Raw genomic sequence first — 144,179 nt, 5'->3', positions numbered from 1 at the left:
CTCCACTGGCTGTGCATTTTCTTCTTTCTTCTCAGTTTGAGGAGCAGATCTTTGCTCAGCCATGCCATTTTCTTGCCTGCCTGGCAAGATTTTCTACACATTGTGATGGTGAGCTCCTGTGCTCTAAGAAAAGTGACCTTAACGTGCTGCCAGCCCGGGTCAGCCCCCTTGTCCTTAAGGATAGTTTCCCAAGGGATCTCATTCACCAACCCCTTAAACAGGTCAAAGTTTTCCAATCTTCAGGATCCTGACCATTCTCCTTGCCATGCCCACGCTCCACGTGATCACAAATTTCACTAGGGCACGGTCACTACAGCCCAGGCTGCATCCAGACTTAACCCCCCTGTAGCTGCCCATGTGCGACCACAGTGTGGAGGTCTCCCGGCTAGCACACTCCCTGTGGCCGGAGGGCACTACAGGAGTGGCTGCCCCCAGGTCTCTTCTGAGACCTCCTTGGGTGGCAGTGCACACAGAGAGATCAGCAGCTCTCTGTGGCTGGCTGTGGCATGGGTATCACAGCACCGAAGCAGTATGAAGGGCCAAGATAAAGAGAGAGGGGCTACTTGTATGAGTTCTAAGGCAGTTTATTGCCAAAGAGGATTCAGGGACAAGTAAGCACAGGACCAAGGGTTGCAGCACATTTTAAAGAGGGGAGGGTATGAGGAGTGGAAACAACTCACATCCAATGGGGAGACATTAGGGGCAGGGAACACAACTGGGGTAATCCAATAAGGGCAACACAGGGGAGGGAGCACGCTTAACAGCTCAATGAGAAACTGTACAAGGGGTAACAGACAGGGAACATTCTAGAACACACAGGGTGTGTTCCACTTGACAGGCAGGGGCAGGGGGCAGTGAATTGGGGATTGACAGGGACTTATAAGGAAGCAAGGGAGGCACAAAGGAGGGACTGGGGAGACTGACATGGGGATTGACAGGCACTTGGTGGGAAAATATTGAAGTAAACAACTTAGGGCTAAACCATTAGGGGAACAGAACGGGGTACATGGAACAAACCATTACAAACTGATTAACAAAAAACAATTATAAAACAACAAACCACCACACCCCTCAAATGAGCTCATCCACATCAGTGAGCACCAGGCCCAGCCATGCTTCTCCTCGTTTGGTCTGGCCAATACCTAGACCAGGAAGTTGTCCTCTGCACACTCCAGGAGTGTGCTGGATTGCTTACAGCTGGCTGTATTGCTCTCCCAGCAGTCTGGGTGGTTGGACCCTCCCATCAGGATGAGAAGTGGTGAGGATGACGTGCCCTGCAGCCAAACCAAGAAGGCCTCATCAACAGCATCTCTCCGGATCAGCAGCCTATGTGGACCTTGACCATCAGGTGTCCTTTCCTGGTCTCCCCGCCCAGCTTCTTCTCCTGCTCAGGCCAGTGTTACCCACCACTGTTACTGCTCCCCTCACCAAAGGAAGATTCCTGTGTCACTGAAATATGCCGTAGTTGCCTGTGGCAACACCCTTGACACATCACCCTGCTTGAGAGAGCTGCCTCCAGGTCTCTCAGCTCTTCAATGAACCACAGAATCTCCTGAGTTGGAAGGAACTTATGAGGATCTTTGTGTCTATCACACAGCCCCATCCCAATGATTCTGCTTGAGAATGTTGTTCAAATGCTTCTTGAACTGTCAGGCTTGGTGCTGTGACCACTTCCCTTGGGAACCTGTTCCAGTGCTCAACCACCCTTCAGGTGAAGAAACATTTCCTGACACCCAACTTGAACCTTCCCTGACACAGCTTCCTGCTATTCCCTTGGGTTCTGTCACTGAGCAGAGATCAGCGCCTGCCCCTCTGCTTCTCCTCATGAGGAAGCTGCAGGAAGCTATGAGGTCTCCTCTTCTCCAGGCTGAACAAGCCAAGTGAACTCAGCAGATCCTTGTATGACTTCTTTAGGCCCTTGCTTGGGTGTCCGTGACTCCAGGAACCCCCTGTCCTGCTCATTCTCACGCTCAGCCCCCAGAACTTATTGTAGCTGCCGCTGCTGCCCCTGCTGCTGTTTATGCCTCACTGACTGTCCCTAAGCCTTCCTCATAGCTTTTGAGATATATTTTACACTTCTGAAGCTTTATCAGATGTAGCACAAGCAACACTTAGTCCCTCTTACGAATAATTTAAGGACACTAGCTTAAATGCCCATTGTTCATCCTTCTGAGAAGTTTTTCCTTCAAAATTCCAGAATGGAGCCGGGCTTCATAGGCTTGACCAGAATATCTTCCTTTGGGCAAAACAAAAATGTTAAACAAGACAAATCTTCCCCAGTAATTCCTCCCCTCTACTGCAGGGCAAGGCCTTGAATGGTCAGTCCTTGTGATGACTGGCAGAAGTTCTGCAGGTTTCCCCACCACAGAGGGCTTTGAAGCTGTGGGAGCCACCAAGTTGAGCGGTAGAAATTGCAAAGCAAAAGCCAACCAAAGACTTCACATACATGTTTAACCACATGAATAGTAGAATGCTAATAATTCCTTCATGTTAATGATTTCTATTGCATTGATGAGTAGAGGTCCTTATTAGCATGTCATTGTGAACAATACCTGAACTGAAGAATTCACTACTTTAGAAAAAAAAAGTGAATTGCAAGGAAGTGGAAAAGTGAGGGAACAGTGAGAGTACTTATTTCTGCCAGAGCATCTGCCCAGTCATTGCAAGGTGTTTTGTAGGTGCTGTGCTGTAAGTAAATGGATTACAAGAATAATTTAAAAGAAATTACTGTTCTTTCTCCTTCCTCCTGCCCTCTTATCTCTTACAGACACAGACAGTTTTAGCAGAGAGATTCATTGCCTTTTCATACTAATGTTTTCAAACATTTTTTTTATGTGTGTAAATGAAATGCCTGAATTTCCTTCTGCATTTAGAAAGACTTCCTTTTTTTCAAATATTGGGTGCACAGTAAAAGGGCATTCAGATTATACCAATGTACTTTTGTGAGGATTTTTTTTTCCCCACAGGCATTATACTTCAATCAGCAAACCATTTACCTGCTGCTGGCACACACACAACTTCTGAAATCCTTTGCTCTCGTATTTTTCTTAATTATCCTTCTTCTTTGCCCTACAGTTCCTCAGCGTGCAGCAGAAAGAAGGTGGCACTTCAAACCAATCTCAACTAAACTTCTCTAATTTACTGAAAGTTGCTCAAACAGCTTCTCCCTATAAGGAGAATTTCTAGAATATTTTATAGAAAGAAGTATTGCAAAAGAGAGTTCTGGTGGTGACTAGTAGGTGTTATTCTCTCAGTGTTGAAACCCCTTTAGTGAGAGAGGTGAACCACATCCAGATGGGCTTCCAACTGCATATATGTGTGCTTGAGCCATGTTTCTCAAAATGCTCTTCCCGGCTTTGCTCTTCCTATAGTCAGCTTGGCTTCCAAGTTTTTCTTAAGTTTCATGTCTTAAGGACATCTGTCTCCCACATGCAAGAAAATTTTCAACCTGCGATCCAAATTCTGGTTCCAGGGAAGAAAACTGATGCAGATCAGTGAGTAGTTCTGACTCATTTGCAATAGAAAAAGTAGTGCCCGCTTTTCCTTCTCCTTCCACAACACTCGGTCTATTTAGCAAACAAAATGACGTACAAAACTCTTGCAACATTGCAGGGAAAGCCAAAACAGCACTTGTGCAGGCTGGCTGTCTCCCATCAACTTCAGAGGAGGGAGGATTTTAACCACTGTGACTCCTCAGTCTGTGTGTGATTCAAGTTATTTATCATCTAGATCATTCACAAAACTCCCACTGCTACTTCCCTTTCAGCAGTGGAAAATTCTTCCAAAAACTGAATTCTAAAAATGGGACAGAGTTTTGGTGTTTCTCTCCCTGCATATGGCTTGTGGAATAGCACATCAATACTCATGTTTCTCAGATGGTATAAGCTTAACACAACAGTGAGGAGACTTCAGCATTCTACCTTTACAAATCAGCTGCTGCTGAATAATTTCCACACAGAGATTTCAAACAGAATACTTATGCCTAGAATCAATGTACATTTTCTTCTACTCATAAATACGTGTTTTCTAATTTTGACATGATTACATGCATACGCTTGCAGAAATCTGTTGATTTACACAGAACTGCACCACACTCCAACCAAAAAAAAAAAAAAAAAATCCTGTGAAAACAAAAGGCTTCTTAACAATCTTCAAATTGAACCTAGCACTAATTAAATCAAATAATACTTTCTTATGTTCTGCCACTGTGCTCTGCTCAGAAATATTTTTTCTTTAGTCTGCCGAGTAATGAAACTGAATTCGGCTTTTATCTCCAGCTTCTTCCACTCCTCCAAGTCCATCTAAGCCTTCTTTGTTTCACAGTACCTTTGCAGGCACTGGTGGGTTGCAAAGCTGTTAATCACCATGAGGACAACACCTTGGATCTCCCCCAGGTGAATGAAAACAGGATGCTCACTGGTTGAGTTAAATTTCTGTTTTCCACAGCAGCAAAAATTGGAAATCTGTTGCTTCACACACACAAGAAAGAATATTTCAGTGAGGTTTGTATGTCTGTTGTGCTTATCATTGTCTTGTCTGGCTGAGCCCCCACTAATCTCCACAGGGCCTGGAGCCAATGTGAAGAAGAGCAGACACTGCACATTATAGCACAGTCATGCTCTGACCTGTCCAGCCCTTGCAAAGCACATGTTAAAGCAGCTGGTCTGTGGGTAGGACAGGACATATCTATTTCTATAAAGAATTGCTTTTCTCTATTGCCCTTGAAACTTGTAAACAGAAAACTGAGTATCTGAAAAAAAACCCACAACAACTCAGACATATATTAAGGCAAAGTGATGGTCTGCTGAGTTCAGTCTATGTGTCAAAAAAAGGAGCTGCCAGTGGAGGAGGACAAGCATTCTGGCCCTTCAGGGCCGCCCCACGCTGCAAAAGGCATTGATGTCACATGTCATAATGACTTTCTGGTGACACCACAGGGCTTTCAGGAGCTACACACAGAACACACAGGCTCTGGCCTCAGGGAATGAAATATTCCCAGATGCACTAGGCTGCCTTGCTATTAAGCATTATCCCCTTTCTGTATTTTTTAATATAAAATCACACGTTTCACCATTCATACCCAGTACTATGTTTTGTTAGAAATAAACCATGTTGAGGCATTTCTTACTCAGCTGGCTTTGCAGGTCTGATTCAGCTCCTCCTTCTCAGCACTAAGGAGGCCATACCTGGAGTATTGTGTCCATTACACGACTCACCCCCATGAGAGAGGGGTGGACATACAGGAGAGCACCAGAGAAAATTCTCAAGGATAATGGAGGAACTAGAGCATCTCTCCTGTTAGGAAGTGTTGAAAATGCTGCCTACAGACTCTTCAACATGAAGAAGACTCTGAATGGGATATTTTTTCAAGGTGTATCCGTACCTGATGGGAGGGTGCAAAGAAGACTGAGCAGGTTCTTTTAAGGGATGCCCAGTGATAACGGGCACAAAGCAAAACAGTGCAAAGCAAAAACCTTCCCTCTGAACATAGGAAACTTTTTTTTTTGCTGTCATAGTAACTGAGCAGTGACAGATCTAGCCCAGGGTGCTCATGGGATCTCCTTCCTTAGAGAAACTCGGAAGCTGTGTTGCTGTGGTCCCTGGCCACCATCTTTCAGTGGCTCTGCTTAAGCAGGGGAGATTGCACCAGTTGACGTCTGGCAGTCTTTTTTCACCTCAGTCATACTGAGGTGATTCTGTGACTCAAAGCACACTTGTGCAAGCTAAGAAAGCGTGTGGGGTTGCCTGATGTGGGAAGATTTCAATGCTTCTTTATGCTCATGAAGAGTCAGGTTTGCCTGGTAAAAGTCAATCATCCATGAATCTGTGACTTTTTACCTCCAGGAGCTTTATCAGTGACTGCACAGAAAACTAACAAGCAGATTGAAAGCATGAGGGCTGTATAGGGTTAAACATCTCCTTAAAGGTATTGATATGTTTTCATAGCATGCATTGCACATCACCACAGTTTTCTCAGGTGCTTCTCAAGTCACAGTTTGCAACTCATTCAACTTGCTGTGTGTCAGTGCTGTGAAAGAAAGTGGGCATCTTGATCCTGATGTGAGTTCCTTGATGGCAGCATCCTAATCCTTCTGTTCTGTGGCAGTCCTAGTCATGGAGTGACACAAAGAGAGTATAGAGTCAAGGACTACTGTAATTCAGTACAAAAACTGAATACAGTTTGTATTCAATCAAAGTTTGGATCACCTCTATCTTTTGACAAAGCTTTTCTTCATATCAGTCTTACTGGAAAGTAAAAATTTTCCAGATTCCCAGTAAGACTATTGAAACCTTATCTCCACACACTTCCAAACTGAACCCCGTGTGATCAAAGATACAGGCCAAAAACAGGTGCTATTGAGGCCTTCATGGTCCCTCAAACAAGTGGAATTCTCAGCACAGATTAATATCTGCAATTAAAGCTGCTTACTCATCATTCCTGAGCACATCTTACACAGGATGGTTTTCATTGTTCTGTGTACTGGGCTCTCCAAAATGATCAAGGAGAGATGTGACAGGTATCCTGGGGACAGCATTAGGACTATTATAGAGCACAAATGCTAAAGTCCTAGTAAACAAAATAAACTCAGCACCAAGTGTTTTATACCAATTGAAACCAATTGCTCTTATCAGGTATATTACCTCAATGGGAAAAGATTCATGAAAAGGATTGCCAATTTATATAATGACTATTCTAGGTAGTGCCTGTACCAATACCTATTAGTTGTATGCAAACTCAATTGTGGATACAACTTCCTACAGCAGCAATTATAAGGGAAGGCAATGTACCTTCCCCACTGAAATTCATAAAGTAATCTGGGATAATGCAAGTAAATTTCAAAGAGAATTTCCATTTTAGTGGCATCCAGTTAATTTCATCTATGACCTTGCCAGCTAGTAAAGATTTTTTTCTAATACACAATTCTTCAGCGTATATCACATATTCAGTCATTGCACTGGGGTTAAATAATTGTGGAATTATTCCCTATCTGATATAGCACAGAATATGGGTCCAGCAAAATGGGAACAAATAACAAACCATTCATGTTGATGCATGCATTGCAAGGGAACAACAAGGACTTGCTGGTGGAAGTAACACCATTAAGGCCCATCAAGGCATTTATCGTGACACTAACAAAATGTTTGTCACTTTGAAATCCATCCTGATGAAACCCTTGGAACTGTGCTTATAAGCATTGGAAAAAGATGTTTTTGTATGAGAATTATTCCTGATTCCATATTGAGAGACAACATCTTGACAGAAATAAGCAAACATCCGCATTCATAATTTTATCTAAATTAGATGATTCTGTCACAACCCATGAATTGCTACACATCCTGTCAAGATTTTTTGCCCACCCCCACTGGAATGAACATTGCACTGGCAAAAAAACTACTGCAGCACAACAACATGTGTTGGCTGCTGGAACACATCTGAAGCAACAGACAATGGACGTTCATTCTGGTTTAGAAGAGGTACCCTATACTTTGGAAAGAATGAAGAAAGATGGATAACATCACTAGTGGGACATTTTGTTCAGCTGGTCACCACTGTCTTAGGTTGGAAATGCAAGATGTGGCCAGGGGTGTGTATTCTATTGCCATCTGTTAAATGTGGGGCAGTCATCTTCTGTTATTTGGGACAACTGTTAAAACCAGGTGGGGCAGTTTTCTTTATTTCTTCCACAACCAATCCTCCCTCCAGGGAAATATCTTCTGTTAATGGGCCATTGAGTGTCATTGCATGACTGATAAAATCACATCATCCCATTGGGAGATGCTCCACCCAGGGGGAGGAGCCAAGCATTCCTATCTGGATATAATTTGACATTTTGAACACCACATGCAGCCTTTTCCCACTGGAATACCAGAGGACCAGCTTTCTTTTTCACTAGATTCTCAAAAGATGACCAGGCCCATCGACACCACCATTGGACCTCCAGAGGAAGACTACACCCATCTACCGGATCACTGGTCTAACAGAGCCACACCTGTCACTCCAGGAGGGCTGCAGCCACCATTGAATCAGACTCTTACCAACACCCTGACCCACAGGGTGCCAGGCTGTATTCTGACTCTGTCAGTGTTGTTTTGTATTACTGGTTTTTTTTGGTTTTTTTTGTTTTTTTTTCCCCTAATAAAGAACTGTTATTCCAACTCCCATTATCTTTGCTTGAGAGGCCCTTAATTTCAAAATTATAGCAATTTGGAGGGAAGGGAGTTTCCATTTTCCATTTCAAGAGAGGCTCCTGCCTTCCTTAACAGACACCTGTCTTTTCAAACCAAGACAATTACCAACAGCAGGAATTCTATATCTAATGTTGCACATTACCAATAATTTTGTTGTTTTATGTCATGTTAAGCTTATTGTTAAATATTGTTATATATGTTAGAGTTTGCCTACTAGCACTGTTGCATGCATCTCCTCACATAATATTGTTCTATCATGTTCAACAAGGTCTTAAAAAAAATCAAATCTGGTAACCTGATCAAAATTTTCCTTCAGTTTATAAGCATAATATATCTGTTTACCTACAGAGGCAAAAGGGTGACCACACCATCATTCACTGAAGTGAGAGAGAGATGGACTTTATGCATGGATTGTGCTGGTGCTGGGGGGGGAACAGAGTGACAGACAAATCCCTTCCAGCCTTCCTTGCCTTCCCAAGTGTCCCCAAAAAATTGGTATAAAGCTCTGAAACTTGAGAGGCAGGCAAATGACACAGCAGATGAAGATCCATGCAGGGGCTAGTCAGTGAACCTGTGCATTACATGTGTTTCAAGTTCAATTTTTGCCAAAGTCAAGTTTTTAGTAGCAAAACCTGTTTTTTTTCCTTCCTTTGAAACTCCATAAACATTAGAGTGAGGAGCAGTTGTAAAAGCCTGCAGTTTTAAAAGCCTTCCAAAAAGGTCTGTGGAGTTTTAATGCCCAAATCCAGATTGTGTCTAATTATTTTCCTCTATCACACAACCTGTTCAAATTCTATGCTTCCGGTGATCACCTCCAGTAGAATGAAAATTCAGTATTATTTTCTCCAGGAAGGCTGTTACAGATTGCATTACATAGTTTCCTTTTTTCCTTTTGTTAAATTAAAGCAATATTTTAAGTATCTTGAATATAAATTTCTCTTTCCTCACTTTCTATGAGGTCTGAAGAAAAAACAAGAGATGGTCTTATTTCCTTAGCACAGAATCAGGTGTGATTTATACCACTGTGTGTTCCTGCAGCTGTCTCCAAGCAACAAAACAAGCTGCAATGCCAACTCTTGTAGGCACAATATATGGAGGGGGCTGAGGGAAAACTTTGGAGCCCTAATACCTATCTCTGTCATCAAACAGGAGGTAAGACTGAACAGACATGTAGTTTTACTAGAAAAAGAAATAAATCAAATATTCTAAACATATCAATTCAGCCTGACAAATGCTCAGTATGCAAAGAGTAGTCTATGTTAAATTAGTCTGTGTTTAGGAGACAGCTGTAGATGTGTTTTAACACCTTACCAATGTTTTGCCTTGGCTTATGAAAGTGGTACTACTGTGTTTGCTGTCTCTGAGCTCAGAGGAGGCTTCTCAGAGTCTCTGCAGAGCAAGAGCTCTCATGAAAAACAGAGTAATTGCATGGGAAAAAAAATCAGTAATAATTCACTGTTAAAGTAGTTGCCAAAATTTGCCAAACTTAATTTGCCATTTCAAAGCTGTTTTCTCTTTGAAGTCAAGAGGCTTGCATCTACAATGTATAATGTTGGCAAACACTGTGTCTCTAAATAGCAACTTTAAAGCTAGTGAGGCTTGCCAAATGTAATCATGACAGATAACACTATTTCCTTGACAAAAAAAAAAAATAACGGTTTTCGTTAAGGTGAAATTTGCTTTGGAATCTGAGGTTTCATGAGCAAAGCTGCAGTTTGTGCATCAGTCTCCACAAGCCAATACCTTTCAGCTTCTTGTCAGGTACAGAGCTAAGACCTGGGGGTGAAAGGAAGCAACCCTCCCTTGATAAACATTTCATCCCAACTGCTATTTTACTCATATTGGAAATCCATAAAACCTTTGAAATGCTGGGATTTCCCCAGTGCTGGAGTCAGTGCACCTATGTTTCACATCCCTAAGCACATTCTGTTCATGCCAGCCTGAATGCAGAGGAAGAGTGGGCACCACCCCTCCCTGGAGTTTCCCTGTCATGTCAGTGTGAACTTGCTGTGTTCTTTCAAGCTTTGAGAAATGGAAAATACCCACAGGCCACCCAGGGTCTTTTTGGATGCAACACCAGCATCCATGGCTTGCAATACCAGCAAGCAGAGGGGAAATGCCACTGTCCTCCAGAGCCCAGGCTAGCTCCAAGATAGTCCAGTGGCAATGGCAAGAGTGGGGAACCAACCAGGTTAGGGTATTGCCTGAGCCGGAACCTCTGAGCCAAATGCCCAGCACTGGGGACCCCTGGAGGTGCAATGAGAATCGGATAAAGGAGGCAGGAGAGGCACTCTTGAGGTGTGAAGTCCAGTGGGTTTTATTGGGTGAGGTGAGGGAAGGGCACATGAGGAGAGCTGAATGAAACACAGGCAAGCAGAGCCCAGAGCACAGCTGTGCAAGGTTTTTTAAAACTTCACAAAACAGGGGGTAGACACAATAAGACAACCAAAGAGCAGCTCTTAAGGTGTGTTTTCAGGGTTGCCACAAATCAGGGTAAGAGGAGGAGAGAGGGTTCGATCTGGGATTGGTCCTGGAGGTGAGGGACAGTGAACTTCCTAGAACAATGGGTAGGGTTTAGGCTGACAGACAGGGCAAAGGGGCCAGGTTGCCTTGACCAGCCAGGAAGGGTCTGGAAGGAAGGGAGGAGATTATTTGAGGGACAGCTGGGTAGGAGGGTACAACTTAGGGAGAACATGGGGAATAACAGAACATACCTCTTTAACAATCTGCCTAATAGAACTTAGTAAAATAAACATGAACTGCAACTGGGAAAGGCTTTGTAAAGGCCACTAGACCAGCCCTAATTTTTAGGTACCAGCTTCAAAATGGCATGAAGATCTCTTAAGAACTGGGTTGCTGGGGCCAGGTTTGTATCACTTCCGGCAGTGCTCATCAGGGTTCATCCCAGCCTGGTAACCAATTAACCGCAGTTTCTGCCCTTCCCAGGCAGAAATCAATTTACCGTCATGCTTCAAAGTTTCAAGTTTTCAATTCCTGGGCTTCTACCTAAGCAGTTGTGCTCTGAAGCCAACCTGCCTAATTTCAGCACATTGGGCAATAACCACTTTGCCTTGTATTTGTGAAAATTGCTTGGTATTTTCAATATGTTTGTGCTAAATGGTTTCCTTCTCCTTTTTCCTTTCTCTCTCTCTCTTTCTTTCTTTTTTTTCTTTTTTTTTTTTTTCTCTTGTCTTTGGGCCTTATCCTTTAGGAAAAGGAACAGCAGTCTTACAGCAGAACATTTAGAGCATTTCCTGCTTTTTAGACCTTCCCTCTTTTCTTCATATATTTGTCCTGATTTTAAATGTCATGTTTCTGTAGACCTTCTCTAGAAGAGCTGTCACTGAAATATTTTTATGATACTCTACCACAATTCTCATCATCTGGCAGCTGTTCCTTAATTTAAAAAGAGCATAAGGCTGTAATGCATAATGTTGATTTTTTTTTTTAATAACATTTTGACCTGAAGTGATAGACTGTATAAGCCTGGATTTATGCTGAACATTGGATGAAAAAAACCTTAAAAATTTACCAGTTGTCTGCACATACACACTCCCACTATTGACACATTGACACTATTTCTGTAGATCAGGTCTCACTGCAAGTTTCAATATTTAAAAAGAAAATATACTACATATTTCAGACATCATGCACTACCAAAATCAGGCTTGTTCTCCCATTCCCTTTTTTTACCCAATGTAATCAAACACAAAATTTTACATCAAAAAGGAATCCCTAGGAGCTTCAAGAAATGCTACCTGTCCCTATCTCTAAAAAATAATAAACATGAGTCTAATTTCTTTTATAAGCTACAAAAAATTTTAATCATATGAATAGCATCGCCAAATCTTGGGACTACCTCCATGTCTGATGCTGTCAAAAAGTTTAAATAATTTTTCCTTTAATTTGAGATGGAAATTCTGATTCCATTCTATAGCATGCACCTGTCTCCTACTCTCTGTGGTGAGGCAGACTGCTTCCCATTTTAAAATGGCACAAGGTGAAAGAATTGAGAAGCTGATTCTCTCTCAAACCCAAGGAAAAGCTACCTGGGTCTCCCAAATGGTCCCAAAAGATCTTTAGGTCCTTCAAGGTAAGTGAAAAATGTGAATGTCCCTCTTGAATGTATAAATACATGGACATGAATAAGGTATTTTGGTATAAAACCTCTTTGAAAGGAGAACCAGACCTGTGGAAAATACAAACCCCTTTCAAATGTTTTAATTCTTATCTACTTATTATTCATATATGTAGTTTTACAAAATTTTATATACTTTTACTATGAAGTGTGAAAGCATCAAAATGTAAATAAAACTCTGTTTTATGCTTTCCCTGGATTGCAGTTTCTTACACTTAAAAGAATGAAAAAAGTGCCTCCAGACACCTCATTTTTTATTTCAATGGTTGGGGGGTTTTTTTGCCTTGATAATCCCTCCTGCAGGAGTATTTAAAGGATGACTTAGAAGTGTCAATTTTTTTATTATTTATCAGCAGGCTATCCTTTTCATTAGCTATTATGTCTCGTGTGTGCTTGTTTTCTTCTAGGAAGCTCATTTTAAATGGCATATCTTTGTTCATTATTTTAATTAAAATAAGCACCCTGCAATTGTTAGAGCTAAGTTTTTATCTTAATCTTTTACCTTTTAATTTGTTCATAAATACCAATTTCTTCAGTGTCCTAGTGAGGCTTTTCAGTCTATGTTTTGTGCCAGAAGTCTGACTATGGCATATTAAAAGACTGATTTCTACACTGTCTTATACTAGTCCTTGTAGAACTAATTAAATTTAGAGATGAAACAGGTTGTCAACAATTCTGTATGTTGCAGTTCTATTAGAAGAGTTGGAGGTAGTCTTTTCCATCAGAATGCTGCAGTATCACTTCAGTTCTAGGAGCAACTTGGTGCAAAAGAGTCATGACTGAATCTGAGAAGCCTGGGAGGAAGATGAGTTTAAAGCAACCCAGACGCAGCCACGAGGTCTCTATGGAAATTGTGGCCCACAAGTCTGGACAGCACCATCAGGGGACCCAAGCACCAGCCAGCAACTCCAGATTGGTGGATGCCCACTCTAAAATACACATTCTCCACATCCATCCCTCTCCTCTCCTCAAAACTCCTGAAGCAGACTTAAGGTCCACCAGGCACCTCCCCTGCCCATAAATCCACAAAGCTATAGTTTGTCATGAGGGAGAGGTCAAGAGAAGAGCACTGTCGTATGTCCTCTCTCTTTGCTGGACCAAAAAGGTCAGATGGGATGATGGCAGACAAGTACCCCCACTCACCGAGTGACTCAGTACACCTCAGGAAAGAAACAGTACCCAGGCTGTGCTTCTGAACCCTTCAAGGCAGCTCAGCATTGGACTCTTTATGTCCCAAAATCTACACTTTCTGCTTTTCCTTCTTTTCCCATTGCATTGTTGTAGACATGAAAAAGCATCTGTGAAATGTCTGTGATTGACATTTCTGAGATGATTTTCCAGCTCTTGTAGCAGCAGTTAAGTATCTATTTGGCAGTTTAGAGCAGGGGAGGGGAGCTTTGGGATTGGTTAGGTTTGGTTTTTTTTTTCTTTGACTTCCATTGAACTGTGCTGCAGATTTGCAAATTTCTCTCAATGACATACACATTCTTTCCTGAAGATTTTTCTCCAGTATATGTGACTTGAAAAAGTGCCTAATGAAATGGTCTTCTCTGCCTGAACCATAAACACGCGTTAGCCCTAGAGGTACCAATTCCCAGCTGATACGCAAAACCCATCTTCAAGCTCTTGCTTCTTTATTCACAGTCTAAAAGAGTAATTTCTCATTCCCTGATGAAGCTTTAACCAGTAAAGGATCAAAATGGCTCCATTTAAAATTTCCCTAAACAGCAATAAAACATTATTAATCCCTGCTCCCTCTCTTGTCCCAGCTCAACTAACAGCCATCATAAACACAGCAAACTGGGCTGTTTGTCTATGCTTCAGCTCATGTAGGAATAATCTTCTGTTTGATTCTTCAGTCAGATCTTCAGACTTTCCATCAGCTGCCTCTTTTATTCCCAGCCCACACAAGACAGTAAAATCTTTTAAAAGCAAATATGGTACCTTCCCAGTTACATTTTAATTTAAAAAATAAATCAATAGAGTTTGCAACTGATAACCAGATTGTGATTGCTTTTAAGATACTGCTATCTTTCCCATGAGATTATCAGACAGCACAACAAAATACATCTATTTATTATAAGGAAAACTCACCTATTCAATCAGCCTGCTTTAAAAGGGGTCATAAACAAGATTTAGGATTTTAAACAACCTGGGTAACTTTCCATCCTCTTAAAAATTTCCAGTAAATTCCAGTTAAGTCCTTCTTCCGTCAGAAAGGTTTTTAAGAATGTTTCAAGATTTTTATTTATGTACTTACTTATGGATATGCATACCCCTACTCATATAATTAAGAAACTTCTTCTAGTGGTTTTTTTATGGAAACTAAAAAGAGGTTGTTCTCTTCACAGCTTATCTCAAGACATCCATCTCTGCATTATCCCTCTCTACAATTGTCACCCCCTTCCTAAACGCAAGCACTGAACCCTGCCTTAAAACACCTGTTCTGCAATTGACACAAAAGCAGAAGCAAAGAGCTTCTCTAAAATTATTACCTCAAACAGTCTCCTAGCACACTTTGGCTTGCAGCATAGGGCTGTTGTGCTTTCACAATACAGGGGAAATGTTTTCACCCTGGGTTGGAAAGGATAGTGGATGAAAAGGAAGATAGACAATGCATGCAAATATATTTTGCATAGGTTTCTGTAACACTTTAAAATACTATTCATTGGATGCTTCTACTTAAGTCTGAACAGATTCACTTGGGAATTTTTGTCATTAAAGAAGAGTTGGGTCTGAAGTGCAATATTCTCATGCTTTAATGCTACATTTCAATGAAAAGATTCAGGTGTAGACTTCCTGTCTGTGATTATCTCCAGCTGAGGACATGAAGAGGCTGAGTGAAGGCATTTGCCATCCTCCCAACATGTGGCCCATGATTCCCCTCATTTCTTGAACTCTCTGGTAGGGACTAACAGAGTCCTGATGCAACACTGAGCTTCCCTACAGCATGGCCCAGCCCTCAGTGCCACCAACAAAGCTAAGTGCCAAACTCCTCCTTTCCCCTGGTAACCTTGCTGGAAAGCCATAGTGCTTTAAATGGATAAAAATAGGAAAAATATAGCGGTACTGTGAAAAATGCATATTTTATGATTGGCTTTTCACAAATATTAAATTGAATACTATAATACAATATTATGTTATATTGATTAGAAGTGCTGTATTAACATTTTAATAGTATGGTAAATGTAGTTTTGTAGTTAAAATAGAAGCTATACATGTGGGATTTTTTATTTAAAGAATGAGATAGTCGCTTTGAGAGAACAATCACAGAACACCTAAATCTTCCAGAGAAGAGGAATTTATGGTTTTCTTATCAGAAGAAACTAATTTCTTCAGGCCTTGCTCAGACTCGAAGATGCCATGGAGATTAGAAGAAGGAGTTGACATAGTCCAGACAGAGTTTCTTATTTTAAATAGAATGTATGCATAGCCATTAAGTATGTATAAATATGCCACAGTGTATGGTTTTTAACGGTTATTCCTTTGTTCATAAAACATGCTTGTTGTGTCTTAAGTGCCCGAAAGCATCCGGACATCCGTAATTCTTTGCTTTTTATTGTCTTGTAATTGTCCTAACTCTAAATTTTTATTACTCTAATTATATTACTATTTTTATAACCATTTTATTATTATTAAACTTGTAAAATTTTAAAAACCAAGTGATTGGCGTTTTTCACAGGTAGGAACTCTGATAGGTTTTCTTTCTTTTCCTTTTCTCCCCTACATTGTGTTCTGTTTTCTTGACTGATGATATTACTCTAGGCATCTAATCAGAATCAGGCTAATCCCATTGCAATGGGAGCAGTACTGTAATGTTAGAAAAGGCCAGAAAGCCACCCTTCTGGAAGCAGCAGTTTTCCCTGGAGTTAGAGACAGCTTTGGTGCTAAAGACCCTAGAGTTAAGCCACTTACATCCAACTCCCCAGATGGAACAAGAGCAGTCAGAGTACACACTCTGTTAGAAGCATTGCAAGCTGTATATGTTAGAGCGTTCCAGGTGCTGCTCTCTGGCCCAAGTCAGCCCTGCAGTGTTAAAACTCAAAGGCAGGCGAGGGGAGCGCTGCTGGCTCATCCCTTGCATCACTGCTTGGGGGCTGCAGGGACTCTGGCCATGCTCAGGCTTACAGCTACTTTTACGTTCATACTTTCTCAGAACCGGCTTAATCAGAGATGCAGGTTAAAGTTTATTCAATTTTAGAACTGCTTGTTCCAAGCAATTTGGTATCATTGTGGGCTCCGACCTGCAGTGTTTTCCAGCACAGCCGGTGACCCAATACTGCTCAGGAGCTGTGCACACAGTCCCACTGCTGCTCGGCTAGGAGTGCTGCTCATGCTGTGCCGCAGCTGGGAGGAGCAGATCCCTGACGTGGGACGTCCTGGGGAAAATAGACAAGCACTCAAGTTCCATTCGCACCTTTATTCCCACAACTTCCTATGTTTGTTTCTCCTGCCGCGCTCTGGCTGCTTAGGAGTGTTAAGTGCGTTTCACTGCTACTTAGGAAGGCAAAGACACACCCCACCGTGCCAGTGTTATTGTATACAACATTCCATAATGCTCAAATTATACCAGACCGAGTCAAAAGCCTGATCTATATGTTATGTTCAGGATGAATTAATGTAAAATACCATGCCAACACCACAAAAGAACTATTCATTTGTGTTGTTATGCATTTTTTTTTGTTGTTGTTGTTGTTTTGCTAATGAAAAGTTGTGTTCACAACTTGTGTTGTGAAGCTATAATTATTTGTGGATTTTCATCTGCTATAGGTCTTTCACTTCTCTAGTTCCCTCACTAGATTTTATAGTTCATGATAACTCAAGGATCTATACAATGTCTTCACAAGATTAAATAAGGCCACTTAACTATGCTAAGCTAGTTCAATAGCTGCCTACACAAACATAAACACCATGTGCCCTTTCTCTAAGAAACTTTTTTTTTTTTACATGAAAGCAACATTTAAATGGAAATGAGAAATCAGATAAATTACATGTAGAAGAATTTACAGCTAGTTTTATTTGATAAATTACCTTGAATTTGCTGGGTACAAAAGAAAAAAAAAATAGCTTATCAAATCATATTCCACAATAAAAACTGATTTGTTATTAAATACTATGAACTGAACAGATTATTCCTGGTGACTATATCTTCCAAAAGTTTAGAACCAATAAATTTCTCTGAGTTCCCCTCCTTCAGCTTGGTGGTGACAGGGTAGGAGATCCACTGCTTCTTGAGATGTGGATGGTGTATGTGCCTGTCTAGGGGATGGTACAGTATGGCTCTTCCAGCCAGTCTTCCTCTCAAGACTCCCTGTTAAAACTTCGTGGTCTTTCTACTTCTCCCCTCAACTCTGCCACCAGCCTCAGCAGATCGTCCATCTGGTCGCACCTCACACGGCTGGTGTCTCTGCACTTTTTGCTCTTTTGAGCAGTGCTGTGCTGAGACCTGGAGCCCCGCACACGTTCGCGGGCGTTCGCTCTGGTTCACCGCATCATTTATGATGCACGGAGGGGATGTGACTTTTGGAAAATGGACGAATTTGGACTCATGGAGTTTTGACAAGTGGAAACCAAGCCTGAGCTCCTTGGGCGGTGTTTGACCACCATCTGAGCTCAGTACCGGGGCCCTGCGCAGCCTCCGGCCGCGGCAGCCCACGCTGTTCCGCGCCCCGGGGTGTTTGTGCGAGTGCGGGTGGCGCGGTCCCTGAGCGGTCCCTGTGCCGTCAGAGCTCCTCTGGGACACGGCTCCACTGCGTCCCGCTGGGGCGCCTGTCTCTGCTCCAGTATCAAGGGCTTGCCAGGTGGGAAAGCTCCGCCTGCTCGGTGCCCTGAGGCACAGGGATGTGACTCACTCCAGCTTTGAGGTCCAGGAGGGACCCCAGGCTGGGCAGAGGCTGCCTTGTGATCTGTTCCTAAGCAAGCGCCTGAGGAAATCTTCACACCAGCATTTGGGGATAAGCTTCAAGCTCTTAGAGAGTTCCTGTATCTTTCCCCCCTCCTCTCCTCTTCCTTCTCTTTGTCCCTCTCTTCTCGTCTTTCCTCCACTTTCCCTAAAAGCTTTTGGGAACTTTGAAGCTGGCAGAACAGCAGCATAGCTCGAGAAGATGATGTTAAGTTTAGAGTAGTTACAGCATCAGGTGTACATGCTCCCTTCCCCTGTGTGAAAGGGGACAGCCTATCACTCACAATATGTGGCACAGACTTGCACATTTGGCATGTAACTTCACGATGTAGTTTCAGGCTCTTCCTGTTTTATACTCATTTGTGCTCTATTCTGTCCCTTTCACTTCTCTGCTGCTCAAGACTGCACCTCACAAATAGTTCTGCAACATCACCATTTGCTTACAAAATAATCATGGTTCCAGCCTTTCCTCATAAACTCAGATGCAGCTCAGAGTTCAATGAAGGTGTTATCAGATTAATTAAAATCAAAATTGCCATGCATGGATCTTAAAAGCAATTATTGAAGTCCCTTCATCTGAAGGCAGTAATTTGTCTAAAGGTTATTGAGCAGTCATTGTCCAAATATAGGAACTCACAACATTTTTCATGCCTTTTATTGCAGTGGTTTATCCCCTGTTAAGGGGGATAAAATATTAAGAACAAAATATCATTATAGCATCTTATTATTTGATTTTTAACTCTGATTTGATTTTTATCTCTGTGTATGCTTATGCATAAACAACAAAAATGTTCTCTGCCATTTCATGTGGGGAGCCCCACTGGCACCTTATGTTTCTCAAGATGTAGGAAAAAATTGTGACCTTCTTGTCCTCAACCATACAACCAAGGGAGCTGCAGCTAAGACCTTTATTGGTCTTAAAGAATCCTTCACGCTACAAAGCTAGGCAGATGGCAGTGTTGGTTCAGATCAAATAACCCTTTCAAAAACCAACATATTTAAATGTCAGAATAAAGCCACTTCAAGTTCTTGGTGAAATTAAAAAAATTCCACAAGACTGGATGAAAACCACACTATTCTCTGACATGCCCCAGTACTCTTGTCATGTACAGTCCAGACCAGAGACTCCTAGAAAAGATGAGAAGTAGAAACAGTTTTCAATGTGGCTGGAGAAATCATATGATTACCAGGCTGTTGGTAAGCCATCTGCCAAGAAGCTTGTCTGTGAGGAAGTAAAACTCAGTTAACAACTCAGGACATTACCTAATGGGCATCCTTTCCTCTTGGTGGCTCAAGAATAGCATAGTGTTTGCAGTCTCTTTGGAGGAGAAAAGCACAAATGCTGACTCTTACTTGAGCTCCAGGAACTAGACAGTATTATGAAGACATCCAGAAAAACACTACTAGTGATGGTCCACTCTGGGACCAACACGATATCAAACTAAACTAGAAGGATGGGAGAAAAAACTTGGCTCCATGCTTTCTGTCCCCAAGAGTGAAACAGCAACATGATAGAAATAATGGAGACACATCATTAGTCATATTAACAGAGTCAAATGGGTTTTCCCATTCCCAAATCCTCCTAAATAGAAGGATTTTTTTAAAGACTGGATAACCAGTATTTCCTGTGTTGCAGCAGTAATTATTGGGAATGGAGGGAAGTGGAGCACTAAGGAAGGCAGTGGTTTAAAAATAGGAATATGTAAATGAGACAAATATAACACAGACATTAACTCAGCAGATCACAAACAAATTGACCTACAATGATGAAAAAGTGCAAAGAAATAGCTTTCCAATTGATAGAAATTGCAGCAAGAAGCAAAAAGAATTGGAAATTTCTTATTTTAGAGGAGACACTTAACTGACATTGCGGACAACTATATATTCCCACTTGGAAGTCTTCAAGGTCAAACAGTTTTAACTGTTCTAGCTCTTTCTGAATCTTGTAAGGCAAGATTCAGGGGTTAGTTACACTGACAGTGATAAAAAGGAGACAGTTCTTCAACCATATGAGGATGGTTTTAGGCAGCTTCATTTGAAAGAGAGGACCAGACAAAAGAGAAAGAACAAGAATGGGTATTGTCATTCTTTGAGAAAAGTTTTAGGTGGTCAAAAAGCTACAATTAAGGCAGGGAAATTTTTTTGGTCAAACAATCTGTTAAATAAATACAGACCAGATAGAAGTCATATATACAAAAAAAGAGACAAGGAGGAATAGGTACAATTAATATGTTGTCTAGCTCAGAGTATAGGAAGGTGTAATAAGAGAAGTTAATATGTTACATAAAGATTTATGGCAGGCTTGGCAAAGAACAAAACAACTTCCATTTAAATGTTTTAAGAAAAAAAAATGAAATCAAGATGGGCACCTGTTTAATGAATGCCTCTTTCTATTTCATTAGAAGCAACCTTTATAAAATAATTCACTACTTTGTATCTGGGAAAAGGCAAGATGAGGTACTTGAAGCATTTTCCTGACGAAGATGAAAAGGCCAGCAGAAGACACACACTAGTCTTATAGCAGATAAACACTTGAGACAACAGGATCAGGTAACTTTTTCCCAAGTCATGAAGTGAATTTTCTGTGGAATGTTCTAGACAGTTGATTTTATATAGAAAATAAGTTCTAGCAGAGGCCAGGAAAATGTCTGATGCCTAGATCTGCAACATTGTCCACACTTCAGTCGGAGCAAACAGAACGACAGGTGGTGGCTTAATTTGATAGCAATCTCTGGCAAAATAGTGGAAAATCAAATAATCAATTGTAGGAGATTCAGCCGACAGAAAATGAGCCATCTTGCATCTACCATGGCAACACATCTGCCACTGCTGTTCTTTAATCTGCCCAAATGCTCAGTGAAGGTTTTTTGCTTTGCAGACAAGAAGATACAGCTAATCTCAAAGGCTAAGGTCTTTGTGGTATTACCCCCAGCTTTCTGTATTCTTTATGTTCCTTTCTCCCTTTCTTCCATTTTCCAGAGTCAATGCTCTTTAGTTGTAGCTGGAGAAAGAGCTTATCCATTGAACTTGGAAAACAAGTTTTACCCGATTTAATTAGTGAGTGGCAGAAGGTAAAGATAACTCGAAGTATTGAATGGTGGTGGTAAATTGGGCTTGGCTCTTTGTAAAGTCACAACTGAAAAAATAGTGTTCTAAAATATCTTCAAAGTGCTGGCTATGTGTTGGAATATTTCTTCTAAGATAATAGGAAAAATGTTGCCTGAAGTCTAAAAAATCATCATCAGTTGCAATTGCTAGAGCTCCAGTGCACAGCAGCTTGCTTGTAACCTAAGCAAAGAGCTAAAACATGAAACAGACTCAATTACAGAGTAAGTTTGCATGATAGCAGCAGAAGACTGTTAACAAGATACAGTGCATTTGAGAAATCAGCAGAAAGCAGAAATACACAACAGAATCCTCACTGAGGTAACCCCCAAGCTGTGAAAATTCAATCATAGAAAAAATACTGTTTTGACCTAACTACAAATTCAAATACATACTGCACCAATTTTAAAGTATGAGCTCTGTGGCACCCAGGGATCCAGTTGAGTTTTGAAGACTAATCATTCTGATCAGATAAAAGAAAGCAGAACATGTTGTTAGTCAGAGGGGTGTGTGTATATATGCACACGTGTGTGTGTATATATGTATATATGTGTATATGCAAAAAGAAAGACTGTTTGAAGTACCTGATAGAACATCTTGAGCTTCTTGGCTTTTGAGAGAGAACTGTTTCTTCAGGAAGTTTTGAGATACCATGAGTGTGTCACAGCATGAGTCAGACACTGAGTGGAAAATGGGCTAGCAAGGTTTTTCAAACTATAAATTGGTTTAAAAAACAGAGTAAATAAATAGAAAAGAATATTACATGGATCGGACTGGAACAGAGTGCATGGTTTTAAGCAAATAGTCATGGCACAGATGTGTCCCTGGTCTCTTTTCTAAAGGGCTTTTGTAACCCAGCCTGGAAGAGATGATGGTACCCAGTGCAGCCATCTGCTCAAAACAGCAGCAGCAAGGAGGTCAGATCATGTGGCTTGGGGCTTTCTCCAGACCAATCCAGAAAGTTTCAAGAACACAGACACCAATGCCTCTCTTAGCAACCTGCTCTACATTGGATTGTCACTACAGGGAAAAAGGTTTCCCTTTGGATATAATGTGGACTCCTCCTGTTTCAGCTTAGACACACACTCTCACATCCTGCTGCCTTGCACTGTTGCAGAAAGCATAGCTCCATCTTCTCAGTGACCTGCCCAGAGGCAGAAGGGGGCTCTCAGGTGCCTTCCCTTCTCCAGCAAGAAGCAGTCCTATCTGTCAGGCTCCCCTTGCCAGGCTCACTCTACCTACTCAACCTCTTCTTCTGGTTTTGTTATTCCATAAAAAGCCAAAAAGGTGCTCCCATTAATTTCAGAGATGTATAATTTAAAATAGACTACTCTTGATCTGATAATATTAGGAGAGAAATATTGTGTTCATTTCTTAAAAGAACCTGTAAGCTCCATTGGTCAGGCAATATCAGTAAGGAAGTAATCATTTCTATTTCAGCATGCTGACAATTGTTGGTCTTGGTATCTTGTAAAAGAGTCTTTTAATAATGAAAAAGGTTGGGCTACTACTAGTTATAAATAGAGGCAATTTTGGCTGGACAGGACATCAATTCATCAAACTTTTTCAAAGTAATGAGTAAGATTTATTTTCTAATTTGGGAAGTTGATCAGTTAATCTGGGCCAAGTACTGCTGAGGAGAAGAAAACCCCAGTAAAACAAAACAAACAACAAAAAACAACCACCACCACCACCACCAGTAGCCTATGTGTGAATATTCATTTAAGATTGTACAATAATTTCACCTGATCACAGTGGGATCTCATTGTATTCATAAATACAATATTTTTGAGTATTCTGTTCATTTACTCTATTAATTTACTCTATTATTCATTTATTTAGTCTGTGGCCTGACAAGAAAAGCACTGATGTTAAGGTGCTTGGAGCTGCAAAACCCTTGGCCTGGCAACGTAGACTTAAATGCCATGCAACATATGCATTATATTAAAACAACTCAAGAAAATTGCTTTTCAGGACTACGTACTCATCAAAGCAATTACTTCAAAAATACATTTAATAGTCAATAGGAATGAATAGTAGATACTAAATCAAATAGATCTCCATTTCTGGACAACAGAAAATGAAAATACATTGTTCCAAATAGGTGTCATCTTCTCCAAGCCCCACATGCAAATCTCTTACTCTGAAATATCAGTTTCCTCCTTCACCTCTCCTTTTTTATGCTCAAGCCAAAACACTGGGCCCAATGTAAGTTGCTTCTTAAAAATTTGCTTCAGATTAAAGTGATTGATAATTGTCACCATCTTTTATTTTTGACGTGTTGGAAACAACAGAAACAGTACAATAGAGATATTACGTTCTCAGAATACATCCTCTTAAATGGGAATCAGTTTCACCCAGAATGAATAAACCCATGATAGATGCAGTGCACGTTGTACTCAGAGAAAGCAGTTCTCTTCCACTTTGAAAGGGGCCTTATTAACTAATTACACAGTAATAATCAGAACATGCTGATCCCAGCAAGTAATGACCAGAAGGGTATGATTTTGTCTCTGCACACCTTGACCCAGCAAGCCCTGAGTCATTCATCCTCAGGAGACTGCATTATTCTTATTGGCAAATTAAACTGCATATGAGAGCAGAGCCTGCAGGTGTGTGGACAGCTTAATTTTATTGGCTACTGTGGAAATAGCTGTGTGTAGAGCAAAGGGAATGAATGCCATGTATGTCAAATGTTGTGTATGTCAAATGTTATGTTATGTATGTCAGATTAATTAAGAATAATCCCCAGACATTCTAGTTGCTTGATAATCACAACAGATTTTCCAGTAGTAACACGACTGATTTCATTTCATACCACTGTACTTATTACAGTCTTATTTTAATAACAGTGGTCTATATGAAACCTGAAATCTTTGGTGCTTACTGATTTCAAAATAGTAATTGCAAAACTTTGAAGAGGGAAAGAGCAAAAAAGGAATTAGCTGAATTTTTCCTGCTTCCAGCAGGACTTGCTTTCACAAAGAGGAGTATCTCCCATTAATTAACATCAATTAGAACCATGATCCCAAAGTTCCTGGAGAGCTCTGGAATGGCAAGTCCTCAGAGTCACCAGCCTCTTTCTTGAGGGAAACAACCATTAGGAAAGGGCACAGACTCTTTCCTGCTGAATATGTTTTTCCTTCAACATGATTTTCCACAACACAAAATATAATAGAACTGCTTTGTGAAATCTCAGCTAGACTAAGTAATTTCTTGCAACATGGTTTTCCAAGACAAAATAAAAGGAGCTGAACATATTCCCAGACTTGAAATACGTTGCTAGTGCTATTACACCTAAAACTAGAGCTAATGACTTGTTTTGTGACAAGTAGCTTTAGCATATGGTTTCTTCAGCTCTGCATTTTTCAGCAGCAGTTATTACTGGAGGTTTAACCAAGGCATGGACTGCTACTGGCAGCAATGGCTTGGTCACATTTGTCAGCACAGTGGGACACTATTGTGGTAACCTTTCAGACAAACACAAGTGGAACATATGCTCTGGACTAGTGCCATTTTTAGAAACAATCGTCTTATCATTTACGAAAGAAACAGTATCAAAGCATTGAATGTGCCTTCTTGAGAAAGACAGGCTGAATGAGAAAAATGGGAAAACTGCTACTCCCTAATCTAGTACAGAAATATGAGAATGAACAATTCTATGGTGTCGTTCAGCCAAGGTGCTCCAAGGGGTTTAATTAAACATATCTTGAATTTTTTACTTGTCCAACATTTGTAATTTTAGAAAACAATCTTTTATATTCACACATTATGTTTGATTTTATCTGAGTAGACTGTAGATTCAAAAGCTAGTAGTATTTTTCCCATCATTATGCTATCCCAGTCCCTAACAATCATTCATTGACATAATTTAATTTCCTGTGAATAAAAGACAAAAGCAATATTTCAAGCCGTAATTTTACAAACGAGATAGCAAGGTCCAGAAAGAATTAAAAAATGGACAAGAAAAGCCTGGGAACAGCACTTGATCACAAGATCTGCTTCCTGCTTGCCTGGCCTGTTTCCTTGCCTACTGCAGGGTATGAACATATGTAGAAGGAGTTTTGGTGTCTTGGGTTTTTTTGTTTTGTTTTGTTTTGTTTTGTTTGTTTGTTTGTTTTATTTTTAATTGGTTGTTGTTGTTGTTTGATGGGTTTTTTTGTATGTGTTATAACCACAGAATGGTTTGGGTTGGAAGCAGCCTTAGAGATGATGTAGTTCCAACCCCTCTGCCATGGTATTGGTTTTAATTCCAATCTCTGATCTTAAAGAAGAATGTGCTCGCTATACACTTCACAGTAAGGCTCATGTTCAGCCCACTTCTCCCTCTTCTACAGGGATACTCAACTGAAGATTCCCTGTGCATCTCACGAATCTGTCCCAGGAGCATTTTCTTGCCTGGAGCATGGAATTTTCTTGATGATGGAGAATTCCCTCAAGCAGAAAGCTCATGATGACTCTGGCAGTGACTTTGTCAATGAAAATTAGGATTTTTTAATTCTGATTTGAAATTGAATTGCTCACCTTGGATGTCATTGTTTTTGAGACATAGTAGCTGCATGCTATGCAATCATAGGCTTCTCACAGCATTCATATTAAGACAGAAGAAAAAGGAGTTGTGAGAATCTATACTAGACGTGACAGAAATAAGGATCAATAGAGATGTTTCTTTGCTGGAAAAACAAAATAAAAAGAAAGTTTCTGGACTACCTGAAAACTTCCTGACCAAAACATGAACACAATGCTATACTTACTTTGCTAACCTATTTTGAGCTGCTTAAAATACTGGTGAGATAAAAAGATGAATTTGGATCCCTAAGTGTTTCCTAACACTGGTACAAAACTACTAATGCTTATGTAGGTCTTGTCTAGGTAAAAGCTCCATCAATTGGTCTCTGCCCATAGGTTTTGAATTTCCAAGATCTTTGGTTTCTGCCAAAAGGAAAGCATGGAAAACTATTTATCATCTCTACAGAAGCATGGCATAAATGTCTTGCTTCACATCCCTCAGGATGCACAGTGGGAGGGAGGGAACAAAGTGGGGAAAATAGAGCCTGGGTGAGTCACTAATATACAGACCTACTTAAGCAAAAGTGTCTGTCTAACCAGGATCCAGAAAGTTTTCTCTCTGTGCACAGAGATTTTCAAGTCCTCATTTACGGCCTGTTACATACCTTGATATTACAGGGTGGCAGATGGCGGGTCAGGGACAGCGTTCCATAGAGGTGTAGGTACTCTTTATCTCCCATGCTATGGATAGAGATTCAGCAGACCAAGAACAGCCTTCTGCATTTCTGTTAGGAGAGGGCAGATCTAAGCTTCAGTAAGGCCATTTCTTGAGTTTGTTCCGTCTAGGCAAAAATCACTATAATTTTGCCTTAGAAACAAGAAGAGAACCCTGACAGTATAACTGTCAGGCAGGACTAATCACTCTGTGTGTGCCACACAGAGCTGTTAGAGTAGTTAGGATTTGCCTGATACAGTTGTGCCTGAGAGAGATTATTTATATACCTGTTGCAATGGCAACACAGAAAGATATAAAGTGTTATCAGCTGTGCTTGTTTTGAGTCAGAATGACTTTTCTTCAGGGATGCTGATCTCCGATGTTTTTTGCCCCCTGCTTTTAATATACTTATGACAAAACAATAAAGAATTGTGGGGTCACTGAAGTGTAGTGGCTTAACCTGGGGAGATGCCAGGCCCCCACCAAAGCTGCTCACTCACTCCCCTCTGCAGTTGGACAGGGGAGAGAAAATTTAATGGAGGGTGCATGGGAGATAAGGACTGGGAAGAGATCACTCACCAAATGCAATCAGAGGCAAAACAGGCTCAATTTAGAGATATGAAGTGAATTTTCTATTAACAAAATCAGAGCAGAATAATGAGAAGTAAAATAAACCCTTATAAACAGTTTTCCCACCCTATTCCCTCCTTCCCAGCTCTACCTCCTACCCCAGTAGTGCAAGGAGACAGGGAATGGGGGTTGTGGTCAGTTCATCACCCGGGGCTTCTCTCCCTGCTGAGGGAGAGGAGTCATTCCCCTGCTGCACTGTAGGGTTCTCCATGAACTTCTCCAACATAAGTCCATCCCATGGGCAACAGCTCCCTGTAAATTACTGCAGTGTGAGTCCATCCCACAGGCAACAGCACCCCTCAAACTGCTGCACTGGTCACTTTTCCATGGTTGCAGTCCTTCAAGGACAGGCTGCTCCAAAATGGGAGCTGGGCTTGTCTCTCCATGGGTCTCTCACAAGTTCATAGCCTCCTCCAGGTATCCACCTGCTTGGTGTGGGTCTCCTCTAAGGCCTGCAGGTGGATCTCTGCATCCCCAGTGCCCTGGACATCTCATCATCCAGACCAATGCAGCTGGATCAGCACTGGAACCAGGATCAACACCCCATTGCCCGGATTAACGCTGGAACCAGGATCAACACCCCATTGGCTGGACCAATACTGCAGCCAGGATCAACATCCCATCATCTGGATCAGTGCTGGAACCAGGACTGGCACAGGCTTCCCCGTGGATGGAGGAGTGTGGAAGAGGGTGACAGCTAGTCTTTAAGCCAGAAAGAGTTAGTTGAAGAAGAGAGTCTGATAAGAGTTGCCTTTGACCCTGAAAGGAGTTCTACCAAGGTTGTTGACATGGAAACCAAGAGGAAGGAAAGATAAATGGGGGCGCTTGCAGTTGGATGTTGATGGAAAACAGCAGTGGAGACTGCCCTGCACAAGTGAATATTATGTTGATTTATTGCAGCCAATGAATAGGTATAAACTTTGTGAGAAGGTATAAAAAGACAGCATACTGTTAAAATAAACAGGAAGAAGCCTTCTGAAATGCATGTTTCTCTGTGTGTTGTGACTGTCTCAACAATGACAGAAGAGCTGGAAGAGTTCATCCAGGATCTGCTCCAAGTGCTGAGATCAGGTGGGTCTGAGGACCTGCTGGGCTGCAGCCTTGAGAGCCTGGAGCAGATCAAAATGCGGCAGCTAGAGATACAGGAAAAGGCCCAGGGCATCATCAAGGGCCTGGATGAGATCAAAGCCAAGGTGGATGGAGTCATCAGGAACTGCAGCAAAGGTGGGAATGGGATGAAGAGCTTGAGGATGTGACACCCTTCCACCAATGTTTCACTACAGCCCCAACATTTCACTACGGCCCCAAAATCACAGTGCCCCTGGACATGGATGAGGCTCAGCACTTGCAGGAGTGCTGCAGCAATTCCTCTGGAGTACTTGTGGCCACAGAATAGGGATCCCAGGATCTCTGGAGACCACCACAGACCCCTCATCAGCATCAAACCCCTCCAGTGCCCACAGAATGGTGACCCTGGTGACCCCCTGTAGCCCCTGCCCACTACCAAAACCAGGCTATGCAAAGCCAATACATTCCACCCCTCACCTCTCTGAGTCATTAAAATCCACATTCATCACATAAGCTTCACTTAAAACAACAAAAACAATCAAACTAAACAAAAGGAAAAAATCTTTACAGCAAAACCAAAACAACATCTTAACACAGAAAAAAAATTAACCACAAAATCCACAAATTTACAGAAAATCCATCCCTTGACCCTTCATCACAACAAAAATCCCCCACTATCATTTTACTCTATAACTCTATTCAGTACTTGTTCTGTCTGTTACTTCTCCCAGTTAGTATCCTTATCTTAAAATCCTCATGCTTGCCTGCATTCTCCATGAAAAAAATTGTCATGGGTTGTTGGTTTTGCATGGCCTGCTTTTGGTAGAGGGAGAACCACAGGGGTGGCTACTGTGAGAAGTTGCCAGAAGCTTCCACTATGTCCGGCAGGGCCAGTCCCTGGTGGCTCTGAAGATGGATGTGCCACTGGCCAAGGCTGGGCCAATTAGAGATGGTGGTTACACCTCTGTGATAACATATTTAAGAAGAAATCAAAACAAAGTTTGTGGCACAGTTTTAATTCTAGAAGCCAGAGAAGAGGAGGAGGTGAGAACATGTGAGGAGAACAACATGGAGACACCAAAGTCAGCGGAGAAGTAGGGGGAAGAGGTGCTTCAGGCGCCAGAGCCGAGATTCTTCTGCAGGCTATAGTGATGACCTTGGTGAAGCAGCTGAGCCCCTACAGCCCTTGGAGGCTCTTGGGATTGCAAAGACTCATCTGAAGTCCATGGAGGAGGTGCCCACGCTGGAGTAGATGGATGCCTGGAGGAGGCTGCAAGTGGAAGAAAAGCTGGAGTGACAAACTGACCAAAATCCCCACCACTGTCCCTGAGGTGTCAGTGAGATGGAGGGAGGGTCTGGGGAGAAAAAGGTGGGGTTTAGGGGCTTATTTTGCTTCTCATTCTTCTGCTCTGATTTTGTTAGTAATAAATTCATTTAATATCTCTTAAGTCACACCTGTTTTGCCCTTGGAGTGTTTTCTCCCAGTCCTTATCTCAACTCATGAACCCTTCATTAAACTTTCTTTGCTCTGCCCAGCTGTAACAGCCGAGGGTGAGTGAGCAGCTTTCAGGAGTGCCTGGCATTTGGCCAATGTCAAACCACGGCACCTGCACAGATGTCAGGCCTCTACGAAAGCCACTCTCTCACTCCCTGCAGCAGCTGGATAGGGGAAAGAAAATTTAACGAAGGGTGTATGGGTTGAGATAAGGACCAAGAGAGAGATCATTCATGAAATACCATCACAAAACAGGCTGAGTTTAGAGATACGAATTTATTATTAACAAAATCAGAGCAGGATAATGAGAAGTAAAATAAACCCTTAAAAACGGCTTCCCCCACCTCTTCCTCCTTCCCAGCTCTACCTCCTACCCCAGCAGTGCAAGGAGACAGGGAATGGGGCTTGTGCTCAGTTCATCACCTGGGCTTCTCTTCCTGCTGAGTGAGAAGAGTTGTTGTCCTGCTGCACTGCAAGGTCCCTCCATGAACTTCTCCAACATAAGTCCATCCCATGAGGAACAGCACCCCTCAGACTGCTGCAGCAGTGGGTCACTATTCCATGGGGTACAGTCCTTCAAGGACAGGCTGCTCATCCTTGGAGCAGGGCCCCTCTCTCCATGCATTTCTCATAGGCTTCTCTCAGACTCCCACCTGCTCTGGCATGGGCTCCTCCAGGGGCTGCAGGTGGATCTCTGCATTCCTGTGGACCTCCCTGTGCTGCAGGGGCAGAGCTGCCTCACCAAGGGCTGCACCAGGGGCTGCAGGGGAATCTCGGCTCTGGTGCCTGTAACAGCTCCTGCCCCTCCTCCTTCACTGACCCGGTGTCTGCAGGGCTTTTCTCCTCACATCTTCTCACCTTGCTCTGCTCTTGCTGAAATTAAAACTGTGCAACATTTTGTTTTGATTTCTTCTTAAATACATTCTCACAGAGGCGTTATCACTATACCACTATTTCTAATTGGCCCAGCCTTGGTCAGTGGCATGTCCATCTTTGGACCTACCAGATTGGCTCTGCTGGACATGGTAGAAGCTTCTGGCAACTTTGCACAGAAGGCACCTCTCTGCTTCCCCCTTCCTCCCCACCCCCCACCCCCACCCACCATCAAAACAAGGCTGTGCAATACCAATATATGAAGAAATGCAGCTGGGTTTGATCTGACATGGTCAGGTTCTGTGGTATTTCCTCAGTGTATCAACATGTTAATCTCTCTGGTAGTGAATTTTCTTCTGTGTTATTTGAAAATTCTCAGATTATGTTTTTCCTGCAAAATACTGTCTCAAGACTTTCAAGTAAAAGGTCAGCTATCTGATTTGTCCTTTACTAGGTGATAGAGCTGCTTCTGAGGTTTAAACTTCAGCCAATAATAAGGGGCAAACTTCTGATCACAGCTAGATTGTCTTAGCATAATATATTAATTATATAATTTAAAAACTGCAACGTATTTTTGGGCTAGATCAAATAATGCAGGGTTTCATAGAACTATAAAGCGCAGAAGGTGCATAAGGGCTCCCTCTGCCACCTGCTGAAATACAACCATCGGTGAAGAAAAGCCATCTTTTATTGCAGTGTGTTGAGACTGGGTCATCGTATCCAGGGAGGGTGCAGCTGCCAGCGCCGGGCAGGAATAAACAGTACAGGTCTTCGTTTCAGAAAGCTCAAGAATTCATTTATTACCCCCAGGGAGGAGGGGCGGGATGGAGAGGAAAGACCGGGCAAAGGCAGGCTCATGGGTTTTTATAGGGTATTGCAGGGGTGGAGTTAGGGTTTGGGTTAAGGGAGGAGTTATTAGCAACACAAGATGAGTAAGATCAAATTCCTGTCTCTTAGGAACAGGGGCATTCCACAATCTCTGTCAGAGACAAGATGTCCTGGCTTGTAAGATAAGCATATATTCTATTTGCCATCTGTGGGAGGTGGGGCAGGTATCTTCTGTTAAGTTGGGCAGTTTTCTTATCTCTTCCAAGAACAATGTCTCCCTCCGGGGAGATATCTTCTGTTAATGTACCATTGAATGGCTCACTACATGACTGAGAAAGTTACATCATCCCATTGTGAGATGCTCCACCCAGAGGGAGGAGCCAAGCATCCCTACCTGCATAAAATCAACATTTCTTGGGACATCAACTCAGCCTCTTCTCTGGATTCCCAGAGGAAGACCAGGCCCATCTACTCTATCACCAGACCTTCAGAGAAAACTACACCCTTCTATGGGATCACCGCTTCAGCAGCATTTCATCTGCCACTCCAGGAGCAGGAGGAGCAGCCACCATTTAACTGGACTATCACTAACACCCTGACTCCACAGAGTGTCAGGTTTCTAACTCTATCAGTAGTTTTGTTTGTACTAATTACATTTTTAAAAAATTATTATTATTTAGTTTTTTTCCTAGTAAAGAACTGTTATTCCCATTCCCATATCTTTGCCTGAGAGCCTTTTTATTTTGAAATTGTGGTAATTCGGAGGGAGGGGATTTACATTTTCCATTTCACGGGAGGCCCTTGCCTTACTTCACAGTCTCCTGTCTTTTCAAACCAAGACACAAGAGTAAAACAAACATGGTTGGGAGACATCTCCACCTTAGAGAGATGAGGACACCAAGTCTGGCAAGTGAGGATGCTGACAGCTGGAACAAAGCACCAAGAGACACTGATATTCAACCATCATTTGGCCTCTCTAAATCAAGACCAGGTATTTTTCTGGAAGATAAATCATACATAGATCAATGAGTCAGGGTGAAGCTTTACAGCATCTGGCATATGTGTCAGACTAAGTAACTGAAGGTGTCTTCCAGCATTTATATTGATTAATCGGCTAACCAGAGGAGTGAATGACAGATCATGCATTCAGTGAGAACCAGAGGTAGGAACCAAGGCAAGCAGGGTGGAGGAACTCCTCACCTTCTACTGTGCAAATCCCTGCCCCTTAAATAAATAAAGCCGTAACATATTGTATAGGAAGGTACACAGGATCCTGATTTCGCCCCTGTGTGGTAGGGCTTTTTTTCCTTAGGAAACTCTCTGTTTCTCTCCATGCTTTTTGTTTGTTTATTTATTTTATTATGAGACAAAGGATAGGAGCAGTACGCAACTTTCTTTTATAGCTCGTGGTTTTATAGCCTACATCTGAAAATGAAATGTAGCATGAAATTTACTTTTTGTAGTAATGTGAAATTGGATCAAGTAAAAGCAATTTCTGTACTCTTAGCAGACAGAGCCCCTTAAAAAAGGCTGAAAAGGCCTCCATTCAGTTTTAAAAAAATAACCATCAGATTTGGACCTTGTCTCACAGTGATTTTATTACCATCTGATATATGACTAATATTGAATTATAGATTGATACCATATCAAGCCACAAAATTATATTTTCCTTTTGCTGTAATGTATTGTTCAAATTCTTTCTCTCTCTGACTCAATAAAAGGCATCAGACTCTACACAGCTGCAGCTAAAAGAACTTCCACCATAAAACATTGGCTCTGTTTGCAGCAACTAGGACAATGGTTTTTATTTTAATAACAGTGTTCAGTGATTCATTTTAATAAAAAAATCCTCAAGAAGTATAGGCCTGCAATGCTTGGATTTTTATTTTAATTAATTATTCTCCCATTTGATTATGATAGGACAGTTCAGAAATCTCTGGAAAAAGTGTCATATTATGACAATTACTGTTATTCACCTTCAGGCTAGCAGAGCAGATCAGCTGCCTGGGAAGTTGCAGCAAAGTAAGGAGGAAATATCATAGCCTCTTACTGTTGCATCCCGGGTTTGGGCTCATATGAGGGGTTCTGATCTGTGTTAGTTAGCCGATTCTGTGTACCCCCATGCACCCCCCGTATTTCTCCCCCCCCTGCGGTGGTTCGCTTCAAATCTCCTATTATTGGAGATTCAGCCTGCTACTCTGGTAACCACTCCCCATCCCCTCCGGAGACTTCTGTGCCCGTCACCCCCTTCCCACCAGCCCCATTTTCCCCGGAGCCCCATGTCTGCCCCTGCCGTGTTCCCATTGGTCACCGTGGTCCACGTCACCGCCACGGTGCCTGTCCTCATTGGGCAGGAGGCCTCCTGCCCTCCCTGTCCCACCCCCTATATTATCCCATGCCTCCCCAGTCTCGGGGCCATTTTCGTCGGAGTTGGGAGAGGTCCGCAGCTTCTCAACCGCAGCTCCCACGGCCATTAAAGCCTTCCAGCCATCCTCAGGGGCGAATTTGGACAATTCCTTTGCCTCTTTATTTCCTCCCTATCGCTGGCGGCAAAGCGCGGCCAGCCCGCCCCGATGCGTGGCAGCAGAAGCGCCCGGGAATCGTGATGAGGCCCAGCCCCACTGAGAAGCAGAGGTGCCCAAGCCAGGCACTCCGGAGCTGATCGGGGCTGGGAAAAATAATGCTTTGTTGCAAGTGGCACCCAACTGTGGGGCCAGGGCCAGCGGAGCCTCAGTGTAGCCAGAGAATCACCGTGAAGCACCCGGAAACCGCGTGGAGAGCTGCCGGCAGTGTGGGGCCACGCCACCGATCAGCAAGCGCTGTCGCCGAGCTGAGCGAGCTGCGATCCGCACCTGGACAGTGCTTTGTGCCAGACTGAAAACGGGAGCAGAGCCTCCCCAAAGTAAAGTCAGTGAACTCTCCACCACCCACAGGGTGCAATGTGGTGCTTTCCCTGCTTGGGAGGGGAAGTGCAAATTTTCACGGCCACGGAGAGCCAAAGAAGAGACACTTCCTGGGACCAAGGACCTTGGTGGCAGCTTTTCTTTGCAGAGATTCTGGTTTGGTGAGTATTTAGCAGTGGGGGGGGTACCCAGTTAATACTCCACATGGGTCACCTTTGCCGCGTTCCCAGGGGTACGGAACACGCAGTGCACAGCATAAGTGGTGGCCACCAGGGTCTCCTGCGTTTTTTGGGGTTTTTTTGCTTTTTCTGCACCAGGGGTGAGGTGGTGTGGGTAGAAGTAGCATGGGGACCGTGCTAACTACCCAACAGAAGGAATTCTATACCCAAGTTAAGGATATCCTATCAATGAAGGGCCCCCTCCCCAAAGGTTCTGTTAAAAGGTTTGTACGGTGGCTGTACTTTTCCTTCCCACGCATAACCGTGGAGGATGCCCACAAAAAGGAGTTCTGGGAGCGGGTAGGAGCAGAGTTAGCAGAGGGGATTGCACGCAGGGATTCCTCCGTGAAAGGTTGCTTTACCACCCTCCATTTGCTGATCTCGGAGGTTGTAAAAGCTGAGTCCATGCGGGACACGAGCTGGGAAGGGAAAAAGCCATTGGACAAAACTGTTGTTTCCCCTGAACCCGTTTCCCCACCTTCCTCTCCTACCCCTTCTTCCCCTAATCCGGGTGGGCAGGGGGGAGTACTCCACCGCTCTAAGGTGCAGGGCAGCTCCACAAACATGGACCATGCTCCTGGCTCCCCCAAACCATTCCAGCGCCCCCGCCTTAGCAAAATTAGCTACTTCACTGAAGAACTGACCCCAAACCCTTTCTCCAATCCCTTTTTCCCCAGTTAAGAATCCCAGTTTTGGCGCTACCCCATGCAGTTCTGTTTCTTTGAATCCTTTCCTTTGTTTCCCTGAGGGAGCCACGGCCACGTGGTCGGTGTCTTTGTCCTCCCAAGATGGAGGACGGCCATGTGGAGGGGCTTCTTCTTCCCACAGTCCCTTTCTCTCCTTTGTTCCCTGTGTCACTGCCTTTGATCCAACCCCCACCTGCCTCCCTGTAGGCGTGGGCACCACCCCCTTGGGAGATCAGGTTACTCCTCCACCCATTGTTCCCCCTCATGTGGGCGTTCCCTCCAGTCCTTTACATGTTCTCCTAGTTGCATGATCAACTCCACCCTCTCCCTCCGGGGAGAGCTCTGCCATCTCCGCCCCGCTGCCTCAGGGAGGAGGCAGCCCACATCCTGTTCCCTGCACCCTGTCCCCATCTTCCCATGGGCCCTGGAGATCCGGGCAGGAGGGAAGAGGGGGGAGGGAGGAGCGGGAACCCCTACCTCCAAATTCCCATGGGCCCCGGAGATCCAGAGAGGAGGGAAAGGGGCAGGGAGGGGGATGGGAGCCACTGCCTCCACATTACCATGGTTCCCGGAGACCCGTGAGGGAGGGAAGCAGAGGGAGGGGGGAGCAGGAGTCCCCGCCTCTGCATTCCCATGGTTCCCGGAGATCCGGGAGGGAGGGAAGCAGGGGGAGGGGGGAGCAGGGGCAGGTTTCTGAGCCTTTTTCAGATTCCGTGGATCGGGTCAAGATGGCAGCTGAGAGGCATGTAGAGGGATCAGAGGTCCAGGATAAGTTTGTCCCAGAAACAACTTCCATGAACGCTGAAACACAGCTTGAGATCCCTGAAAACCCAGAAGCCACGTGATTGCCTTGGCTGCTGTGCCTCCAAAGAACATTGTTCCAAGGCAGCCTCCATCGAAATGCCTATGCTTCAACTGTGATTGGAAGGGACATTTTGTTATCTAATGTCCATTTTTGGGGAGGGCTCACCTAGGGGCAGTGGGAGGGGGGAGGGAGACCCCACTTTCCCAAAAAACTGAAACCAGAACGTGCATCTGACTCACGTGAGGATAGAAATAAGGCAGGCCACAGCACCTCAAGGGGAGCTGTGATTTATCAAGTAGTGCAGGTGGTGAGTCACAACATCAGAGTGCCTGTGGGTGCAGCAGGTGACCCCACCAATCGGGGGGTGGCATCAAACCACAGGCACTGCAAAGAGAAAAGATCCTACATCTCCTTAAAAATGTTTTTTCCCCAAAGCCACAGAAAGAACCCTTCCAGCTACCCCAGTCCATGTGTGTCCCCAGTCCACATGTTTGTAATAAAGTTGTTTTCCCCAATTCCCCTGTCCCCAAACACCCCAAGAAGAACCAGCTCCAGCATCATCTCCAGGCCCTCTCCATCTGCGACTCCGTCACCGTAGTTGCAGCAGCAGAAGAAGATGGGAGAAGAGGCCACTGTGTGAGAGACAAAGTCAAAGCAACTGTCTTTTTTATATTTTTTAAAGCGGGGAGATGTTGCATCCCGGGTTTGGGCTCATATGAGGGGTTCTGATCTGTGTTAGTTAGCCAGTTCTGTGTACCCTCATGCATCCCCCGTGTTTCTCCCCCCTCTCCGGACCTCCTCTTATTGGAGCTTCAGCCTGCCACTCCTGTAACCACTTCCCATCCCCTCTGGAGACTTCTGTGCCCGTCACCCCGTTCCCACCAGCCCAGCTTTCCCCGGAGCCCCATGTCTGACCGTGTCGCATTCCTGTTGGTCGCCGTGGTCCATGTCACCCCCACGGTGCCTGTCCCCATTGGGCGGGAGGCCTCCTGCCCTCCCTGTCCCGCCCCCTATATAATCCCGCGCCTCCCCAGTCTCGGGGCCGTTTTCGTCCATGCGGAGTTGGGAGCGATCCGCAGCTTCTCAACCGCAGCTCCCACAGCCATTAAAGCCTTTCAGCCTCCCTCGTGGGCAAATTGGACAATTCCTTCCCTCTTTGCCTTCATCCCTCGTGTGTGGTTGTAGAAACCGCGGCCAGCCCACCTGAAGCGCGGAACAGAGCCACGCCCGGGAACAGCGGCGAACCCAGTCTCCGGAGAGAAGCAGTGCCGCTCCAGGTGCCGGAACTGCCCAGGGCCAGGAGAAAACAACAGAACGACACATCTTACCCAGTGGCTTCCCCTTGCACTTGGTCCTGCTGTGCGAGCTGGGTGACAAAACAGGAGCTGTCACAGCACTGCCCAGCTTCCCCCACACATCTGCCTGGCAGCGCCATGCAGCAGCATATGCTCTGCCACAGCCCACAAGGTACAAAACAATCCCAGGGTACAAGAAGAGAAGCTCTTGAAAGAGATGCTGTTTACCAACCCCATCATAAAAACCACAACAAACCAGACCTCCTCAAATAAAACAGCTCTGAGACTAAACTGATCCCTAGAAGCCCTCCAAAATACCCTCCTCACAGTGAATATTAAATAGCACTAATACACACCAGTTGGCAGAATAAGTGAAGTGTGTGTTCCGCCATGCATCTGTAATGCTGGCAGCCTCTGCATGGGGAAAACAAACCCACTCAGAGAGCAACTCTCTTCTTTGCATTTCGCATTGCCATGCAGAATACCTAGCAATACTGCTGAGCCCCTGTGGTTTGAGTAAATAAACAGTTCCAGTTTGTAATTAGTATGAAGCAGAATTATAAACTATAATGAAAAATGAGACCTTCACCAGGCCATAAATAATTGTTTCTGACACAGCATTGAAGAGTGATTTGTCCATGTACAAGAATAATGCAGGACAAACAGCAAACTGTGAGAGCTTTTATACATGAATAAATTAAAATTATCTGGTTGGAAATTACACACGCACTCATAGTATACACAGAGATTTCACTGACAAAATTGCTGTTCCTCTGAAGCCATAGTGGTGGAATCACCAAACTCAGACAAGTACTCAGATGCTTGGCTTCACCTGCTCAGGCAGCCTTACCTCAGGAAAGGGATTAGAAACCAGTAACATCTTAGACAGGTGCAGAATGAGCTCCCAGACAGCAAAACTGCTGTTAATTTTGAGAAAGTCTGTTTCCATGGTTTCTACAAAAATATTCCAGGTAACATCAAACCATTTGCTCATTCTATTTCAGTGATATTCCCTCTCCTGATGGCGATGGTGCAACAAAAACCCTTGCCCTAGCATTCATGCCTTTCAACTGGAGATTGTCCATTCCATGTCAGGGAGCCACAGGTTGAGCTCCTTGCACTCTGCCATTTTGCAGAAGAGATGGGTGATGGTGCCCAGGTCACTATGGCTTGTCTGGTATCCACAAGCCCCAGGAATGGCTCAAGCCATCACTACATCACTGGAGCTCTAAAATTTCCTGGTTGCCGCTCCAGGATGCAGATTCCCTCCTCACCTGCCATACTTGGTCAACAGCACTTTGTGTCCCTGCTGTCAGCTGTAAAGACCCCGTGGACTCCAAGGGTCTGCCCAGATGCCCATAGCACTAGGAAACGTCACCTAGAAGGGTGTGAGCACACAGCAGCTGCCTGAGTGCCCAAGCCACCAGCTATGGGCTCCCCTGGAGCACCACTTTGTAAAGGATAATGAATACTCCCAAGGATGGGGAGAAGGTGAGTACAGCCATGCTTAGAAGTGTGGTTGGAGCTCACATCGTTTGGGTTATGGTCTTACCTCATCCAGGGGCTAACATTAAACAATATTATTACAAAATAGAAAAACATAATCTGGATTTAACTTTTTCTTTTTTTCTTTTCTTTCTTTTCTTTTTTTTCTTTTTTTTTTGTTTGCTTTGTTTTGTTTTGATTACAATGAAAGCAATTTCTCCACAGTACAAATTAATGTGTAATTCATGTGGATTACAATAAGCACACATCAAAATGGATGGCTGATCCCTGTGAGAGCATGAAACATCCTGGAGCATTTAGCCATTGGAAACTATTGGCAAACAGCAGTGGAATTTTTCTCTTGAAATAGAGTATGGATAAACTAAACAACAGAAAGAAGAATTTTTAAGGCTAGGAGGTATGTGTTTGGCACTACAGCAAAAGGTGCAAACTGCCAATAATAGTGCCAGGCTGGAAGTGGGAGGGCAGTGATAAACCACAAGAATCTCTGGAGAAGTCCCTCAGCCTGGACAACAGGCAAGACCACATGCAGAAGTGGGTTTGGTAGACATGTGAATAGGAAAACAAGAAGTGACAGACAGGGATAGTGGGAGATTGTATTTGATAGCTCAGGAAGGCTTGATTTCTATTTGCGCATCTGCAGGCAGACAAAGTTCCATTGAAGTTTGAAGTTTTTCATGGTGCTGATGCTGGGTGGCATGAAAGAATGGTGTTTTTATCCTTGTTGTCTCTCCAAGAGGTTCCTTCCCATCATCATATGTGACTCAGCCGCAGTTTCATAGCTTTTTATTAAGGCCACCAGAACTGTAGCCATTAATAGAACCCAAAACTCAAAATGGTTCGAGTCTAAATGTAGTAAAATGCTTTTCTGCAACTACATTTTTGTCTCTGATGACATACTACAGAATGATCCATACCTGGCTGAAGGACCATGAAAACCCTTCAGATACTACACTGATGGGGGTTCTGTACAAGCCTGTATAAAATCTGTACCATCCTGATTAGAAATGCATACACAAGTGAGAAGTGAGATGTTAATACTATGCATTAAAGCTTCTGCAGGGGCACATTGTGAATTGCTTTATGTAGTGCCTTCTGAAGTTTATTCTTTGGTGTAAGTCTAAATTTGGTGAAAGAAAAAACAATCTCTGTTCAGATCATATGGAAAAATATTGTTTAGTCTCATTAATATTATAAAAGAATTACTCACAAGCCCACTGTTTCTTGTACAAAGCAGTCCAATTCTGTAGAATTCTGTAGACTCAAGGGCTTTTAGAAATATCCTTGCAGACAGATCACTGGAAGAGCCTGCTGGTGTATCATAGCACTGTCCCCACAGCCTGCTTTGGCCTAGCACTGGGCATTATGTGGATTTTGCTGCGGGGTGTTCAACGGGACCAGAAAAACCTGGGTCTTTATAACAAGTTAGAAGGCTGTTGCTCAGCCATGGTCTCTAGGGCTTAAAAGCATCAGCAGCAGAGAGTATGTGCATTCATGCATGACTAGTGTGTGGGAGACTAAACATCCGTGAACGCTGCATGATTTTGAATAAACTAGTAACACTGGGTGCATTCACTGCCTGGATAGTCCAGAGAAGCCTTTGTTTTTCACTTTGAGTGATGGCACTCATTGTGTTCCTCACCACCATCATGACTGCTGCACATTCTGAGCAGAAAGAGGGAATTACATTTTAGGAATTACATACATACCTTAGGTCCTGTATATTGAAAGGCTGCCCTCAAAGGACAAGGCAATTATTCCTCTTGCAGGGAGTGAATGTACAGGATTTCTGCAAACTGGGAAGAGTGACAAAAATGTTCCTAACAATTCAGACTGGTTTGATTTTGCTCATGGACGATGACAAAGCTGTCCAGAAAACCTTATTTAACACACCAACTCCTGCTGTTTCAAGACACGAGTCCCACACACACATGGAAGTGTGGTGCACCCTTGCAGAAGATGCTGACATTACAGATCCACATGCTTCTTATTTAGGGAGGTGGCAGGTTGTGAAATGGGCAGCTTTTAATAATCCTTGGTCACAGTTTCTATGCAGACTCTTTTAAAGGATACCTAAACAATGTGCCAGGCGCCCGTGGCTACCATTAGCGATGGTCCTATGGACATCTGTGATTATAGACAATTATTTGCCATAGTTATGAACAATTTATTGACCTTTTGGATTTCTGTATTAAGTTAGCCATGATTATTTTATTAGCTTACCCATGGTAAAGTGCTTAAAACCAAAAATATAATGTAAAGTAAAAACATTTATTTCCGAACTGTGTTTTTCAAACAAAAACAAAACCAATACCAAAAACACCCTACTGAAAGATAAAAATGTCAGTAGGAAGTAGTGTTCTGAAAAAAAGACAACTGCTGCCCCTGACACATAACATCTACCTGCCTGCACGTACACAGACATGTCTATTCAGCTCCAGGCTTTGCAATTGCCCAGAGACTTGTCTCCTTGCTGGGCCATTGCTCTCACTTTCTGTCTGACCCTGCTGGCATTTCCAAAAGAAATCTCCCTGACAGATGAACTAGTTTGGTTTTTCATCTTCTATTAACCAAAACTCATCACTAGAATACCCTGCTGTAACAGAGGAGGAAAGAGCTAGGCAGTTAGGAGCTGGAGACCTACTGACTGACCTGAGACTCAGATACTGAATCAAAGCTTTTGCAATATTTTTCCTCACAGTTAAGTTTTTCTTTTAATCCTCCTACCATGGACGAAAAAAACCCCAAACCAAACCAAACCAAACCAGACCAGACCAAACCAAACCAAACCAAACCAAACCACAGGAAAAAAGCAGGGTTGCATGCTGCTGATGCCACATGGGAAGCTTCACAGCTTTCCTGTGCCTGCTTTTCATGCAGAGCAAGTAAAGCATACACAGCAGCAGCATGAGTAGTAGGAATGGACGTGCTGTCTCATTTACCTTCCTTCATAGTCCTAGAAGTTGTAGGTGCTGCAACCCAGTTGAGATTTTACTCTCAGTCTGTAGTGGGTTATTTATGAAGTTTCAGAAGACATTCAAACATTTAGTGCAGAAGCAAACAAAAAGAACATGCTTTTTTAGAACAGACCATATTCTTAGGCAATGCTGTATAACATTCTTCCAGAAACCCTTAATTCTCAAAAAATTCAGCATTATTTCAGTGTGTACACCATCCTGTCAAAATTACAAATTTTTTTTTTTTTTTTTTTTTGGTTGTTTTTTTGGTAAAATTGTTTATTCGGTGTCATTTGCCTACCCTTGAAGAATATAACAGAAGAAGATAGTTAAAACTAGTTTTTCTGTTCCCAAGGACTGAGCTTCCACAGTTAATGCTGCACACACAGCACCCAGCAGGTCCCATGACTTACTGTGGGAGAAGTCTAAAATCCAGAATTCTGTCCCAGGCAAAAACAACACACTGCTGGATATCAGAGAGATAATTAAACATAAAGATTTTTTGCAAAAAAAATCTCACTTGGTGGATGTTATATTTTGAGCTATCACAGGCATGGTTGGTAAGAGTTAGCATGTTTGAAGAGAAAGTTTTTTCTAAGCAAAAAAAATTCACTTAAATAGGACTTTGTGGTTTCATGAAGGAAGGTTGGAAAAAAGTGCACAGCAGATGGATACAGGAGGGTAATTTTAGTGATGATAATTTTGTGAAGATTCAGCCTGGAATAAGAACCTTACAAAGAGCATCTCCTGCTTTTCAGGGGTATTGGCAGGGCAATGGACAGTGGTACTCAGTTCAGACAGGAATGCCAAGCCAGGGGGACTGTCATGATGACCAAGTGCCAGACAGCAAGTGTCAAATTAGTTACAATTTCCTGCTGTTGTCTAAACCACCACAAAGGTTTAAGCAGAACAAGATAAGGAAACATGCACTGAGACTCCTTTGAATGCCCCAGCAGCAGCAGTGCATGTTACCACTACCCTGGTTCACCAGTCTCTGTCTTGGGTAAAGCCAAAGAGAAACGACCTTCCCAGAATCCCAGAGAGCTCAAACACGAGTAATGACAGTACAAAAACTGTGTCAGCAGAGGCACAAACCTCATCCCTTTTCTCTGAGAATTCCTGCCTTCACTTGTTCCACCCCTCACACAGGGCTGTGATGCTCCACCTTAAAATAAACCCAAACCCTCCACTTCTGTGACCAAAAGAGCTCTTCACAACTTGCCTCTTCAGATACCCATAAATTGTCTTCCATATGAAAGTATAAATTTATCCATAACCAGCACATTTGATCCTGAGCTAATGTTTCAGCTCAAAAAGCTTTTTTCCTTCCCTCAGCATTTACTATCCAGCGTATTTATTACAAGATATTATATCCCCCCTGACCTTTGTTTGACCTGGCTAAAGGAGCTAAGCTCATCAGAGAAAATATTGTGATTATTTTAAAACACAATTACCAGTTCTGCTAACAAGAGAGAATAGAGAGACTACAAAGTCAGGGGACTTCAGTAGTAACAATTAAAATGGGAAGGTGCCTTAGAGGTTTTAGCTCGAGACAATCATTAATTTCCCAAATATGTGTTTCCCCATGAGACACAGAAATTAACAAGTCTTCTACTAAGGATAAGGATAATTCACTTTACACTCCACAATATGAAACGTGTCCAGCATCCAGCCAGCCTCCAGCTGGAACAATTCTTTGCATATCTTCTGGTCTTTGCCAGTGTGGATCTCAGGAGGCGCCTCCAGTCATGGTCAAGCAGTGTATGCATGAGCTGTAGCAAGAGGTAGAATACTGGCTGTGCCAAGGAGCACTGTTCCACAGGTTATTAGTGAATTTGTTTTCCATTGACATAGACCATTAGACCCACTTGGCTTTATGTCCAATTGAGTCTCTTTTCAGTCTTTTTTGAAAGAAAAAACAACCCCCAATTTCTTTTCTTTATCCAAGTTGTGATTTTAAGACACTTAAGTTTTTACTTTGATGTGTCAGAGGTTGTATGGCAGCTAAAAATTAACTGGGAAATCTGACCCCACCCTGGGGAAAGGGCCAGTGGTTAAACTAGCAGGAGTCCATATGCCAAACACTCAATTTCCAAGAAAGAACAGTAGAAAAAAGTTCTTGATTTAAATGACAGTCTTCTCCAAGAAGTGAGTAGCTGAACTAACTGGACATGAAGCTATGCCCGGGACATGGCACTGGTCACCAACACATGGGAGGAGGCACCCTGGAAGGGCACCCTGGAGGCATTTGCCTCCTTGTTCAGATTAGAGTCCTGCAGAGGTGATGGGCATATCACTAATATAAACCTACTCCAGCAAGAAGAATTAAACAGCTGCTGAACCCTCTGCCTTCTCTCTCTTACCGTGCTTAAATCATGGTGAGTCTTAGCACATCTCTATTATCTCTATTATATGTAGATAGATAATATGGGTCTGTGTGAAACCCTGTGGTGGGTTAAGCCCACCTGGCAACTAAGCACCACATAACCACTCACTTACCCTCCACATCCCAGCCCCTCCCTGGTGGAAGGGTAAGGAGAATCAAAAGTAAAACTTGTAAGTTGAGATAATGAAAAGGAGCAAAATATAACAACAATAATAAAATTAGATAAAACTCAAGGAGAAAACAAGTGATGCACAATAAATTGCTCACCACCTGCTGACCGATGACAAACCCTGTCCCCAATACCTGATTGACCCCTTTCAGGCAATTCCTAGTATTTGTGTGCTGGCCATGTAGGTCTGTGTATGGAATATTCCTTTGACCAGGTCAGGTCAGCTCTCCTGGCCATGCTCCCCCAGCCTCTTGGGCACCTGACTGCTGCAGAGCACAGGACGCTGAAATGTCCTTGACACAGGGTAAGCATTAGTTAACAACAATCAAAACAGCAGTGTGCCTCCAACATGATTCTCATACTGAATCCAAAACACAGCACTGTACCAACTATAAAGAAAAATTATCCTTGTCAAAGCCAGGACAAAGTTTCTTCTATAAATGCTAGAGAAGTTGCTTCCATTTGCATAGAGGAAGAAAAATATCTTTGCCCTGCAATCTGATAAAGCTTGTAAAAGATGTAGGAGATTACTTCTCTTCCTTATTTGTAGTTAGTTTTTCCCAAACTGTTACATTTTCATCCATGACCAAAAACATGCTAATGGAATACTACAGCTATTTGATGGCAAACCACAGTTTACATCCTGCACATGGCCTTATGAGCCTTTGGCCCAGTCCTGGTACATCTCACAGAGGTTACAACAGAGGACACAGCTTAAAGTTCCTGGCAGAAGCTGGATATGAGTAAATGGCTCCAGATGACGATTAGGCTGTCTAGGGCATCACCACAGAGCTGCTTCATTGATTACCTGCCCCACTGCCTGCCCAGGCTGCACTCCAGAAAAGGGAGATAGGGAAAAAAAAAAAAAAAAAAAAAAAAAAAAGGCGTGTGTACTCATGGATACTGCCTGCATTCCATCTGTATGGCAAGTGCTTCTCTTGTTGCTCAGGATGATTTAAGCTTGGTCTTTCCTAGCTTTCCAGAAAGCATGATTCTTTTGATTTAGAGTAGCTGATCTATGAAAGAGATTCATATGTGCTCAGGAATAGTGCCTCTTCCAGTGTTGGAGCTTCTGGACACAGCCTTGATGCCAGCCAGAGCTGAGGACACGGGTTTGCTCTGAACACATGAAGGAGCACTTTGCTGCATGCCAAGGCATTGTGCAGGGTTCGAGGCAGACTGCAGGGATGTGGTGCCCATCCCCATGGCATCAGCTGCCTCCTTCGTTGCAACTGCAATAGAATCAGAAATTCAAGCAACTTCATTACTTTCCTACCTGCTTCAGCCATGTAGTGACAGCTTTAATTAGTGTAGATAATGCCACAAGCATAAAATCCTGACATAATGTAATGTCTCTTGGTGATATATAAATGTCAAGACAATCATGAAAGAGAAGTGTTGCAGCAAAACAAATGCAGTATTTTCATTTACTGAGTGATAGATGAAGATGCAAATGTCACCACATGGCTGAAGGGTGCTGTGCAGATAAGTGGAGGTGGCTCACTGTAGCATACTGCTCAAGCTGATGTGCACCATCGCTCCTGGGAAGCGGACAACCCAAGCAATTTGTACTAGAGCTGCCCAGGAGGACATGCCAGGACCAGGCTTTGGTCATTCATCACACACTCACTGAATAGTTTGGTTGGTAGGGGGCCTTAAAGATTATCTAGTTCCAACCCTCTTGCCATGGGAAGGGAACCTTCCACATGACCAGGTTTCTCAGAGCTCCATCCAGTCTGATTTGGACATTTTGAGGGATGGAGCACACATAGTTCCTCTGGGCAACCTGTTTCAGCGACTCATCCACCTCACACTGAAGCGTTTCTTCCTAATATCTAATCTAAAGTTAGCTCCTTTGAGTTTAAAGCCACTCCCTTGAGTCCCATCACTACATGCCCTTGTAAATAGGCCTTCTCCAGCTTTCTTGTAGATGACTGCCATAGATACTGGAAGGTGCTCTACAGTCTCCCCAGAGCCTTTTCTTCTCCAGGATGAAAATCCACAACTCTTTCAGCCTCTTTGGCCTATATGTTGTGGGATACATGCCTGCAGCTCTTTCCTCAGTGGATTAATCCTGCCTCCATCTGATGTGATATCTCTCTTGCCCATAAATCATGCGTAAGCAAAAGAAAACACAGCTCCTTGAGGAAGAGATGGGGAGAGAGAGGCAGAGAGGACCCTTTTCCCAAAGTCCTTCACACAGTGAGGATTTGGGCTCCAAGGCACCTTGACAGGATAAGCAATAGTAGTAACAGGATATAACCTGCACACAGGACTTCCGTTTGAAGATGATATGACTTTAAATTAAATTAGCCTTTATGTTCTGTTCAAATAATAATCTAATTTCAAGCACATTTTCAGAAGTCTCCAACAATATACACAGCACAATTAATGCATTAGAAAATCAAATGGCAACTCAGGAATAAGCTAATAAATGAAAAAAAGAAATTGTTTTCTAAAAGGGAACAACCTCTTTCTTCCTTTTACCTCATTTTTACTGTTAGCATGGAATGATATTTTCCATTTCAGGATTTTTAAATGCAGATCCAGTTTTCATCAGCATATGTAGCTACAACCACTGAACACTACCAGGTCTCCAGGTCATGATCACAGCTCTGTGCAGCCTCCCAGCACCTCATCACCTCATCACAACAGGAGCAGCCCAAGTCTGATAGACACAGCGCAAGAACATGTGCAGGAGTTTCATATGCACCATTTACTGTGTGGCTAAGGATGAGTCTCATCCCCTTCGCTCCTGCTGAAAAAGAACCAAACAGCAGCAGGAAACGCCAGCCAAGACCTTGCAGTTGGAGAAGCTTGTAATTTTATGCAGCTCCTGAATCCCTGAGGAAATATCCTGGAGTAGCAAAAATATTATCTGTCTTTTTATTCAGCCACAAAGGGATTTATCTAAGGGAGGTGCTACAACAGAGGAATTCCCTCATGTGATGATGCCAAGAAAAATTTTGATATATTATTTAGACAAAACAGGCTAAAGCTCCATGTTATTCAAAGTGAATTCCTGTTAAAAGCAGGGTTTTCATAAGCAGGCAGCTTAGGCAAAAAAAATCAATGATTAAAAATGTCAGGTGATGGTCATCATCTAAGAAATGCCAGAAATGACCAGAAAACACTGTAATTTAGACATGTTAAAAAACATGGCTCTAGAAAAAAAACAATCAAACTGTTTTCTCTCTACACATTAATGACATCCTTTCCTTCAACAATTAATTTTTCCAGCAGTGCCCCACATTGTAGGGAAATTGCAATACATTAATTTATTTTCCAAGTAGGTGACTTAAAACAATATTAAAACAGGACAGAGCCAAATTGTTACATTTCTTTCCTCTGATGGACTGAAGGTCAATCTGCCCTACTGTCAATATTTTAGTCTTTAATTCATCTATTTTCTTAAGATTTTTGTTTTCTTTTTAAATCAGATAAACCCTTAGATAGGATAGCCTGATTTTTGCAGCTAATGCTGCTCCAGAAGGCAGGTCTCCTTTGCCCCTTTCCCCTGTTTTTGTAGGTTTCCTGTCATGAGCACCCTCCTGCAGCAACTGCTCATGAACATGCCTGCAAGCTGTGGGTGAGAGACAGAAAAGTGATTAATGGAAACAGCTTCCCTGTAGTCCATGTGCAAAGGCAGACTGCCTCCCAGACAGAAATACTGCTCCAGTTTTGCCTACTTCCAAAAACTGAGTTTATCTGCAGACAGTCCTGTCCTCAGTAAAAAAGTTCTTGTCGAGCTGATCACATCCCATTGAAGGGGAGGGCAGGCCACATTTGGGGGACATGGCCATCACTCAGGAGCATGGGAGGTTGTGGAAAACCAGTAAAGCCACTACAGAGTGAGCAGAGACTTGGCAGGAAGGACCACACTGCAGGGTGCAGCAGGGACTAAAGGGATTTTGTTGGAGGTTTTGTTTGGTTGTTCTTTCTTTTAAACCCTCATTTCTATTCTGTCTCATTTTGAGATTTTTCATCAATCTTTCAGTTTGCTGCTCAGGCCCTAGGGTTCAAAGCCTTTTGGTGTCCTTGGCAACTGTGGCAAGGGAGTGGTGCTGCAGCTGCCCTCAGAGCTGGCACTGGCTGGAGGCCCATCAAGAAAGGGGGATCTATCCATAGATCATTCCATTTTCATTCAAAGGCAAAATGAATGAGCATAAGAAATAGAAAGAATGCAAAAGGTTCTAAAGTTTCATTATTTGTAATATTACAGGCTGTGTGACTTGGAAAGGCATCATTGGAGGTCATCTTGTCTAAACCCCCTGCTCAAGCAGGTCACCCAGGGCAGGTTGCTCAGAGCAGTATCCACTCAAGTTTTGAACCTCCTCAGGGATGAGACTGCAAACCCTCTCTGGGCTGCCTAAGGCATGAGGAAGGAGCTGATAGGCATGATATCACCATCATAAGTATTTCAGTTTCAGCTTTTCTATCATGTGGCAATATAAAAAGTAGTTTCTCTCTCTCAGCTCATGCTTAGCACAACTATAAAAGTCAGTTTCCACCAACTTCAGATGTGTCCAGTCAAATATTTATCCCACTAAACTAGTGAATCAGAGAAACGTCTAGCTTGGAAAATAAGATCATCGAGTCCAACTGTAAGAGGCATCGATGAAAGACTACAAAGAACTAGAAAGTGCCTATTGCTGTGAGCAATCCACAATTCCTCTGGTATGAATGTACTTTCAGCAGCATTTGACACCTGTGCTGGGCCCCAGAGCAAGAAGGGAAGGCTGCCTTTGTCTGGCAGGCTCTGCAGTGCCTGAGCACGTAATCCTGACCAGCTGAGCTTCTGGTTGTAGGTTTATTAGCGGACACAACACCTTGTCTTTTGCTCAAGTTTGCCCTGTCCAAATATTACTGCCTCTGTGAATTATCTTACAATGAGACTTCAATACCAGCAAACATTTGTCATGATCCCAAGCATGGGGAACCAGCTAGCCAGCTGACCTCCACTGTTGAGTGTCTTTCCACACCAGGGGCTAGCAGGAACACAAGCACTGTTCCATTCCATTGCCATTGCTGGCAGTGTGCTTGATGGCTGCAGCCGCATTGTCCTCCCCAATAAACCTGTGCCAGTGGTAGAACAAAGCCTGTGAGCTTCCCCACAGCACCCCACTGTCCCTGGTGCCACACAGAGCAGCCCCATGGGGAACCACTGGCTGAGATTTCAGAGTTTGCTGCAGCAGCATTCTCCCAAACACTGGGAAGGGCATCTAACACTGTTCCCAGCACGTGCCTGCCATTGTGCCCCATTCCTACCAGTCAGCTCAGCCCTTGGGAGCAGCTGCTTGGATGGTGCAGTCTGGGAAGTTTGTATTCTGCATGTCACTGCACAGTCTGGGCATGGCCCTGGCAATGTGTGCTGTGCAGTAAAGGCAAGCCCCTCAGATGGTGAGTTTGGGTTAGTCTTTGCTTCCCTTTCCTTGGCTTTTTCACCTGCAGAGGAAGGAATGCTTGCAGGAAGTACAGCAGGGCTTGACCCTTTCATCTTTCACCTCCCCCGGGGCCATTCCAAATCAGCCCTACTGCACCCACTCAGTGTCGTCACTACCCTCATGTTATACAGCTGCTCTGCTTGAAATCCCCTTTGGGCTTCATTTATTTCACTAATAACACTGTCTAACTGCCTGGGTGCACCTGTAAGCCCCTTTAGGAGTACACCAGGGAACAGCACAATATCCTTGCTGTATCACCACTCCTGGAGGGTGCAAGGCTATGCAACTCCTGATTTGAATAATAAAGTTGATGAGGTTTAGGGCTAAGTTTAAAGAAGGATCTTTTTTCTGCCTGACACAGAGGACAGCAGATGTCTTCTGCAAAGGACCCCTGCAAGACCTGGAAATATCAGTTTCCCTGGGGCAGCTCCTGCTGTTTTGGCTTGCCAAGAAGTCCCTTCCAGGGACTGGGGGGTAGAGGCTGGTTGGGAGCAGTAAAATCTGGGAAAGTTTGCCTCTCTCTTCACAGGCCACTGAGGCTGAGGCAGGCCCAGCACCTCCATTAGATCCCAATTCAGCCTCCAGCTGATGCTTTAACCTTTGCTGTGGTTTTACTTGCTCCCTGATGTTCCAGGGATGTTTTAATTCCTTACCAGGTGGCATGAAGAGTAAAAGTGGCAGGGAGTGACACACAAAGAGACAAAGGGCAGAAATAATTTATGTCTCTTAATCTGAATATACCAGGACAAGGCCTGGTATCTGACCCTCAAGTTATTAATGTACCTGTCCTGTTTCCCTCAGGGATGTTCCATGGCATCCCTTTGGAGAAGGCTATTTGGATATACTAAAATAAAGGAACTTTTTGCACAATCCCTCCTTCTCTGACACATCCAGCAATTATAGGCTGACATCCAGAGCTGGGCTTGAATTTATCTAGGATCTAAAACTTATGGTTTTGGTTTCCACATTTGCAAATCTGGTTCCACAAGTCTCTTACTGTGCAGTAACTCACCTTGTGGATCTTTATGAGCCAATATTTCTGTGAAGAAAAATAAGAAACATTTATTTTTCTTATTGCTGCATATACGTAACACCACAACATTAGCTTGCTTCTCTTAGAAACATTTCTGAGCACATGAAGGGAGTGAAATCACAGATAACCCTTCCAGCTGCTGGGTTATATGAACTGAAAACCAAGTAGTAAAAATCACCCATCACCCCAGAGATAAATGAAGATTGAGAATTTAAAGAAGAGGGGGTGAGTCTCCCTTAGCAAGTATTCAGAGAGAAGCAGCCAATTACCTTCACTGGGTGTCTGGGATGTTGTACCCTGGGGCCAGGATCACTGCCCAGCTGTGGAGTCAGAGAGAGAAAAGCAGGTGAAATTCAGCAGTGAGTACTGGAAGGGAGTGAAACCAACACTGCAAAATTAGCCCTGTGCATCAGGAGATCACTTCAAGGTAGAAGGGGAGCAGCTAAGAAAGCCATGAATATTCCATAAAACTTTTATTTGCTTCCATCAGTCATTGTTACAGTGGATGCCATCCTACATGTCACCAGGTGATTTTTTTTGCTCTCTCTGAAGCATGCATTACTGCAGGACAGTGCCTACCACTGTGAGGTGCTGATAAGCTGTGCTGAACCCCGTGTACCTTTACATGAGTAATCAGGAGAACAGTGTTTTGCAGAGTTTTACATCCTATGGTGCCCATCAGCAGCTACATTCCTCCCAAACCCAAAGTCTTAAGCTGTGCTACTTTGATCTTGTGAAAGTGCACTAAGCTTCATCAGGCAATCATGGCCCTGCTCATATTACTTCACTGATCCTGTGATAAAAAGGTTCCCCTTTACTCAAAACACCACCCACAAATGAGATATTCATAGGTGTCATTGTCTGCTCAGCTGCGGACAGGTCCGCTCTCCATCCTGGTTATAGTTTCCAACAAAACAAATCACTGTTTCTGTGGGCAAAGATGCTGGCTCGTGAGGCTGGTTAATATGTTAAGAGGCGGAAAAACATGAGTTTGGTTAAGAAACCAACACTTGTGTACTCCAATGGTCTCCTCACGCATTTGAGTTGGCAGTGAATTCCCTAGCTCTGTTCCATTAGTGTCAGGTGCTGACAGTGCTCCCAGGAAGGAAAAACTCAAGATGACATATCAAGTGTGTAAGAAAAAGGCAAACACCTGCCAGTGGGGTGTTTCCTGGTGTCCAGGCAATGATGTGATGTTGACCCTTTTGGGGGTCTAAACACTTTCCAAGGTGTTTAAACTGTTTCAGAGTGTTCAGCCAAGACCACAAACCTCTGAACACATCACTTTTGGAAATGTTGTACTGGGTGGGATGCACCCTTGAGGGAGAGTCCAGGCAAAGCAGGCAGGAGGGCAAGGGGCCAGCAGGCACCCAAGCAGTTTGTCTGTCCTGCCATCTCCTCCACTATCCAGCACAGGCTGTCCTTCTTGAAAGCTCATTTTCCAAAACTAAGCTGCTTTTTAAGCTTCAAAACCTCAGCTACAGAATCATTACTTTCAAAAACCCAAAAGGCTCGTTCTTTGCTAATGTGAAAAGAAACTTTGAAAAAACATTTGTTCCCCTGCCTTGTAAGAGTTGCTCAAAACCTTGCCAGCACTGGGGATGGACAACTTCAGCATTTTTTGTTATCTACATCTTGAAAGCTGCTGTCTGGTCAGCCTTGAAAACAACTTCCCAGAGAACATCTAGAAGCTGCTTGTTTATTTTGCAAATACATTGAAAACAAATGCTTCTGTTGCACTAAGAAGGAATATTTTTATAGTTTTCTCTTTTAAGTGGATTTTTATTCTGAACTGTTTTATTTTGCATTTCATTGAAACAAAATGTTCTAAATAGTAGATTTTGAATTAATATTTATCTCATTTTGTAAAGGAAATTTCACGCTTTGGGCTTTCTTTTCATTTTGCTGTTAAAACAAATAGCAACAATCTGTGGCTTTCCCAGGAAAAGGAGTATTGAATTTCAACCAGATTTGGTTAAAAAATCTCAATTGTTATGGTCTCAAGCATACAAATTGTGGAGTTTTCTCAGTATCTTTACAAACAGTGATTTCCCCCCCTCGCCCCACATTTTTCCTGAAGTTAACAAAGATTAGTGAGCTAGCAGAAGAGGCTAGGGAAGACTCTAATTTGTTGCTTCTTAATGGTACAGATGTAAAACATTATCTAGATCCCTATTTACAGCTAATAGCAAGATAACATACCCGAGAGACAAATCATAGGCTCTGTAAAGTGCATGATAGCTCCAAAACACAGCACCCCACAGCATTCAGCAAATAACAAAGGCTTGCAAAGGCATTATTAAGTTTATTGTTAGAGAGTAATGATGATGTGAATGGACGGACTATAAATAATATAATTCCATGAAAGGCTGCCAGGAGAAAAAATTGAAACCAGCATCATTGTGGCATGATGGTGGAAGTGAAAGGGGTGAAGCCCTACTGAGGGTGATGGAGGAGAGTCCTGGACCAGCTGCTCTGAAAGCTGGTGGGAGGATGCTCAGCCACTCCAGCGACCCTTACTTAAAAGGAAAAAAAACAGTCTGAAATCCCATTTGTTTTCCTTCAGTTCTTGTTCCAAGGCTTTTGCCAGTGTTGCAGTTTCCCTGAGGGGGAACATTTCTTTTGCTGAAGTGTTGGCTGGAGTGGCATGAGATGCCAGGGTGGAGGGGCCCCAGGCATGCTGAGCTGTGTGGATACCCAAAACCAGGCAACACAGCTTCAGCAGTAAAGCTTTCAGCTTTGATAAAAGGAAAAAATCATGATTTTTTTGCATTTCCTGCTGATAACAGTCTCGTTTGCCAGACTAAAGCACTTTCCTCTCTGTTATCTTGTGACAGAGCAGGAAACCTGCCCTGCTGATAATTCAGGAACATGCGCCTCTCCATGCAGCACTTCCCTCTGGCCCCGCAATATAAATAAATCCCAATAAATAGTCATGTAATATCCTCATCTTTTTCTAGGGTTACTCAAGGACTTCCATTGTGAGCAACCTGGGAAACCACCTTGAACAACAGTATCCTGTAAGTCCCTTTAGCCACAAACGTCACGGAAACAACCTCGTTGTAGGGGCATGGGTGGAGGTTGCACTGTCCCTTGTGCCTGCTCACTTGGAGCAGGTTCACCCTCATCAAAAGAATATATGCATTGGAATACACCATTATTTGCCAGACTTTCCACCCTGGGAGAGTTACTATATAATTAATTATGAAAAGGGCATTTAATAGGGGGAGCGTACGGACAGTCAAACCTGCTTTATACTCAGTAACAGCTGACATGAAGGCTAAGGGAAAGGATAAGCTTCTAATGATGCTGTCAGATGGCAGGAAAAATAATAACTTTTTTGGTAAGAGGAAAAGTACTACTATTGGCCAAAAGTTTCTGTTTAAAACAAGTTTTACAAGACTTTTCCCAGCCATGGGCATAGACAAGGAACAAATTCTTCTCCTGTGCTTGGGAGAACAGCAACTGCTCCTCTCCAAAACTTGTTAACTTTAAAACTAGCTGGTTCTTCTAGATAGTCTTATCTTTTCCTTTGTCTTTCCAAGATCCTCTGGGTACTATTCCAGGGCCTGATTAAAAGCCAGAGTCCAAACTGAGCACACAAAGAGCACCTTTATCCCAAGCCCTGGCCCCCAGCAGGTCCTTGCCTGGAGGCTCAGCTGCCCCAATGACAGCAGTGGCCTCAGGCTCACATTGGTACCCTGCCTCTGACATCACAGACATTTCCCATTTAGTAATCAGAGATATTTATTTCCACCTGTCCAAGAATAATCCATGGAAAGCAATACACATCTCCACTACTGAGGTCAGATCTTGCCCTGCCAGCACTTCATGAGTTTTGTCAGTTCTAACACTGTCCAAATACAAATTGGTAAACTTTATGTTCTTCAGTGACCTAAAAAGCTGTCAGATTCTGAAAGCTAAACCTTCACCTTCTTGCTGTCTCACTCTTCCCTCGTTTTAAGTGGCCACATGATTTTCATGCACTACAGCTTTTAATAAGATGCATAGTGGCTTTTCCAGGACAAGCAACAAGAGGGTGACTTGGCCAAAGAGGTTTAAAATTATCCTTAAATGATGCTGTGGTATTTCTAATCCCATGCCACTTAATATCACAGTAACATGCTTGCCTACCATCTTCTCCCCCTTTATCTTACACTCACACAGATGTGCACATGCTGAGGATCCTGTTAGGATCATGTGGAAGAAGAGGTATTTAAAAAAACTCTTGTTATAAGAAAAATATTTCATTTTTTTTTTCCCCACACAGGGAAAAGGGTGAAAAAATACTGTGTTTGTACATGACTGGGGGAAAGAAAAGCAGTGGAGGAACAACGTGGGAGAGACAACCCTGCCTGTGCTTTCTGGAGATGGTTCTTAGCTGCAGGGATTTTTTGTTTACTAAGGTTAGCAAATACCTCTGCAATCTTACTGTGAACACTCAAATAGCAATAAGAGTGAATAATGATATCACTTATTTGAATAATCTCAGCCACAGTTCCATGTTATGCTTAAGGACCTCTAATGTTTTGTGATGCCTTAAAAATTAGTAACAGCAACAAAGCTGGCAGAAGGTGCTAGTGGGGGCTGGCTGGCATCCTGCCATCCAGAGCCTCACAGCTGAGGCAGCAATCAAACCCTGGGGCTCACACCACCCCAGCAAATCATGCTTTGGGGAGGAATTAATGCTCATGTTAGAGCACCAGCTTAACTCACCTAAGAGAACATAGCAACTTTCCTTCTCTGTAGTCCTCTGCAATTTAGTGCCAGAAACCAGTTAAGAATTGACCTTTCCTCCTGTCATTTCAGTGCATTTGGGTATTATCTTCCTGTGGATGAGGATGTGCTGAGTGCATCATTTCTAGCTGCACCACCACCACTCCCCTGGGTAATTGCACAGAGCCTGAGCTCAGGACACTGACCTCCTCCTGCTGTGACACACATAACCACATTCCCCAGCAGGGATGGCAGTGCTGATTTATTCAGCAAACCCAGTTATCTTTTTTCATTTCCCACCTTAAACATTCTGTGTAACTAGTGGGACTCCAGCTGTATTCATTTTTATTACTGAAGGCTTCACCTGCGGATAGTGGTGGTAAAATTAGAGCTTGCCTCCTCTTCTCTGGCCCCAGTAATTATGAAGATGAATGTCCACTGCTGGGTTTGATTTGACAAAGTTCCCTTAAACTACGAAGCACGGTGTGAATATACAAAATTTGGAGGGATGAGTGGCAAGAAATTCACAGGAAAGCCATTCTCTTCCTACCCTCTTCATTTACTAGATTTTTACAGAACCTGTTACATTAAATCTAGTTGAATATGGTATTGTTATTATTAGATAATTTCAGGTTATATTATTATTAGATTATATCTAGATTTTAGTGCAACCCTTCCTAATACTTGAAAGCCAAGTACTTTAAATATTTACTGTGTACTCAAAGATTAAAGCCCACACTGTGGATCAGTAATCCTTGGATCCTTAGGCCACAATCTCACTAAATTAATACACATTTAGTAGTTAATGTTTAAGTAGCTAAAATTGTTCTGGGCAACCTCTACTTCACCACACTTTCCCCATGCACCTGCCCCAGCTAAAGCATCGTCCTGTGCATATTGTCTTGTACTAAGAACTGGGCTCTCATTGGGGTAAAATTGTCAGGTACTGCCAAAATTTGTCATGTCAGAAGCACCATTCTGTATACAGAAAGCCTTCAGATGTGTCCATCTAAGCCAGGCCTCAACACTCAGCATCTCTGGGAAAAGACGTGAAATCTCTGTAAAGCAGGTGAAGGGTCTGCCCACATCATGCAGCTTTGCATGGCCTTGCCCAGACTGGGAGACTCAGAGATGGGAACACTCAGAGACTCAGAGATGGGAATTGGCAGCATGGAAAGACCTGCATTGCACAGCACTTCCCAGCTTTCCCCTCCCACCTTCCCTGGGAGAGCAGTGTGTCCTGCACACACTGCAGATTCCCCATCTGCTGGTGGGTCCTGCCTGGCCATGCCCTACTGGAGCCAAAAAGCCCTCTCAGGTCACCATGCCAGTTGTCTGACCTCCTCTGACCTTCACCTCTAAGCTCACGCTCCTCGAGGTGCTCCTGGAGGCCCACAAGTGCATACTTAAATCTGATTAAATTTGAAGATATGTTTAAACAACACGTGTACTCATAGAGATCACCCCAAAGAGGATCCCAGGAATCATGACCTTGGTGGGTGGGTTTGCTGCCCCAGGACCAGCAGTGCCATGATGTGATGGTGCTGCTCCCTGGTCTCTCTACCCCTTTCAGCTCCACTGTGAAAATAAGTCTGTTGCAAAGTTAAAGTCCCCATGGAAAAAAGGTCTCATGTGGTCGTTTTCTCAGAGGGATTGTTTTGCAACAGGTCAGATAGCTTGTTTAGAAGAGTTATACTCAGGGGTGATTTGGATAATTAATTACCAGCTGTGACCTCTCTGCTTTTGAAGTGAAGTTATCAGTGATCATACCCCTTTCTCAGTTTCTCTGTGACAGGTTATGTCCTGGTTTTTGTCATTACAATATGGCAATGTTTTTTTTCAGATTGGATGAGTTTTGCAACTCCACATCTAAGGTCATCCGAGGCTTTCTCTGTAACTTTGTCCCACTGGTGTACCAGTGATGACTTTCCTGCACAATGGATGAAAAGTACTTTGGAAATGATAAATTGGCTTTTGTGAAGCTGTGGTTTATTTTATATTGATCTGCTTGCAAGCTTCTTCTTGCTGCAGCAGTTAACATGTCCTAAAAATGCTGAATTACTCTAATGAGAATATGGATATACTGTTGCAGAATAATTTCACCATCCTTCAGTTTTATAGCTAGCAGATTTATGCAGTTGGCTTTTTTTTATTTTTCTCCTTTTCCAGGCCAAAGGTTGCCTGAAGAAGACAGGAATCTGAAAATGTTGGTATTAATCAATACAGCAGCAGAAAATCAGCAATACCAGCCTGTAATCCTGAAGAAGTATTAGCACTACGATGAGAAGCATCCCCTGGTGGAACTGAGAGTTCCAGCAGTGGTTCCACCATGCAGGACAGAAAAATGGGTTTGTGCCATTTCAGTCCCAGATTTCAGCTCCTGCCTTCTGTTCCAAAGAAGTCCTGAGCCTTTCTCAGCCCTGTCCTCCACCATGTATAACGACAAGCATCTATGATCTGAGAAAAGCCATGTCCAAGCCTGATGTCTTCCTTCTTGTCCCAGTGGGCACTGCAGTCACGAAGATGCCCAGGGCTTGGGTGGCCAAGCCCCTGGCTCTTCGCTTAGATTCATCCTCTTCATTGGAGTTCATTATTTTAATTTTTCAAAAGAGCAGCCATGTGATCTCCAAGTTGAAATAAAATTAACAACAGAGAGAAGAACTTACCATGCATCTGGGTTTTTTTTCTGACAGGAGATGTGTGAGTGGCAGTGCATTAGAAACTGGCCAGAACACCAGAGGTGCTGATGCTCAGCAGTGGCTCTCTAACACCATTCCCCAGCACCATCTCTGCCCATGATGTCCACTCTGCTATTCTGGTCTCAGTTCCCCTGCTGGCATGGCTCAGAAGAACACAGCACACACACTACTACTTCCTCTCCTCCCCCTAAGAACAAGTCCAGGCAAGCAGGAAAACTGATGAAATTTGAGCAGTCTTCCTTAAGCAGAGGGAGCTACTTCTTTAGGATTAGTAAGGTGCCAGAAAGAGGAAAGCATGGGTGATAGGGTTTTATTGGAGCAAATGCAAGATGGAATTGAACAAAAATGAATGGAAAGTCAGAGTGACTGATTAAAGTTTGTAATTTTAGGGATATTATTGGACATGACGTAGTTTGAATCCCACTGGTCAGGGTTAGGAGCTGAACCTTTGCAAAAACTCTCCCTGCTGAGTTAGTAGAGGGAAAGAAACATCATCACATTTTTTCAAAGGAGCTGGGGCTGCGCCAATTCTATGTTGAAAACAGCACAAACCTACGTACATGGCGAGACTCTTTAGCAGCTAGGTGGGTGGACACTGGCTTGTGAATCTCATACAGGCACAGGTTTGAGAGAAGCATGATGATCTGCACTGCACCAAGGGCAGCATTTCTCACCTGTGCAACAGCCCCAGGGGCAATGCCCAAAAGCACTACAGTAGCTGCAGTCTAATAATCTATCCAAGATTTACACAAATTAAACAGTTTTTGTCTGGATTACATGCTCAGGGGAAAGGTTTAAGAACATGGAAATAAAAATTCTAGTTTTAGACTCTACTGCTCCCACAAATAAGTCATGTTCTGCTTGTTTCTGCAAGCCATTACAGCAGTAAAATACAATCTATAAAAAGTATCATGGGAGGCACATGGAGAACCCGATGACCTTGAAGGCAAGGATTTCTCTCATGCCCTTACTTCTTCTAAATGTGTACATAAACATGTGAACCAGACACAGCAAGTTTTCATAATACAAACACAATAGCTACTTTTACTTTTGCTGGAACCTCAACACCTGATGTTATGTAAATACATTCAGAAAAGGAATTCCTTCCCCATCCTGTTGTTCTGTGAAATTCCTTCATTTAAAGCTGCCAAACATAGTGTGGAATGGGCATGTTAAGATCCCTGGTCTCCAGGAGCAGATGGCTATGTGCAGAAGAGGGGTTCTGCTCTCAGAAGACTAGTGCTGTGCAGCAAAGAAATTATGTCCTTGCCGAATCCCCTTCCAGCTCCTGTGATCCCCAGACTCCTCACTGGTGGGGTGGGATGAGAAGCAGAAAAGGCCTTGGCTCTGAGCAAGCACTGCTCAGGATAAGGGAGACATCCCTGAGTTACCAACCCTGTGTTTAGCACAAATGCAAAACACAGCCCCATACCAGCTACTGTGAAGAAAATTAACTCTACCCAAACCCAAACCAGCACAATAGATAAAACGAAAAACATATAAGGTACCACAAAACTTCTCAGATATGCCTGTAATTAACTTTCTCCTCTTGTCAGAGGAAAACATAACCTTCCACATTTGTATGAGTGGATTTCAGAGCTGCAAGATCGCTGTACTATCTCCAGGGTTTGGCACTTACCTTGTAGTCCCCTACACAGGGATGTTGGATTTTGACCACAAAAATAAATTACTGAAGAGCTTCATTTCAGAGAAAAACATATGGGTTTTTTAAAATGACTCTATAAACATTTTCCTTCACATTTATCAACCTGCTTTCTGATGACTTTGAAGAGAAAACGATTCTATGACACATTTATGCATGACCTTATGACAGGTATGGAAGGATGACCCCACTACACACAGACATTTTCATCCCTTTGCAATCATCTACTTTATCATTCAGTAGGTGGTTAATAGAATTTGTCTTCATGTGTCATTTAGTACAATTTTCAGAGTACAGCCACATGCTAACATCGATGATTAACGTCTCAAATGTGATCAGTTCTACAGCAGTTTTAATCAAAAGGTAAAAAATCTCTTCTCTAAGGACTACATATGCAGTCCATTATTTAACTTGATTGAAAGACAAGTAATTTTGAAAATGAATGTGATAATTATGTTTAAGATTGACCCAACAGAGACATCAGTGAGAAGAGAGAACATGTAGAATCCAGCTGTTACCTGATTTGTGAGCTTCATTATTTCTGTTTATCAAATGCATCCACATTCAGACAAGACCTTGATGTTTTGCCATGTGGTGAGGTGTGATATGCTGGTGTGAACACAACCTAAACTTTTACTTCTCCCAAAAGCAGAACAGAACACCACAAAAAAATGGTAACAGACAAATTAATAGACAAAACCTGCGATTTTAACCTTTACTTTATTGATTGTTTTGCAGATACATAGGAAGGACTTTGATGTTTAGTTTGCAGTGTTTACAGCACAGCTATGTTTTCTATGTTTTTTTTTTTTTTCTTTTTTCAGGGACAAAAAATCAATAAAATATAAAATGAAGTCCAACATGATAATATAGTAGAATCATCATATTCTTTAGGACAGAGTATCAACTGTCCTTGTGTGTGAAGTGCTGTCAAGCAGGGAATTACTTCAGTCCTAATAAACCTTAATCCCTGCAATACTGACTATTGCAACTACTGCTCAGAGTATACCTTACCTGTGAACCACGCTTGTGCCCACAGAGAGGGGAATACTTAGGAGTGCTTTAATTTTTATTTTGCTTAACAAATGAATTTAAAAAGTGGATTCAAAGCTTGTTGCAATTATCTTGTGCGAACTCGTGACATTTTCATAACAATACCAATATTTTACCACAATCTTTTGTCCTCAAGATACAAAAATTCATGTGTGACATACATATCTTGTCTCCTTTTGCTACAGCATCATTGCTGTATATGGAGAGAGCCTGTTCTCCTTTTATCCCCAATTTTCAGCACCATGTACTTTTGCTCTCTTGCATTAACACTGACACAAATAAGACACAGAACTCAAATGTACAGCATGTATGACAGTCTTCAAGTACTCTTCCACACTCTTGATCAAGTGTGATCCCCAAGTTGAAGAGAAACAAATAACCTCTTGCACAGACTTTAGCTTCTTATTCCTCACAACATCCCTGTGAGGTAGGAAGAAAAACATCCCCTTTTCCAGCAACAGGAGACAAGGCAGAGAACACATCTGTCATTCCACAAGGCAGTAAGTGGAGAACCAGAAATGCTGGAAAACAGGAATTCTTGGGTCCTAATTCTTTGATTCAGAAACCAAGGTGCTAAACTCCTAGATATTAACAGGTTATTAGTCTTTTTATAGCCATGTATTAATGACAACAATGGCTTCTGTATGTGTAGCAGCAAAGTGAAGTTCTATGGCAGAAGCAGTGTACATCTGATCCTGCCCTCATACACTTCTCCTGTACCTCACAGATATGTAAATATTCACTGTAATTAACTAATCAATCCTACAACTAATGTATCGTAGGTAATTGCAATAGATCAACATTTTCATTTATAGATTTCTTTAAGACTTGCCCATCTATTTAAATGTTTGTGTTCTTTGGTCTTTTTGGTTTTGTGGGGTTATTTTCCTCTGGATAAGTTAACAGTAACTGCCTTCCCCTATACAATAGTTTTTATAATTCTCCCTTAAAACCATCACCCATTTTGGGTAATCTATACAAGAGCTTTGAGTGAAGATGAACAAAATGCTTTCAGGGATTACACCCATTTCCTCAGAGTAGCTTTTCAGAAGGTAAAGACAGGCACCTTTTGCTGTGTATAACAAGGGTCAGAATTGTCACTGAAGTGTCTTCATTGATTAGGGTAGAGGCCTCTGGACTGCTCTATTCAAAAGTGAAACTGTTTACAGTGAGCTAAAATAGTCAGGCTTTATTATATACAGATTTTTAATCTTCAAAACCTCTGTGAGCTCAATTTGAATCTACCTTCACAGAAAAAAAAAATGGTCAAACTTAACTTGTGTGGAATGAGTAACACACGGAATACATATAAATAGCCTAAATTGAGAAAACATGAAAATTAACATGCTGTGTTAAGATATCCTGGAGCACTACGGTAAATGTAATTTCAAGTCTTTGATGAAAATTACCTATGAACCAAGTCACTTGGATACATTAATCATTAAATTAGCCCTGGTCTTGGTACAACACATGTCTTTCCCACAGGCTCAGCATGAGGTCTTGCCTATAGATTCAGGCTACACAATGGCCTACCACCCACTAGCAGCCATGAGTTCAAGTCACAGTTTAGTATTATGGGAATACTTTTGTACTGCCATAACGGTGTTTACAAAGGCATTTTGTTTATTTCTTTCTGGGATGAAGGGCATCTTGTTATGGTATTGACAGAGATTATCAAAGAACTGTTTAGGATAAGTGCAACTATACAATATAATACCTCCAATCGAAGCAGTTTCACTGCTGTAAAACCCATGTGTGGATCGAGAAAAAATGTGTAGCTGTTTCCATGAAAGAGAAGCATTTCATATTTTAGAATGGAAAAATGCTGTACAAAGGCTAGTACGAGAGCTAAGTATTGCACAATTTTTCTGTCTGGTTGCCTGAGAAATGTGTTACATTTCTTGCACAACACACATTGATTATGGTGAATCCCTTACTCAATATTAGAATGCCTTTCTATGTCATGTGCTAAGCATGCTTATTACATGTATGATAGGCATTGTGTAAACTTCTTCTTGTGCATTTACATTTTAAATGAAGTGGTTTGCATGTTCGAATTTATACAAATGGCAGAGATTACAGAAACCATTATATTGGAAAGAATATTGTATTTTAGTAAATGTTGAATTCCAGTCAATTCATGCTCCGTATTATAAAGACATATTGTACTGATTTGGTATGTGAGATCCAAAGCTGTCATATTATCTGTTTGCAAAAGTAACAAAATATAGAAATTATTTTGTAATTACCAGGAAAATAAGGCCTTCATCAAAATTACTCTGAGATAGTGTCTTTTAATTTTGATTGTCTCAAATTATGATGAAATTGGGTTCCAAACTCTTTAGATTTTGCTGGTGCCTTGATTGACAAGTGGTCATATTGCTTTTACCCTTAACCATCTGTATTCCCTTCAGCAGTGTCCACAACCTTCTCTTCCCCTGTTTCTCTATGAGACACTGGAAGGACAGACCTGACTCCTGAAATGATATTCATTTGCATTTGACTGGGAGCTGACGAGAAGCATTATATCTGGAGAATAAGAGCAGTTCACATGGGAAATTGTGCAGCTACCAGTTGTCTGCATGAGGATGGACACTTTTTCATCTTCCTCCTTCACACTAGCCTTATTCTAGTTTGTATGACTTAAATATGAAGGGTCACAGCTGGACTGGACTCTGGGAGGTGTATGCCTCTCAATACAAACAGACACATACTATGGAAATAGCAGATATATTTAGGTCCCAATTATTTCCACTGGTTTAAACAATTTTGTTACAGACTGATGAAAAGGTTCAGGAAAAGGAATGTCCATACTCCCAATATCTGTCTACAGATACATATATTTGTTATAGACCACCCCAGAAATGAAAGACCCACACCTTTACAGGAGAATGGACATGGTAAGTGCTATAGTTCCAGAGCAACAGATATCAGCAAACACAGAGGCAATCATAAGTTTTGCATGATTTTTTTCTAATTCTGTTTAAAAAAAAACACCCTAGTATTTGGCAGAGAGACTACAAGGCATTTTTTTTTCTTTTTTACACTGATCATTAACATTTTACTATAACATGATTCAAAACTTAGAGAATATATTCACCATTCCATTAAAGTTGGTAATGTTATGAAAGCAGAATATAATTAGGCTTATAGTTACAGTCTGAGTTTAACTATCTAGAAACTACTTAGAGAGTCCTTAAAAAAAAAAAAAAAAGAAAATGAAAAAAAAAGTAACATTGCAAGACAGTCATCAATTTCTTCCATTTGGAAACAAGCCTTGTTGCAAATTAAGCCCAGTCTGTAATTCGCAGTTAAATCTGCCTCATTGGTATTAGCTTCGGTGAAACCTAGCAAAAAGAAGGGAAAAAAACCCCACAAGAGTTGTCATACAGATAAGATCTAGCAGTACAATCCACCATTCACTTCCACCTGTATCTACTATGTACCACTGAAGACTAGAGACACTGTACTTATTTAACCTGCCATATTTACAGTATGTCAGAGATAAACACTACTAAATGACAACTAAATTTTCTGATGCAAGAAAACAAGATATGTGTGGTGCTAGTATCCAGACCCTCAGCTTCATTTATTTTGAGACAGGTTATTGGTGTAAGAATGCAAGCATATTAAACTTGGGCAGATGAACCTGTACTTGTCCCCTAAACAGTCTTCTGTGCAGTAACAGTCAACTGAATTTTGGAAGATGCATGTGAGCAGGGGATATGCAATCAAAGGTATACATATACAATAAACACTCTGCAACTATTGTATATGGATATATGTGACGGGATTATTTGTTTGATGATTATATAATAAAATATCAAATTTTTATTTCTTATTTTTAAATGTCTTTCTTCCATTCACATTCAATTTTATTTATTTAATGATTATAATCATTAATTCCAATTTTGCTTTTTTTTAAAAAAACCTTGCATTTTCCCATTCACATTAATTTTTGTGTAAGGACACATCTATGTATTCTATTATTTTAATTCGTTTACTCACAAAATTCAATTAGTGATATTATAAGATGTACAGCAGACCAAAAACAAAACACAGTAAGCCTAAATAGGAAGGTAGATGAGGAAAGAAGATGTAAATAGGAACAATACAGAGAAGACTTTGTATAGCAGCAGTGGTTAACATTTGCTTGAACTCTCACTCAGGTCTACACAAAATCCCTGAGGAATAGGTCTCCACAGAAGATCCAAGCCTCTTTAATTTTCTCCTGTTCCCAACATGATGCCCCAGGATGAAGATCAGAAATAACTCATGTGATCTTACTTTTTCAGGATGAAAAACAGTTCTGTGGATAATCTGGCTCTTAGCTGATTAATGTGCCCCATAGAAGCATCACCTACTGCATCCTCCTGCCTCCTTAACCCATCTTTTTCAGTTAACAGTATTCAAGAAACTAACAAATGAAAGAATAATATATAAGTGCCTTTTCAAGCATTAATGCCTCTTTCTTTTAGAGGTACAGGGCTGTATTTTCTGTACTACTTAGGTTTCTATGTGATCTTTCCTCCAGCCACTATGTATCATCATTTATAAACTTATGAGACTAGCCACTGAAGAAAACTTAGTTCATGAAGAATGTGTTTACTGTATCAAATGCTAATGAAACGTTTTCAGTGGATAGCAACAATTCATTGATTTTTTCAAAGTTGTGTGTGAAGTAGGATAATAAATAGATGTAATAGGTACAATGCATCAGCATTCCCGGATTAGTTCCAGAAATGTTTCAACATTTCAGAGTCCAAGTTACTATGTGCTTTACTTTATTTGGGCCTATTTGTGCCACAGACAGGGATGGTTCCATTGAAGTAAAGCTAAACACTGGAGGATGAAGATAGAAGCACTAAAATCTGTATTCTGCAAGCAACAACAAAGGCAGTTACTGGAGAGATTTCTATTTTTTCTGATGTTGATTTCTGAACCATCAAAACATCAAGTGTTTTACATTTGATGGGGATATTACATTAAATGTGGTGTCTGCACATCTGACGCTAACAGCTGTCATTTGTGTGTACTGCTATCCACTTCAGATGGGTCTGATGCCTGTGAGTCTGATGTGCCACAATGTCTTCTCAGGATAAGGAAGGTGGTGAGAGACAGCACCACTCAGAACTTGACCCAAATGCAACTTTTGCTGTAACTAAAAGGTGATTAAATAAGCAGAAAAATGCCAGTGTGACAAAACGGATGGTTTGTGCTTGGAAACAAGGAGCAGACAAGTCTGAAATGTAGAAAGCATTTCAGGACTCTGAGTCCACTAGAGACAGTCAATCCAGTATCACTCTGTGCTAAGAGCAAGGCATTTAGTAAAGGCTGAAGGGGCTTAATACAGACCGTATTCACACTGCACAGCTTCAGAATTGCTACTTTCTACGGTACCTCCTAAGCAACACAGTCTTAGTATTATTTCACTCACAGGAAGAACACCTGATCTTGGAAGCTTCAAATACTTTGCTAATGTTGGACAGGTAGGTGTTCTGGGAGGAGCTTGCCTGTGCAGTCCAATACATGGCCTCTCAACTGGTAAGAAGACACATGGGCTCTGGGGCTTGTTGCAGTCCAAGCCTGTTGAATCTCTGATTTCCAACCCCAACGTACCCTCCCTATTCAGCTACACAAACAGCCCTGTGCTTATTTCATTGAATTTCTATGAAGTGAGCATTCCTTCAGGTTCTGATTCTGAATAAGGCTGAATCCTGTTAAGTTCCATTGGCCTTAACAAGGAAGCAACAGCAAGTTAGTGTTCAAAAATTTAAAATGAGCCCTTCAAAAAAAAAAAAAAAGAAAAAAAAAAGCAGAAAAAAAGCATGTATTTGTTACATTAATAAAAGTTGCTTATCTCTTATTAATACCTATTTTTTCATTTCAGAGAAATGCAAACCACAATTCTAACATCACATATATATATGTATATATTTATGATACAAAAATCTCTTCTTAATGGTTTTTGCAGCAGAGGTGATTGATTAAGGAAAAAAAAACCCGCAACACCCATGTAATAATCAACTCAATCTTGCAACAGCCTCAAAAGAAAATGTTCCTCAAGGGTAAATGTACTTCCAGAAAATAAAATCTATATCCTCTATAATTTTGAACTCAGTGGTTGAACTTGGACAGACAATTCATTTTTAAACACATGCTAGCCTTGGCAGATGCTTTTTCTATGCACTATGTTATCTTTGAACATTTTGAAAGAACAAACTTTAAGGGAAAAAAAAAAAGTTGTGATGGGGATTTGTGACTTTTCCTGATTATTTTTATAATTAAATACATCTGCAAAAGTATGTTTTGTCATGGTCTCATCAATGGTAAAAGGCAGTACAAGCCCAAACAGATTGCCTGCCAAGGTGAGCTACATGCTAGGCTACAGCAAATCTTATTTAAGCATGTAAGATAAGCCAACATTTTGTCTTCGCAGAAAAACTGAGGGTGAATTGTTTATTTTTTAAATTATGCCAGTCTATAATGAAGATTGTTGACTCTAAATCATGTTTCCTTTGACATTTTGTTTTGCAAATGTTCTTTAGGAGATGTTTTTCCAAGTAAGTAAGCAGGCTGTGAAATGGAACTGTATAGTCAAATGTGTCTCAAATATGGCCATATAGACTATGAAGTTCTCCTGTCCAAACATGAGCAGTCTACATGGGGTGAGGCAGTTACATATAAAGATATAGTCATCTCAAAATCTCATTTCTAGTGAACTCAGAGAGACATTTGTTTTAGTTCAGATCTACTGCATCTACTGGAAAAAAATGCTACTAGAAAAAGGGGTGACTCCTCACTTTTCCCTGATTAGTTCTGTTTCAAAAAGGAAAATATATGATCCTGCTTTTACTGTGGCAATACAATATCACTAAAGCTCCTGTCACCGATATAAATAAACCCAAGATGCCTCATTCAGTGAACATAAATAATCACAAGCACAACTGTTACTCTTGCAAGAAAGCCTGAGGCAGAGTTTTGAAATGTGAAAAAAAAAGGACCAAGGATGCTGCAGTCTGAATAACTGTCTACCACTATGCTCAAATTCCTATTTTATGAAATTCAAAACTAAGCAAAGAACCTGTAGTTGTTTGCTATATATGTAATTCAGGCCATCAAGGGTCCAATATTACACAACAGCAACCCAGTCTCTTGCAGTCAAAGATTTCCACAGAAGACTTGGTAAGGATTTTAATGACAGCAGGACTGGGACACTATGGCCTGGAAACATTTTTTACAGGATGCCGGGGGAAAAAAGAAAGAAAGCGCTAGTAAGCTTCCATGGCAGCGGTTTAATAAACAAATAATTGAGGTTCATGTCATGCTTTCAATCTGCAGTGCTGTAGGGACTGTGGGCACTTCTGTAAGGAGCCATAAGTACATCACACCAACACCTGCACATGCTCTGGCAGAGGTACACACTTTGCCAACAAGCATTGCTTTGCAAGCATTTATGCAAGCCACTGCTTTCAAACTAAGTACATGTGAATGCCTAAACCAAGAAGCAACTACATTTTTCATGCCCACAGCTTGTGATTTCATGCGTGACTGTGGCAGCCAAACAAAGCAGACTGTGCTGGAATTTGCTTTCTGGAGAACTAGGAAACGATGCCTGTGAAGAGTCCCTTCCTGATCTTAGAGACACATATCCCAGGGAGCCAGACAGTGAATTGTTCCAATACCTCTCATCAACTCCTAACTTCAGGCTACACTAAGGAGTTGAAGTTTATATCACTCCTTTGTAACATTTCCAGGAAAGCACCAAGGAACAGTAGGTAGTGTTAATCTTTTCTTTGGACCTAATTGCCTTGCCCTGTCATACCTGCTGCAAAGCTTGATCTCATGGCCCACCATTTTAACCTTATCACTTCCTTCTCTGATTTTTTTGTTTGCTTCTGCTTTCACTGCCTTGAGCATAGGCAGTTGGCCTTTACTTTGGGAAACACCACTTAATTGAATAGGTATCTCTTGGTTATCTCAACCAAAAAAACTCCAGGTCCTTTCAAACAAGCAGTTCTGGAACAAGTAAGGAGTGTTTTCAGTGTCTTCTGAAAATAGAAGTCCTTTGCTATAGTTTACATCTATTTAAATGCTTACTAAACATTGCACCTTCAAATTCATCATGAAGTTACTCCCCAAATTAAATCCAAAAGAACAAAACAAGGTGACTGACTGCAATAGATACAAACCTATAAAGATAATTTTTATGTTTTACTTCTGGATACTAGCTGCTTGACAGACAGATCAGCCCATAGAAAAAGAAGTCCTGACATTATCAAAGTTCAAAAAAATCGGTAATTTTTCACTAGCTCAAAGTCAGAAGCTGAATGAATCATTTCATCTCCACACAGAACTGCTGTATATGGAAGGTTGCTTCCATTTTAAATTAAAAAATAATAATGACTTCCCTAAAATATTACATGGAATATTAACAACATAAAATATAACATGGAATGTTAGTAACTCAACATAGTTAGGTTCAGCAAAGTGATTCTGTGGCAGCTTCCTGCACTTTGCAGTTGCAGGCTACTAGTCTTTAATCCAGCATCTTTTTCACAGATAATTAAAGGTACTTTCAGCAGTTAACAGATCTTTATTTAAAATATCTAAGGAGAAACATACATAATCATATTTAGTTATCAGAAATACTGTCTTATAGACACAGAAAATAAATGAAATTTCACAGGTTCATGCCTCAGGAAGTTTCCTTACTACCAAGAATATGCTCAAAGCCATAATAAAAAAACCTTGCACATACTATATGCTCTGCAGTCTGTCAATTAGGTGCCATAGCCATGCAATTAAACACTGCAAAAAGGAGTATTTTACTTCATTACTAAATATACCTGAACTATTTTTACAGCACAATTTTTACACTGTCATAGTTGCTGCCCTTGCCAAAGGAGGGTTGAACTACCCCAAAAGACTTCACAACACAGAAGAAAAGATTTTGAAGTGTTGATGTAGGGACAGGCCAAGAAGAAACTATATTATCAACCACACATGCATCCAGTTACACTCTAGAGGGGTACAGCTTGCCATTAATTATGCAGTTTTGTGTTTGCATTAAGTGAGACTTCAGAATGAATGTGAATGTCAAAAGGCAGGGGCTTTCTGGATTAATGCAGAGCATAAGTTCAATTTGTACAAGGCAGTCTTAGAGCAGTTCATTGACTGGCACTACTAACACAGAGGGCACAACTGTAGTCACTCCTGTCAAGAAGACTCACAACTCCACCTAAAGATAGCATGGAAACTTAGCAGGTAAACTAGCTTATCCAGTGAAAAAATAAATATTTACCCATCTCTTAGAGATGAATCAGCTCCCATCTTCAAAGCATAGAAGTTTCCTTTCCACTTGTCTTTTTTCTCTAAGTTATTTCTCCATCTGTCCTGGTTTTCCTAGCTTCTGATGCTTCTGACATCATCACACTATATTAGCTCCAAATTATCTTTCATTGTAAATCCCACATATAATCTATTCAGTTCTAGCCTATAAAGATGAAACTTACTTCAACTACAAGCCTTCATGCAGTAAGTATTTGTGGAGAATATTTATTCTGACTCCAAACTGTACTGGTTTGTAAAATTACTTACTGCGAAGTCACAGCCAGTGCTTTTCTTGATATCATCTACTGTCAGTCCTTCCCAGATTTCTATGAGGGTCAATCCCTTCTTCTTGTCCACATCAAACACTGCCTATTAAGTTCAAAAAGCACATAATTATTTTTTTATTATTAAAAGAAAATGAGGATGTAAATGCAGTAACATTTACAAAATAGTGTGCTGAAGTAGATAGCATTCCTTCAGTAACACAAGATGCCACTTTTCACTTTCATGACTGACTAATACAGGTTTCTGCTACATTTATTTGTACTGAGAAAGAGAATCTCGAATGTGTTAGAATATCTAGAATCTAGTATGTGTTAATTTTGTGGGGTAGAAGTGCAACTGTTCATCACTGCAGGAAATGTGGACCATACCTGCTGCTCCAATCTGGTGAGAACTGAAGGTTCAAAGGAAAGGGCTGAGATGGTCTTTGCTGCAAGACAACGGCCACCAAGAGACCATAAAAGAAACAGGGGAAAAGAATGTCTCTCCATTCTTTTATGTCATTTCATGGCCAGTAGAGAGATCATCTTTGGCTGACTATAAGTTTCTCCAACAGCTATTGCACACCCAATGCAAATGCTAGAATTTTTAGAAGCTAGCAGTGAAAGACAAGATTCCCTGCAGTATTTTTAAAAGAAAGCCTGAGAGGAAGAGGCAAAGGCTGTTCTGTCTGATGTCTTCATAAGATATGCACTCCACCTCTGAGACTTACAAGTGCATCAAATAAAAATACCTGTAAAATAATGTGCACTTTAATAGTGCCTGCCAGAGGGAGATACACAGGTTGCAATTTAGTTGCCAGGGAAACCATAAGGTCCAAAGTAATTTTGCTTAAAAATAAAAGTTTAGTAGCAAAAGACCAGCAAAGCTTGAACTTGAAATGAAAGTGAAGTCCTAAGCTTGTCACAGAAGTGTTCTGAAGCCTAGTTGTCCTCTTGGCACATTAAACTGCTTTTTATGGGACAGGAAAAGGACAGCTTCTTTAAGTCTTAAAAGAGAAGCTGGGCATAGGGAACACTCCAGGATGCTAGTGTGGAAACAGAATTTGCAACACTATCCAAATGTTGTTCCACATTTGTATAATTTCCTAATAGAGCCATGAGATCTGGTAATTGACAAATATTAGAGACATTTCTATTTGTTTATTTTCTATTAGTCCTTGTTCCCTCTCATTTTCTTTGTACCTTACATTTGAATGTGGCCAGTTGGTAGAAGGCTAAATTAAAAAAAAAAAAAGTCCATATTTTAATATATTTTCCCTTACTTCATGAAGAAAAAGCCTTTAGATGTAGCAATATCCCACCATGAGAAATCGAATTCTTCATCATCACCTTTGAGGCATTCTACTTTGCATGATAAGATGGCTCACAGAGGGATTACTCTAAGTCCTTAAAAATGTAAACACCAAAAATAAAAGGAGTATGATTACAGCAAAAAACCTTAAGTCACTTATCCTTTGCTGAAAAGATCCACTAATCTACTTTGAGCAGCAGCAGTATGATATGCTCATGTGTACTTCCACTGGAGAATAAATTGCTTCACAAATGGAATCAAGTAAGGACAAAAGAACTAAAGCTCTGCTACAGCCACAGGTTTTTCTGAAACAGTATGTAGTTTACATGAAAGAAGATGCCAATTGTCCAACCTATGTGTACTCTGCTGGGCAAAAAGCCCCAAAAAAACAAAAGGACAAAAACAAAAACAAACCAAAAAAAAACCCTAACAAAAGCAAACAACAATGCACCTTTGCCTCCCAAGCTGTAATTACAGCCATATTAGAAAACTGGCATGTCACATCAAACTTTCGGAAATACTTTGGAGAAAACAAGGAGATACACACTTTCCATGCCTGTTATATGTGGCATCTTTGTTCTGAAGGCATCTAAGGGCACAGTTCAATATGCTAGATGTCAAAATTTTAAAAGGAAAAATATGAGCCCCAAGACCTCTGGACCTGAACTCCAAGGCCATCTTTTCCCTTCAGTGGCAATAGATACCGAATATATTCTTCATTTTTGCTAAGCTTTGCTATGGTTATTAGGGATAGAGGAGGAAATTAGTAACAAGGGGTCAAGAAAAGTACTTTACCTTTTCTGTAATGATGCGGTCAACACATTGTTTCCCAGTAAGTGGTAAACTGCATTTTTCCAGGATTTTATGGACATTTCCCTGTGTTTAACAATATACAAATACCAGTTTTTAAAAAACTCAAATATGTTAATGAAAATCACAGCTGTAGCCATTCAGTGTTATTTAAATATTCATTGTGCTCAGAACACTCTTCAAATCCTCTTCAATGGCTGACTAGTAAGAATCTTACTGGACCACTGAGTTTAGAAGTCCTGCACACTGCTGTTTAATAATGTGCCCTTCCTCCTACAATGTAAAGACAAGAGATATATGGAACCTCACTGATGGGAGGAGAAAAATTAGGGAACAACAATATGGGCAACATGTTTCCCTGTCTTATCCTTTATCACAAATGGTATATGGAGGATCAGCCATACACAGAGGAATTTCAGAGTTCAAGTGCACAGTCATGCTCTCAAAACAGTAAATCCAGTTTATTTATCCATATTGTCGCTGGGAAAGTCCTTGTCTTTTTTTTTTTTTCCTTTTTTCTTCTTCATTTTAAAAAATAATAGTTAAAAATGTCTCTAGATCATACTAAGTCAATGTAGGCTGCAAGAGCTATGAATGGATATAAGGTAGATGGATCATTTTGGTCAGTATTTGTAAGTGACTTTTTTGGTCAGTATTTGTAAGTGTTTTACAGAGGTAGCATAAAGTGCACACTTCTCTCATTATGCCATGTTTTTAGTTTTTTGTCTAATTATCAATTTTCAGTTATGCATTTCAAAACTCTCACAGTATAACACATCTCATTGAACCATTTAGAATCATCAGTTTACCTTAAGGCTTAATTAGGGGCCATCTCACAGCCAGTTTGACTCCTGAGTGATAACACAATGATCAATCCATGTGTTTTTGAATTTATCTTCCTCTGTGAGGAACTATTTCTTTATTCTATCTACTTTCAATTGATCTACTTTTATATCCTGTCCATCTTGAGAACGTCCCTGTGCAATTTGCTTAAGAGCCAAGATGAATCTGTGCTATTTGTAATACTTTCAGTAACATATCAGATACACTTTTCAGCCATGTGAAATGAAGTGTCTCTTCGTGTTACCTAATTGAAGGTTGAAAGGCATGGACTTACAGACGTGACAGCCTGAATGACTCCTGTGACCTTGAGAACTGATACATTTGAGCTTCTTAACACTTGAGCTGAAGATTATTGTATCACCAGCTAGCTTTAAAGATGAAATGCATCTCCTGAAATTTTCAAAGGTTAGACTCAATAATCTTAGAGGCCTTTTTCAACCTAAATGATTCTGTGACCTTTGGAAGACATTCATCAGGGCATTGTAAGAAAAGCAATTTAAATGGAACTGCATGATTTTTACCATCTGAATTTACTCAGATTTATTCAGGATTTGTTCAGATAAAGGAAAAGATACATAAAGATACATAAAGATACAAAAAACCTTAGGTGTCCCAGTCTGCCTTAAATAAAAAATTCTGTTGTTGAAGAACAAAAATGTCCTTCATCTTCCACAACACATTACAATCAGAGCTTTTCACAGAAAGGAATTTTCAATTCAGTGTTCCATGTTTCAGTCATGCCCAAATCAAGTGCTTAAAACCAGTCTCCATTCTGTTTTTCTGAACAGTGTAGGCAACCCATTTCACAACATGGAACAATTACCAGTCCTTACATTACTGTGTTTTGCAAAACATGTCAATGATGGTATGGGGCTAAGGACTTCTAATTCTTTCAGGCAGCATTTAGCAAATTAGACACAAATGCACAGGGACTGTTTAGACATTAAATAACAATATTATATTATATTATATTATATTATATTATATTATATTATATTATATTATATTATATTATATTAATTATTCTTTTCTTCATGTATGTAATTTAGAAAAAAATACATTAAGAAAAACTAATGAATTTGACATAAGGTCAATTTGCCAAGTGTCTCTCAGTGGCCTAAGTATATAGAGCAAAAATTGAAATACCCTTCTGCAAATATGCCCTCTTGGTTCCTGATAATGCTGTAATGCACAGATTTTCTGAGGCAGAGACTGTTTCCAGGCAGTGGTGTTTAATTGTCATTGATGAACTCAACCTCATAAAATAGCCTTTAGTCCCTTCTATATAGACTTAATTCCTTGAGATTTTTGCATCATTCTGCTGTCATCCACAACTTTATTAGGGGGCTGTGGAAAGTGTTTCTTCTTGTTTCAACTCATTTCAGTCAGTTATCCCTACTTTGTTTATGAGGCAGTGGTAATTCTGCATCCAACTACTCCATTCCCTCATCATTTTGTGTACTTGTCTGTTACCTTTCCTCAACAGGAGTTCTTAAGCTGATGATTCTTCTACAATGCTGACTTCATGTTGTCTCATCTATCTTCTGTACCTTTTGGTTTTCATTATATGTAAAAACTTAAGTATTTTAAAATGTAACTAACTTGGGACTGAGCTTATTTGTTTGTATTTGTAACATACTGAATATCAGAGTTATAAAAGAGTAAAATTCCTTGAGTATTTATATGAGTGGTAAGACAGTTACTAGTTCCACAGTCATAATTTAGTGTAAATTATATTCTGCCTGTGCTGCAAGGACTCAGCCTATTTCTATGTTTAAAAACTGTAACATGTGTACTGAAAGGAGAAGGGCTATTAAACTCTTTAAAAACTTACTTGAATGTTTAAAATTCATCACTACTATTAAAAGAAAATGAACAACCAAACTTGAAAAGGATCATAAATCAAACAAAACTAGCACAAGAACTGCTTCTTGCAGAACCTCTTGAACATGTCCACTGAAGGCACTGCCCACACCCCATGTCTTCCACTGTATTTCCATTCACCAAATCTTGACTGCTATTGATTTACAGGAATTTTACATATCTGATAGTAGAGTTCTTATTTATTTGGAGAACAAGATAAGAGAAACGTCCCTTTACTAAAGAGCCAGCAGACACTAGAGACTGTCTCAGTACATGCAAATTGTTCTTTCACTCAGTAGCACATTGGGCTTCGAGCAGGATGCAGGATTGCTCCTCTGATGCAGACATTCATATGCATTAAGTTTTCATAAAATACTGGGTGTAAAGAATTGAAAAGCCATGAGTAGAAAATCAGCTCTGGAAGATGGGGTCACCCCCAACAAAAGGCTTCTGACTTTCAGAACTGGCCTCATGGGTGCTATATTTATTTGACTATTAAAAAAAAAAAAAAAAAAAAAAAAAGAGCACCTGAAAACTCTAATAGCAGTTTTGCTCTCTAAACACTAGATTTCTATAGGACATAATCTTCACATTTGAGCAAACAAGAAGCATCGACATGAACACCCCAGAAAGAGGCTAGGTTAGAGGAAAAAGTGCCATACTAAAATAAGAATAAAATAAAAATATTGCATGTTGTTAATTTGCCACTGCCTTTGCATAAAAGCAAAAGAAATTATTTATGAAAACCTGTAACTGCAGAAGTGTTCATCATGCACAACATGCACAAAAGTGGACAAAGTAGGTATACATACACCAAAATAAATAATTCTATGCCTGACCTGCTCATAATAGTGAACCTATCTCTGTTTTCCTTCTTTTCTTTTTTCAGTACTCCTACAGACAAAACAAAATCAACCCAGCAAACAATTTCCAAACACTGTTTTGGAAAAAATATTTTAGCAATAGTACCTTTAGGAGAAAAACTGGTTTGATTATATTGTGTGTGGACTCCAAGCCTTAAACAAATTCCACAGTAAGTAAACAGCATAAATATTTATTCAGATCACACGAATACCTAAAGTGTGTGTCTGAGCAAATGGAAAAGTCCCTATGTTACTACAGTTTTTGGGAGGCTGCGTGATAGTGACGCAAGCCATGAAGATGAATTCATTTAATACTTTCATTTACTTACTTATGCATATGAACATGACAACTATTAGGTTAAACTTAGCCTTGTTACTCAAAATGTGCCTCTTGAGATCACTGTTTAGTACAAACTGTGAAACTACAATATTTTTCAATATATATTTGCTTTTATTTTCAAGTGAAAATTAATTCTTCAAATCTCATTTAAAAAACACACAGCTGTTAATATATTTACTCTCATATTTACATATTTACTATAGTTTACCATGCAAATTCTGACAAGAGATATTACTTTGGAAAATACAAAATTAATGCTTGTTGCAGATATATAATAAATTTGGAATAACAGAAACACAGTAATTTTTTAAAAAGTAAATTGTTAAACATTTGGGATAGAAATTTTTCTCCTTCAGTATGTTTTTTCTCCTGTGTTAGAAGTTTCAAATGCAAAGTTTCCTATGATCTTTTGAGTGGGAATTCTATCTAGAGCATATACCTACATCAATGACCTCACAAAGAAGTCTCTAGATTAACCACTTACACATAAGTGTAAGGCAGTCTGCATCTCATAATGCCAAAAAAATATATTTTATTAAGCTGTCAGTACCAATTTGACTGGCAACTTCAAAAGTAAATATCTTTCCATCGTAACAAGAATTTAACCATGGGAAACCTCATTTTTCAAGTTATTCTGAGGCAAAGAGTAGAGTAGTATCTACTATAGTTTTGGCAATGGCTACCCGAAATTAAATTTGCATGAAGTAGCTAAAAAATATATGCAGCTTTTAAACATGAAGTTAGTATTTCATTTTTTTCCCCATGGTGAATGATTCACTTATTTGAGGAAAGGAGCCTTATTAACCTAGCCTCCAGTTGTATCACAGTAATAACTAACAGCAAAACTGTCAAATCCTCACAAAGTAGCAGAATGAGTATGTCCCTTTTTTCTGTTTATTTTTTTGTCTTTTGTGCAGCACAAAATACTGATTTAGAAAGAGGTGCCAGAGCCTTACCTTGGCTGAGTGCTCCATGGTGACAACCACTTTGGTCTGCGCACTGGATACTAGGTCCATTGCACCCCCCATTCCTTTCACCATCTTACCCTAAAATTAAATTTTTAATGGAAATTATTATTATTATTGTTGTTGTTGTTATAATTATTAATTTTATTACCTTTATTACTTTTATTTTTTAAAATATAATATCGTGGCTGCAAGTGACAGCATAAGATAGTCAACTTTTCCTGTATCAAAAGCCCACCTATTCCATAATCACAGAATTCAAACACAAACAGAGGGAAAAGAGCTGTCTCATTCTCGGCTCTGTATGATGCAAATAGGAGAAGAGTGATGAGTAGAATAAGGAGAGCCACTGCCATGGCTCTTTCCCTGGCATGTAATGGAAATCTGAGTAGTATCATTGGCTTAGTGGAAGCATTGATACTGAGGAACAATGAAGTTAGTTCCAATGGTTTTGTCCCTTGAAAAGCAAAGTGTACACCTTCCTGCTGATGGAAATGTTACTGGAATGTCCTAAGGAAGGAGGGAGGGGCTGAGGGGAAATGGTGTTTTAAGGGCTTATTTTACTTCTCATTATCCTCCCCTGATTCTGTTAGTCATAAATTTCACTTTGCAACTAAAGATGAGCCTGATTTGCCCTTGAAATATTTCTCCCGGTCCTTGTCTCACTCATGAAGCCTTCAGTTTTTTTTTTCCCTTTTCCCTCCTTGTCCAGCCGTGGCAGGGGAGGGTGAAGTAGCGACTCTCGTGGATGCCTGGCATTTGGCCACTGTCAAACTACAACAGCAGTATTCACACACACACACACACACACACACACACACACAGAGAAAAAAATATTCCTATTTTCCTACTGTTGGCACAGTGAAGAACAAATTGCATCTTCCTAAATCTATAAACAAGCCCTTTGGCACTGTTCAGTCAGACTAATATTTAATATTTATCACATAAATTATCATTACTACTAAGTATTTCTTTGCAAATAGAAATCTGAAAAGGATTTATCTCTGTCCTTAACTTCCTGGCACTGCTCAGATCATTCTCCATCCTGTCTGGAAAAACACAGCTCTCACAGAGACTGGAGTGACCTCTAACTTGCCTGCCAGAAACTCCATGACAAGATAATGCAGAGTAGCTGAGGATTACATATTATCTCCACAGTAACTCAGAATATGTTTGCATTGAGGATCAGGCTATCAATACATCTATCCTGACAATACCATTAGCTCACTTTCTAGGCCTTTTCATTCTATTAACTACAAAAGACCTACAGCGACAAGTAAATTCCTAAGAAACTAAGTGCTGATGAAGGTCAACAACAAATGTACTGCTGAAGAAGCTGTCATACAGAACTGAGAGAAAAGACATCATCCCTTTGTGTGTGAAGAAAGAGGAAAATGCAAGCTGAAGAGAAGGACTTAGGGATTTTAAACTGCTTCATCTACTCCTCCTCTTTAGGAAAATATATTCATCACTATAGGGCAGTGCCTAGTAAAGCAAAATCAATTCAGCATTAAATGCAACAAGCCAAGTAATTACATGTTTTTATTCTGAGGAATATCCAAAGCACATGACACTTATATTGTTCTCAGTGCACCTACCAAACTACCACAACTTGCATTTTCTCCCATTTTCCCCCACACCATACTAGAAAAGCGGACAGCTGCATGCTAAATTTGAATTAAAATATTCAAGACTAAAAAGTAATTCAAAAAGACACTTCACTCATTTTTGCCCTACCCTGTGCCCTCCATTTATTTATTTATTTAAGATGATTTTTGGTAGTTCTTAATTACAGTGGTGCTGCTAGCTTAAGAAACCTTTCAGAAGGAAAGACAGTGCCGTGGCAGAGCATTGGTAATTTGAAGTGCTGTTATAAAACCCATTTCATCAGACAGGCCTTGAAGTAAGAATAAAAGATTTTTGAATTAGCCATGCACTTCTGAGAGGTCCAGTGTTGAAAATTATTTATACAGAGACTTGGGTAGAGAACAGACTCAAGCTGACAATTTCTTGCAGCTTCTCTGTTCCAATACAAGTTGGGAATTCTCCTTTTCCCATTGTGTTTTCATCACCAGTTTTTTCTAAGTCTCAGTCCAAATAATACTAGAGTGGAAGACATGGAAATTTTGGACCTGATACTTTGGGTTTTCTTAACTGAGATCATCGGCTCTCCTGCTTCTTTGTGTAGACCTAATAAACTGACACATTATTAGTGAAATTTCTTATAATGCCTACTTATTGCAAAATGAATTATTTTGTTATTGTGGTAATGGGGCATCTTTAAGAAAATATGAGAGAAAAGTATGTATTTTCTCATCTAGTGCATTTATATCTGAACATTATTTGAGTGGTCAAAATACAACATGAAAGAGCCTGAGGAATTAACTTGGCCTAATAGTAATTCCTAAACAGGAACTTTCGTATTTGTTTGGTCACATGTGGCACCCAAGACAACCTGGCGTTCCATGGAAACTTGTGAGTACTCCAATGTGGGCCAGACAGTCAAGATATTTTTCAAGAGAATGTGACATTTTGCCTAAATGGTATTTCAAGCAAGCTGGAAAGGTGCTACAGCAAGCAGGAAACAGTTTATAAGAAAATCCAAGCAGATAAACATAAAAAGAAGAGCTAGATCAGAAAAAAGAGAAAAATTCAGGAGCCTTCTAACACTAGTAAGGTCTTGAATCCATGCTGGTGCCTTAAAACCTTCTTCTATATTCCCTGGGGGAAGGACTTTTCTTCTGTAACTGAATTTTATAACTGCTCCCAATATCGTATGAAAAAATGCACCTGAACTGTTTGCTTAAGTTAAAATAACATGATCTTTTGAGACAAACAGGTCAGCAACAGTACAGTAGAGCAAATGCTAATTATGAGTTCAAGAAACAATGAAAACTTGTCAGTGGCAAATGCATCTTGAATAATTCCATTTAAAACTGAGTATCAAAGCACAGGCAAGATAAAAAAGTACCCTTGCTTGGAAAGGAATCAAGCCACTTCCCTCCTAAGAGTCCTTGCCCATGTTCCCAACTGCCCTAATACTGTATTAAACAAATAACATTCAGTCTGAAATTTTTCCTTCCTTCTATTAGATAAAAAAATACACATGCCTCATACTATGCTTAAAGTTAGTGAACCTGCTGTTTCCAAAAGTCTTACAGAAGATAACAAGCCCTTCTAGTTTAAACTTCAAGCTTCCCATTTAACCTCAATTTTCAGACATCTCCCTGAAGACTGTGAACAAGATGCCTAGGAGGAGAGAGCAAAGAATTTAAAGATGTCAGCATTGTCTCTCCTGGCCACAGACACAGATGAGGTGTCAGGTATGAAAGGAAAAAAGGTAGGAAGGTGTCCTTATCAAAGGAAAGTATTGTGTCATGCCAAGGACAGACACTACAACTCAGAGCAACTGGAACAGTATAAGCTTCACAGAGAAAAGCAGAAGCTAAGGTAATGCAGTGGACACAAGGTACTGCCATCACAACCATCAGTTGTGCTAATGATGCAATCAAAAGGATAAACTGAAGGCCCCTTCAAAGATCTGTGCTCTGCCCCTCTCTACACTACTCTCTACTGCTAACACACGTCAGTCACACAGCTTTCCCTCCCTGCATCGAACTGTCTGCCAGTACAGATGTGTCAGCATCAAACAGCACAGCACAGCGAAGGAGGTCATCAGATCCATACCTGATGATCTCATCAGTTGTGGGGTTACACCTGGTTGGTTTGGGAAAGTGTGTATTAGCTCAAAACTTTGTTTTTGAAAAAAAACACAAAACAATCAGAAGGCAATATTAAAAAATGCAGATGCACAAATCTACTCTAACTTCATAAAAACATAGATGTCTTTGCCCCTTGGTAACAGTCCTGTCCTGTATTTAAAGGACAGGTATATTTGTGGTTGATTCTAAAATGAAAGTCACAACTCTTCCAGATCTCACTTTCAATTTTTCCAGTGAAAAAGACTGGATGAAGATTGTATCAAAAAAAGATGGATAAAGCTAAGTATTCTGAACTATACTTCCTTGTTCTATTTTACACTGACTTTATGTCCTTACGTATGTTCCACTTACAGAATTATTGTAATTATACTGTCAACTAGGACAGCTAGATTAGATCTTACTCTGAGAAAAAAAAAATAGTGGGAAGTCATTAACAGGTTTTTTCATTCAGAAGAGTGGGTAATGCAACAACACAAGAAGAAGTTAATACTGGCAGAATACAACAAAACTAAGCACACTCTACATGCACAACTGAGTAAATGTATTTTTAAAAATATATATAAAAAACCCTAGTTGTATGGTTTAGCCATACTAGAAATAGCCTGGTTTTGAAGAATGTTAACCAGGTATCTCCTAACACACACACAAACACATAGTGAAAAGCAAAATCAGAAAGTCTGATTTCTGAAAGAGTGGAGTATAAGTTTTTGAATGACTTTTTTTTTCTTGGCAAAATGGAATAATAACTCTTCCCTAAAATTTAATATACACAAATATGTGCACTAACTATATTTATATTTTTATTTTCCATAATCATAAAATAGGGCTGCGTGAAACACATGCAAATGAAGTTGGGGAAATTTAATTCCTTTATTCTCCCATAAATTGAAATAACCATTGGCAACAGATTTGAATGACAGAGTAAAATTCAAATGGATACACTGAAAAGCTGCATCTCAGGAGCAATGCAAAACAGTCTGTGACATGCTTCATTGAAATGGATTTGCTTTACAGTGATGAATGTTATTTCAGTGTAATGGGACAATTAAGCTGTCCATTTACCTTTGCATACCATTTCCAAAACACACAGCATAGCATGCAAAAATTAAATTTTACTGCCAACATACTACTAGTCTCACTTGAAAATGATGGCTCCATATCATAGTAACAGTTCTCACCACTAACCCATAGATCAGAAGTCCTTTGACATATGATTGTATTTTTGAGACAGGCAGAATTTCTTCAGCTGCTCTCATTATACAGAAAACAGAGCTGCCATTTCCCACACTGAAAATTTAAGAATATGAATAAAATACCAATACGGAGCTCCTACATTCATTCCATGCAGTCTGAAGAGAAATAAACATGAAGAAAATTGATAGAAAAAGCCATCAAAATGTGGAAGAAGTAGAGCCAACACAATACACTCTCTTTCTCCTCTTTGGATGCGGGACTTTTGCAATAGTGATAATTTTGTATTGCAAAGGCTCTGCAGGGCTTTCAGGCACATGTTTGTTGGGAGATAAGCAGTAGGCTGGTATATTACTGTAGGTGTAATTTTGAGATGTGTGTCTGCAAAAACCCAATACATCCTCATACTGAACCAATGTCCCATTGAAAAGTAGATTTCTAAGTCTCTGGAAGGGACTAACTGCAAGTCCCATCCTTCTCCTCTGTTGAAATACTGATGTAGCCCTACTCATGTCCTAGACATCAGACAACTTCATATTATTACTGAGAGAAACTCAGTCATTGAGCACATTTAATCTGCATATTTTCTATTTATACATATTTTAGCCCAATTTTAGTCCTTCACACATTTTATAGTTAATAGGTAAAATACTTTTCTTGCAATGCTGCACATCTTGAAACAAACCACTGAGTTTAATGCATTCAGTGCCACAGATATATTAGGAAAACTAAGAGAGTAACTAGACAGTGTGTTTCAATTGAAAATGAAAATATGCCTTATGCAAGACATTCCTACCCAAGCAAAGTGACAAATAGGCGGCAGTAGGTCTCCTCAGAGAAGACCTACAAAGCTCTCAGGCATTCAGGAATGCAATCAGGGATACGTCTCTTTCCATCATTAAAAATGATAATTTTGTATAAGAAAAACTATTGAGTATCTAGAGGTATGGAGCCCTCTGTTTCCAGGTTTGGCACTACAAATAGCTAAAGGCAAAAATAAAATCAAAAAACCCTTATGCAGACACAGAGCTGGCTGGTCTCTGCAAATTTACCTTTATGTTAAAAACGTTTTTACTAAGGAGGTTGAAGTGTCCAAAACTGTGCAAAATATGTACTTTGAAGCTCTGTAGAAAAGCTACCAATTACATATAAAATTATATTCCTAATGCCTTAGGTTATACTAATCTCTACAGACTGTATATTAAAATATTTATTATTGAATTTGAATGAGTTTCCTCATTTCTTCTTTTCAGATAATCTTCTTTGATAAAGCTTAGAATTTTTTTGTAATTTTATTTAATTCTTAATGTTTTAATCCTTTAGGTTTGGCTAGTCCAAGTTAGAGCATTAAAATCTCAGGCTGCTGAATCTAAAATTTAAAGATTTTTTTTTTCCAAAGAATGGTACAGATTTATGTATCCAAACTTCACCTCCTGTACAAATTACATCAATCTCTTCTTCTCTTAGTGTTAATTAATGGCACTACCTTAGCAATCTAAAAATTAATTTTGAATTTTCCAGTTGAAGAATATACAAAGCTAAAGTTTATTTTCCTGGTTTGTATTGTTTGTAGAGAATGGGGACGCTAAATAGTGTCAGGTCCTGTATCATCTCTGAGGCTGCTGCTTGTTAACTTCTGGACACTGGGCTTTGAGCCTGCTGCCTTAGGAAACGGCCAGCTTCTTTTGCACCTTTGGATGTATTCTCTCTGCCCTTGTGAATTTACACAAATCCAGTCTATTAGCAGTCCTCAGTCCTCTTTGATGGTGGGTACTAAGTGCTATATCTACACATCTTCTAAATACCTCCAGGGATGCTGATTCCACCACTTCCCTGGAGAAATCTGGTCCAATGCTTGACAAACTTTTTGGTGTGGAAAGTGTTCTTAACAGCCAATCTAAACCTGCCCTGAAAAAACATTAAGCTGTTTCATCTTGTACTATCAGTTGCTGGGAGAAGGGGCTGACTCCACCTGGGTACAGCCTCGTTCAGGGAACTGTAGAGAATAGTAAGGTGTTTCTTAAGCCTCCTTTTCTTCAGGCTAAATACCCCCCGCTCCCTCAGCTGCTCATCACAAGCCTTGTGCTCCAGACCCTACACCAGTTTTGTTGCTCTTTTGTGGACATGCTCCAGGATCACAGTCTTTCCAGAACTGCACAGCTTTCCAGCCACTCTGCCCCAGCCTGTGGCACTGCCTGGGGCTGTTGTGACCCAAGGGCAGGACTCAGCACTTGGCCCAGTCGAACCTCAAACCATTGGCCTCAGCCCATTCATCCAGCCTGTCCAGATCCTCTGCAGATCCTTCCTGCCCTGCAGCAGATCAACACTCCCACCCAACTTGGTGTCACCTGCAAAATGACTGAGGGTGTACTCAATGCCCACATCCAGATCATCAATAAAGACATTAATCAGGGCTGGCCCCAATACTGAGCCTTGAGGAACTCTACAGTGACCAGGCACAGATGGATGTAACTCCATTCAGCACCACTCCCTGGACCTGGCCACCCACAGTTCTTTACCCAACCAAGTGTCCCCCCATCCAAGCCATGAGCAGCTAGTTTGTCCAGAAGAACATTGTGGGAAATAATGTCAAAAGCTTTACTGAAGTTCAGGAAGACCACGTACACAGCCTTTCCAGCATTCACTAAGCTAGACATCCTGTCATGAAAGATCGATTCTTAAGCAGGAACTGCCTTTCCTAAATCCATCTGTCTGATCCCCTGGTTGTCCTGTATGCTCTGCACGATGGCACTCAGGATGATCTATTCCATGACCTTCCCTAACACCGAGGTCAGGCTGACAGACCTGCAATTCTCTGGATTCTCCTTCTGGCCCTTCTGTAGACAGCCATCATACCTACAAATCTCCAGTCATCTCGTACCTCCCAGATTAACCAGGACTGCTTGAGAACAATGGAAAGTCTCAGTGAGCACATTCACCAGTTCCCTCAGTACCTTGGGGTGGCTCCCATCTGGTCCCATAGAAGTGTGTGCGTCCAAGTAGTGTGGCAGGTCGGTGACCAGTTCCCTCAAAGTGTGGAGGCTTTATTCTGCTCCCTGTCCTTTGTTTTTCAGCTCAGAGGGCTCAGTACCTGGGGAACAATTGGTCTTACCATAAAAGACTAAAGAAAAGAAGGTATGAGGTACTTCAGCCTTTTCCATGTCTTTTGTCACTATGTTTCTCCCTGCCTCCAATGAAGGATGGACAACTTCCTTAGTCCTTCTTTTGTTATTGATGTATTTATAGAAGCACCTTTTACTGTCTTCTATGGCATTAGCTAAATTAAGTCAGACTTTGGCTCTTCTGATACTCTCCCTACATAACCTCATGAAATCCTTGTAGTTGTCCTGAGTAAGCTACCTTCTCATTAATTATTTACTGCATAGTTAATATTTTTCCCCTGCAAGAAATTTCTGCCTAGTGAAATCTGATGTCATGGACATTTCATCCATTTTGTGCTTTCAGATTCATCAACTTCCAGCTGCAGGGACCCTCCACTATTGTTTCAATACTTTTTCTGCTGCTACAGTGTCAGCTGTATGAGTAGTCATATTAGGGTTGTTTAATGTTATGGGTTGTTCAGAAATGCATATTAAAAAGACAGAGGCCTTGGTGTCACAGGGGAACATGGCAGAAGTTCTGGTGTTTTGTTTTGACCTATTCCCAGCCTCTGATACATGTCACAACAATAGTTGTGTTCTCTTAGGAAGGATGGGGAAAATAAAGCACTATTTTGCAACTGTAGTACCTTGTAGTAAACTCGGCCCTTGCAGAAGAGCAGCAGAAGCTGTTTCATAAATGCTTCTGTTCTCAGGGTTTCAAGAAGACCCTAGCTGAAGACTAGCTGAAAGGCTAGAAGACTAGCTGAAAGGAACTGAAATGAAGCAAGTACGTGCAGGGATATATGCAGTCAATCGCACAGCTTTTAAAACCACATGTGAGACCACTAATGCTGCCGCTCTGAAAATGTTGGGAAGCTGCCCTGCTGGCAGCAATTTCCAATATTAACTTGAGACACATAGATAGGTTACAAGTGTCCTGCACTCATGAAATGAAATGTGGCTCCATTCAGTAGCAACCAGCAGCCATGGGTTATCTGTTCTGGCCTATCTGACCTATTCCATGATCATGACCTCCGTGTTTCTTTTCAAACTCTCTTGGCCAACTTCTCACAATCGCATTTTGTTCCCAGGGAATTCACAGAAATTTGCCTCCTTCTCCTTTCCCTCCTCAGAAACCCTCTTGTTAGTTGGAGAAATACCAAAGTGAGGAAGACAAAAAGCCATTAAGTAGCAGTGCTTAATGGAATAAAATTACCAATAAATGCCAGTATTTAGGAAGCAACTTCTGCCTAAGCAAACCACATTGTTTACTGCATGTGCTTAAAATATTTACACCCTCTTCTTCTTTTACTCACGGGATTTTTCTCTCTATTAAACGTCAGCAGATAAGAGCAAAGAAAACACTGTAATTACTGCAATGAGACTTCCTCAGCTCAGTTCCTAAAAGTAAGTGAATGTACACACACACACATGCACACACTAGGCCTCAAGTGTTACCAAGCTCTTATGGGACAGAAAGGACTGCTTCATAATGGTACTTGTTCAAAACATATAGAGCCATTTCTTGCCTCTGAAAAAATGGCAAATACCATCAATACAATAATCCAAAAGCTACAATGTATAAGAAATATTTAACCAAAACTAAATGAAAAGTGTAAAATGTTAGAACAAAATACAGCTTGAAGTTTCCTTACACTATGAGTTTTCAGCAAAGTCAATCTTTTTATCATCCACACACAAATATTGTGACTAAAAAAGAAACACATCTTGCCCATAATTAAATTTAACTGTCAATAATATATCATCTTATTTACAGGAAAAGCAGCGAGATCTATATACCTATGGGCTGGTTAATCCCATTTTTAAAATCTGTACTGTAGAATAGTAGTAACACATCAATAAAGTAGATTAAGAATCATCCATCCAACAGATCTCCATAGAAGAACCAAAGATTAATTATTGCTGCTTGGAAAGACTCCTGGTTGGATTTATGAAGTGTCACTGGCATATTTACTCACAAGTAAATACAGCTCACTGCACAGCAAATTTCCGAACAGCCAAAGATCAGTAAGAGTGGAAAATGACAACAGCAAAAAGTCATGAGGTCTGATGTATGCTGTAGTATGTAATAACAAGGTACATCTCAAAGGTAACAAAAAGCCAAACGTTATTGAAAGTTGCATTTTATACTTTCCTGTTTTGAAAACATGCCTGTTATTCATAAATTTGGGGTTGAACAGAACTGAGAGGCAACTTCAAAGATAAAATAAGCAGTACCAGATATAAAAAATAATCTTCTTGATATGTATGAATGCAAAACTAAAATCACTATATTTTAGAGAACATAAATCACTGAGGGAAGAACATGTAAATCTGCACCATTTTGAGAAAGACAATCAATCTTAGCTTCAATGTTTCAAGAAATGCATGTGTAAATAAATATTTTTATTAGTACAAAATGCTGTCTTCATCTTTTGATAGTTCATATCTTGAAAGGTGCATTTCAACCTAGCCATTATCCTTCTCACTCTCCACAATTACTCACACAGACACCAGGACTAGCCCTTCACATAACCCTTTCTCCAACATCTGCCTGTATGGCCCCCATGTCAGACACCGTTCCCTCTCAATAAAAACACCTTATGCTACAATCACTGCTCCATGACTTCCATGCTCAAAGGTCTGCTATAGAAGTCACAGATTTCTGGGTCCAACTAATGCTTCTCCAAGAGACAAGGGCATTAATTTGGTATTTTGTCCTCCTCTAATCATTCAGTTTCCCAAGGCCTTTAACACTGCTCAGACAGATAGAAATACATCTCATTACTTTTAACAAGGCTAATAAGAAAGTTTGCTTCTAGACATCTCTGATACAAACCATATCTGAAAGTACCATATTGAAAGCCACTGAAAATATCAAACTTGTCAACAATATGAAAGTCACTAATGTTCAGTGTTAGAACATAAAGTTCAAAGAATGGCTTAATGTTATCAGCTGCTTAAATAATGCTGTAATTAGCTTATATTTTTATCACTGAAACCTGAAGGTCTGTTTGGCTAAATACAGTATTATTGCTTTTTTCTTAATGCATTTGAAAGGGCAATGCTACAATCTTTTGACAGAAATACATAAAAATAATGCAGGCTCTTTTTATGATTTTATAATGAACTACATGCTGACTTACACTTTCCTCCAACTCACTGCTTCATGTACAACCATATAAGAGTCATCACTGTCAAGAAAAAGCATCAGTCCTCAGCAAAAAAAAAAAGAGATATTTAAAAGGCATGGACATAAAAGGCAAGAAAAGGGCTTGCATAAAGAATATTTTGCTTTTCACAATGCACAAGCATTATTTTAGAAGGCTGACTTCTGATAATGGATTGCTTGGTGCCAGCAGTATGCAGGAAAAATACACATATCTTCTGCTTTACTACTTTTAGCTTCACAACCCCCATTCTACTTTTGCCCTTTTCTCCTTTTCCTGGTCCTCAGCTACATTTGTGTTATACTAAACACAGTACACTGCCAGTAGTTCAAAAACCTACTTACAGGAATCATCCAGTTGGCTAGGTCACCGTACTTAGACACCTGCATAGCTCCAAGCATTGTCAAATCAACATGGCCTCTGGTAACAGAAAGTGTGTAATTAGCATATCATGTTCAAGTAACAGCCCACAAATCTTAACAAGCTTTTGGTCATGCTCATTACACCAATTTTTAAATGGTGGCATATGACAAAGGTAGCAACTGTTTGTCACACACATAGTTGGGTTTTTTTTCCCCCTAGATGTATCACTGATGCAAATGTCTCTTTATGCCTACTGAGCATCAAAAATGTTCCTACTTCTGTCTGGTTTGGTTAATTGCATGTGCAGTCAATCACCTCTGAACTCGTACTTTTTAATGCACTCCTTAACATATTTACATGCACCCATTATCTTTTCAGTGCCATTAGGATTTAGTGTTTGTTTGCATCCAAACTCCTTTCCAAAAAACAAACAAAAAACAGGTGCAGATGTTGAATTTTCATTAACGAGGTGGAATAAGGATCACAGTTGCAAGCTGAGCAAAGAAAATATACTGAGTGCAGGTACAGATTAGATACTTGGAAATGACCAAAAAATAGTTGTTAAAATGTCATTATAAATGTGTTTATAGATGGCCAGGTGGTGGTAGGCACAAACATCACCATGGTATCTATTAGTTCATTGTTTTTTTATTTCCAATAGCTAGATTTAACCCTCTGTAAACCATCACTGATTAAGTCCATGATAATTTTACAGGTTGTTAAATGCTAACCACATTTGGAAGAAATACTACTGAGTTCTGCCACTGATGCAGTTTATTCTTTCCCTGTTTCAAAAATAATCAGCGTTTGTGTTGTTACATACCCTCTTATCATTGCAAATGATTCATCACTAGAGAAATAGGAAGAACCTGGAAGAACAGTGACTGTCTCCTTACCTGTAAAAGAAACATGTTACAGTATGCATTTTGTTTCTTTGACAAACGAAGTCGCAGCTATTTACCAAGAAATAAGAGGTTTTTATTAAATTCCTTTGGATTCAGTACAACTACAGACCTGATTACACTTACAACGTCACATGTAAACCTAATCAATCCTATTGAATTGTGAAGCAGCTTGTTAGAGCTTCTAATGATAGGATTGCCTGCTGTTTGACCACCAGCAGTTCCAGGCAAGCATCATGAGCACCAGAGTGTACGAAATATCTATGGACTTTAGCTTTCTTCTCCATTCACAGAAAAAGTGAGAACTAACTGTCTTTTGAAACAGAGAAATATAAAGCCTTCAGGACACAGAGAGTCTGAAAAGAAAAAGCAGATCAGAATGAACAGTTTATATTGCTAATGATGAAAAATATATAAAAAGACAGGTCTAGTCTATTCTTGTTTTTTTAAAGGGCACAAGAAAATGTGCTTCTGTGTTCTGTACTGTGCTCTGAACAATGCTTGAGTCAAGCAATGGAGCACACCTGGATGTGTCTTATTTTGACTCTGTTCAGGGCCTTTTTCTTCCTCTTCTGCCTGCTCTTTGAATGAGTCTAAGCAACAAACATTTACACAGGGTGCCTCTGATAAAGCAGAAAAAACACAGATGAAGGTAAAATTATAAAAGAAGCATGGTAAACCTGAGAGAAAAAACACAAACTGAAATATTTTAGCAACATGTGACATAGTGCAACAACAAAGGGGAAGGGGAATGATGCATCAGTAAACAGTTTCCAGAAAACAGAGGAAAAAAGACAATGAGATTAACTAAGAGAATGGGAAAAGAAACAGTGCATAAAACTTAAATTAGAGATCTAAGATATGTGTTTTAATTATTGAACTTATCTGATGTATATTTTATGCCATTTGTATGGAAATTAACTAGAATAGTATAGAATTAAGGTCATACAAGTGGTTTTGTACACTTCTCAAGAAATCATCATGCTAACACCTAGACCTGCTGAGACAGCCTGAATTATCTTTCCCTACAGGGCACCCACCCAAGGCAGTGAACGAGAAAACAGGGTTTGCAGGCAGCAGCATGGAGAGAGAAGCCCGGGATAAAGTAACAAAGTAATAATGAGAAGAAAGACACACAGGCTTAGGACCATAGAATAATGTAAAAAGAGCACCACATTACCCACTTCTTAAAATGCTCTCAGGAGGTCAGTACTTTAAAATATTTCTGCTGTAATAAAGTAGCCTACCGTTCAGTTGCAGTTAAGATATACTTCATGTGAGACATTAAGAAAATTGGACAAACAGAAAAACCCATACATATTTCAGAGCAATACAATTACCTTTGCAGAGAGATATTTGGCAAAACATATACAAAACATGTATATGTTTTAAAAACTTGAAACTGGACCTTGGAGCTGGATCATTCCAGTTAATGAATGAGAATAAGATTAATTTCTATTCCTCTGCCATTCAGCTTCTGTTTTCTTCACATGGTTTTATAAATTTGATTGGAAAGCACCTAGAATGGTCCTAATCCAACCATGTGAATGTTTCAGCAATTATAGAAATAATTATTTTGGTGGTAGGTCTGATGTTTGTCTGTTTATTGTCTGTTTATTATCTGTCATGTCCTGTTTATTGCAGCTTCAGGGGGACATGTGAAGCTGCTTAACATTGAATTAACAATAGTACAATAATCTAATTTTCTTGTTGCATTCTAACCTGTTATGTTAGCTTCATGTCTTCCAGATTAACCCTTAAAAATATTTATCAACTATAAATAACAATTCCAGACCATCTCAATTTCCATGTTTAAGCACATTTTTTTCACAGGTTCTTGGGTATTTTTTTCACTGTCACTCTGTTAATATGTTCATTTTTCATACGCACCCATTTTAAAACTTAAGTTCTAATGTGCATGCGTATAATTCACTCATAGTATTTTTTTCTTCTAATTTTTTTTTTCTTCCAGTGACTCCTCTGACATATTCCTTCATGCAGTGCTTGAAACAATTACATATATGCTGGTGAAATGCTGGACTCAATTTCTTAAATAATTTTTTATTTCAAACCAGAAAATGGCCCCAAAAAACTCCACATTTAAAATATAGTAACAGAGGCAATTACATAGCACTATGATAGGTATCATTTAGCTGAGCCAAGCAGCAAATGTTTCAAGTCAGTGAACAATTGCTGGACTGATATTAAATTAAAATTATTTTATGTCAGTGATTTATCTCCTTTGACTTTTCAGAGTTTAATCGTACTTGCTAACAGCCATTGAGAAAGGTACTCTCTGTATAATTACATATGTAGACACCCATACATGCATTTGTATGTATGCATGTGTATATTTGAATAAAAATGTGAAATGTGTACATTTTCCGTATGAAAAAACAAGTCTAAAATGTCAGGTGTATAACCCAAACCATTAACATCAATAACAAAGTCACAAGGCCTACTTCCATTTGTCACAATGCAATATTTAAGTGTATTTTTACATGGAGACAGAGAATGTACACAGGCACAACTTTTCCATTAAAAAAATAGAAATCAGACAGTGCACCCAATCATGAGAAACTTATATTTTTACACTGAATAGCACCTCCTGAGGTAAAATGCCCTAAAACAGCAGGGCAACAACAGTATGTGAGAATTGCCATTCCCTGCTGAAAGTGGCAAAAGCAGCCATCCACAGCAGTGCCCTTAGTGTGCCAGGTCCCAGCTCATTCCCCCTGCCTTGGCTACCACTCCCTCTCTGAATGCAAATGAGTTATATTCCTGGCTGGGAATAAACCAAGCCATTATACACAGGATGTTTTAAAACATGTCCCAAGCCTAAATCATTGAAAACCATTTTCTAGAAGACTCAAGGAAAAGCAGCAAGAAAACAAACCCATATTCCCTTACAGGCTGCTCAAAACAATCTCACTTCTGAAAAGGATATTTGACCATTTACTGAGGCCTGGAAGAGAGTCTCTCCCCAAAGAAGACTGTCACTTAAAAAAAGACAAATACGTTAATATTTATTATCAAATAAAACAGGTCTCTAGGCTCCAATACTGTATCAAAAGAAAAATTTTAAATTAACATGGTTATTAATTTTCCATTAATTAAATTTAAGTATTTACCTGCATTAATCAGATCTGGATCTACTTCATTTTCAAGTGGGTAAGGACCCTGACAACAATACAGATGTATGTCAAGCTTTATAATAAAATACCTTTAAAATACAATTAGTAATTGCTATATTATTTCTAATGCTTATTACCAAAACCAGATCATGGCAGACATGGATTTTTTATCTTCTTTAATCAGAATTCTATTTTTTATCAGAAAAGAATCCTGACATTACAAGCCACAGTTTCTATCAAGTAACATATCAGGTCTGTTGGACATATTGTTCAAGGATATTAGAATTACTAAACAATCATGAAGCAAAAGGTTTGTTTGATTTGGGTTTCTTTTTGTTCTTAATCAAAGTGACATGTTTTTCAGAAAAACATCATAACTGAAACTTCATAAAGCCATATGACAGTAAAAATAGTATTCACTTTAAGCTTTATTTAAAATTATGTTTGCTAAGACTTACAATGCTTAGTCTTGCAAATTCCTGATGGTTTTGAGTCCAGAAACTAAAGGACATCCTTAGCAAAGTAGAACCATAATCATAAAATGAGCATTTCCTAGAAAACTTCTCTGCAGCAGAGTGAGAATTTTATGATGACAAAAGATAGCATATATATTTTTAATAATATAATAATCAAGTTGGAGGCAGGCAGGAAATAAAACCTAGCCACAGCAAAATAAAAACACTATAATAACTGACCAAGATATATTCTTACCAAACCCAGGACTCCATTTTCACTCTGTAAGTGAACAGTTATGTCTGGACTGATGAAGTTACTGGCCAACAGTGGGATTCCAATACCCAGATTAGCTGAAAAAAGGTGGTTAAGGCAGAAACACTTATTGCAAACTAGTAATTTTTTTTTAAATTACTGCTATACTATGAGTAGATTAAAACTGTTCCTTTCACAAGCACTTTTGTTTTTACTTAAATACCTCATATTTGTGATGAATTATTTTACCATTTGGACTGTTTAATTGCATTCTGTCAAATCCTACATAGGATAAAAATATTGACAGTAGAAAAAAAGCTTCTTTTCCAACTTTTCTGAGAAATTCTTGTAATACATTCAACTTCTAACAAAGCCACCAGACATAAAAACTCTGTATTTTATGTCCTAGTATCCCTTCTATTTCAATTGGGTATTAATAAAATGAGAGAATCACATGGTCTGGTAAAGACAATGAGCACGTTAATCATCCTGTTCTAAACAAACCAGATGGGTTTCTTATTCTAGTCAGCAATCACTTTAACCTACAGCAGCTGAAGGATACCATACATGCCATCCTCAAACTCTAATGCAGCCCGTTTGATGATCCTCTCCCTCACATTGTCTCCTTTTTTTTGTTTGGATGTTGAGTCTTCAGGCTTTCGGATTGATAAGCGCTGTAAAATAAGAAGTAATCATAAGGTTAGAATCCAGATTCTTGTTTCTCAAGACACAAAAGCTTGATTTGTGATTGCACTGAGATACTGGGTCTAAGAATAAAGCTATTTATTCATCTTCTACAAAAAAACCGACCTTTTATTTTATGCATTCAAGCTTAGCAAAGCCAATGGAGTCATCAAATATTGTCAGTGACAGCCTTAGAGCAAAATATTATTTCTTTGTCTGTATTGCCAAGCCTGATATATAGAGAAGTGGTGAAGAAGGCACTAAGCACTAGTGTAAATACTAGCAAGTCTGAGATACCTAAATAGATTCGTAAAATGTCAGCTGAAAATACAAATACTGCTCTCTTTCTGCATTCGTTCAATTCAATGAACTACTCTAGATTTATAAGGATGAAACATACAAATGCCATTCATCTAAAGATACTGGGGAGCTAAGAATCAAAATTTTCAAACATAACTTTCTATAATGTTGCACACTCCAAGAATTTGTTTCCTGGTATTTTCTCATCTTAAGTTCATGTTTTGTAAATCACATGTAGGTGAAAATGCCATGACATACAAGAAGTTCGTAACATCTTTCTTTTAAATTATTGTCTACATAGATTATGTTCTTTGCACATCTCTCCTATGCATATAAAATTCCTTTGGGAAACATCATGGCCTGCACCCCCATATGTCTTCATATTTTCTCCTACTTCAGGCTACAATTAACACATCAGAAAAAATTATCCTGTTACTTTTCATCACCACAAAAGAATTTTTGCAGTCACTTTCTCCTTAAGCAATCAGCAACAGTTAATATCAATCCTCTTGAATTTCCCATCACCTTCCTTTTTATGCCTTGGCTATTTTCCCTAGAATTGCTTCACTTGTGGATTATGGATAAAGTAGGAACAATTACAGAGGGTTTCGATACAGCAAAGAGAAGGCTGGATAGAAATTATAGATGGTGCTACAGAGACCACTTCTAAGCCGTATTAGGCAAGAACTGCTATTTAAAGCCAGTAAGAATTATGACAGACTAGCTTCTCTTTATTTTTTATATTCTTCATCTTCTCTCACCACTTACCATTCCCACTGCTTTTCTGTGTACAGCCAGTTGATTTATAAAATTTAACAGAAGAGTAAATAAATCTGCCATTTCCTCCCCATACTTATACCTAGTGAGAGGTGCCACTGCCAGAATCATGAAATTGCATAATCAAAATTAATCTCTGTTACAGTTTTGCTTGGCAGTTTATAGTAGTTTTCACCCCCTCAACCATGCCACCTTTTTTTCTGAAGCATATAGGGAAGGGGGCAGATGACTAGGTAGGTATTCACCAGGTTTTCAGTAGGTATTGACTAAAGAGGTATTCCCTTATGCAGCCACGATGCAGCAGAAGCAATAGTTTAATAAATGAAACATGATTTGTCATAAAAGGTAAAAAGTTATTCCGGGAGACAATGCAGACATTCAGAAGATGAAAATAGGCCATTAATTGCAACCTGACCCAACACAACCGGGGCCGGGGTAGGGGGGGAAAGTTTGACACATCTGTTTGCAGTCAATTACTCAACAACATGCAATATGCTATTGCAGAATTAACAGACGGAATTAAAAAAAGAACTTCTTAACCTTAGCATTCACAAAAGAGAATGCTCGGAGAAAAGGCCTTGTACAACTTCTTAGGACTTGATTTGATTTGATTTTAATAACAGAAGTTTAATTATTTAAGTTCCTTTAAGTTTAATTATTACTGTTCCTTTCTGCATTTTTTTTCTCACAGATTTTTTCTCCTTGTGTCAATATCTTCCCTTCTACCAGCTTTTCTGATGAGCAATTCCCACCTCCAGACTATGGGGACACAGAAGAAATACAAAATTTTCAACTGCACATTAAAAGCATTGTCACATCACCAAAATGATTATAGGGACATAGCCTGACTGTGGCAAAGTCACAGAAACAACAAAGAAGAATTACATAATCATAATTTTCTTGGGTGTTTTCAGTGGTGGAGTATTATTGCAGCAATTTTAATACCTATTGACATCTTTTATTCAGACCAGAAAAGCCACCAGTTAGAAAAGTTCCTGATTAAAGAAAAGGGAACAAAGGTTTGCAGGACCTTTGCAACATAACATAATTCAATGTAAGGCACAAAAGGGACTGAGGCTAGCCCTAGATGCCCTCATTAAAAGCTGTCCAGCGGAAAAGGAAGTCAGATCCTTGTTTAGGTGTTCCCTTTGTTGTATCTACAGCAGGTGAACAAGAGAGGGAAGGAAAATTTAGTAGCATTTTCCACTAAATTTTCAACTGCAGTAAAGTCATGCAGGGCTACAGGCAGTTGCCCTAAATTATTCAGGAACTGAACCATAGAGTCTCAGGTGTAGGAAAGAATTTCTTACTCCTCAAGCCTCAGGCCCCCACCCAACTATGTAAGTACCTATCTAAGCTCCACTTTTTAGCAAAACTTGATTGGTCTTTCTCACAGTATTTTCTCAGTGCTAAGACTTGGTGGCTAGACTAAACACCACGCAAATTTTAAATACACCCCAAGCTGAAATATGTTGTGACTGAGAAGCTCAGCGACTTACTTCAATTCTCTTCTCAAACTTCTCTCCTTGTAACAGACGATCAACATAGATTTTGGGAACATGAATGTCTTCTGGGGCAAATGCTCCTATATCAACAATTTCTTCTACCTACAAAGTGAAAAGGAAAAGGAAAAATATTTAGAAAAAATTATTCAATGAGAGGTTTTAATACCAATGAAGTTTTGAAATGAAACATTAAATATACAGCAGATCATGTCAAGAAAATTAACAAATGGGACAAAATAGATATAGTCTTTAAAACAGGTTAACTTAGATGCTTATCTGTTCTCTTCTTTCAAAGTATATTTCTTCATGAAAAATGGAAGGTAATTTATGTTTTAACAGGCCCATTTGTATGGCCAACTTGAAGAAATATACCATGTAAGTTAAATCAGAGTTATTTGTAACTACAAAAAATTTTTGCCCAAACAGAGGAAAACAATATGCTAGTAACAAGATATAAAAAAATAAGGCAGAAGTTTTAATTTAGAGGATACAAACACAGAAGCTGAATAAAAAGTTTTCCATAGTGTACTCAAAACTAAAATAGAAAACATTTGAACTGTAATAATGGGTTGCAAGAAAGAAGACAAAAGATGAAGATCTAGAAGTCTTTACAGTCAGTGAAAGTCAGATTCAGCACAAAATGACACTCATCCATCTGTAGTAGATTTGAAATGTCACCTATCCGGAGCATCCCAGACAATAGGGGTTTCCTTCTTTCTAGGCCTGAGTTGGGGTGATCTAGTTAGAGACGCTGCTATGGACAGATATCTGCAGCAAAGATTCTTAGCCATGGCTGGTTATTTCCTTAACAAGCCACAGGTACACAGAGCACATCTCACTCTGCCACAGAACAGACCCTAATGTTAGTGCTGTTTGCAGTTGCATCCAACCACAGGGAAAACATGTAATGTTAGAGCAACAGTCAAAGATAGCATACAATAATCTACTACACAGGACATAACAACATACTCAAAGATCAAAAGACAATTTCCAAACTGCTGTATCACCAGGGATTCATTAAACTCTTAGGAGTGCCCAAATCCTAATAACCCCAAAACAAGACCTGGGGTATAGTAAGGGTAAATCTCTGAATAGCTGTCACCAGTGAAGCAACATTAAAGAGTTTAAAACTCAGTTTGACAACCTGCTGTACAATATGATCAATACCAAAATCTATAGTACATCTGATAGACAATTACCTTCCTACTGTGCCTTGAAATGTGACAATAAACAAAGAAACAAACCAATCCACCCGAAAAGCAGGAGAGGGAAAAAAAAATTAAAAACTAAAGATCACAGAATCAGGTTCAGATGATCCCTGAAAAAAGCCCTGGGTTAATGAGACAGAAAGGATGTGCTGTGAAATCTGCAAGGCAAACATCCTAAGCAAAAGGCGATAACAACAACACCAGCCTCAGTGCTCATGGAGAACAGAGCCCCACATCCAGATAGCCCTTACCTGCAAGATAAGGAGATACAATCAAATCAGTATCTTGAAAATTCTGATTTGGGTATTCATGAAAAATGCTGCAGTTTCATCCATCTCACTTGAAGTTTCTAATTTGATACACTCACTTTAAGATTAACATGGAGACCAAGTCAAACAGCGGGTAAAATTAAAGAACCCCAAAGCACACAGCGGAAGCACACTGCCCTTTTGGTAGAGTGACTACTGTCAGAACATCCTCAAAAGGGAGGAGAAGCAGGAGACAAGACTTTGCAATGAAGCAATATGCAAGCAGATGATCTGCTACCACCAGAATTCCCAAATTCACCCTTTCTAATTAAATTTGTCTTCACTTATTAGATGGAAAACTAGGCCTGAGGAATACTAATTGCTCCTGATTTGAACTTTCTCACAGAACAACTACATTTATTTGCTGCAGCAGCTGGGATTAAAAAACCAAAATCTTGGCACAATTCAACAAACTCAAACAGAATTATGCTGTCAGAAAACTTGACACACTGAGTTTCTCCCCCCATAGAATACACCAAATAAATTATTCATCCAACAATAAATTGTTGGATTTCGTTATCAGTCACGCCATTCTGCTAATTGGTTTGTATTTTGTCTCTTGGGACACAGCAGTCAGCCTAATAGTTTTTCCTCTATTATTTCCAAACATTATCCTAAATGAACATAACACTGCAAACTGTATTTTGTCCTAGGGATTTCAGATAAGCGTAAGGATCCCTGATGACTGGAACACCTTTCCATGTTCTACCATTATGTGGAATAAGCATCAAATGTAATTAAAATTAAATATGTTCAAATACCTCCACAGCAGTAAAGAGGAATTTTGAAAAGGGTTTATGAATTTGCATGTGATGTATGAAAAATTAACTGTCTTCCAGGTCTGCAAGTGAAATAATCAGCCCGTTTACATGGAAAAGGGAGAATTCAAGCAGGGGAAGTACAAACGCCGTCTGAGTGTTCCATCTCTGTCTCCCAGGGAATTGGATGATGAGGCACTATACATGGGCTGCCTGCCATCAGCACTGCCAGAGATCAAGCTGAGCCAGCTGAAGTGACACCAGGAAATCTGATGGCTATGGGAATTAGCACCCTAGTGCCTCTGGCCACTGCAAGGCATTGCCCAAGTATCTTTCTAGACAAGAATGATACTGCAAATTTAATAGTACCATCACTGGGTGTATTTACTTCCCTTTCAGATTTCTTATTTTTTTAGGAGTCAGCCCTGTAACACCTCTGTAGATGAAGCCTCAAGGAGAAGGGCAGGAGCACATGCATATTAATGATTCAAAGGATGCGTGTGAGTTTTTCTCCTGCTCTGCTCTCATCTTACCTATGCTTCTGTTCTTTTTTTTCTGTACTCACCCTGCCTCAGGCATTAACTTGTAACATACAGAAGAATCTTTGTAAACATCAAAAATCATTATGTGTCATCTCACACGAGAGACACCAAGTCTGGCAAAGCATAGAGAGGGAACTAATCAGGGCAGACCACCTCCTGTACTCTTTGTAGTAAGAAAATCAAAATCCTCTGGTACCTTTTAGATGGCCTTGATCATATGCATTCATCTTAAATCTTTATTTCATCAATATGCAAAAGGACAGAAAATGTTTACATCTTTGTAAATAAATACAGGAGACCACAAAGTCTGACTTCCCTCTTCTGGGAAGGCTTTGATGCCTGACTCAAAAATCCTTTCATTGTTTTAAGAGTTGCACAGTATTGGAGGTTTCTTCCTGGGGACAGTGTTCTTGCAAATCTTCTCTGATTGCTGACAGTGGAAGGAGAATGAATGAATTCAGTCCTTCCTAAACACTGGTTTATCTGTAAGTACACCCAGAATACAAAAGCTGTTCTCCACTATGATTCACAAGAGCTTTCTGCCATTCCGTTTTGTATCAACACTCATAAAGGAAGTGGTCCTTTGCTTCACAATATCACTTTGTTCTGTAATTTGCATCTACTTTTCCTTTGTAAAGCAATTTGAATTCCTTTTCCTTACAGAAATTCAGCTATTCTTCTAGTTTTATTCCAGAATTTCTGAAGGCTTATAGAGAGAAAAAGGGATAGATATAGAAGTAAGAAAAGTATGTAAAGTAAGAAAAATAAGAAGTAAGAAAAATAAAAAACTATGGTTCCTTACCAAAAACTGGTAAGGAAATAACAATGACAAACTTCATGACAAAACACTCAAAAATAAAAAAGTCTTTGAATCTAATGTGTTACTTTTCTCTATTTCTGCAGCCTAATTATATACTTTATAATATGTTAAATTTTTTCAACTGGTTTGGTTTTAAATTTCAGTTTTCCTAAAACTAAGCTATAACTGGAAATTGCAATTTAATTCCTTATTACAGAAAAAAAAAAAAAAAAACCAAAAACATGTGAGTATGAAAGAAAAAAAAAATAGATCGGGGAGAATCAGAGCCCAACAAAACCTAAGCATTTTTAAGTAGCTTATTTTTATACAAACTATGACATCTCTCTATCCCTACCTTAATTATCTTAGTTCAGTTCTTCAAACTAAAATAATGATTATTCCTAGCAGAACATTAGTAAAATAAAACATTAGTTGGTTAAATGTCCAAAATAACAAGAGGAATGAAATAAAATTTAGCCACTTAGATGCTCAAGACAAACTCATCAGTACACATCTTCAGTTCACTACTGGAAGTGTCAGGATGTCACTGCAAAATCCATTGTAACATTTATAAAATCTTAAAATTAAAAAAACTTAAAATACATGAGAAGGGTTATAATAATAAATTTTATGTGTCTGCATTCAAGATCATAGAAACTGTGATCAACCATTCACAATGGTTAATGACAAATAAGAGGGGAAAAAGTTAATATTAATTGTTTAGACTGAATTTCACAAGCAGCTTTGGTATTTTAAAACTGCGAAATATACTCTGAAAACAGTTCACTAGAAATTAATAACATATTATACAAACTTTCTTAACTACAGAAAAAAGCAAAGCAGGTTACTAAGTTCTGCAAGCAGGGAGATGAAACAGAGGATCTTCTGAGTTCAATTCTCTTCTTTTGTAAGATCAGACAGACCATGAAATTTCTACCCCTGCCAAAATTGTGCAGTAATGGAATGACAGTGAGTCAATATCCATCCTAAAAAAGAGACTTTTATAACTTTGAAATCAAGCAACTACCAAATAGCCTTATAAAGGCATATCTTGATCAACAATTACTGCATTATGGTCATATTAGACTTCAAATAGATATTTTCATAAGCTTAATGAGGGGCAGGGAACAGTAAAAACCTGTAAAGTTCATATTTGTTAGAGAACCTTTCATACAATGAGCCTTGTCTGGGTCACACTGGACGTCCACTTAGACAAATAGCCCTTCCTCAAAGCAATAGGATCTTAAAAGGCAGTGTGGTACTTCTGGTTATAGTCTCCCAGCTGCCACCAATGTGTCAGTTGCAGGATGTCCTCAGTCGGAGGCTAGACATACATCAGCTTCTGATGAGCCAAGAACTAATTGTTTTCTTAGAACCCAAGAGACTCTACTGATGTATTTTTTAAATTTAACTATTATGAAAAACATTTCTTATTACCTCTTGTAATTCCACTGTAATCCCTTCTCTGTGCCATACAGAAACAGCACACAGCAGTTGTTTATTTGTGTGTTTCATGCTGTTGAAGATCTTATGTACCTTTTTCCTTCTTTCTAGTAGACTGTTATCCTCTGTAAACACCACAGAGAAAAACAGTGAGATCTGTTGCCAGTATGTTGTATCTGATGATTAGGAAAGCAAAACTGACATAAATCTCCTATATTTGTCTCCAGGTTTTTCGTCATGTGGCTACAGATCCTCCTAAATCAGGAGCCCCTGCTAGAATATACTCAATTCACGTATGTTTTCTCTGCTCTAAGTCTCCTCAATGACTACCTCCACTTGTAGTTGCCTCAGGCTTAATCTCCTCTCACACTTTTCTGCACCTGGTCCCTGTTTCCTTCAATAGCCCCATTCCATTCCACACATTTGACATCTTCCTCCATGCTGTACTGCTGACAGCAGAGAAGAAAACAGACAGCAGTAGATTACCAGCTCTAGGTACTCACACACAGCAGCTCCAGTATAAATACCACGAAGAAAAGAGGAAGTATACTTGATTATCTGCAAAGGTTATGTATATGTAAAGCTGTGTGCATGCATGGAAGAATAGGAAAAATTTAACCACCAGTCTCTAAAGAGGTTCTCCCATTCACATAGAACTACACTTCAGAAATTTTTGAGCTAGTCACATATAGCACAGTGAGGATACACAACAGTCTTAACTTTCAAGAACATGTTCAAAGTTTGAAGATACTGACATTTCTCAAAGAAGTTCTTCCATGATGGGCTTGCTTGTTTGATGACTTGCACTAATATGTCTATATAATTCTGTATCCACTAAAAAGTGAAAATGAAGTAGCTGCTTTCTTACCTTCTTAAATTCACTCATTTGGATTTTACTCCATTATTTTATGGTAAAATTACCTGAATTGAAAGCATGAGAGATTACTTTAAGATCCAGCAGTCCAGCAGCCCCAGCATTACCAATCAACCCAGGCTCCTACAGCAGGCACACCTAAGGAGTGATTCTTTCCAAAACCTTGTGGTTGCTCTGATACAAGTCATAAGTGAACTCCTGCTGGCTGTGATCGTATTTTGTGACTTCTGCTTTCTTGATGAAATGAGGCGAAAAAGCACCTAATTTGTATTCAATATCTAGGTTCTTAACACAAACTAAAACATAACCATCCATGTGGAATATATACAAAATCATCTCACATCTGGAGATAGAAACTTTGGAAAATAGTTTCTTTGATTACATGATGTAATTATTTTTCATTCATAGAATTAAATAATGGAAGAAGAGCCGGAAGACAAAATACAAAACTCCTGCAATCTGTGAACATGGTCTTCATTTGCTAAGGGCCAGTTAATAGCAGAACCTGTTTAATCCTTACTCAGCTGAATAAGAGAAATGACCACATCCCAAATACTTCCACTCCAGAACAGAATAGCTGCTAACAATATTAACTGTACTGGAATATAATATAACATTTTTGCAAACAAAACATATGTTGCTTTAAATTTGTTATTGCCATACTTTGTTACTTATTTCCAAATTGCTTTAGATTGACAACCTTTGAACTTATTAAAAGGTAAAAATAAATAACTGACTTTTTTATTTTTATTTTTTAATTTTTATTAAAATTATTCACATTTTACCTGCAATAATAGAACTCCCCAAAAACCCCACCCATAACCACAACAAAAGACCCTATATTCTTACTCATATCAGAGAAATGACAAATTAAAAGAGACTAGAAAAGGTCTCATATTCTACACATTCCAAGAAATGTAACTTAAAGGTCAGGAGAGAAATTTAAGCTTTACTTTCAAAAATTAACTAAGTGGAATTTAAATACACTTAAATACATTTAAGTGAGAAATAGAAAAGTAAAACAAAAATTAAAAAAAAATCAGAGATTTAATTGCACTATCCAAGAAGGTGCGTTTTGTACTTTAAAATCTATTTAAGTGCAACTAAATCCCCCTCAGATTCAAGGAATCTCTCTAACTAAGGATCAGACCAGAGCATGCTCAGCAAGAGATACATAGCAATGTAATAGCAACATAAAACAATGTATTAGCAGCTGATTTGTAGCTAATTATGTTGCTGGTTCTCTCTGGTAAGAAAAAGAAGCTTTGCAGGTATTTCAGTAAAGGTAACAAAAAGGTAGCTTCATCCAAAAATGGCATGTTCTATGCATACATCCATTCTCCTTATTTCAACGTTCATTAGAGACAGTGGTAATTTACAAAGAGTTCTGGAAACTACTTGACATGCCATCGCTTTGTTTCTCAACAAGGAATTAGTGTGGTCCATTTCACCTTCAGAATCATAGCAGATATCCCAACCTCCCAAAATATTCAAGATAAATAAACTTCTCCACACTTTTGAGGAAGAAGGTAGCCAGAGGACCTTTCAAGGAAAAGTCTGAAAGAAACAAAACAACTGATGTGGCTTAGACACTTTCAACAGACCACAGAAATGTGTATATAAAAAGATTGTCAGTAACATATTCTAAGAAGAATTAAAGTTTTCTTGCACTTAATCATTATCCTTCCTAAAAGGTGCCTGGAAAATAGAGCAATAGACACATATGGAAATTTTAAAAACCTCAAGTATAAAGTACTTTATAAAAGCATTTTATTACTATTTGAAGCTGGCAGAAACATTTAAATCAGTCCTTCAAACTATAAAAATGGAATTTTTTGATTATCATAGCCTTACAAGAAAACTGATTTCACTAAAAATGGTGAAAAATTGTCCTGAGCACAAGTGCTCCTTATCCCATTGCTTACAGAGCCAATTGGCTACATACCTTCTCCATTCTGATTGGGATTATTTCACAGAATCATCTGAGTCAGAAGGGATCCACAAGAATCATGGAATGAAACTCTTAAGTGAATGGTCCATACGGGGATCAAACCCACAACTCTTTGCCTTTCTCCACTTCTTTCAGCAACAAGAAGAAAACTGATAAAATACATTTGACTTATTCCAAAGGTTAACAAAAAGGAGGAGTGTGCTTATTTCTCTGTAATAAAGGAACATCCAGGAACACCTGTTCAAACATGAAGTTGCTTTAAGATTTGTTTACTTACTGCTTTGTCTAGATGAATTAGAAGTTGCAAACTAAGGATCTTTGTTTATATGCGTGGGAATATAAATTCACTCAGGATGAATGATGAATGATGAATGACAGGGTGTCCAGAGTGCGTTTCTAAACACTGGACACCCTGAGTGCAAGTTCTTCAAAGTTCATTATAACAGAATTTAATAACGTTTTGGGGAGAAAAAAAAAAAAAAGAGGAAGACTAGGAAATTGTCTGGGACACAGAAAAGGAAAACTACTCTGTTGTCCTTGTTCATTCTTTTACCATTGTCTGCAGCCTGAAAAATCAGTATGATTTAAGTCAAGTCAGTCTTGGTATCTCAACCCATTAGTTCTCTTTAAATATTCACTTTTTTACTGAGTAATTCAATATAATTTGCAGGGGAGGGATGCTGCAAGAGCTAAAAGGATGCTGCTAACATCTGAGCTACTGATTCAATTACTCAAAATTTTTCACTCCAGCAACAGTTATGAGGCTGCAGCTTTTCAAATCTCCTATGTTGATCATCTGAAAGATACATTTGCTTCGTGTCAGAACGCAATTTTTTGGAAGACTTTCAGTTTGGATATTAAATCTTTCTCATTCTATACTAGAAATCTTCATCAGTGTTGTTAATAGCACAGAAAACAAATTAATGCTTTAAGACACCAGGATATATGCTTGTAAATTCCTTGAATAATGCCTAAAACTCTCCCATTTTTTCAGTCCTATAATAATGCATGATTTTAAATGCAATGGCAGGTAAGTCATTGGTTGATTTACACATCTTATACACAGAGCGGAGCTGAAAATTTGGAGTATTTTAAATTTAGTTTTCAAATTCTCATGATAGAAGACATGAGTACTGTTAGTGAAATATACTTCAAATGCACACTCTGCGAGGATTTCTAGAACATGTTATGAAAAACTCTCTAAATTTAGCTTTAGAAGCAGAGGCTTTCCATCAGTTTCTCCAGCACAGTTACTTCCTGGCAATCTACAGTATCTACTGATCAACTGCGAACTTGCTTTTTCTTGTTCTTTTTGAATGCCATATTTGTTCTTAACATATGTGACAAGGATAAAAGGAATTTTTTTCATTGAAGAATACATTCTCATCTGCAATGAACTTATGAAGCTGAATGTTGAGAAAACTCATGATACAAGAAAATACAATTTAGAAAGGAATGAAATATAAGAGACAGATAAAAGAAAAACAAATTCAAATCTTCCAGCAGTATATTATGAGTAAGTAAAATGACCTGAACAGCAGTCAGCAACAATTTGATCTGCTACGAATTTTAACTACTTAATATTCACTACTTGAGCAACAAAGTGCCAAATCTGAAGCCATTTAATTAGACATTACATATAAAAGAAAAGCAATTGTAGGAAGAAAACCAACAACCAGGAAATAAAAGAACAGTTAAAAAACCAACACAAAAGCCCATCCAAACAAAAAACATCAACAAATCCCATATTGCCAAATTAACTATCAAAGAAGTTTATTCCCCTGAAAATCATAGAATAGAACAGAGTCACAGAATACAGTATGCTGTGTTGGAAAGCACCCATTAGGATCATCAAGTCCAACTCCTGGCCCAGCAGAGGACAGCCCAATAATCATACCATGAATTAGAAGCATGTTAACTAAATGTGACAAGAACTACCATATGAAGTCCCTTCTAGCCCAGTACTACGTATATTCCTGAACTTTTCTAATCATTCTAAGAGGGTCTGCACCACAGCTGTACAAATGTTTTGTTTTTTATTCTGTTTTTAATAAGCACATGCACGCACAGAAGCAAGGAATCAAATACAATGAAGAGAAATAAAACCAATAAAAGAATATTCAAGTCTAGGGGTGGGATTCTTTTTGGGAAACTAAAATTGTTGTGGCAGTGGTGTGCAAATGTTTCTAGGAGCTGCTTTTCCAAAACAATATTAGTAGTCCTTTAATTTCGACTCCAATCCTTCTCTAATTTCTCTTTAACTTTATATGACTGTCATCATTATAGCCACAAAACTGGTGGCTATAATTAACGTTCCTCAGTACTGTAGGAGAAAAGGCATTAAACTCTTCAGCCTTTGCTGTAATCTGCACTGATACTTTTAGTCACTTCATGGAGCGGTGAAGTATTCTTGGTCTCCCAGTCAGCTATGTATGTATTTTTAAAAAGATTTCTTGCTACTTTCAAGTAGACTTTATTTTGTACTGGGCTGGATATTTTTCAGAAGCTTAAGCTTTTCGGTTTGGTTTGGCTTTGTAATGCTTAGCTTCAGACATCTGAGCTTGGATCTCACTTTCTATCATACTTCTTTTCTGTGTTTGAAACTACAGTAACTGTGATCAAGGTCAAACTCCTACTGCTCTTCCATTACTTCCTCCATGTTGGAAAATTTTATTCTCAAGCATTTAACGCAGTCTTTCCCTAACTTCATTTCTTCTTTGCTATGCCTCCCAAAAGTCTTCATCAATCCAAGTCTTTGAGTTGATGAAATCAGTCTTCCTAAGAGACATTCCCGATATTTTGCTATTTTCCCTTCTATATATTCTAAGGATCATGAGCTTGTATTTCAAAGTTGCTCTCCCACAAGTGTTCACTCAAATCTTTCAACTAAGATTCCTCTGGGAAAGGTTATTGTAATGTCTATACCTTATACTTGGGTTATCTAAATTCAGATCCACGGGCAGCCCTAACTCAGGATTTAGCTAAGGCCTAGGTATGTAAATACACTTATGCAGTCAAAAGCCCTGACTAACTACCTAAATATTCAAGATACAAAGTTTTATATATTTATTGTATATATAAGTATATACACATATATACATAATGTATTATAGGAGCATATAACAGCAAGTAGAATTCTACTGTCATTTGTGCCAAAAGCAGCTGGTAATGTGGCAGGACTAAGAAGTTCAGCGTCCATCCTGTGACAAATGGGATTCTCATAAAAAGGCCTTCTGCCACTGCAGATCCATGGGATACTCCCTTACAACCATTGCCTAAGTACACACAGACTCATCATTGAGCAGTTAAATAATATCAACAAAAGCTACAGCAACACAAAAGCTCAGTGGTTACAGCATTTGCAGAGGACTTTAATTCTATGTCTTTCATCCTGATCTGTGGTTTCACAGAAACACACACTGATGTAAAGTCTGTGCCTTTCCCAAACCCATCCTCTACCAGGGCTCATTTTTGAGTTCCACGGCTGGACCACCCAGGTAACAAAAAGTTTCTATTAGATGATTGTTCCACTTTAAAGTGGTACTTACAGTTTTTTTACACTAAACCATCGCTGTCTAAAAATCTTGAAGAATTCCTCAGAACAGAGCTATGCACGTGAGGTAAGTTTTGCCATTGTTAAAGCATTTGGAGGTATAGACATACACACAAAAAAAGGTTCATTTTGACTTTCTTCAATAAAACCAAATGCCATGATTTAGCACAGATAACAGGATACAAATTGCTTATTTCAGTCTGATTCTGTCCCTTAGTGCCACGCAGTTCATTGTACCTGAGAAAATGGTCTCACTGATGTGGCTGTGTTGTTACTAGGCAACCAGAGATAAAATGCAGGGCTTAATGATTTTTATTTAATGCATTTTTATGAGAAAGTATACTCTCTTTTTTTCCCTCCCCTGATATTATTTGATGTGTAAATGCTATTTACCCAAGGAGATCTGTGATCTGAACAAGAAAATTATTCAAACTGGATATTCAAACAGCAAGTCAATAAATATTTCTAAACATATTGACCATTACCACTACCAAACATTTTCACAGTGGCCGTGGCTGATATCTCAAACCACTTCACCAGGATAAAATATTCAGTAGGTCTCACAGCAGAGAATGAAAAGAAAACAGATAAGAGCTCAGGGTCATTTGGGCCAGTTACACACATTTATGTACTCTTCTGTGGTAGAAAGCAAGAGCCCAAGCCTTTATTACCCTTTCCCGTGCTATCATGACACTACATCTGGCAAGGTCACACCATATTTTCTCCCGTAGCTTTGGGTAGCCTAAATTCCCTACAAAAAAGAAGTGTCATGACCAAAAGCCCCAGTGGGGATCTGCTCAGAGGTGTCTCTACAGGGAGATGCACATGTTAAGAAGCACCCTGTTATCACAGCCCTTAGCCTAGGCACATATCCAAGAGGCCTCTCTGCAACCCCAAGCTGCCTCGCAGTTCATTTCCCATCACAAAATTCAATGGCTCTGTTAAGGGTCGTGACAGCAGTGACACTTCCTCAATTCAGTTTCACTTTCATTCAACAGTGTTGGAAGTGTTACCACATCTATAACACCACACAACCTCTCAAGTTTCTTCACATGCCATGCTCTTCCTTTGAGTCTTTACGAGCACTGGTGGCTTGTATTTAACTTCTCACCATTGAGTTTCTTCTGTATCAGCCAATTTCTCAACTCTGCCATCTTTGCTACAGGAGCAGAAAAGTGTTTATACCTCTGAAAAAACAACCTAAAAGCTTCAGGCTGAGTGGGTGAGAGCTTAGATTCAAACAAAGCTACAGGACTGACAGGACTGACAGCATGCTTAATTTCTGCAAAGTTCTGCAAGCTGAAGCAAGAAGCAGACGAACTCCCTGCATCATTTCACTTTTATATAAAGACAAAATAACTGATGTTACCAACATTATTTAGCATTTCTCTCTGCAAAGGTTAACTTACAAATAACAGGAATCATGCAATATAGTTGAAAAATTTTTTTGACCTTTAATAATGGGTCACCTTCAAATTAAAATAGGAATTCCATTGGATTTGGCACAGTTCGATTTTTATAGACAGATAACCCTATCTCAGATAACCCATCCTTATTATCTTGACAGCAGGTTCTACTCCCTCTCACTTAGATAAACAAAAGAGATGCATGCAACAGTTCAAAAAAATTGTGCAGATCAGCAAGCACTTATTGCATTTAATTAGAAGCTTAAAATCAATACATTTCTGATCCCAAAATGAGTACTGAATGGCTACTTCTGACCATTTCCCTATTCAAAATAAACAAGGCTGAAAGTTTAATCTGACATTTTAAAAATCACTAATTCTTCACTGTGTATCCCAAACATAATAGGTAATAGTACAGCCTGACTTCCTCCTTCTTCAGATGCCTCTGTGCACAGCCAATCTCTCTTCTCACAATAGAGAATTTTTAAGCAAACAATAGCTATCCATCTGTGAGTTTGAGAAGTGAGGCAATTCTATCCCTTATCTTTTTTTCTTTTCTCTTATCTTTCACATCGACAAAATTTGTCCGCCTCTGAATTGTTCCAATTATTGTCTTATCTGTACTTCAGATAAGAGTGTGTAAAACACCACACAGACTAAAACTAGAGAACAACAGCATTAAGTAAAGAAAAAAAAGTCTTTCACTGTGTATGCATGTCAGATTTCACATGTCATCAGGTTAATTTAGCAGAACATGTTAACAAATGTAAATGATTTCCAGTTAAGTTCCTATTTTCAGCAAGTTCACAGATACACTGAGATTGGATTTCCAGTAGTTTATATTTCATTAGTATCTTACTATGCCAAATACTATTCCATATTTGTATCAATGATCAGAAACTAAAGTACATCTCAGCAAAGTGGAAACAATCCTGAAACCCCCAGTCAATCACTTTATCTTTGAAGACAAGCCTGACCTGTAGCTATTTTGATGAAAAGGAGCAGGGTCGGCTTCAAGTCTCTACTCCTAGAGACTAGAACTGTCCGCTTAAATTCAGTTAAATGTTCAGCCAGTGAAAAACAGAAACAGAGCTGGGAAGAACCACCAGAATTTAGAAATCCCTCCTGCCAAGACAGTATCTGAATTACTACCCTATACAAACCTTTTTCTTATCCCTTCAATCTTCAGCCTTGAGCTAAGTAAGGAGTTAGGCAAAACTCAAATTTTTAGCTGCCTCAGTTCCCTATTGATAAGCCGAGACAGCTTATAGTGCTCAGTACTGAGGATGTACCAGACACCATATAGAGATATTTCCTTCGGATTCCTGGATTTTAACTCCTACACCAAAACATAACATTCTGAATTCCACTTTAAAAGAATGATATTTAGAAGTTAAGTCAAGGATGGTTCAAAATATTTGTCCTATATCTGTGGTTTTGTATCTTCATCTAATTTGTCCATAAAAACCAAATTGCAAAGTGATATTAATAATGCATCTTGCAAAAAGATTGACGGTTTTTTAAATGGTATTGAAAATGCAATAAAACTCAGAGTGGACACAGTTCACAGCAGATCTACTAACAATTAATAAATGGAATTACAGCAAACATGATGTCACATCAGCTGCTCACTGACAGGAAAATTCTACCCTATCATACATGGATAGAAGAGCAGAAAGAGAGGCTGATATGGAATGTAGGTGGAAGGCTTCGATCTACTTAAATTCTTTAAATGCCAGACTGAACAAGGTATAAAGGACAAGTGTATATAATAAAGGATTCTTTATTTAATTTTTAAATAGAAAAATACTTGAAACTTTTCTTAAAAACAAAACATGAGAATGTCATGCTGTATGGTCAGTGTAAGTCATGTGGTAAATATCATGGTATTTTTTTGTGATAATTCTGTAAGGCACAAAGAAATAACAGAAGTTCCCAAATGTATTATCCAGAGATGCTTAAATATATTTTCCAAATAACATCTTACAAATAAACAAACAAAAACCCAAGCCAAGCCCCAAACAAAACAAACAAAAAGCCCTGAAGAAATAAAACCTTTTCTATCTACCATTTACTAGAAATAGTCCAGGAGAGTTTGTCTTGATCTTACTGCCTAACTGCATTTAGCTTTTATTAGGCATATAAAAAAACTTACCAGAGAGTGAAGAAAAAGCTAAGAGAGCAGTCTATCTTTTACATATTGCTATGCCTTAGCAACTCTCCAGGCACTAATATTTTTCCAGTGTAGGCTGCTTCATATTTTTAAATATTATCATTTCAGATAAAGAAAAAGGGCAAAAAGATTGGAAGAAACTTCTAGATCAGCTAGTCCATCCTCTTTCTCAAGACACAGCCAAATGTCTGTATCTCATTGTGAACTGATATTTATGTAATTTATTAAATTTTAAGAGACCACAACTGTGATAGCTCTGTGGTTTGCCTAATCTATGATGTTATGTACTTGATTTTATTTTCAAGAAGTTTTGCATAAAGTCTTAAGTGAATCTTCTCAAGCATAGCTTAAGCCTAATCTTTTCCTCTTTCATCCACATGTTACTTTATTTAACAAATCTGAAGGCTCTTGCTTTGTTTCCCTTTCAAAGGCTGATCACAGTAAACACAAAGTCCTGGTCAGCATCAGATGTACAGCAACAAAGGAATTACTCATCAAAGCAGAGCATAGTGTCAGGAGAAGGCAATCCAAGGAGAGAGGTTAGACCACTGACCCTGATTTGAAATTCTGAAATGATCTGAAATCCCCGCAGCCTGTCTCCAGAATACCATGTAAGATAAAGGGGTATGTTGACTATACCAGTATAGGGCTTACTATGTTTCAATTCCCTACCTCTACCACAGTTGTCTTTGCAGCTTTGCACATAGGTTGGTTGAAATTTCTTGCAGTTTTCCTGAAAAACAAAAATAAATAAAAAAAAAAAAAAAGAAGATTAATAAATATTAAAGGCCATAATAGTACAATGGAAGACTTCTCAGAGATAAGCTACTAGAGGAATGTCTATATTTTAAGCATCACAAAGCTTTTTGCCAAATGCAAATAGCTGAAGAACTAATTAAAAAAAAGTATAAGGGAGAAAAAAGTATTATGGAATTGTGTAAGATGCATCTGAAATGAAATAATATTTTGCTACATTAGAAAGTATTTATTACAGCTCTTTTGACTTTAAATCAGCACACTGTTTAATTGAAATTGGGTATGTTACTGATATCTTCATTTATTGGATCTAAAAGCAGCAGCGGCAAGCTGGACTTTGTACAATGCCATTATTTCACTGCACAAAGAATGCACACTTGCACAGGGGACAAGCACCAGGCCTAAGAATCTCTCAAGTATGCTTTCCTAACTTGGACTAGGACTTGGGATAGCACTTTTCCCAGTAGTAAATGTAATCCAATTCTCTTAGTTAAAAACAAAAAAAAAAAAAAAAAAAAAAAAAAAAAAAAAAAAAACAAACAACAACAAAAAAAAAAAAAAAAAACCAAAAAAAAACAAAAAAAAAACAACCAAACCAACAAACCAACCAACCAAAAAAAAAAAAAAAAAAAAAAAAAAAACCAAACCAAACGAAATACCAAAAAAACCAACAAGATTAAAAAAACCAAAGCTATGTCCGTTTTGGCACTCACTGTAAGACTCTGGCATTTATCCTAAGTATTCCCACAAAGCATTTTTGTACCAAGGAAAAAGACCTCTAGAGAATAAAAGCAATACTTAACATGTATACCTGTGTTGGCAACTGCACCAAGATCCTAGGAGGACAGGGGAAACAAGTGACCTGCGTCAGCCACTCCATGTGTTTTTCAGAAACAAAACAAAGCTGCGCAGCACATTTCAAAATTAAGAAGTACTATGAAGGTTTTAGTGGTGTTCCACTGCTAGCTTCTCAGCATTTTTCTCTGTTAAAAAGCAGAATTCTTGGAAATGTTTCATCAAAATCCATGAAACCAGGTTTCAAAACAAGATAAAACCTCCTTTGCCACATCGTTTTTCCACAGAAGCACTTTTTCCCCCTGACCATCCTTAGTTCACAGACTCACAGAATCATTTAAGCTGCGAAAAAGCCCTTAAGACGATGAAGTCCAACAGCTGGCCTACAAGGTGCTCTCTCCCTCCCTCCCTCGTGCCCGGCGCCGCAGCCGCTCCGAGCCTCGGGGCGCTGCTGCCACCTCGTGGCTCCGGGCGCAGAGAGGCAGGGACGCGGCCAAGGCCCGGCACCAACTGGCAGCTCGGACGGGATTCCAGCGCACATAGCGACACAATCAAAGCATACCCAAAGACACTATCTTGGGGAAACGCCGTTTTATTGGCAATATACAGCAGCTGTGAAGCCTCTAACAAAGGGTCAACCCTGTCCTGAGGGCGTCAGGCACAGCATCGCCAGCCGGGCAAGGGAGGGGATTGTCCTGCTCTGCTCTGCACTGGGGCAACCTCGAGTGCTGGGGGCACTTGTGGGTGCCACAACATAAAAAAAATACTAAACTATTAGAGATTGTCCAAAGGAGGGTCACAAGGATGATGAAGGGCCTTAACAAGAAGCCAAATCACGAGTGGCTGAGGTCACTTGGGTCTGTTCAGCCTGGAGGGGACTGAGGGGACAACTCACTGCACTTACTACTTCCCTGTGACGGCTAGAGGAGGGGCAGGCACTGATCTCTGCTCTGTGGTAATCAGTGACAGGACCTGAGGGAACAGCCTGAAGCTGAATCAGGGAAGGTTTAAGTTGGACATTTGATAAAAGATTTTCACACAGAGGATGGCTGGGCACTGGAACAGCTCCCCATGGCAGTGGTCACAGTACCAGCCTGACAGAGCTCAAGAAGTGTTTGGACAATGCTCTCAGGCACAGGGTGTGACTCCTGGGGATGGTGCTGTGCAGGGCCAGGGGTTGGACTTTGATGATCCTTGTGGGTCCCTTCTATGATGCTATGAGTATCTGCTGCCCATGGGTCTTTTTGGTGGCTATACAGACCCAAAGGAAGGATGTAACAATAAAAAAAAAAGGGAAAAAAACCCACAACATGAATTTATACTCTCCTCTGAGAGGCAAAATCAATACTAGTTAGTAGTGATTCAGGGAAAACTCCCCTAACTAGGCAGAGTAGCGAATGAGAAAAAAAATGGAGCTATAAAAACCTGAATTAAAATAGCTGAGAAATGGATACAGATGGGGGAAATGGAGATGACAAAACTAACAATTCATTATTTCATCCCATGTAACTACTTTTTTGAGCCAAAGACTTTCTCAAGATTGTAGTGGCTACTCTATCAGTAAAATAAACTGATATAAAATTATTTTTACATAGAGAAAAAAACTACAAGAAAACTTTTCAATGTTAATTTGACATTAAGAAGAGCTAATGGTCTCTAATCTGATGTAATTTATAAAAGCTTCTGCCATTTAAACTGTTCTTGAGTTAGTAAAGTTGTTTCAGAAGCCACAGTCTTTTACAGGATCAAAGGCTTTATTTCTAAAGACTACACCATGCAGAAGTTTTATGGGATCACAGGCCTTATTTCTAAAGAGCACATCATCCAGAAGAAAAAAAAAAAAAACAGAAGCACTACACTTATTTTCCAACACAGAATAATGTTAAGGAGTTAGCAGTAGGAAATTCAAAAACTAGCTAGACGACGTTGTCTTTTTATTTTAAGAAAAATTTCTGGACATCTAGATTCAGCAACATCTATAAAGTTCCATTGGAACAATGTTCCAATTGTTCCACTGGATTTCTATGACCCAAAGGCATGACATCTTTTCTCCCAGAGGCAAAAGATAGCAAACTACAACACTACATCCACAAACACAAACACAACAAACTACATCCACTACAAATTTAGTGATATGAAGATACAGAGACACCTCAGGTATGAGCTGAATTTATGTATTGCAGAACCAGTTGAAGCATGAAGAGATGACCTGACATGACTGTCATAGAAGAGGCTCCGACTCAGGCTATCCATTCAACATTTCTGATTCTTTGTCAATACTCTATTTTCATCACCAACAAGCCACGTATTTGCTTGTAAAGTTGAGGTAGATTGGGCTAGAACACCTAGAAGAATGGAACCAGGTAAAAAGGGAGGGGAGCCAAAGGAGGCAGATAAATCTCACTCCATGATACTTGAAAAGTCATGGCAGTCCGGTCAAGTACCAGGTGACTGGAAAGAGGGAAAGATGGTTCCCATCTTTAAAAATTATATAAAGGAGGACCCCAGCATTCTAAAGAAGTTGATGCCATTTTGAATTCCAAGAAAACAGTATACCTTGATGTATGAGAATAGGAAAAAAATCAATGCCAGCCTGTGGTCTAAGAAAGTGTACCTAAAGTACACTTACAACCTCTAAATTTTTAAAATCTCTTAGCTTGAGGGAGATTAACAGTTTGGCAGACACACCATTGCTACTGGCTTCATACAGTCACAGGAAACACACTATGAATAGTACCACACTGCTGTGAAAGTGGTAGCAGACAGCAAGTTATAAGATGACCCTATGTTTCTTTATGTTATGAGATAATTGTATCTCATCCAGAAACAGAACAGATCACTGTTTATCATAAGCACATTCCTTTGAGCTAGCAATATTTTATATGGAATAGGACACCAGAGGATGATTAGTTTCCATCTTCAATTTGTTACAGTTGAAGGGAGGAGTCAAGATTTTTAGGTCTTCACTCCAGATGGAAGTGTCTATTATCAGCTGTATTGTGTGAATATGGGAGACATAACAAAGACTTCTGAAAAGAACAGGAAGAAGGAAAGGCATAGAGAACAACAGGACATAAAGGAAGAGGGTAAAAGGAGAACACAACCAGTCTTTCTGTGGAGAATGAAAGAACTTTTGAGAGGTATCTACTATGCATCAGTAGAAAGATACAGGATAAAAGCACAGAGAGTAGTGGCTCAGGATCAAAGACAAGGCCAGGGGAGAAGACTGCTTCCTGTATTCAATGTACCAGAGCCTAAGGAGAGCAGTTTAGCAGCCATCAAATTCATCTGCACACATACAAGAAAGTTCAGCTTTCTATCAGAAACCATATTGTCTTGTAAGTGGGCAAGTCAGGATGTCAAGAGTTGGGCAAAATAAAAACTTATTTATAAATTTTCAAGTATTTTAATTTAGTATTAATTATGTGGTATATAAAAAATATATATGCACACACATATAAACATATAAAGAAAAGCATTACTTTATGGGTATTATTTTAGACACATATTTTTCAGTTGCTTTTCCAACTCCTTGTTTATTCTATACAAAGACAGACTCTCAATCAGCATGCACTTGTAATAAACTGCACATGATAACTATAACACTCACCTTTTCATCTGATAGCCATAAGACAAACAAATAAAAACCAAGCATTATCATAAGCAAACCACTCTCCTGCTTCAGCTCAGGACAAACCAGAACACAAACAGAGCAACTCATAGAAAAGATTTTCTCAGTAGTACAACATCAAACTTTTCATTGCAAAGATGTTTAAATTCATATGATGCCTTTCCCTACACCTCTGAGATGAAAAAAACTTTAAACAGTTTTCTTTAGACAGAATCAGTTTTCCCATCACTGACTGGCCAAAGACTGACTCAGTTTCCTTCTCTTCTGTTGTACATGAACCTGTACTTCTTGGGTTAGCCTTTAATTGCTCAAGAAACACACCCAAACTAACATGAATATTGAAAGAAAGAGAATGTCACTAAGTTTCTCAAAAATCATCATAATGACTTTGGTCTGCTGTGTCTCATTTTTAACTATGAATGCTTTGTTTCATAGCTATGTTTGAATTCTCAAAATTCATTAGAAAAAGCAATTACATTTTGGTGTTTTATAGCAGTGTAATTTGACAGTAGGGAAAGGCAATATGAAAGAATGTGAAATACGTAAAACATTATTTTGCCATAACACAGGAGACTGGATTCTCCTTCCCATTCACTACCTAAACTGTAAAATAATCTTTTCCCACCAGTAAACAAGTCATACCTGAAAATTATGTTTCCTGCACGATCAGCCTTCCATGCCTTCACAAGAGCAAAATCTCCTGTAATAGATTTCTCTAGAATAAAGTGACGGCCATCAAACTCCCTCACCTACAGAGAAAAGTCCAAAATTGAGATACAGGTTTCTTCCAACAGATTTCACATGGAATACTTATTTTAGGGGTTAATTTTGCAGACAGTTATATTTCAACTTCTTTTTGTACTCTGTAAAGTTTTTACTGAAAAGCTGTATGATAATAGAGAGGCATGGAAAGGCTATAAACCCCAGTTTTATCATAGTGTCTCTAGTGAAATCATGAGAATCCATATTCCTCCTGCTCCATCTACTGGAATTAGACATACTTTGTCCTGCACATCTACTAGCTAACCAAATACTGAAGTGCTAAAGCAGAATTACTGAAAAAGGTCATAAGCACTGCCCAACACCAAATCCAAAATTAAGTCAATTCGAGACAGACTACTCAAATCATTTCATCTAACAGGCTGAGTTTCATTTGGTTTCCCCTGCATTTATGATCAATATTTTGAAGGAATGATACTGTGCCTGAAATCAAAATATGGAAGAGAGACAGAGCTAGTCTTTCAATCCTATACAGAGAGATTAAAGACCACCTCTCTTAACAATGTAGAAGGTAAGAGTATACACAAATATTACTTTAGAACTTAAAATTTATGAAAGGGGAAGTATGAGAAAAGTGTATCAGACATCAGTGTGCCAGTACCACAAAAGGAGATCTGAGCCTTTACAAAATGACGCTTCTGTGCAAAATGGATGTGGAGAATGGAATTGAACAAATTATGCTAGTCATGTTATTAGCACCCCATAGTTATTAGACTGAGGAGAGTGAGATTTTCCCACAAGTGTCAAAAGAAAAACAAATTAAGAAAACTTTTATTAAAATTATAAGCTATTTAACAAACAAAACATTCTTCCAAATGGTAAAACATCATAATGATGTATGCAGTAAAAAAAATAAGGGAATATATTTGCATATACTATATGCATATATATATATATATATATATATATGTATATATATATAATATATATAGTGCATATAGTATATGCATATATTTGCATATAGTATAATATATTTGCAATATACTATTTTGCAGTATAGATACTGCAAATAGTGATGTATAAAATACATGAAAACCATGGTTTAGGGTGTAATTACCTGTACCCCAGAAATGCACTTGAGGTGAAATTTAATGTTGTATGCAGCCAAATTGGAACACACAATATTAGCCCCACCCATTTCTTCAAGAAAAATTATGGCATTGAGACGTCTCTTCCCTTCTCCAAATTCTACATCCAATTTCAAAATGAAACCCTTGCTTCTCCCTTGAAAGCCACAGTCTTTTTATTTCTTTGCAGTTTTAAAAACTGATACTAAATTTCATTTCAAATGTTGGGAAATGCATTTCCTGAAATTTGTGTCAGCTGAGCTCTTGCCATTCTAATATGAGAATGCCCCATTTCTTCCAAGGCTGAGCTCCATGTGCAGCTGCAGGGCTGCTTACTGCATATTTAAGTGCAGTATTTAAGGAGCACCTGCCCCACTAACAGGTTTTAGTTTGAATTTAGTTTGAATACACAGCAAACCTGGTCAAAGAATGGTCAAATGAAAAGTAACTCAGCAAGGCAGGCTTTCACTTGGACCAGGTCTTGATGCTAAATCACTCTAGAACTGTAAGAATTTCTTTAAGACATCACAGAGGACAGCAGTAAGCAATGGAAGCAAAACTAATCTGTCTGGTACCATAGACATCCAGTCAACTGAATTTAGTAAAGCTAAATTTAACTCCTTCTTAAACACTTGTTAATCTTGTAAATATGTTAGAAATTAATTTTTCAATGCTGAAGGATTCCTAATGGCAATCACACCTCTTACCTCTCTTGGCTGGCTGGCAATGGCAATGGTGCCATCTGTGTTATACTTGATGGGTGCACCCCCTTCCTGCACTAGCGTCCCATAGCCAGTACTGGTGTAAAATGCTGGGATTCCTGCTCCTCCTGCTCTAATACGTTCAGCAAGTGTACCCTATGGGAAAACACATTTAAGAAATCATCATTTGGGAACAACAAATCAAACTTTGATGAATGGCTTGCATTAACTTTATTTTATATCCTGCCATTTGTAGGTTTTCCTTCTGCACACAGTAGACATATGTGATCATCTATTTCTTCCTCACATTTTAGCTTTCCCATGTGGGACTAGCACTGGATATGGCAAGAAATGTTTGACACACAGTCATGAACTGCTCAAGATGACACAGTCATACAACTACCTACCATATGCCAGCACTTGGCTATGTCTCCTCTCCTTCGGTTTGTTTCCCAACCAATTATTCTTGAGAAGAGTACAGTGTTATTTTTCTCTTTCCTACCTGGCTACATATCCTAGAAGGTTTTTCTTCTCTAACAGTCCTAAACATTGATGTTCATTCTTCAATATTCTAAGAAAAACTTCAGAACCCACTCCTAGTTGAAACAGCCAAGCATGGCAGATTGAGAAAGGAAGAGGGAGTCCAGTAATTTGGGTTGCCCATGCCAAGAATACCAAAAAGCTAACAGAGCAGCTTTTATACTCTCTTTGACCACCCCATCTGCACACTTCTCCTTTTTTGAGAACCCCTGTCCAGCCATAGTACAGGACACTAACAGCAAAAATTCCTCATTCGCCTTAATTATGTACGTATGGCCAAAGATGTGTGTTTCTTTTTCATTAGTGTCATTTCCCAGATTCTTTTTCTATATTCTCCTGGATTCAAAGCAAGACAAAAACATCATGGTCAATTACCCAGTTTAACAGCCTCTACAACACAGATTTTACTTTCCCCAGTTATCCTGCAAGAAACACCATGGCTTCTGCTTGGTTTTCAAAATCGTGGCTAGAGGCATATGCAAACCATGCAATGATACAGAATCCTATGTTCTAAGAAGCCTTATCATTTCAAGATCTCACCATGATGTCTTCCTTACTGTGCAATAATATAAAAGTTTCCCATTTTGCCTAAGGTTACACCACACTATTTTAGGAAAGATTGTTTTTATTGACACAAGTATTTTAAATCCCCACATCTCCTAGCAGGTAATTAATTCACCTTACTGTTTCCCATTATATACTGTAGACACATTATTTCCATGCTGGATCTACATAGCTTATCGGTAGTCCACAGAGCCAACTATGTGTCTAAGGAGTTCATGGTCCCCTAGGTGAAAGTATTGAACATTAAATAGGAAGGAAAAAAACGCATTGTGAGATTTGCGATATTTGAAACATCAGACATGATAAGTATCTGGCTATCTTCAGGTCTGCTGACTGGATATAAAAGGAACTTTTCCACTAATGTCTGTAATTCTAGGAAACATTCTCTCACAGCATCCTCATAGGCAAGCTCAGGAAGAGTGGACTGGATGAGAGGGCAGTGAGATTAATAGAGAACTGTCTCAATGGCAATCCCAGAGCATTACAATCAGTGGCACAGGATCTAGTTGGAGGCCTGTCACTAGTGGTGTCCCCCAGGGGTCAATACAGGGTCCAGTATTGTTTAACTTTTGAGTAATGGCTTGGAGGAAGGACAGATGCCTCCTCAGCAGATTCGCTGATGACACAAAGCTGGGAGGAGTGGCCAATACCCCAGAGAGCTCTGCAGCCCTTCAGAGGGACCTTGGCAGGCTGGAGAGATGGGTAGAGAAAAACACTCCTGTCGTGGTTTGACATGGAAGTGAATTTTTTCCAGGAAGTTGGGTCAAACCAATCAGTGGTCAGGTTTGGATATTGGCACCTGGAGTGACCACTGAAAGTATAGACACGCCTCTGAGAACACAGGGGGTTAAAAGCAAGAACTCCCAAGAGAACTGTCTCTTTGGTTCCGGTCGTCAGAGAGTGCAGACTCCCCCCCTGCCCAGCCTTAGGCTGGGTGGGGGAGGGGAAGCCATGTGGCCTTGTCCAGGTAGGCCGAGGGGCTGAGGGTCTGGAACCCAGCCAGCTCCTGCGGACGGAAGGGTGGAGAGAAGTGGAGATGCCTTTGTTCCGCCCCCCCCAAGAGGGAAAGAGACAGAGAGCCTGGCAGCACCTGGAAATCTGCCGGCAGAGAAGGAGAAGGGGGTGGAATGCCCAGCGTGGGAGGCGGAACGCCGGACTGAGATATCGGCCGTCCAGGGAGTCTGAACTTTTAACCCTTTCCAAGAAATGAGGGCTTTTTTTTTAAAGTATTACTCCTCCTTGATTTGTAGTGGAAGAGAGATAGTCCGGGACCTGAGATGTTAGAAGAAGAAATATTTAGGTGGGAGGAGATGATGAAGTAGCTTTTAGCTAGACTCTTCTTGTTAGCCATGGACTGAACCAAAATCTCCTACAATAGAGACTGCATTTTAGGGGGATGCAGTAGTGACCCAGGGAGACCTGTTTCAGCTTCAAACAGCACAAGAATAGCGAGAAATGAAGAGAGCTGAAGAGAGAATAGTGATACCCTCTGTCTTCGGGAAGAAGATGAGTCCTGTTTTTAGACCCCTCGGCCCCAGGGGAAAATGGGGGGGACTGTAGTCCCAGGATGAGAAACTGAACTGTTATATCTTTAGGTCCGTGGCAAAGCATCCTTAAAGGAGCCCTACGAGCAGTCTGTCCATGCACGGTAGTGAGAGCACTGTGACATAAAAAAGAGAGTGTCACACTGGCAGATTTTTCTTCCGGGCAGTTGCCATGTGTGACAGGGAAACACAGGGGGGCAGCTGTGTTTCCTGGGGGGCCTGTGGTGCAAGAGAGACTTCTCTCTCCCTTGATAGTTTAAGCATAGATTACCTAAAGGGTGGTAATTTGATAAAGAATCCCGGGTGATGTTTCATAGCTGGGTGTGTTTGGAATTAGGAGGAGGAGGGGTGGTTTTAAAAGGTCTTCATCCTAGATTTAGTTTATGTGTTTTCTATATTAGTAGTAGTTTAATAAAGTTTTTTTCCTTTGTTATTAAGCTTGAGCCTACTCTGCTCTGTCCCTGATAACATCTCACAGCATTTATTTAGAGAAAGTGCATTTTCATGAGGATACTGGCATTGCGCCAGTGTCAAACCATGACAACTCCAAAATTCAGCACAGGAAAATCCAGGGTCCTGCACCTGAGAAGGAATGATCCCATGCACCTGTACAGGCCAGGGGCTGACCTGCTGGGAAGCAGCTTGGTGGAGAAGGACCTGGGGCTCCTGATGTGCATGAGCCAGTAGTGTGTCCTTGTGGTGCATCAGGAAAAGGCCAGTGGTGTCCTGGAGTGCATCAGGAAAAGCATCTTCAAGGGTAACAAAGATGCTTTAGGGAATGGAGCATCTCAGTTATGAGGAAAGGCTGAAGGAGTTAGGCCTGTTCAGCCTTGAGCAGAGGTGACTGCTTAGGGCCTTAGGACCTTATCAATGCCTGAAAGTATCTGAAGAAGGGGTGTCAAGAGGAGAGACCAGGCTCTTTTCAGGGGAACTGAGCAACAGGACAAGAGCCAAGGGGCAGAAACTGATGCACAGGAAGTTCCACCTGAACATGAGGAAGAAATTCTTTACTATGACATTGACCACACACTGAACAGGTTGCCCAGAGAGGTCGTGTAGTCTCCTTCACTGGAGATATTCAAGCACCGTCTGGACACAGTCCTGTGCCATGTGCTCTGATTGAGCAAAGAGGTTGGACCAGATGATCCACTGTGGGTCCTTCCGACCTGACCAATTCTGTGATTCACAAGAGAGGGAGCTCAAGGTACTATTCTTACTAAAAACTTAACACAGTTGTTTTTCCCAGACACATAAATAGTTGTTTAAAGCCCAAATTTTATGTGTCACCTCTGAAAATGCCAGACACTAACATGCCGTAGTCTTTAAAGTTAGAACAACAACTTCACAGAAGTTGATCTCAATAGAACATGACTGATATTGATGATTTTGGGATGTCACTGCATTCATGCTATTTGAGTAGCTTGGCAGTGCTAAAATAATTAAAAATAAGGTGCTAAAAAGTAAAGTTTTAAATTTGCTCATAACAGTATACACAGATTAATTTCGCTAAGTTAATGAACGAGCCAAAAAGGAGTTTGTCGCACAATGAATGAAATCTCCAAATTTGATTCCTACCCCCTAGGTGGCAGGCATTGCACATGCAACATCCCCAAAACCTGCCACCAAAATGGGAACAGAGCAGCTCGTTGACTTCCTTCCCTTTATATGGGGTCACAGTATTGAGCATACTTTATGCCTTTTTCTACAATTTACGTATGTGTGTGTGTGTATATATACTTCAGATTAATATAATCTATTATTAATTAACTAATTCAACTAAAGGAATTCACACAAATAACAAGACAGTCAGTGCTTAACAGATGCATGACCCTAAGATGGTGTATTGGCTTTGCAAGGTTTTGGTAGCTAGAAGGGTGAGAATATGCCAGAACCTTCCCCCAGTGTCCACAGAACCAGTGCCAGCTGGTTCCAAGGCTGTGCCCATCAGCAACAGTGGTAGCACCTCTGGGACAGAGTACTGAAGAAGGAGAACCTCTTGCACAGATGCAAGTGCATTGAGAGTAGAGAGGAGTGAGAGTATGTGAGAGGAACAGGCATCAAGGTGAGTGAAGGAGGAGGGTCAGGAGGTGCACGATGTGCCAGAGCAGAGACTCCCCTGCCGCCCTTGGCAAGACCACAGTGAGGCAGCTGTGCCCCTGCAATCCATGGCGGGCCACGTGGGAGCACAAATCCACCTGCAGCCCCTGGAGGATCCCACACCCTAGAAGGAAAATGCCTGAAAGAAAGCTGTGACCCCATGAGAAGCCCGTGCTGGAACAGGCTCCTGGCAGGACCTGGGACCACAAGGAAAGAGGAGCTCATGCTGCAACAGGTTTGCTGGCAGGACTTGTGACCCTGCAGGGAATCCACAGGAAGCAGGAAGAAGGTAGGGTTGGGGTAAAGTATGTGTACGGGAAGGGAGTGTTAAAATTTGGTTTTACTTCTCTTAGCCCACTCTGATTTGATTGATATAAACAAAATTAAGTTCCCCAAGATGAGTCTATGGTGCCCAAGATCATAACTGGTGAGTGATCTCTCTCTTTACTTATCTCAACCCATGAGTCTTTTGTTATATTTTCTCTTCCCTGTCCAGCTGAGGGGAGTTGAGAGTGAGGCTTTGGTGAGCACCTGGAATCCAGTCAGGGTCAGCCCACCACAGATGGCAAGTGTCTTCTGCACACAAGCAAAACATTTGGATTGCAAAATAATTTTGTAAGAGCACTTAAGCATTATCCTACTCAATATTTTAGATGAAAAGAAATCACCCTCTTAGAGATACTCCTTACCTGTGGTGTAAGCTCAACTTCAAGCTCACCAGATAAATATTGGCGCTCAAATTCAGCGTTCTCTCCAACATACGATGACACCATGCGTTTTATCTGCTTTGTCTGAAGCAGAAGACCAAGTCCAAAATTGTCAACACTATGTAGAAAATACCAGACAAGACAGTTTTATTGTAAAAAAAACCCACTTGATAAGCTGTAATGACTTACAAAAAAGAACAGAGTTATCTCCCCCACACATAAGGAATTGAAGACAAAAACAAAATTCCAGCATTTTGAGGGTAAAGCATCACAGCTACAATTAAAATTTAATATTTCAGTGTTCAGACCTCATCTTTTCCAAGGACAAAATACATCCAAAACTTCCAGTTAAAGTCACTTCACATGTTAGCAACTAAAAATACCAGCTTGACAAGTGATTTTATTTTACATATCTGCTCCTTTAAAAAACCTTACCAAATTAATAAAAAGTCAGACATGGCTTTGAGTGAATAAAGGCATTTTTGTTTACACTCCTGCTCACTGGGAGAAACACAAGTGATTGCTTAGCAGGCCAAGAACAAAGGCACATTGATATTTATAATGCTAGTTTCTATATGAGGTAAGAGAATGTTTGTATTTAAATTTTCTTATAATAGTAAATAATTAAATCTCTTACTAAATAATCACCTACTCCAACAAAGGATTTTGGCACTACAAACAAGATTTTCTTGTCTATGTCAACTGAAACTGAATGCCAGAGATATTAAACAACATTTTTCTTGTGCCAGTGCTTCTAAAATCCTGATATCATTCATTATGTTTGTATGCTACATTGTGTATTTCTGGATTAGAAACATTTTTCAGGACTTCCTGCAACCAAGGTTTCTCTGTAAAAAATTCAATTCAAGGAAATATGAGGTTAACATATAAATATGGAAATAAATGTAGATGATACTATAGAGACATGGGTTTTTCTCTTTTCTAGCACATTATGCAGGATGCCAGCAGACTGGTACATGTGTGTGAAGCTCCTCTACATTTATGTTGGTCTCTCCAATATATAAGCAGAGAATTCAGTCCCTGTAGAAAAAAGATGCCATGATGCAGAATTACCTCATAAAATATGATGTATATCTGCCATGAGTTGGCTCAATTAAATATGACTTAATTATCCACACAATGGCTTGACATTTCAGGATAAGAAATACAGAAAAATATTAAAATCATCTTTTAAGATATCAATCATTCAGCACTTTTGTAATTAACACATATGTGCTTACAATATATGAATCCTGTTGAAAACACCCTTCCTGAAGAAGAGCTCCAAAGAAAGACCAGATTAAAAAACTTTACTATTATGCAGTATTCATTTTCAAATATAAAAAGTGGAAATGCATGCCAGCCATAGCACAGGCTGCAGTGCTGCAGGTGAAGGGAGAGGGGCTGAGTGAGCAGGACCAGCACCAGCTCTGCCTGTCCCATCACAATACTCTGAGAGCTGTATGGACAGACATGCAGTCCTGGTGCCTTCCAAACTGCATGCAGCATGAGCACTATTTTAAGGTTAGGACTACTTTTAGGAGGTGGCCCACTTCAGTGCATACTCAAGCACTTTGGATGAGAGGAAGTGAAACAAACTTCTCTAACCTGGTTCTCTGAATTTATTCTATGTTATCTAGATACAAAAGAATGTGATTTATTATAAAAGTTTGCTCCACTCTCCAACTCTGACAGGTTAAAAAAAAAAGTTAAAAATCTAACCATGATGCAACTTCCAAAATGTTCTGGTGCCAAAGCCTTGGGACTAAAATGTATGTTGCCTAGAAACAACTCGTGTTTCTAAATCCCCACAAGAAAAAAACCCTCCAGTTTTGAAACTAGAAGAGCTAAGAATAGAGAAGAAAAAGAAGACTTGTGGGCAAAAGAGATTACAAAAAAGAAGAAAAATAAAAAAGCCAGAATTTCCTGTATAGATTGATTCAAAGCAGGACAATTCCTCTCACATGAAAACCATCAACCTGATGTCTCATTATAAAAGGTAGTAAACAAATATTTAAAAAGACCAGTCAACATCTGATGGCAGTTAAATGGGTTGGTGTAACTATGGCACTGTGTGGCAAAAGTGCAGAATTTATACAAAACTGTACTAGCGCTTTCTAGTGCAAGAACAGGAAGCTTCCTGAACTGCTTGCAAGCCAAAGTTTGCAATCTATGTGTATCATTCAGGTGGTTAACACTGCTCTTATCATTACAAGACTTGGAAGTTACCACATAGAAAAATAAACTTCTGCATGAAGACAATGAAATACTGTGTGCATTGATGTAAGAAAGGATGGAAACAGAGGGTCAGGAGCAGATTTGTAATGGTTAAAGGAATTTCTCCTTCATTTCACTAAGATCCATAATCCTTGTTCCTACATTCTCAGAAGCAGCTACTGAAGCATATTGTCCTTAACAGGATGTTGCATATCATCCTGCAGGATTCCATGTGGATACACTTAATTCCCTGATCTACTACTTTGAGGTATCTTCTATCAAATGAAACTCAGTATTTATGAAGAAATCAAGCAGAAAGTTGTACAAAGATTATTCTGTCAAACTCATGCCAAGTTTGTCACTTCTTAAGTCACTCTTTCTCTTCTCCTCAAATGTAGCCAATTTGTTAAAAAGTAAAATTGCTGTGAGGATCTGTTGCTGAGCATAAAACAAGGTCATATAAAACATTATTTCCCTAGCACAATGAGAACAGGAATTTCACCTTTCAAAAGCCATGCACCAGGAGGCTCTACCTGCCTGGTAACACAAAATTATTTCAACTCCCGCATGCATTTAATTTTCAGAGCAGCAGCACAAAATCCTGTTGCCATTACTCATATAGGGTTTTTTTAGATGTACATATCTTGAAAGAAAATACACTGCCATCCTTCTCTTTTGAGGATGCAATCTGTATTCAGGTTCCAGCTAAAATAACCCTTTTGCTTTCACATGCATCAGTTTTCATGTCCCTCCAAAAACCCATTTTGAGCACTTCAGCATATTTTATGTTTCCTATATTTTTTTCTTACATGTCAATGTCCCAAGAAACACATATTTCACACAGAAAACACTGTTCTTACTCCTATTTTTCCTACCCTTTGATTTTCCTGAGATCTCTATCCAAGATTACAACTTTCAAAAACCCTCTGGTTTATGGATACTTCTCTCAATATAACAGCTCTATGGCAATTTTAAGTTATTAGTTCTCCTTTGCTGTCTTTTGCTTCTTTCTTGATTGTGTGTTTTAAGCACAAGAGCTTTTTGAACTTTTCAGCTTTAATTATGTTTACCCTCAAAATGTTACCTATAAAAATTTGCCTTGCTGGCAACACTCCACCTATCAAACAGCAACCATAGAAAGAAAAAAAAAAAGAACCTTTACTGAGTGCATGAAAAGAATACATCCCATACACCTATTTCAAAAGCTGAATTTGGTCATTTACAAATTAAAACAAAGGTAAATGGAATAAAAATATGCTGCCCTAGATAGGAAGGAAGAAGGTGTTGCAAAAATTGATACAGTTGTTGTGAGTGCAGTCAGAAAAGGGAAAGTACACATTACTGCTAGACACTGAAAGCATTCTTTTACATTCAGATGTGTTTGGATTTCTAGAAGTTTGCCCATTTTGTATTAAGATGAAAAGTGCATCAACAGAATACTTGAAATGCATATAGGAAAAGAGAACTAGGCATTCATCAAGGACGTCAGTGACCCAAGTTATGCCAAACTATTGATATAGACAAGAAAAATTAAGGAGCTCTGATCATCAACACATTCATTCCAGTTGTTTTGTCCCTCTCAGATCTACAAAAACTTCCTGCCAAAAACTATGTCTGCCTTTTCTAATTTAAAAAATTCACCAAATATGACTCCCAGACAGATCTAGCTCACACATCTCCAGTGTACTGGAAGTAGTCAAAGGCAACATGTCAGTATTTCACTGCAGATAAACAATAAACTGCTGTTCTCAGCTCTTCTTTGGTGTCTCAAGCGTAACACAATCTACAGCATCACATGGAAGAAGAGATTATCTAAGTTTCCAAACTGATAAAAAGCCTCACAGACCAACAAGCCCTACACAGCCTGATGAAGCATTCTTATGCAGAAAAAAAAATGGCTACTAGGAATGTCACACACTCTGGCACAAAACATAAAATGGCTTATTGTTAGTGGGGGTTGAGTAAAAGGAAACATCACAAGACAATTACAACTCTCCTCTCTCTCTGCCTTTGTAAAAATATTTATTTGTTTCTAAAATATGTGGGTGTGGTCAAAACAGACTGGCTGCCTTTACTGGATAGAAAGCAGCATCAATTAGAATGAGGGCCTCCTTCTAGATTTCTTGAAGAGATAACTTCCTCCACTAATTGTTCAAAGATCCTCCAGAAGCTGATATTCCTAGGAGATTACACATGACCAGAAATTATTAGTTATGAAATATTAAAAGGAGTATCTTGAGTTTTGGAGAATTAAAACATGTTGATCAAGGAGCTAACATGATACACCCCCTGATCTTCCTCCTCTCATAATTTGGGGACTGGAAAGATAGGAGGGTAAAACTACAACACCACCCCTGAAGACTACAGATTGAGAAGGAAAAGTATGCAGTAAGAATCCTGGGGCAAGGTTCCACCTCAGGCAGAACTAAATATTCTGCAACTAGCTGTTGCTGAAAAAAAAAAAAAAAAAGTACATACATGGTTGGTTCTACTCCTAGAAAACATTTTCTATAAAGACACCAGTCAGCTTCTGGAGATAGACAAGCAGTCTTTTTAGGTATTCATCAGCTCCAAGTGTTACATAATGAAGCATGAAACTTGATAACAGACAGATCTGTTCCAGAGCTAGAAATTTTCTTGACAATAGACTAGGTGTGAGGAAAGGAAACAATTTCCTCTGATATTCTCCATGTAGAAGATGAGAGGCTGATTTTATTTGCAACATCAGCTTTTCAGTCTTCAAGAGGATTTGCTCCAAGTTACATGAAATTATGCCTTCTGACAGATCCACAATTCCTAAGGAAGACCAGATATGCTTGCCAACTAAAAGGAATCAATCACTACCTGCGTGGCATTTCTTAGCAGCAGAAACTTAAGCTTTCAGGTTCACAGGGGAGCCTGACTATAGTATGAAACTTTACCAACATGAAAGTTTACCACTCGAGTTCTTAGGGACACACATTCTTAGGTCCACAAAAATAAAGTATAATCCTGGCAGCACTAGAAAGATCCTTAATGGCTTTGTGCAGAAAATTAATAAATGCCTACTAGATGGTGTTTGCTGGAAGACACTGAACAAAAGTGCAGGCACATCCAGGGCAAAATTAATATAGACAATCACATAACAGTTCTTTATAGCTCATTATCCCCAGTCTTACAGCTGGTCATAACAATGACACTATGTCCCACAATAATTTCCCCATCTGTAAGGTTACTGAAGAGCCAGCTCAGATGATACTGTGTTTCTCCTTCTCTGTCCCTCACTTCCCAAAGGGTACCAAGAATGAGAACAAGATGAGGAATAGGAGTTAACTAGCAGATAGAGAAAAACAGATTCAGCTCACAGAAAGGTAATTTATTCAGAGGTACAATGCTTATTTGCCTTGTTGTATCTTGTCTTTAGCCAAATGTCTTGACACTGTCTTCAGGCACCTTCTTTTCCTAGGACATTTTCCCATATGTCTGATTGCAAATTGCTAAATGGAAAGCAAGAAAGGGAGGATGAAGCTCTCTTAAGAAAGAAAAAAGAAGCTCTCTGTAGACTGAAAAAGAGGAAGAAGGGAGAAGTAAGGGTGCTGCCATATGCTATGGCAGTCCTGTTCAGGAGACAATGAGAAGCAGGAATGAGAAACAGGAATGAGAGGCAGGGAGGGAGGGAGGGAGGGAGGCTGCTTGTGGAAAATCACAAAGCCCTCTGTGCAAACTGGTGTTCCTGAGCTTTCCTCTCTGTCTACTCCTTCTCTGCAGTGTCTGCACTGGACCCTTGTCCTTCTCCTACTGAAGTATTCTCATGGGAACTCGTCCTCTCTGCTCTCATAACTTCATCTCAAATCTCACAGCAAAATGGCAGTATTGTTCCTCCACCATCCTCCTCCAAAAATGATGCTCTTCTCCTGTGACAGTGATGGGTGCAGGCATATAGGCCAAGTCCATATAAGGCAGATAACTTCTGAAGAGGAGAAATACTGTAACATTGCATGGTTACATCAGCAGCAGTCTCCTCTCTCCACATTCCTTTCTGGTATGAAATGGTGTACTGTGTTTTTATAAAACAACTTTATTCAGAATGTCTAAAATGTACCATATTTTTCCTTCACAGAGAAGGTATATCATATAGAAGTAATACGATAAATATTTAAATTTCATCGTAAATGTATCACATTTCAAAAGTCACCTAGCCAAAAGATAGGTTTAACATCCATTGTCATTTCTACAACCAATTGCTCAACCATGCTGAGTTCTATATCTATTTTTTTTTCTCATTTGTCATTACAACCAGAAAGTCATCTCCACAGCTGATTTCTCAATAGTTCCACATAGTACAAAGCTAGTACAATTTGCCCTGCCAAAATCCTAAATCACCTCCACACTAAAATTAGCTAGATGACCTAGGCAGATTTTCAGGGATTTGCAGTTCAAACAGTGTCAGCAATTTAACAACTGTAATAAAGCATCTGATTAGATTCTTTATAAAGAATGCAGACTTTTTTTAAAAAGAATCAAATTAAAATAATCAAATTCACTGAAAATATATAGCCTCCTGATTTTAGCACTTTGCCATGTGTAGGATTTTACATAACTCCACTCTTCTCTCTCTACCAAGAGAGGTAAGAGTCTCTGGTGGCCTTCTTTTTCATTTCTGAAAATATATTAAATTTGGGATATTTGAAGAATTTCTTTTGAATATACAAAAATGACACACACAATGTAAGATACTCTGAGCATCACCTTGATCTCACCTCTGTGTACATACAAACCTCCTTGCCTGTTCCTCAGACATTTTTAGTTACGTTTAGCTTTCTGAATCAAGAGATTATCTATTTTTTTCCCAGTAAAACCACTCAATACTTAATACTATATGGAAAAACTTCACAACGTTCTGTGAATTTAAAACAATTTTCCACATGACGGTATTTTTTTATATACACATTTACATTTGAATATGTTTTTACTAAGCATAAGTAATATAAAGACAGACAGATAGACAGATAGATACATACATATTTTAGTAAGAATAACAGTGGAATTAAGCCACATGAGTTACATGTAAGAAAAACCAGGGAATCCATGGCAAAGATGGCAGACACATTCTGGTTTTAACAGAAAAATAACAACTGAAAAATGAGATTACCTTAACTTACATTAATGAGTAAATTTATTACAAATGAATTTACATTTATTACAAATAAATGAGATAACCTTAACTTACAGAACATTAATCAAACCTGTCTTAAATCCAAATTATTTAATTGCAAAGAATATAAAGATACATTTTGTGCTTTAGAATATGGGGTGCAGAACGTTTACCACTGCATCTGATCCCATAGAGTACTGCCTTTTGGGGATTTGGGAACCACAAATAGCCCAACCCATTAAGAAAACAAGAGTATTATGCTTAACAGAGCTAAGTAATGGCACTCAGGCATCATGCTCAAAAGCGCAAGTGCTTATCTCAAAGTCATCTTTTCCTTCCTAATGTATAACACTGTAACTTTAAAAGACCTTCAAAAAGAATAGAGACCAATGGTTCAAAAAACTGATAATGCCTTATAAGAACACAGTCTGAACCAGTGATAATCTGACAGATGCTGTCAATCTCCTTTCAGATGATCGCCCAGGTGATAGGCAATTATGATCTTAACTGTGACTTCTCTATTTTTAGTGTAAGTGAAAACCTTTTGTTCAACACTACTGCATTCAAAAAGGATGCATTTTTAAGTCTTAAAATAAGACAAAACCAAAATTTGATAAAACAATCAAACTACACACATAGTTATCACAAATAATGGGCTTCATTTTCAGTCTGCCTATTCAGGCGGTAGATACAATGAAAATGCTGATTTCAGTATGTGATTATAGCTAAAATTATTTATCTGTTTTATTAAGCACAATTAATTAAAAATAATAATTTCATGCACATTTTTAACTTTCATTTTAAATATTTGGCTATGTTGACAGTTTTTATTGCAACACAGGTCCTGAAACAACAGGTAACCTGCATTAGGAAAGTCTTAGCATAGGCTGAGCCAATACATCCAAGTCCCAAGTTCCAAGTAACTTTAAATCAGTACGCAACAAGATACTATGACATTACATGGGTAGGAGAAAACAGCCAAAAAGGTACTATATACTAATCACAGCTATAATGGAAATTTACTGAATCAATGTTTAAAATGAGATTTTAAAAATTTATTTATTTATTCATCCATTCACTTTCATGTATTTAAAATTTATTATTACTTATTAAAATATATTTTAATATATTTTTATTAATTTTAATACTAGTAAATGTGGAACAAATCAAATTAAAACAGGAATGAAGAAAATCTGTAATAAAATGTATTTTAGTAGCCTAATAAAATGGAATACTCTCAATTTAAAGGGCTTACAAAAATACAGTGCAAATAAAGTATTTACAGGATGAACAATATAAGCAAAACAAGTTATAAGAGAAGGTGTGAGAGGATATATTTTAGAAGCACACCTATCTATCGCAGTTATCTTGTAGTATTGCCCTGGTTCACAAGCTTCAGTTTCCCCTGCAGCAAGTTGTGTAAATACCAGAGGTACTGGATATTTGAACTGCTTTATTTTCAAACACTTTGCCTTGTTTGGCTTGGCAAAAGAGTAACTGCTCTTAAAGGTGCTGTTTCACTGGCTAGCACACAGCATGAGCACGAGCATAATGTGCAGCAGCAGACAGTAAGCTAAGCAGTGTGACAAAGAGCACCCCATACACTACTGTAAAACCTGTCATTGAAAAGCCTTAAATAGGTCAAAAACAGGACTTCACTTGCCAGCAATTACATTATTTGAACAAGTTTTTGCAGGAGGAATCTTCTCCCAGTTACACTGCAGCACAGAACAGTAAGTATGATGTGAACTTGTGAACATCCTACTCGTTTAAAGTTGTTTCCAGACACTGCCAAGCATTTCTAGGCTCTGCTAAACCTTGTTTCCAGCTAGAAAATTTGGCAAGAACACTTCAGGACTTCCTAATTACTGCTTTCCCTTAGATGTAAGCGAATCGCTGTCTCCATTGCTGCTATTTTAACTATAAACAGACAGCTCTGTAACATTCCATGGTTCTCACATATTGAAAGGCATGTGACTTAATCCATGTAGCTGCACTGCTCTCCAGAATAGGATGTCTGTCTGCGCACTTGGCTCCTTCCCTGCTCCAATTACAAGCTGCTTGCTAACCCCCAGAGGACAAGAAAACCTGACCACAACCAATTACCTCCTATGGGCTGGAAGAGCTGGAGAAAAGAAAGCAGCTGCAGTCAAGAAACTGAAACACAGCCAGGCATCAACTGCAACACAAGGTCACCAAAGAAAAGCACACTAAACCATATGGCAATTTGGAAGTGGCAAATTACTCATTCCACAAAATGCCTGACACCTCAACATTACAGGAACAATTGACCCTTTGAATATGACTGCTGTAGGGTATATGACTGCTGTGCTACTTCAGTTGTAAAAGCATTTATTAGCGTTCCAATATTTGATAATACCACTAAACCTTTGGACATGGTATTAGAAGATGCTAAGAAGATGTATGGTATTAGAAAAGCATGCTTTTTTACAGGCTAATTAGAAAATTAAAAATTGTATCAATTGCTGTGACGAAAATTCTGACTTTATTTCTAACAACAGCTGTGTTTTAACCTGGCTCCCAGACACTACCATACTCTAGCAGGCTAAGTTCCACATAGTAGTAATAGGGTAAATGCAAAGATAGATTAAACAGTTATTTTATTATTAATTATATTTCAAAATAAATTACATTGTTCAACAGGAGAGTAAAACTTGTATTTTTACAAACTAGACTTTTAGAAAAAACTCTAGATGCCCTTGAGCATTTTCAAATTGTTACACTGTTCTGTGAGGAACTCTCCAGACTTCCATGAACGTTCATAAAAAACTAATTTCAAGAGAACAGGAATTAAAATTTGCTTTCCTGCCAACAGCCAATAGTTTTACAGAAATCACTTCTGTCTCAAAACCCAAAGAACTTTCAGGAAAGTTAACATTATTTCAACATAAAGTAATTCTAATCTATAAGAATCAGCAACTATATTCAGAATACAATACAAAATGTCTTCCTTTTCATCCTATTGCACAGTGCTCCTCTTTCTACTTTTTCTCATATTCAGACTTTCACCTCCTCTTCAGGAACATGTGTGCAATCTCTCTATCTGCAAATATTTGTATGTTATTCAAAAATAAGACTATGAGGAAAGTTAATGATCTCTACTGTAGTGCTTGATCTTTCCACTCAAAATTACTTCTCTTTCTTTCTCCTTTTTATCATCCAGCAGAAATTGTTTCCCACAAGATTCTAAGGAGCTTAAATTTGACAGTGTATGTACCAAACAAATAATCTGTTATCCAATGAATGTGCAATTAAAATTTTACATATTAATATTTTAATTTCATTTATATTTTCATCGATGCACTTCAACAGAAGTGGTTGTGGTTATTTCTCTATATGGAAATCATTAGGTATTGTGGAGCTTACTACAATGAACATCTTGTGTAAAAATTAGCCTGAATGAGAAGATGAGAGATTATACATGAAAGAAGTATTCTCAATTTCAACTCCACATGAATTTCTTAAGGGGCAAACATTTAAAAAAAAAATCAAAAATCTGAAGACCTATTAAAGAGACTCTCCATTCATTCATCATAGATATTCTCTGCTGTTTTTGTGTTCCTTGGAGTTTTTTTAAAGTAACAAATACAGTAAGAGGGTCAGAAAGCACCAAACTGAGTTTAAAAAATATATTCCTTTTTGGAACTTTGCAAAAAAACATACACACAAAATCACTGATACTAGATTTAAAGCCTCTCAGTTAGACTTTCCAGTTACAGTCAACCAGTTAAATATACATAAATTTACATATAAATATTTACAGTAATATAACTGTAGTAACTGCAACTCTACACCATAACAATTGGTCCCTGACAAAGTCAAGTATACATATAGTACCGAGCTTCCTGGGCTCCTTCCAAAAATAACACTTTCAAACCAAGCTGTCTGGTTAATATAAAATTATGATGGTGAAAAGAAAGATTTTTTCATATATATCAGCCTTTTCACATAATTGGAATTTTCAGTCTGTACTTATTAAACCACAGACATATGAATACCTACCCTGCATTGTTACTGACTGCTGTTATTCCCTTTACTCCAGTCTTCAATAAACCCCCAATAAGGTTTTCAGGAATCCCACACAATCCAAAACCTACAGAAAATAAAAAAAAAAAATGATTATGTAACAAGTGTTTGAATGTTCAGAAGTACGGGAATTAAAAGGAGCTTCTGAGAAGCTCCTTAGTTAACTAAATAAATCAACATTTCCAGAAAGACTCTAGTACTGGAATCTCCCACTTTCCAGACACTTCCTAGTGTGGAGAAAGCTCTTTACCCGTCAGAGTGGGCCTTTAGGGAAGTGCCCCAAGACCATGGCTCTCCTTATGTGTGTCCTCCCTGTACCCGTTATTCCTCCTTCTCTTTCTACCCATTTAATCTTCCTATCTTTGCTGCACACCCCAAAGCTTAGCCTGTGTAATTAGGTGATAAAACTCTGGAGTCTGAACACCCTTGAGAGGATATCTGCCTGGAATCACAGTAATCTAGATCTCCACCAAGGCACAAGAGCCTCACACTCCCATCTATTATGCAAGAGTCCAGTACATCTAAAATGAAATAATAAGTCACACTACAAGCACTACCTTTTCACAGGATCATGGAATCAATTAGGTTCTAAAAGACCCCTAAAATCTTCAAGGCCAGCCTATCTTGGCCTCAAATCTTCTTTTCTTCACGAATTAACAACAACAAAAACAAACAAAATTCTTGCAGAAAGAATTTTGCCTTGATATACATCTCCATTGAAGTGTTTTACAATGTTACATTCATTACTTCTGCAATATTAAAACAACCTAAGAAACAGATAAATCACTTTTTTTAAAATGCAGATTGCACAGCATGAAATTGTGGAAAGCGCCTAGAATATCCAAAAGTTCAAGTGACAGTGAAAGTTAGTATGATGCAACTTGTTGACTCTTCTGGAAATACCACACATAAGCATTAAGTGTTACATAGATAAGTATTATCTTCACTTCCTAACACAGGAACCGGTTAGGCAGTTTGTTGAAGGTCACAGAGACCCAAAGACTAGGCAGACAAAAGATACAGAGAATGCAAACAAAATAATCAAACCATGTGAAATGACAATGTGAAACCATGTTAAATAATGAAAATAACAATGCTATCTTGAAAAACCCAAGCTCACTTTCTGGATTCAACCAAATAGAGTCCAGTTTTCACTAGTGGGGAAAAAAAAAACTATTTTTCTAAGGTTTTTTCCCCTTCCCTATGACACAACCTGGACTTTCTCACTGAAAGAGTATGGCCCTCATGAGCAGAGTAGGAAACCACTTGTTTAAAAAATCATGCAATTCCATGGATTCTCAAATTAGTTAATAGTAAAAGAAACACGGTAAATGAGTAAAAAGTATCTCGTTAACATAACATGATTGCAACCATAAACAATCTAAATATTTACCACCAACGAGTATAGTTGCTCCATTGGGTATATCTTTCACAGCTTCAACAGGATCAGTGTAAAATTTGGTGTTGCGATGACAGCTGGTAGAAAAATAGCATCCACAGATCTGCAACAACAATAAAAGAAACATGAGAATGAACAAAAGACATTAGACAGTAGTTTTGTAATGAAGACCATGCCTCTGGCTAGATAAGGGGGAAATAGATACAAAAAGATACTGCTGCTGTAAATACTAAGGGGGGTATGAGGGGAAGGGAGAGCAGAGGTGAGAAGGGAGGGAAGTAAAGTACAGGTTTCCAAAACAAGAGAATTCCATCCCGAATTACTGACAAATAGTTCCTTTCTGAGAACAGATTTACAAATGCAATTCCTCAGCACAAGTTGGAGCCATCCACAGGCTCCTTAAACCTATATATTGCTACATGAGTTTCATAGACATCCAGACACTAAACATAAACAGAAACTGCTGAAAGAAAGACAACACCCTCACAAAATTTGAGTGGAAGCCACGGAACAATAGGAATGACAGCATTGTAGTGGCAGTATGGTAAGCAGGGACACCCTTCCACAGAGTGAACCCTCCCCCAGTTTCCTTGTGCAGTCTTAGAGCTTTCTAACGCAGATCCATGTGTTGTTGAAGAACAGCCCATAATCAAGAAGACTCCAAGAAATGCATGAAATATGGAGGGCAAGAGGGAAATCAATATAAATCCCACCCCTGAACCTGGACCTCAGAGTGTAAAACCATTACACAGTAGTCGTTATAACTTATGTATGTAATGTTTGGTACTTAGTCACAGTTACCTTTTTTTCTCTTTAAGTATTTATCACTAATACCATGCATTAATACTACTCAAGTATTTGTTCAGGCACCAGAAGAAAAATTAACACCTAAATCATGATGTTGAAACAGACTCAGTAAATTCAGAAAATCTGGAAGCTGAAGTACTACCTACTGTTGTTTCAAGTTCTAGCTTGATAGCAGAAGTGAAAAAAATTATATTGTGAAAGAGAGAGAAAAATTATTAAATAAACAAGGTAATCTACACATTTTGAAGACAATAGTCAAATTCTTCCCTAAAGAGTTACCTTAAGAGTTACCTGGAGTTACAACCAGGGCAACTAATTTTGCCTCAGTTTCAATATTACACAAGCTGTTCTCTTTTTATAATTAAAACTGCAAGAGTTTATACTGAATATTAAGAAAACCCTTCTGAATGGAAGCTTACCTCCTTCCCAGTGGAGACCCTGATGTTCCTCTGTTTTGATGGTCTCAATAAAAAATCAGTATGTGGGTCATAAGAAACAATGTCATGTGAGAAAAACTGCAACAGCCTTCTGCATGCCAAATTATACCATGAATGTTTCGCCACTGATCCATGGTACTCGAAAAGTCAGGAGTCAGGTGCAGTCCCTTGAGACTTCCCTGAGGGAAACGTTGCGCCCATCTTTAAAAAAGGTAAAAAAAGAGGACCCCAGGACTACCAACCTGTCAACCTCACCTCTGTGCCTGAGAAGGCCATGACACAGCTCCTCCTGGAAGCTGTACTAAGGCACAGAAGGACAGGGAGATGACTCAGGACAGCCAGCACAGCTTCACTGAGGGCAAGCCCTGCCTGATCATACTCCTGTGATGGACTGACCACATTAGTGGACAAGGGAAGGGCTATGGATTCATCTGCACTTCTATAAGGCCTTTGACACAGTCCCCTACAACATCCTTGTCTCTTAATTGGAGAGAGATGGATTTAATTGCATGGATTTGGTGGATGAGGAATTGGTTGGATGGCCACAACCAGAAGGGAGTGGCCAAAGGCTGAGAGTCCTGATGGACATTGGTGTTCCTCAGGGGTTCGTGCTGGGCCAAGACTGCTTAATATCTTCATCAATGACAAAGAGAGATCACACTCAGATAGTTTGCAGGTGACACCAAGCTAACCAGTGCAGCTGATAACCCTAAGGGACACAATGCCATCCAGAGGGACCTGGACAAGTTCAAGAAGCATGTCCATGGGAATCTTAAAGAGCTCCACAAGGCCAAATACTGGTGCTGCACCTGCATCAGGGAAATCCCAGGCCTGTACAGACTGGGAGAGGAACTCATTGACTAACTGGTGCTGCGGGTGGGTGAGAGGCTGGACATGCCCCAGCTATCACTACTGGACACGAAATGAGTACACAGAAGCTTGATAAGTTCAAAAGAGAAAAGACCCTGTTTTATTTAAATATCTGGTACTTATAGAATTCCAAAGGTGACCGTGGATTGAAGGATGGAATCACCACTTCTCCAACCACACTGGTCCAAAGATCAATCAATCATTTCTCTCCACTCACAGAGAACTACGTAAACTATTCTATTTATACATGAAATTGTGTGGGAACTCTGACTCTCAAATATGTAAACATTATCAGAAGGCTAAAGAAGCTTTATGAGAACTTTAAAACTTTCAAAAGAACCATAAAAGAGAACTTAACACTTTTAAAAATCAGGGCAACACCCCAGCCATTGGCACTCACAGCCCAGAGAGCCAAACGTGTCCTGGGCTGCATCCAGAGCCCCGTGGGCAGCAGGGGAGAGAGGAGATTCTGCCCCTCTGCTCTGCTCTGCTCTGCTCTGGTGAGAACCACCTGGAGCACTGCATCCAGCTCTGGGGTCCTCTGAATAGGAAGGACGTGGACCTGTCAGAGCAAGTCCAGAGGAGTATTAGGTACTGGCAGCTTTGGGAATCACAGTACAACAGGGCTGCAAGAGGGCTTGAGGGCCAGGGCTGGAAGGAAGCCAGGCCTCTGCTGTGTCCCTGTACCCACGCACTGGAAAGTATTTCAGAGGCCACGTGGTACCTTTTCTTTAATCTTCCTGACTGTGTGCAACAGTGGTGAACAGAGAAGCATGTGTTACACAAGCGTGCATTCGAAGGCTGGATGTCTCTAATGCATGTATCTGCTCTTCTATCCTAAATATGTTCCTCTCCTCATCCCTTTCCTACCCACCCCGTTGTTTGAGAGCAATGGGCTTTCAGGGACCTGAGGCACCAGGGATCACCCATGCTTTCCTGCACACCGAGGCAGCAAGCTAAGACCTCAGGAACTGGCGGCAATTCTGGCAGGTTTAAGGAAGTAACATGGGGAGAGATTAGCCCCTTCCTAGAATAATCAACAGATTTTAATTATCTGGAAAAGGAAAAATATGGCATAGTAAAGAAGACCTGAAAGTGCTAAGATTTGTTCATAAGGATATCAGTAGTAAACACAGGTTTGAGAAGGTGAGCTTTTTCAAATAAAATAAATTAAGAAAAGCCACAGAGACACTTCTGGCTGAAGAAACAAAAAAATAACTTTGCTATGGTTACATGTGGGCTGGAAACCATTAAATCCGTGAGATTTTGCAGAAGCTTCCCATACGAAGGGAGCTGCACGGCTGCACAGCACACATTTATGGGTAGCAGGAGATGGCGGGGCTGCCAGCGAGCTTTGCACACCTGCTGCCCACCTCCGGGAGGGGAGGCGGTGAGAGCAACATGGGAATACACAGTAACACACTTGTAACTGTGCTGTCTTTTGAAATGATGGGGATCTAAATTAATAATAATAAATTAAATATAAAAACAAAACCAAAAAACCTCAAAGCCAGCCCTCCTTTCCAGCCTCTCAAGGTCACCGCATCCCCACCCGCTGCCGGGCCCGGGCCTGCGGCGCGGCCGCGCTCTGCCCTCCCTCCTCCTCCCGCCGCCCGCGGGGCTGCGCGGGACAAACCGCGCACGAACAAAGCCATCGCTTCCCCGCGGGGCGAGAAGCGCTGCCCCCAGGCGGCCGTCCACCCGGGGCTCGGTACCTCCGGCCACACACGCCGATCCCGGCGCGGGCGGCTGCGAGCGGGGGCTCCGCCAAGGTCACCCGGCGGGCAGGGCGAGGCGGAGGGGCTCGGACCCGCCTTCCCCGCCGCCCCTCGTCCTTACCTCAGCCCTGCGTGCGGCGGGAAGGAGGATGCGGCGGCCGGGGAGGAGGAATTTGAACGCCGCCATCTTCGCGTTGCGCGGCTGTCGGGGAGCAGAGGGGCGTCGGGGGCCGGGCCGGGCTGGGGCGGCGGCTGCGGGAGCCCAACGCGGAACGCGGGAAGCAGCAGCGGCGGGACAGCGGAACCCGCGGGCGGAGGGAGGACGAGGGGCTCGGCCCTGACGTGTGCTGACGTCGGTGCGCCCGAGGCGGGGCCGCCGACCGAGGCGGGCCCGAGGCTTGAGTGCCTCTCGTCTCCCCTCGGCCGCCTGCTCCGCCCGGGACCCGGGAGAGCTGTCCAGCCGCCCCGCGCCTGCCGAGCACAGGCAGCCCGTCCCGGGTGCTGTCCCACGGGAGGGAGCAGCCCCCACTCCGCCATCGTGGTCGTGGTCCCTCGTGGTTTGTTCATAAAAACCATCAGAACCCGCGCAAAACACAGGTAGGCAAACGGTATCAACCAGCGGCACATCAGTATTACAATGTTACAATCACTTCAGAAAACAAGAGCTTTTCCTGGTTTTCTTTCCTTTTTCCTGTTTTCCTTTCCACGATTTTCACAGATGGACAACTCAGATGTGCCATCTCAGCCGTTTCCCCGATAAAGTTAAGGTGGCTTAAATTTCTGTGTTGTCACTTTATGACCAAAGATTAGCAGCGCAAGAATTAGGCAAAGGGCAGAGCCTAAATTGTTAAGTTTCCAGTGCATAGTCCTCAGGGTGACCCAGACTCCAAAAAGCACATGGTCTCACAGAGCGCCGAGACTCTATGTTTGGGTGGGAAAACGTTACTAAAATAGATGTATACTTGTTGAAGTGGCAGCCACATGATGTGAACTGCTGGCCCTTTTGCTGCTGCTAGAAGGAAATTTCAAAATATGCCTCTGCTATTATTTACACTTCCTAAAAATGCCCCTAATAATCACTGCATGCCCTAAAGATGCCCAGTGCAACAGGATTCACAAAAAAAAAAAAAAGTGAGAAGCTGTTTAGAGGCAGGAAAAGAAAAATTCTCACGCACATGACGGGAGGTCACACTTCTGGCAGGTCATGCTTGACCCTTGTCTTGTTTCCAGGCAGTTTCCAATGCAGCTGCCAGCCTCACTGTAATTTGCCATTGTGGTAATCAACATGCGGAAGGATAAGCTACAAGGAAAACAAGGTCTTCAGAGTGTGCTACCAGTCTGTGAAGTGTTCCTGCAGAACCCTCCTGTTTTATTCAGAACACTGGTCCCGCCTTGCTGCTGGTGGTCCGTGGCCTGTGGCATGCCACTCTCCTATGTACAAGCATTTTGAAATTGCTGGTTCCTGTACTTACAGTTCACATAACAGGCAAACCTTGCAGATACCAGTGAAATGTGATGGGGACACCTTCACTATTGTGAAGGTTTTCAGTAGTTTTCTAGTTATTCACCATATTTAGCAAGTCAGTTAAGTTTGAGATGGTGCCAGGTGAAAAAAGCTACAAATTACAAGGACATGATGAACTAAAACCAAAATAACAGTACAGCTTGTATTTTTCCAGGACTAAGCATTAGTATAAAAGTTTCACTGGATTTCTGACCCTTGGTTCTATCTAAGTCTTGTATAAAAAAGTAAATTCCTTAAGTCATGTTTCCTTTCATGACAAAACTTCCCTAAGCATAGAAAAACTTGTCTAAAGAAAGTTTATTCTCTTCAGTTCAGTAAGTTATCTTCCTTTAAACCAATTTCTAGAGTGCATTCTAGAATTTATCAAAGTGTTCAGCAGTGAGTATTTGTTATATATCAAACTAGCATTTTTTTTGCATGGAGTTTGCACTGTTCAGGATTCCAGCAGTGCTCCTCCTTGCAGACTGAAGGAAGGGGGCTAACTGCATGCAGTAGGTATAGTGATGAGTATTAATACCTCCTTGGAACATCTATTATGCAAAACTGGGTACTCTACTTACATAAATTAGTTTATGAACTAAATTTTCCTTATCAGGTGCTACAGATTATATTACCACAATTTAAAAAAAAAAATTGCAAAGTTCACATGCTTTGGATTGTAAGCATTTTATTTTGGCTTAGAAAAGTTCCAGA

At 40.0% G+C, this 144,179-nt stretch overlaps 1 protein-coding gene across 1 annotated transcript; it reads right to left on the bottom strand.

Moving 5' to 3' along the window:
• Window positions 1-60,634: 60,634 nt before the first annotated feature.
• On the bottom strand, window positions 60,635-142,297 carry OXCT1 (3-oxoacid CoA-transferase 1). The gene is made up of 17 exons (XM_053931520.1): window positions 142,083-142,297; window positions 138,124-138,232; window positions 136,707-136,797; window positions 125,315-125,450; window positions 119,887-120,036; window positions 117,975-118,081; window positions 112,823-112,883; window positions 97,130-97,237; window positions 94,432-94,543; window positions 93,873-93,967; window positions 93,159-93,207; window positions 89,949-90,021; window positions 89,107-89,182; window positions 77,570-77,659; window positions 72,690-72,770; window positions 70,587-70,688; window positions 60,635-64,333 (listed from the first exon to the last, which is right to left on the bottom strand). Exons 1-17 carry the CDS (start codon window positions 142,146-142,148, stop codon window positions 64,298-64,300), a joined length of 1,542 nt encoding a protein of 513 aa, XP_053787495.1. The 5' UTR covers window positions 142,149-142,297; the 3' UTR covers window positions 60,635-64,297.
• Between the last annotated feature and the right edge of the window lie 1,882 nt (window positions 142,298-144,179).

This window comes from Vidua chalybeata, chromosome Z (assembly GCF_026979565.1).
Source record: "Vidua chalybeata isolate OUT-0048 chromosome Z, bVidCha1 merged haplotype, whole genome shotgun sequence".
Classification (NCBI taxonomy): domain Eukaryota; kingdom Metazoa; phylum Chordata; class Aves; order Passeriformes; family Viduidae; genus Vidua; species Vidua chalybeata.
This window is presented reverse-complemented; position numbering and strand designations above follow the sequence as displayed.

Coding starts and splice junctions, on each gene's coding strand:
- OXCT1 (XM_053931520.1), bottom strand. CDS start 142,148: ATGGCGGCGTTCAAATTCCTCCTCCCCGGCCGCCGCATCCTCCTTCCC. Junction 138,233..142,082: donor CCGCCGCACGCAGGGCTGAG/GTAAGGACGAGG, acceptor TTGTTGTTGCAG/ATCTGTGGATGCTATTTTTC. Junction 97,238..112,822: donor CAAAGACAACTGTGGTAGAG/GTAGGGAATTGA, acceptor TTCACTTTGTAG/GTAGAAGAAATTGTTGATAT.